Below are 144,179 nucleotides of genomic sequence, written 5' to 3'. Positions count from 1 at the left end.
ATGGAAACTGAACCACTGCTAGCAGCCTCTTATGTCTAGACTTACTAGTATGTGAGAAAAATAGATTGTTATTATTTGAATCACTATTAGATTCTCTGTTGCTTCAAGTAAATTGCATCCTAAGTGATACAAGGATTAAGTGGGCAATCACAGTGCAGAGTAATAAATGCTATGATAGGGTGAGTACAGGTGCTGTTTGAATATATAAAAAATATTCCTGTCATTTGGATTCAGAACAGGCTTCCTAGAGGACTGATGCCTTCGATGATCCTCAGTTAATTAGGTTCTCTGGCAAATTCCCTGTAGTGAGTCATGAATATTGTAATCCTGGTGTCCACTCAAAATTTTTGTATGAAATGTGTCAAGTGCTTCATTTTTATGGATAGGCGGCAATGTTCTTTTTGTAAGTATCTGTATTTCTAAGAGAATTAAGAGTTTCTAAGAGTTTAATTTTGTTCTAGGGTGAGTCAGTCATGATACCATCTGAGACTCTAGTGCTGCTGGCTGAAACGAAGGTAGTTTTAAGCAGCATTGTTCAAAGAGGGGGGGCACTTATCCACTCATTTGGCCACCTCTGTGCAGAAGTGCCATTGTCTGAGTCAAGTCCTCTCTGGGCACCTCAGTTTCATAAGAAGATGACAGCTTACTTTTGGCTTGGTCAGCTGTTCAGGCATGGGGAACTGCATTTAGCCTGCAACCCAGAATAATAATAATCTGGGTACTTGCAAGAGGGATTCACCATTGCTCAGTCTTACTGATAGCTTGGTTGAAAGAAAGAGTATATATGCAGATTTGCCCAAAGGATTTGCAGTCCGTTTAAAAATTTGATTGCTGGTTTAGGCCAGGTAAGCAGAGAACGTCACTCCATTTCTGAATTGCTTTTGCCAACTTGCACTTTGACATTATGTCACTTGACTACTTTGAGGGTGTTAAAAGAAATAGTCTTATGAGATGCATTTTCACACTATAAGGCTGCTTTGGAGGTAAAGTTTACTATCTCACACAGTGTACTACCTTTCAGATCCACGTGAAAAACATTTCTTTTTTTTTTTTTTTTTTTTTTAAATTTTTTTTTTTCAACGTTTTTTTATTTATTTTTGGGACAGAGAGAGACCGAGCATGAACGGGGGAGGGGCAGAGAGAGAGGGAGACACAGAATCGGAAACAGGCTCCAGGCTCCGAGCCATCAGCCCAGAGCCTGACGCGGGGCTCGAACTCACGGACCGCGAGATCGTGACCTGGCTGAAGTCGGACGCTTAACCGACTACGCCACCCAGGCGCCCCGTGAAAAACATTTCTTTATTCTTTGTGTCAGGAAGAGGTTGTGCTTCTTCTAAGGAACTGGTGGGTTTTATCTTATGGACACTGAGAAGCATATAATTGTTCATGCTTTCCTTCCTGGTATACTGATAGAAATCCCAATTTTTGGCTCATGTCTAGCAAATAAATAGGTGTCAGACATTCTTCCTTTCTTCTTCCCTCCACCCTTTCTCCCCTCCTTCCTCTTTCTTCTTTTTTTTCTGCTAATTTCATTCATTCTTACATTTCTTACTTGCATGTCCCCCACTTCTTCCATTTATTCCTGTTTTAAAATTTGGTTTTCTTGGGGAGCCTGGGTTGCTCAGTCAGTTGAGCATCTGACTCTTGATTTCATCTCAGGTCATGATCCCAGGATCATGAGATCAAGCCCTGAGTGGGGCTCCATACTGAGTGTGGAGCCTGCTTGAGATTCTCTCTCTCTCTCTCTCTCTCTCTCTCTCTCTCCCCCTCTGCCCCTCCCATGCTCGCACATGCACACTCGCTGTCTCTCGCTCTTCTTCTGCTCCTCTCCCCCACTCGCGCTTGTTCTATCTAAAATAAAAACATAAAATGAAATTTGGTTTTCTTAGGTTTGTGGCATTGCATGAATTTTTGCTAAATGTTTCATATTCTTGGTGGTAGAAGGCAGGACATGCGTGCATATATATAAGCAAGAACACACAAGAGGAAACATTTTGCCTGTAGCACTTCAAAGTAAAACATTTTTTCTGTTGCTTGATATAAGTGAGTTTAGAGTAGGAGTTCCTTTGAAAATATGTCCTCAACATGACTCTTAATATTAGAGGAAATGTTTTTAACCTTTTTTTCCCTCTCTCTTGAGTTAGCTTTACTTTGGCTTAGAAGTGTTTTTGGTTGAGAAAGAAAGTCTGCAATTGATAGTTCTCACTGCAGTGTTTGCAATTAAAGTAGAAGCTTGGGAAGAGGAAGTTGGGGAATGTGTAAAGAAGATTTTCCTCTTTCTTTTTTTCTCCCTTAAGTTTTAACACCAAATCATATTTCTTCTGACCTTAAAGTGTTGGTTTGAAATTATCAGGCAATCTAAGTGCTATCATTTAAAATGCTTTTCTTTTATAATCAGAGAAATTAATAACAAACAAATATCTGAGCTAGAACATTTATTAAATTCTGATGTCTAGCCCTTTCAAACTTAATCATGGACTAAGTTAATGTTAACAATACACATAGTTGCATAGGATTTGTTATAAGAGATCTTGGAGAAGATGAATAATTTTTTTTATGAATCCAGAGATATTTTTTTTCCCTGATATTTTTAGGGATTGCTATAAGACTTTGAGGAAATGGGCATGTTTTGAACAATGAAGAAGTGAAATAAGGTAGAAGAATCCTAGTCAATTAGGAATTTGTTCCCCTGGCACCCAGAGAGATTCTAAAAGAACCCAAGGGAATACTGGCTTTCTTAGTGGAGTGGTAAGCAAGTAGGGGAGGACTTTCTTCATTCATTTATTGCCATTCTATCTCATCATAGAGACTAAAGTGAAGCTGGGGGAAGATGACAGCTTTGAGCCAGAAGAGGGGACTTGGGCTGGATCTACCTTCCCTGACCAATCTGACCAGGCATTGTGCCCAAGACAACTGCTCAGCTCTCATTTTTCTAGATCCACGAGAGGGGCAAGGCTTCCTTTACCTGTGGCTGAGCTCTCTGTGTCTCTGTTGTATAGAATCAGTGCTGATGGGGAGAAGAATCTCCAGCGGGGGTGGGGAGTGTCACATGGTCCCCAACACACATACACACATACACAGCAGAGAAATTGTCACATTAGGTTTATCTATCTGACCATTAGGGAACCTGGAACAGATATCCCTCTACCCCTAATGTTGAGGATGCAGAAATTAGAGGCTGGGAGTACTAGAGCCGGCAGGAATAACATTTATGTAAAGCACATTTCATTTATAAGGACATAAAATGTCTATTTAGGAAAGCACATGGCTGAGATAATATTCTGAGATATACATATCTTTTATTCTTCCTGTATTTCCCATTTTTTTTCTCCTGAGGAGTCAAATGGATAATGTGCTCTTTTGTGCTTATTGTCCCAGGGGATGAATGCAGCAGGCCAACCAGCAGAGTGTTGCATGCTGAATATCACCCTTCCTGGCTTTTGTTTCCTCAAGACTTAATCCCAGAGTTAGCATATTTGTAGGTCCACATAGTGTCTCATGCAGGAGGGAGGAAAGTAGAGCCTTATCTCAGGCTAGTGAGAGAGAGAGAGAGAGTCCTCTGATGTCTCCCATGGTGCCAGCCAATTCACAGAGGGTGGGAGGAAGGGGTGGGGGGTGGGGGGCTCTGAGATTCTTACCTTTTCTCACACAGCTAGTTGATAAGATATTTATCATCCCTTTCTTAGGACTTGTTAGTCCACAAGTTCACTTGCACCTTCAGAATCTTTTGCAAGGCTGCCTGTGATCCTGTGTGTCTTTCTACTGCACACAGCTATTTTCTCTCAGTGGCTTTGCTATTTATCCCATTGGTCCTACTGGCAAGTAGAGCAAAGCTCTTCTGACTCTGCAGACCCACAGAACTCTGTCCGTCTCTCTCTTCTTTCCATTCAAGAGAAATCCCACCCTTTTTTCCTGGGAGGATTCTCTTTGCCTTCATGTTTCTGGCTAATACAGTGTCATTGTTTGAAAATCCTCTTCTTTTAACCTCCTCTAGGAGCTCCAAAGCTTAGGCTTTGAAGATAATAGGAAGATTGTAGGCTGCTTTCCTCCTTTTTTCCATATCTATTTTGAGCAAAGAGCACAGTTTGGTTGCTTACTTGAATTAAGGGAAGAGAAAGGGGAAAATGCAGGTAGAAAAAAATTTGCAGACCAATATTTCAAAATATTGCCCTAACCAAATGGGGCATTGTGAAGGTGAGTAGATAAATCACAGGGAATTTGGCATATATTTACTGACCCCATCTCTCCTGGAACTATTGGAAATATAGACTTCCCTTTCTTTCCACCAAGGCCTTGTGTATTCTTTTTAAAACTTTTTTTTTTAATGTTTATTTATTCTTGAGAGAGAGACAGAATGTGAGCAGAGGAAGGGTAGACAGAGAGGGAGACATAGAATCCGAAGCAGGCTGTAAGCTCCAAGCTGTCAGCAGAGCCCGATACGGGGCTTGAACTCACTGAACGTGAGATCATGACCTGAGCTGAAGTCAGTTGCTTAACCGACTGAGCCACCAGGCGCCCCAAGGCCTTGTATGTTCTCAGTATTTTTTCAAGTTGGGTGATATTGAAGTATTTCAAACCCTCAGTAAGTAAATGTAGAAGTTACTAAAGACCATGAAGCCAATATGTTTACAGTTTGCAATCTATAGGCCTGCTAGTTTACAAATAATATGTGGAATGAGGAGGAAAAAGGAATAGGACAGAAAATGGGGGTAGGGGAATGCCATTCCCTCCATATTTTGGGAGGATGCAAGGTTTAATCTCTTCTTAATGTGAAAGAGCTACTAAATTGTGTCTTATATTTACAATGACTTTTCATGAGTAGCCTATAGCCCCTTATAATTTCTTATCTGTACTCTTTTGTATTTAACTTTTGATTTTTTGAGATTTTTTTTTCAATTTTGAGTTTCTGTTGAATCTAGGTTTCATACATTAGTTTTACTTGAAAGGTTTGATTTAGTCCTTTACCCGAGGACTAAGCTTTGATGTAAAGCTGGGTTCTTTGTGAAGTCTATTCCTTCTTCATAGATCAGCTCCTTTTGTTTATACCTGGGCATTCAATGTGCCTGATGACCCACCGAGCCATATAAAGAAAGGGTCTCTGAAAAGTAGAAAAAATGACTGCACTGGCAGCTCCTGAAATACTCCCCCAGATTGTGGCTGAAGCAATTTAAATTGTCCCTACCACACTGCCCATAGTTGATGTACCTCTGAGAAGGCTGCCTTCCCAAGAACTGGCACTGGCACTGCTGTGGTTTGGGTTAATGTGATCTTGGTGAGGATATGTTCCTGTTTTTTAGCGTGTTCAATTCCTGCTGTATTCTGAAAGAGGTGAGGGATGCCTGTTGATCAGTTGATCTGGGAGGGGGCCTTGCCAAAACGATTCTATGTGTGCTTCCAGCAGAACTCTTGATGTCTGCTGTGTGCAATGGCCAGGCAGGCACCAATCCCAGGGCACTTTTTAATTAGAATGGCTGTTCAAACAGTAAGCATGATTTCAGTTTTCATTTTCCCCTAACTATACTCCAGGCCTTTGCTCTTCAAGTAGGAGAAAGAATCGTTTATTTTTCAATATTGAATTCTCTTTCTGTTTGAAAACAGCCCATAGGATGTTTTAAAGAAATTCAGGAAAATGAGAATGGTTGACTCAATTATCTGTAGTAGAGTAAATGAGCAGATTATGAAAAACAAAAGAAGCTCTTTTGATCCTATCACTACTGTAGGCTTACCATCAAACCTACCTTCTCCTCTTATACAAAAGCTTGTCAGGTAAGCAGATTCTATTTGTCTCCCAAGCACTCAAGGGTATTTTAAGAAAAGAGGTCAATTGAAAGGATCTTTAAAAAGAAACTCCAGTGTTTGTTTCTCTATCCATGCTGACCTCAGGCCTACTTTTCTGCCTATTGTAGAACAAATTGGATTACAAGTTCAGATTCCAGCGGTCTGATTCTTACTAGCCAGCTCATCTTGAGCAGGTTGTTTACCCACTCTTCTCAACTGTAAAATGGGAATAATGATAATGGATTAAATGAGGTATTACTTGTTATAATGATAATGGATTAAATGAGGTAGCCTGGCACCAGGTTAACTATGAGCACTGTTACCCACTAGACTCTTCCCTTAGATTTCCTCACAGTCTGGTAGCCTCCCTCTACCTGATCTCACTCTTGTGTCTCAGATCCAGGTGTGAAAGGGGAGAAAAAAATTCAGTGTGATCTTATGATCGGTTTTACTATTTCCGTGAGTTTTTATGCCTACTACTGCTGAATTGCATTTGTGTAGATTCAACTGGTTACAAAGAAATTTTACCTTCTTTATAGAGTTTTATCCTCACAATAATCCTGTGGCATTAAGAACTGGTAGGAGGTAAAGTCAGCAAGATGGTGGGATAGGAGTTTTCTAGTGTTATCCCCCCATAGAACATTGATTTGGATAATCATCCACAGATGAGAACACCTTTGTGGGAGTCTGGGAGTTCTAGCATACTGTTGGAGAAAAAAATCCAAGAACAGATGCCTTGAAGAGCATTAGAAGAATAGTTTCACTTTATCTACATCATTCCTTCTCCAAGGTGGCACAGCTCATTACCAAGAGAGATACCCCTGGGATTTCTCCCATGGAGGAAGTGAAAGCATGGTGAGCAAGTGCTTGGCTTCTCCAACTTGCAAATGTTGCCAAAGAGGTCACACTTTTCTTATCTCACCTGGAATACTGAAGTGATATGTCTACCTGAGGTGCTGGGAGATGCTGGGAGCGTAGCAGCCAGGGCTGAGAACTCACCAAAGGGACATATATCTAACTAACTGCTTTATGGACCCTATCAGGGAGACCACTCATGACCTGCTGGGCACATCTTGCATGAAGATGCTCCCAGCTGGCTCATGAGCATTTTCAATGCTCTGTGTGCCTTACTTGCCTACCCTTGGGGCTGGCTGCCTATGTGTACTCCTGCAGATGGCAAGTGAGAGCCTTTGCAGAAAGCTAGTACACATGTGCAGAAAGCAAGCCTGCCTCTGCTAGATTGGGAGAAAGCATACAGACTTGAGCATTTTAGGACACGCCCTACTTAAAGTAAATCAGAGGCTCTCAGCACTTGGTCCAGCACTGCAGGATCGAGAGAAGGCATATAATCTTATGAATTCCCCTTCTAAAAGTAACAAGAAGTATAGAGTGGGTGCATCCGTAGAAAAGAACTGAGAAAGCCAGCTAGGCTGACTGGTGATGGTATATCTCTCCTGAAAGCAGTCATTGAAGACTGGAGGAGATGTCTTCAAATGTGAAAACAGTAATGCAAAAACTTCAAGGAACATGAAAATCAAGTAACATGACACCACTAAAGGAACACAATAATTTTTTCGTAACTGACACCAAAGAAATGGAGATCTACAAATTACCTGACAAATAATCAAGAATAATAATTTTTAAGCTTAGGGAGATACAAGAGAACACAAATAGAAAGCTCAACAAAATCAGGAAACAATACATGAACAAAATGAAAAGTACTCAGAGAGATAGAAATAAACAAAAACCATACAGAAATTATGAAGCTGAAGAATACAATGAATGAAATTTTAAAAATGCAGTAGAGAGTGTCAACATTAAACTTGACTAAGTAGAAGGAAGAATCTGTGAACTCAAAGACACAGCATTTGAAATTACAGTCAGAGGACAAAAAAAGAAAAAAAATAATACAAAATAGTGAAGAAAGCCTTTATAGGATATATAATGTCCTATATAATATAGGACATTATCAAGAGAAACAATTGACAAATTATGAAAATCTCAAAGGGAAAGGAAGAAAAAGGAGAAAGCTTATTTAAAGAAATAATAGCTAAAAACTTTCCAAATCTGGGGAGAAATGTGGACATGATCTCTAACCAGATTCAACCCAAAAAGCTCTTCACTGAGACACATTACAATAAAACTGTCAAACATCAAAGATAAGGAGGGAAATTTTAGAATAATAGAAAGGAAACTCATCACATAAAAGGGAACACGTTTAAGGGTGTCAGAGAGTTTCCCAGCAGAAACTATGCAGTCTAGCAGAGTGTGGTGATATATTCAAAGTGCTGAAAGAAAAAAAAAAAAAACAAAAAACAAACCTGCCAGCCAGAAGTACCTTACCCTGCAAAGCTGTTCTTCAAAAATGAAGGGAGATAAAGTTTTTCCCACCAAAAAAAAGAAAAAAAAAATTAAGGGAGTTCCTCACCACTTGACCTGCCTTATAAGAAATGCTAAAGTGCTAAAGAAGGCACACCTGGGTGGCTCAGTCAGGTAAGCATCCAAGAGCACAGAGCTTGCTTGGGACTCTCTCTCTCTGGCTTTCCCTCTCTCTCTCAAATAAATAGACATGAAAAAGAATCATGGCTTAAAAAAAAAAAAAAAAGAAATGCTAAAGGGAATTATTCAAGTGGAAATTAAAATGATATTAATTAGTAACATGAATATAGGAAATTATAAAACTTACTGGTAAAAATAAGTATATGGTCAAATTCAGAATACTCAGGTACTCTATTGGTGGTGTGTAAATCACTGAACTCTAGTATAAAAATTATACCACAAAAGAATTAAAAATAATCATGGCTTTAATAATTTGTTAATAGATATACAAGATAAAAAATTAAACTGTGACACCAGAAGATAAAATATGTTTGGGGAAGTAAAAGGTGAAATTTTTTTATGCAAATGAAGTTTTTATCAGCTTAAAAAACGACTGTTACAGATATAAGATGTTTTATAGAAGCCTCATGGTAACAACCATAAGGCAAAAACCTATACACAAAAGATAAAAAGAGAAAAAAAGAATACCAATATGGAAAATCATTGTATCACAAAGGAAAATATCAAGGGAGGAAGGAGAGAACAAAGGAACTATAAACCAACCAGAAAACACTTACTAGAATGTCAATATTAAATCTTTATCTAACAATAATTACTTTAAATGGAAATGGATTAAATTTTCTAATCAAAACACACGGAGTGGGTGAATACACAGAAAACAAGAATCAAATATATGCTGCTTACAAGACACTCACTTTAACCATAAGGTTATATATGGCCTCAAAGTGAAGAGATAGGAAAAGATATCCCATGTGAAAGGAAACCAAAAGAGACCAAGGGTAGCTATACATACCTCAGACAAAATAAACTTTGAGTTGGAAACTGGAAATAAGAGACAAAGAAGATCACTATATAATTATAAAGGGATAAATTCATTAAGAGGATATAAAAATTTTACATATATATGCATGCAACATTGAAGCATCTAAATGTATTAAGCAAATATTAGCAGGTCTGAAGGTAGAACAAGACATCAATGCAATAATAGTAAGACACTTCAATCCCTTACTTTCAACAATAAATAGATCATCCAGACAGAAAATCAATACGAAAACATTAGACTTGAACTATATTTTAGACGAAATGGACCTAACAGACATATAAATAATATTTCTTCTAATAGTGGTAGAATATATATCCTTCTGAAGTGCATAGAGGACATTTTCTAGGAAAGATCACATATTAGGTCACAAAACAAGTCTTAACAAATCTGAGACGAGAAATTAATAACAGGAGGAAAACTGGAAAATTCACATATATGTAAATTAAAAAAACATGCTCCTGAAAACAAATGGATCAAAGAAGAAATCAAAAGAGAAATAAAAAAAAATCTTGAGACAAATGAAAATACACCATACCAAAACTTATGGGATGCAACAAAAACAGTTCTAAGAGGGAAGCTTATAGCCTTCATTAAGAAAAAAGAAAGATCTCAAATAAACAATATAACTTTAACCCCAAGGGATTAGGAAAAGAACAACAAACTAAACCCAAAGTTAACAGAAGGAAAGGAATAACAAAGATCAGAACAGAAATAAATGAAATAGACTAGAGACATAATAGAAAAAAGCCACAAAACCAAAAGCTGTTATTTACTTATTTTATATTATTTTATTTTATATTATTTTATTTTTTAAAACTTATTTTTTTTTATTTTGAGAGACAGAGAATTGGAGGGGCAGAGAGAGAGGGAGAGAGAGAATCCCAAGCAGGCTTCATGCTCTCAGCACAGAGCCTGACAGGGGGATTGATCTCATGAACCCTGAGATCATGACCTGAGCCAAAATCAAGAGTCAAGACTCTTAACTGACTGAGCCACCCATGTGCCCCCCTAAAAGCTGTTTTATTTATTTATTTATTTATTTATTTATTTATTTATTTATTTATTTAATTTATTTAAATGTTTATTTATTTTTGAGGGAGAGAGATAAAACGTGAGCGGGGGAGGAGCAGTGAGAGAGGGAGACACAGAATCTGAAGCAGGCTTCAGGCTCTGAGCTTTGAGCACAGAGCCGGACGTGGGGCTCAAACCCATGAACCCTGAGATCATGACCTGAGTGGAAGTCAGCTACTTAACCAACTGATCCACCCAGGCGCCCCTGAAAGCTGTTTTTTAACAAGTACTAAGGATCATAAGAATTATATGTATGAACAATTACACAGTGGTATAAACAATTACAGGACAATACATTGATTAAACTAAGAAATGGATACATTCCTAGAAACATACAACCTATCAAGACTGAATCATGAAGAAAGGAAAATCTGAATAGATCAATAATGAGTAAGGAAATGCAATCAGCAACAAAAAAATCTCCCATCAAAGAGAAGTCCAGGACCAAATGGCTTTATGGATGAATTCTACAAAACATTTAAGGAAGAATTAATGTGAATCCTTCTCAAACTCTTCCAAATAATAGAAGAGGAGGGAACACTTTCAAACTCATTTTGCAAGGCTAGCATTACTACTAAAGTCTGACAAGGACACTACAAGAAAAGGATAAATCAATAAAGGCATAAGTCAATATGCCTGATGAAACTAAATGCAAATATCTTCAACAAAATATTAGCAAACAAAATTCAGCAACACATTAAAGGATTATATACCATGATGAAGTGGGAATATTTCTGGGAAGCAAGGATGGTTGAACATATGCATATCAATAAATGTGATACACCACATAAGATAATGAAAGATAAAAATCATATGATCATCTCAATAGGTACATAAAAAACATTTGACATAATCAACATCCTTTCACGATAAAAACGTTCAACTAATTAGGTATAGAAGAAGTGTACCTAAGGCATAACAAAGGTCATATATGACAAGCCCATAGCTAACATCATACCCAAGTGTGACAAGCTGAAGTTTTTTTCACTAAGAATAGGAACAATCATGGATGCCCACTGTCAGCACTTCTGTCCAATATAGTACTAGAAATTCTAGCCAGAGGAATAGAAAAATAAATAAAAGGCATCCAAATTAGAAAGGAAGGAATAAAACTCCCAGTTTGCAGATGACATAATCTTATATATAGAAAACTCTAAAGATGCTACCAAAAATCTCTTAAAACTAAGAAATGAATTCAGTAAGATTTCAGGATACAAAATCACCATATAAAAATCAGTTGCATTTCTAAACACCAACAACAAGCTATCTGAAAATAATTAAGAAAACAATCTTATTTATAATAGCCTTTTCAAAAACAATAACAAAACACATAGGAATACATTTAACCAGAGGTGAAAAATGTGTACACTGAAAGAAATTAAAGACACAAATAAATGGAAAGATATTGCTTGCTCAATTAATAATTAATTTAACAATAAATATTGTTAAAATGTTCACAAAGCTCAAATCCATCTACAGATTCAATGCAATTCCTTTCAAAATTCCAATGGCATTTTTAGGGGCACCTGGGTGGCTCAGTTGGTTGAGTGTCAGACTTTGGCTCAGGTGGCTCATGAGTTCGAGCCCCGCATTGGGCTGTCTGTGGTCAGCACAGAGCCTGCTTCAGATCCTCCGTTTCTTGCTCTCTCTGTCCTCCCCCACTTGTGCTCTTTCTCTCTCAAAAATAAATAAAACAATACAAACCAAAACAAACAAAAAAACCCAAAAAACAAAATGCCAGTGGAATTTTTCACAAAAATGGAAAAAAATCCTAAAATTCATATGGAACCACAAAAGACTCAGAATAGCCAAGGCAATCTTGAAGAAGAACAAAACTGGAGGCATCACACTTCCTGATTTCAAGCTGTATTAGAGCTACGGTGATCAAAACAGTATGGTACTGGCATAAAAGCAGACACGTAGACAAATGGAACAGAATAGGAAGCCCAGATACAAACCCATGTATATACTGTCAATTAATCTTTGACAGGGTTGCCAAAAGTACACAATGGGAAAATATAGTCTCTTTAATAAATTGGGATAAGTTGGGAAAACTAGACATTCATATGAAAAAGAATAAAACTGGACTTCTATCTTACACTACTCACAAAAATTAACTTGAAATGGATTAAAGACTTAAATGTAAGACCTGTAACTATGAAACTACTGGAAGTGAACATAGAGAAAAAGCTCCTTGACATTGGTCTTAGAAATAACTTTTGGATATGACATCAAAAGCAAAGGCAACAAAAACAAAAATAAACTGGTAGACTCCATCAAACTACAGAACTTCCACAAAGCAAAGGAAACAATCAGTAGAGTGAAGATGCAAACTTATGAAATGGGGGAAAATACTTGCAAACCATATCTGATGAAGGGTTAATTTCCAAAATATATAGGGAATGCATATAGCTCAACAGCAAAAAAACCACAAAAAACAAAAAACAAAAAACCAACCAAGCAACCAAACAAAAAACATTGGATTAAATAATAGGCAAAAGATCTGAATAGACATTTTTCCAAAGAAGATACATGAATGACCAAGTATATGAAAACATGCTCAAAACTACAATAAAAACTACAGTGAGTTATCACCTAATGCTTATTAAATGGCTATTATCAAGGTAAAAGAGAAAAAAGGTGGCAAGGAAGTGGAGGAAAAGGGAACCCTTGTACACTGTTGGTGGGAATGTAAATTGATAACAGGCATTATGAAAAACAGTATGGGGATTTTCCCCAAAGTTAAAAATGGAACTGCAATATGATCCAGCAATCTGCTTTTGGGTGTATATCTGAAGCACAAAAAATCAGTCTGTTGAAGAGATATCTATACTTCTTTGGTCATTATAGCATTATTCACAGTAGTGAAGATAATGGAAACAACCTAAGTGTCTGTCTATAGATGAATGGATAAAGAATATGTGACAAAATAGAAGCCATAAAATAGAAGGAAATATTGCCATTTGACAAAACTTGGATAAACCTTAAGGATATTTTGCTAAGTGAAATAAATCAGATAGACAAAGACACATCTCACTTATGTATGGAATCCAGCTTCAACCCCCTCACCCCCACCCCCCCACAAAAAGATGATTGAACTCATAAAAGCAGAGAGTCGTATGATGGTTGATTCAGGGTGGGGGAAATGGAGAGAGGTTTGTCAAAGGGTACAAACATTCAGTTATAAGATGAATAACTTCTTGGGATCTAATTTAGGGTATGAAGACTATAGTTATTAATACTGTATTATTCTTGAAATTTGCTAAGAGAGAACATCTTAAGCATCCTCAGAGCAAAACAAAAAATGAACTATGTGAGGTAATGGGTTTGTTAATTAACTTGATTACAGTAATCATTTCACAATATATATGTATATAAAAATCACGTTGTGTACTTTAAATATATACAATTTTATTTGTCAGTTATACATCAATAAATCTGGGGAAAATATTGGTAGAAGATATCTGTATAAGATGCTGTGCTCTGACACCCTTTCTGATAAAATTACATAATAATGCTAAATGAAACATAAGTGGACAATACCAAAAAGACAAAGCTCAGGTCAAAAAGAGATGGATACTTTTACTAGCAGACGCAGAGCAGAAACACAGTGTGGAGCTAACACTGTTGAGCTGCTCGGCCCTAGATTCAGAAGCAGGGCAAAGGCAGTACACACTTGGTTAACTTTGGAGAATACTGTCTCACATGTTTTCATATAAAATGGAGGACTAAATCCAGGCTCATAGCTTAACACTAAACACTACAATAGAGCATTCTGCCCATGGAAAGATCACAATTGCTGCTTGGAGCCAGGGCTCCTAAGAAGCAGGTGCCCCAAGGGAAATCCATCAAAGTTCTGGGCTTCCAGCCAGGATCTAATCAAGCACCCATCCCACACAATTTTTCAGCTGTTTGGGCAACATCCCCACATCACAATTAGTCATTGGAGACCTGGTGTGAAGTAGAGGCTTAGTGGGTGATAGGAGAGGTGAGGAAGGAGGAGTAAATTCCCATTGAATTTAACGTGGGATAGTTCATGATCGTAACTTTAATAGTTTCATGGGAATGGTGGATCTGAATGTTAGAATAGGTAGGGAATTGAGGGTGAAATGAATTAGGTACAGTGAGTTTCTTTTTCAAGAAATTTAATAAGAATTTTTAAGAAATTTTAGACTATGTCTTTCAGGTGGAGGGAATACTGAAGGGATTTTATCATGCTTATATGCAAATAGAGGGGCCAGTGAGAAGGGATCAGTGTTAAAGTCCAACCAGTTGCCTGAGGTGGCAGAGACAGAGATGACAGAGCAAGTCCCTGAGAAGAAGCCTGCGATACTTTGGGCTAAAGGGACTTGGGAGTAGAGTCTTAAATTAAGAATAACACAATACAATGCAAGTTCCTCCCGCAGTGCCCCTCCCCAAACACACACTTCTCAGGACATTGCCAAGGCATTAGGATACTGTGGGGACAAGGGTGAATTGAGATGGGATCTGTACCTTAGTGGGGGCCTCCTCTGTGAGGAGTGAGGACTCTGAGTGAACAGGGAGCAGTGGGTGAAACACAGAAGAATGAAGGCTGGGGAGGTAGAAATAGGACTGAAAGCATTGAAGGCCCAGCCAAGGGCTGGGAATGGCGAAGGCCAGCAGGGTCCTGTGGCAAGAAGAACCCACACATATTCAAATACATGCTGCAAACCTATAGGCTGTAAAGACAAATTTTGTTGCTGGTGAGAACAGAGGAAAGGATTCTTAAGGGACTAGATTTTCTGTGTGAACAAGTGGGACTTGGAACTAGCAAGATTTGTGTATTTGTTAGTGTGATATTCAAACTTTTGTTCATGCTTGGGGAGCATTTCAGGTATATTTACTTGTACATCTGTCTCCCTGTGTTACACTTCACATTCCCTCATGCAGAGACTACATCTTATCTACCATGGTTGGGAATACTTCACTGAAAGAACGGTGTGAAGGATGTTAGCAAGTACTTTGCAGATCATTACGTTTGTCAAATCTTGAAACAATTAATATAAAAGACAATGTGAAGATCTGAAAATTAACCTTGGAATTTGAAATTAAATCTTTGAAAGCTTTCTTTGGTTTTGTAAACAAGAGCTTATTCTTGAAATATGTCTAGGCTTTACATTTTCAATGTGATATCTTTTGTTCCATTGGCACTGATATAACATTAGAATTTTTTACAGTGCCCTTTTATGACTCTTAATTATATGATCCATAATCAGATGTTACGAGTAAGAAAGAGTATATTTAGAATTGAAGAAAGGATATTTACATAATGACAATACTTTTTGATATTTATTTTTGGTACTAAATGAATCCTACCACAAGGAAAATGAGAAAATTAAATGTATTGAATTACAATACTTATTCTATTACCTGCCATTTAAATGTGACCATGAATTTTTAAAAATGATCTTTTTATTTCATTTGACAGATATATTAATAGGAATTATATTGGTTAGAATTTTCTATGAGCTGACCTTATAAAGTTCTTGAATTTAATAAATAAAACCAGCCAGGGACCAAGAAATTCTTTAGATTGTGAAGAGAATATAAATATGGTAGTCACCATCCAAGACAGCCCCCAGTAACTTCTGTGTCCTGATATCCACAGCTTGCACTGTCCACTGCCATACTCAACAGGGCTAATCTGTGTACCTTACATGGTAATGTGGAAATGACAGTGTGTGAGCTTGGAGGCAAGGTTGTAACAGACGTAACTTGTGATCTCTTTCATATTATGTGCTTTCAGGGAAGGCAGCTAGCTACTCAAGCTAGCTTAAGTAACAGTCCTCAAGTATCCCTATAGAAAGGTCCATATGGCAAGGAACTAAGGGGTCCTGCCAACAAAGTGGCATGTGAGTGAGACACTTGGGAAGTAAATTCTCCAGCCTAAATCAAGCCTTTACACGACTAAAATCTCAGACAACATCTTGATGGCCATCTCATGAAGATCCTGAACCATAATCATAGATTCTTGATCCACAGAAACTATGTGAGATAATAAACATTTATTTTTTCCAGCTGCTAAGTTTTGGGGTGATTTGTTATGCAGCAATAGATAACTAATACAATGTTATCAGCAAGCTTTTTATTTTCTCATTGCTTTTTCCGGTTGTCACTGCATGCTGATAGTGCCGGAATCCTTGAAACCACAGAGGCTGACACTCCCATGAGCAGGTGAAGCATTTGCAAGGGGGAGATCTTTCTTTTGTCCCAGGGCCAAAGCATTGATAGAGGAGGAATATATAAAACGGAACTAACAAACTTATAAACAAACACCAAACAACTCTTCTCCTATTATGAAATCTGCCATATTTGGGAGGTGTGTGTTCAGTGTTCTGACTTCCAAATTATAATTTTTAGTTTATCTTCTCAAGAAACAAGTTTACAAATTATATACCTCCCATCTTTTATGTATATAAAGTAACTAAAATAATAACTTTGGGGGACTAAAGTTCTAAAGTACTAACATAGGATTCTAATTTCTACTTATAAGCTTGTTCCTTTGTAAGAAGCGTTCTGACCTATAATGATCTTTTGGAACATCAGTTGTTTTTAAGTTGATTAATTTCAGTGGATATCAGGTTTAGTTTTAGGAATCTTAGCTGCTTAAGAAACAGTGTGTATCACTCTAAACTAAGAATGCTTCCTTTTGGCCTGCCACATTCTAATAGGAGAAATGGCATCTTTATTAGGACGAGCTAGGTTATTTGGTAGTAACATACAGCCCTCTAAATGTCAGCATCTTAAAAAAAGAAAGAAAGAAAGAAAGACAAGAAAGGCTTATCTCTTGTTCATGCTGCATGTCCATTTCAAGTTGGCAACTGCTCTGTTCCATGTCATCTTCACTCCAGGATCCAGGCTAATAGAAACCTTTCACTTGAAAATTGCCAATTGTTGCAGAGGCAGGAAGTGATAGAATGGCAAAGCATGCTTTACTCCAAAAGCTCCCTCTTGAAGTAATAGATGTCCTCTCCCACATTTCATTGGCCAAAGCAGGTCATATGCTACTCTGCATTCTACAGAGTAGGGTGAGGATGTTTAATCCCCGCAGAGGAAAGGCAGTATGTTTTTGTGACTAGTTACACAATCTAGCACGGCAGAAAAACTGCAACATTTTTCATAAGTGTTCTTGGGAGGAATATTTTAAAACTAAGAGTCAGATATTTTATTCACAGAAAGTTATGTCCAAACAATAGTGAGAAAGAAACACATATTCTGAGAAATATGTCTGTACTCTATTGTAAAGCAATTTCCCTCAAGTGTGGTTATGGGAGCACTGTAATTCCTTACTGCTTGTCTAGGTCTGCTCCTCTGGATGACTCCCCTTTTGCCCTGGTGTCAGAGTTAACCTCCAAGCCTCCTGACCTGAGCACTGCAGGGCAGCAGTGCCAATATATCTCTGCCAGTGAGGCCACTGGGTCTTATTGGTCTCTGTCCCTTTGTCCTGACCCAGCTCTCACCATGAACAATGAAGATAAATAACATTGGTTTAATGTAAAGTAGTCTCTCTTTGTCCTGCAGTGTTTTCCTTCCTTAAGGAATTTCTTTTTATAAATGGAAGCAACAGTTTTTCCCTTTTTTCTTAAAATACACATTTTTGGTAAGGATGGTGAAAAAGTACCTGACACACTGGTTAGCTACGGTTCTCTCAGGACTTGGCGAGTTACTTAGCTTTTCATTTGATGTTTGATAGGTTCTGTTCTAGCTCTGAGCTATTCATGCTGCATATGGGAGGCAATAGCATGGAAAATCCAAAATATGATTTATATTTATAATTTTGAAATGATTTTTGTTTATAGTACATTCACTTTCTTAACCACATTTGATGTTTTCAGTATTAAATTTGGTTTGTCTTCCCAGAGGAGGCTATGTGCTGTTGTGGGTATAGGTATGGTCCATGGCAAATTGTTGACTGGACTGTATGGACCCTTGTCATTTCTGCCTTAACATTTGATCAGTTATAACCCATCTAGAACATCCACTGTTATTGTCCACATGGATTTTTTTTTCTCTCAGCAACAATGCATATTTTGGATTCTTCCTGTGGCAACATTGCTCCACAAAAAGATCTGTTCCAGACCCTCAGAACCCTGTTCTAAGATTTGCTGGTTGGCTAAACAAATCTGTGTAAATATGATAGTGCATTTATACACTTTTACCCTCCATTGTAATGTATTTGTCTTTGAATGAAGGTTTTTCTGAAGCCTGCTTTAAACCATGTCAGTACAAAAGTATCAACTTCTGTGTGTGGATATAGTCATCAGTTATGAATTTATTTGTTAAGATACCAATAGAATACAAGCCTTCTATTCAACCACTCTTTACTTGTTTAATGCCAAAAATATGCTAGGTATGGGGGTAACACAGAAATAAATAGATTTTGCCCACTAGAGGATCCCAGCCAAGTGTGGGAGGAGACACAGGAAGAAATAAAGCAACTAGACAGACTCAGTAATTGTGATATGAATTAAGTATTATGAGAACACTGAGATCTGGAGAGGTTCTGGAAGGCTTTCTAGGGTAAGGTCATTGAGCTGAGTCTTGAGGGGTGGGTAAGAGTTGTTCAAGAGGAAAAGAGACAGAATGGAAGAGTCAGTCTGTGGAAGGGTTACACTGTGTCAGAGTGTGGAGGAGAGAAAGGCTATTTCAGGGAATTGCTTGCAATCCCGCTTGGCTAGAGCCAGTACATGCATAGTGTGGGAGCTGGGAAATGAGATTAGAAAGGCAGAGACCAGATGGAGGTGGAGAGCAACTAACATGGTAGGGATATGTGCTTTAAAAGACAACATATGAAATTTGCGTACCAGAGAAAAACTGACCTCAGATTTAGAAGGAAAAACAAAAAACAAAAAAACAAAAAACAAACTTATAAAATCCTAAAACACACCAAACATGACAATAATCAATGACCAATGAAATTGATTTAACTTTGGGTTAATAGCTAATATTTATTTGAAATTTACTCTGAACAAAGCTTCATAACTTGTACTTTTAATTTAATGCTCACAAGAACCATGTGGGATAGATAAAATCATTACCTCCATTTTGCATTTGAGAAATACTATACCCAGAGAAGTTAAATAATTTTCTATGTAAATTAAGAAATGATGGAGCCAAGATCTGCTCCTTCCATGATCCCTTTTTTTCTCTCTGCTTTTAGAATTTGTACTCAGGACACAGGCAGGGAAATATATCTATGGACGTAATTCTTTAAAGAAGGATTTTTCTGTTTCAGTGTTTTGTGCTGAGTCCTAGTTTAAGGATCACACCACGGGGCTTAGATTGTGTGGGGAAAATAATTTAAGAGTATGGAGAACCAAATGGGGAAGTACACCTAAGTCTCATGAGTATAGTCTGCTGAGAATAACTCATTTGTAAGTAAAAGAATGATGGCAACAGACATGACAGAAAAATGTCATCTGTGAACAGAGTCAGGAGGTTCATAGATAGGTGTAGAGTAAGTAATGGCACAAATTCTACCAAGAAGTTAAAAAAAATTCCCCATAGTGTTTATTTAACATGCACTTTTCTTGATTGAATAAGGTACACCAAAGGAAGAACGAAGAAGAAAAAGAATATGACAAAAAGGTGAGTTCAAAACCCAAGTGTTATGGGTGGATTTTGGTCATCCTTCAACATCCTCTCAGTTGCCTACTTGCTTACGTATTGCTAGTTTTCAAGCATGAAAATTTCATTAAATTTTCTGCGGCCAATAAAATATTTTTTGCCTGCTCAAACACTTTCTTGATAGTGATATTTATCTAACATATTGAAAAATTATTTTAATTTCAGGAAATCTTTTAGTTTTCCCTGTCAAACTGTCAATGGCTTAAGATAGCAAAACAATGAACATTTATCATTTATTTCCTGCATTTCTAAACATTTTTCAGGCCACTGTGTGAAAATGTATTAATATTTCTTTTATAATGCATTTTTGTCATACATTTCAAGCTGTAGCGAGGTCTAGTTTCCTAAAATATATTTTTAGCTTTTAGGGTGTACTAAAAAAAAAGATGATGTAATGTTTTTTAAATTACTTAACTTTAAAAGTACATAAATACCAACAAATACATTAACCATATGATAAATATGAAAATAAAGGTGGCTTTTATTTGCTGTGTAGTTTACATCTTAAAAGCAGACATGAAATGTCACAATATTAATTATACTCTTTATTCATTAGAATTCTACTGATTTCCATTGGGTCATCCACTTGAAAATATTTACTTATTTGCAGTTAGTTTTCTTCTTGAATAGGAATTCATTCCTAGGACCATTGTGAATAAAATTCTACTTCAAGTGATTTTTAGGTATCCATTTCTTGTAAGGTCTGCTATACTTGATGTCAAATGATGCAAAGTATAGCCTATTAGTTCTTTACTATTTAAGTAAGTGATACTTGATTTATAACATGATAAACCACATATATAATTATTTGATTTTGTTTATGTATGGTTTCATACTCTGTTAATGTGACACATACCTATTATGTTCCATCTGATTTATTTCAATATTCCAAAGACTATGGAACAATTTTTACTGTAGAAATCTCAAAAACAGAGAAATGATATCTTTCTTTTAAAGGTAAAAAGAACATGTAATTTATCTTCATTTACCAGAAGAATATAATGGAACTACTTTTTTATTTTAAGGGATTAACTCTAAAGAAATAAGTAGGCAGAAAATTTCTTGAAAGAAAATCAAAGCTTTATAGTTCAGTGATTACCTAAATATTGCACACAGATAATTTTTTGGTGAGTAAAATATCAAATGAAAATCTCCATTGAGTAAAGTAAAACTCAATACCTATTCTTATCTGCATGTTATTGAGAATAATAATAGAAAACTTTCATAATTTCTTATAGTGAAACCATTTAGCTCAGTCTATGTCCAAGAGTATATACTTATACCAAGAATCACTTATCATGCCTTGTCTGGTAGAAATATCATTGCCATCTCAAAGGAGAAAGTGGTAATTCAACTAATTTCATCTATTTTTAGAAAAATTGTCTGATATTAATAAAAAGAGAAATTAAAAACAAAAGTGACACAAAGAAACATTGGAGGGAGATGGTTATGTTTATTAACTTGATTGTGCTTATGGTTTCATGGATATATTTACATGTTAAAACATAGTTAAATATGTGCAGTTTTTTGTATGTCAATATATATGTTAAAAAATGAAACTATTGGCATAACAATAACAAGCTCAAATAGAAGTTTAACTTTTAAAATCAGTTCACTCATTGTTTACATGTCTGGGAAATAACTCATGGGTCTTTTGCATTTCTGCATGTCTTATCAGTAGAGGCCCAGGCTATAGTTGTTCCAGGCTATCTTTTCAATGATGGCTGAATAGTGAACAGCCTTGGCAGATAGAAATGTTTCCCCTGTAAAGTAAAGGGCAGGTTTGTTTACTATCTGGAATGATAAAGATAACACCCTCCACTGGGGCAAAGGGCAGGAGTGCTTACAGCCCATGATAAAGATTTGAGTTCCCTATGTTTTGGAGTTTCTCTCTGCAATACAACCCGTGGCATGCACCTTCTTGACATCACCCTCAGGAATGGAGCTTTGGGAACATGATGCGAATACTGATACTCTAGCTATTGTATTGCTTTGAGGAATAAACTGGCATTTGTCTGCGACTCAGCAATCACATGTCAGCTTCTGTGAAACTATGGCTGTCTAATTTGTTAGCTTTCATGTATGGTAAAATATCACATCCTTCAAAGATCTTGACAGTTTTGCTGATAAGGATGGGATACTGAAAGAACCATCATTTTCTGGAAGAGAAAGAATGAAGGTCTTGTGGCTGATAAATAGGATTTCAGGGAATTCCATGAAGAATTGATAGCAGACATGTTGAACAAACTGAATGGTCAACCAGGCAAAAAATAATCTTCCACTTTATTGCCAGTTAAGGAGGAAGAATTTGGGAGGCTGTTGCAGGCTGAGTAGTAGGAAGTAAATTGAAAGGCAGCTGTCTGAATGGTGCCCTGGTTGTTTCTAACTCTCCTCTGAAGGAGGGAAAACTTTCTTGTCAATCTGGTGGCCAGCCTCAGGTCCCACCCCATTGTAATAACTATTATTAAAATTCAACTTAGTGGAACCAGAAGGTTCTTACCTTTATCATCAGCACAAAGTAAACTCTATGATTTTGACATAGAGGTTACTCCCATGTAGAAGACTTTTAATTCCTGCCCAAATCCCAGGACCTGCATGGGTTTTGGTTTTTATCATAAATAAACTTTATGACTCCAGCAAAGCAGAAGTTAAGAGTCAGATGCTTAACCAAATGAGCCACCCAGGTACCCCTTGTATGGATTTTTATACAACAACTTATTATTCATTTGATTGATACATTAGATGTTATTTTAGCTGGCTCTTACAGAAATGAACTTAGGTATATCTGATCTGAATCAAAGACTTCTCCAAAGAGTTGTATTTTAATGGTGACAAGTGGTAGAAATGGGATATCCAAAATGTGACTAGAGGTAAAGAGCCAGAGACCAGGAGGCAACTAGCCTGGGTTGAGACTGGACTCATCACAAACAGGTTATGTGATCTTGAGTTCAGACCACCTGACTAGGTTCCAGGAACATCATCTGCATAAAAAGGGGGTTAGAGGGGCTCCTGGGTGGCTCAGGCGGTTGAGCGTCCGACTTCGCTCAGGTCATGATCTCGCGGTCCATGAGTTCGAGCCCCGCGTCGGGCCCTGTGCTGACGGCTCGGAGCCTGGAGCCTGTTTCAGATTCTGTGTGTCTCTCTCTCTGCCCCTCCCCTGTTCATGCTCTGTCTCTCTCTGTCTCAAAAATCAATAAACGTTAAAAAAAATTTAAAAAAAAGGGGGGGGGGTTAGATGAGATTGTTTCTCAGGCCTTTTCTGTTGTGAGATTAAATTTTTCTCTATGAGAAGGTTTTTTTCCCTGAGATAGTTTTTCTGATAGCTTGGATTTGAGAGGCCAGAATCTTTACATATTGAAAGAGATTGCTTTTGTCCATCTTGCTTTCCATATCTTTTTTTTCTCTCCTCAAATATGTATTGATCCCAAAGTTTTTTCTGTCAATCTGCAAAACATGGAGAATATAAGCTCTTTTTCTTCTTAGTATTTTTTTTGGTCATAAATTAGGCTTTGTGAAAGTGCTCAGTTACCATGGTGATACCCACTAAATAAATGTAAAGGAACAGAATTCTCCCTTTTAAATATAATTTATGCATTCATAACACATCAAACATGCACTAGATTCATTGGCTTCTTTAGCATCAGAAGTACCTGACGATAATGCCAAATTTATCATACTTTCTTCTTAAAGGGAGCAGGAACTAATGATAAGAAATGTTTTGAGATATATAATAGAATATATGCAGATTAAGAAAAGGGTGTTTGTGAATTTAAGGAATCTAAACTATAGAGTGTTTAGATGGGTGGGAAAGTATATAGTGTATACTGTGTGAAGCATATTATTTCAATTCTAATCTTATGTTTCTGTACCAAAACACATCTAAAGAAAATATTTCTTTTAGTTCTTCCTTTACATAGTCTGCCTTATCGGAATGAATTCTATTTCCCATTTGAAAATATAACTGAATAGAAATTGAGATAGTTCTAAAAGCATATATGAATTTGGGTGCTGTTTAATATTTTCTGTAAAGTGCATTGTATCTGGTATCTCCTAAAATGGAATTAGAAGTAACAAATTACAAACCTGATAATAGTCTGAATTATTTTTCATTTCTTTTTGTGGGGATGAATTACATGACTTAATAAACTAGTAGAGGACTAATAACAGTATCTTGAACTCGTTTTTAAATTTCAGTGAATAAGAAAAAAGTGTTATTAATAAAAATAAGCTGTAATATTTGTAGAATATAAAAGAATATGATTTAGAGGGAATCTAAGGTTTGTTCAAATAAAGTTAGCTGTTATAAGGGTAATAACTGAAAAGTGATGGTATAACTTAAGGCTCACAGAAAGGATGGCAAAAGACTTCAACATTTCATTGTGGTTAAGTTAGTGTGGGGCATAAGGCGGGAAACTTTCCTGCTCCTGATGCTTCCTTTCATGTGGAGGGAGTTGGTTAACACTCCCGCCCTCTTTGTACTCCTGCATTTCTCTGCCATAAAAGGAGAGGAGTGACTTAATCCGACTGGTGAAATTGGAAGGGCAAACTCAACAAAGGAAGAATAATCCCCTCTTCCTTCGCTCTGGGAGCTAGCTGCCCACAGAAAGTAGGCACACATCCTGGCCTATTCTTCTGTATTATTTTATAGTTGTGACCTCCCATGCCAGAAAGCCTGATGAAACACAGGACTGTGAGTAACTGGGTAAGTCTAATTCTATGCTTTAGTCTTAAGGAGCCCCAAGGTTTTCAGCTTCACCTCATCCTATAATATCAGCCCTGTAATAATAATACAAAAATAATTTTTGATAACTGATCATTTTGAAAAAGGCTATGAAAAATACTTTTAATCTTCAGAATTTGTTTGTTACTGCAGCAGAGCCTAGTCTAATGTGACTACAACACATTGTTTAAGTTATCTTTCTTAAATACTCGTAGTTAAAATAGTTCTACTTAATGGCGTTTAATATAATTCACCTGTACAAGATCACTGTTTTATTTTTTTTCTTTTCATTTCTGATTTGTGTTTCCAATTCCTTCTTCCCTGTAGGCATTCATTCTAATAAACTTTTTTGAATGGTCTTGAATATGTATATACCATTACAAAATATGATTCATTGTGTTGTGAATATTTTTGAATTTACATAAATGTTATATATGAAGAGCTATGTAACTTTTTCCAATTTTTACATTTTTTCACTCAAAATAAAGTTGCATACATATATCCAGAGATTTGCTTCTTTGCACATTTGAACTTTCAATAGAGTTGCTTCAGGAGAGCAGGGAAATACTGCAAATACTCAGCAAATACTGAGTGGTGCTTATGTGAGGGTATGAGTATCTCTATTAGAGGGTTTATGGCTATGCTTCTTTGGTATCCTTTATGTGATGGGCATAAGAAAAACTTGCAGGTGAGGTTGGTAGGTGAGTCTAAACTCAGTTGCAGGTGCATATACCTTTTTTTTTTTTAAATTTCTTTATTTTTATTAAAAAAATTTTTTTTAGAGAGAGAGAGAGCACGAGCAGTAGAGGAAGAGAGAATCCCAAGGAGACTCCATGCCCAGAGAGGAGCCTGATGTGGGGCCTGATCTCATGACCCTGGGATAATGACCTGAGGTGAAATCAAGAGTCAGACACTTAACCAACTGAGCCACACAGGCTCTCTGAAAGTTTCTTTTTTGGTGAATTTAGTGGGGAAAAGGGAAGGAAAATAGAAATATTTAAGTGAGAAGTAGGAAATAGATATAGTGGGAAGGCTTTTGGAGTATTGGGAAAGAACTAGCAACTGAACTTGAAAAATATACCCTACTCTTAAAGCTACTGATTAACACATGACCTTCAAAGAAATATATACTATAGTACCCATGGAGCATGGACTTGAACAATGGCTATTTAACTGGAACTAGAAATAAAATCCTAAGACCTTGAGAGAATGTTTTTATTTCAAAAATATGTTTGTTTATTGTTATTGAATACCTACTATGTACTTTGTATTTCACATATATTGTTATGTTCAATTTTTATACAGATTCTGTGAGGAAGATGAAATTTTTATTTTCACATTACAGTTGAAGAAGCTGAGGATACATCATTATTAGGGTCAAGCCCAAGATTTAAAAGCAATCTCTTTTTGTCTAAAATCCATGTTCTTTCTAGCATGTGATGTATGTAAATTTCCAGGGATTTCTCCTTATAGTATTTTTTAAAAATTAATTTATTTATTTTGAGAGAGACAGAGACAGTGAGGGGGGGAGGAAAAGAGAGAGGGAGAGAAAATCCCAAGCAGGCTCTGCACCTTCAGCCCAGAGTCCGACATGGGGCTTGAACTCATGAGCCATGAGATCATAACCTGAGTTGAAACCAAAAGTTGGACGCTTAACCACCTGAGCCACTCAGGCACCCCTCTCCATGCAGTATTAACATAATACAGTTTTATGTATTAACCTTAGAGCACTCTTGGCATGCAACTCAGAAGCGAACAACATGGCTTAGAGACAAGGACGGTGAAAAAAGGAGAGGTGGATTAGCACTGAGTTGGGGAAAATGAACTTTGTACAGCCCACACAGAGTGGGATTTAATAACTGTTGAATGAATGTTCTATGAACCACAACAGGACCATACCCATGTGCTATTTGTAATTTGGTGTATACTTATATAGATTACTTGCTACTTAGCCAAAGGCAGTTCTTTCCATTACATGCCTTTAGTTTCCCAAACTAATAGTTTCCTTGACCATCTGAAGTCCCAAAGTAAACACACAAACAAGCAATCAGACAATATCCTTAGGCATTGTTATGGAACAATACCTGAGCCAAACATACTCAGCCAGTTATAGTCACTAAACTATATTTCAGCTGAGCAGGTAGGTAAGTAACCACTTTTGAAATAGAGCCAAAAAATGGCTTTTGTATTCCTTCTGATGGTCAGGCTTTCTAATTTCTATGTGAGTAGATACTGGAGTGTGTCCAAAATATCTAACAGCCACATTATTTCTTTCATTTCTTTCTTTTCTATTTCTCCCTCCTGTCTTTCTTTCTTAATACTCAGATCCCTACTGCTCTTTTTAGAATTTCTCTCTTACTATTTTAGTAATTAGCAAGTTAATGATAAATTTTACTAAATGTATTACTCAGACTCTATGAGGGATATTTAAAAGATATTCCCATTCTATAAAAGGAGAGTAATCATTATGCAGTAAAATCATTAGGTATATAAATAGCATACTTAATCAAATTATAAGTTGAATACTAACACAAGCATGTGCATATAATATCTGAGGAAGAGAGAAAATGTAGGTTAGGATATTCTGGATTTTGCCTCTTTGATAAAAATGTAACTTTTTTTTCTTTTATATCTTTCCCCTCTCCTGTGAGGCTTTTAGCAGACCATTTTCTTACACCAAAGAAACAAAGAACTGTCTGAAAGTGAACTCTTTGTCCTGTTCTTTTCAAATGGAATAAGAAGTCTAGTGAGACCATCTCACTGAAAAGTTAAGCTTGATTTGAGTCAAAATAATGGCTTATATTAGCCAAAACTGAAGGTTCCAGACATGTGTGCTTTCTAGTATTTGTACACTTCAGTGCCAAATATTATATGTTTAACTTTCAATTAATTATGAAATACAGGTTAGGTATGAGACAGTCATTTAGGTCTTATATAATTAAAAAAAATACTATTTTGGGATCATGTTTTATATAAAAATATAAACATGTAGTATAATTTATTAATTGATAAATTTATCTTTATTCATTTATTTTTGCTACTTGGGGGTAATAGAAGATGATTTATATATATTTATTGGGAACATACAAAAGACAAAAGTTGTAGTGAAGCTTTTATTTACATCAAGAATGGAAAACCTAACTATATTGCTTAATCCATTTTTTTTAATATCCACTGCTTTTTAATATCTATATGAAATGGAAAAGGGCATATGGTTAAAAAGTAATTTGAAATCATTTGAAATCAAGTGATCTTGTTGAAGACAGTATCCATGATTGATTTTATTTATTTTTTTTTAACAAATCCAGAATTACTCACGGAACAATTTATGATATACTGGCCTGTATGACAATGCATCAAAATGATGTTTAAAAGGAAAAATGCAACATACTACTCTAGTTATTTGATAAATATTTGCTAAGTAATTAAAGGAAAATGAGTGATAGAACTGCATCCATCATATAACTACATAGAATTTTCAATTGTTTTAGGAGCTCTGCCAGTAAAATTCAGGTGTTCTCCTGAACAGTTGGTATTGTACATGAATGATGCCTGATTGGTTGAAATAAAATACTATTCAATCACAATTCTTCCATAATGGCTGTAGTGAGTGAAGAGTGCTGGTGAGAATGGTAATCCAATCCTCTGGGCATGAAATTCTGTGTTTCCAAATTAAGACCATAGTAGGGGGCTTAGGGAGAGACCTGTAGATAGAGAGTTTAGAACTGGAATGGATAGAACTTGATGGATAGTTGAGTGTGGATGCTTTCGGGAGACTGTTCAGGTTTCTGGTTTATGCAACTGGATAGATAATTAGAGACAGAGTACACAACAGGGACAAGACTTGGGATAAGAGAGGACAAGTTCAGTTTTGAATGAGATGATCCTGCCCAATGACTTGCTACATTTTTCTTATTTTCTTTCACATTTATCATTCTGGCTGAGTGTTAATAATTTGTTGGTGTTGTTATGTCGATTGCTCTTAAGAAATTTTTGTTGATATGATTGTCTTTCCAACTAGACCATAAACTGTTCGAGGGTAAGCTCCTTTTATTTTTTCTCTTTGATATATTTTCGAGGCTTCTAGTAAAATCATGGTACAGAAGAAATCAATATTTATAACCAAGTTAACATTAATTTCCCTATGAGTTATGTGAACTTTTGAAGGCAGATATTATTCACCCACTATCCATCCTTAATTTGGAAAAATGGAGATGATTTTGCAGGGGTTATTGGAAGATAAAATACAATTTCGAAATGTATGTTTTAATTTTATGCTCTGTTATTTATGTGAATTCAAGAAATACTGGTAATAAAACATTCACAATTTTTTCATTTTGTCTGAAAAAAAGGAAATATTGTAATAAATTGCTCTCTCAACTGTATTTTAATTAATATTTCAATGTTTCCTTTGTAAGAATTAATTTTTCATTTTTGCTACCAAATAGGTAATAATTCAAAGGGATGATATTTGGTATGGGTGAATGTAGTGGAAATTCTCACTTTTTTGTTGTTGTTGTTATATATACTCTTAATAGAAGGCAATTTGGCTCTATGTATTAAGACTTTTTTTTTCAATATATGAAATTTATTGCCAAATTAGTTTCCATACAACACCCAGTGCTCATCCCAAAAGGTGCCCTCCTCATTACCCATCACCCACCCTCCCCTCCCTCCCACCCCCCATCAACGCTCAGTTCTCAGTTTTTAAGAGTCTTTTACACTTTGGCTCTCTCCCACTCTAACCTCTTTTTTTTTTTTTTTTTTTTTTCCTTCCCCTCCGCCATGGATTTCTGTTAAGTTTCTCAGGATCCACATAAGAGTGAAAACATATGGTATCTCTCTTTCTCTGTATGACTTATTTCACTTAGCATAACACTCTCCAGTTCCATCCACGTTGCTACAAAGGGCCATATTTCGTTCTTTCTCATTGCCATGTAGTACTCCATTGTGTATATAAACCACAATTTCTTTATCCATTCATCAGTTGATGGACATTTAGGCTCTTTCCATAATTTGGCTATTGTTGAGAGTGCTACTATAATCATTGGGGTACAGGTGCCCCTATGCATCAGTACTCCTGTATCCCTTGGGTAAATTCCTAGCAGTGCTATTGCTGGGTCATAGGGTAGGTCTATTTTTAATTTTCTGAGGAACCTCCACACTGTTTTCCAGAGTAGCTGCACCAATTTGCATTCCCACCAACAGTGCAAGAGGGTTCCCGTTTCTCCACATCCTTGCCAGCATCTCTAGTCTCCTGATTTGTTCATTTTGGCCACTCTGACTGGGGTGAAGTGATATCTGAGTGTGGTTTTGATTTGTATTTCCCTGATGAGGAGCGACGTTGAACATCTTTTCATGTGCCTGTTGGCCATCCGGATGTCTTCTTTAGAGAAGTGTCTGTTCATGTTTTCTGCCCATTTCTTCACTGGATTATTTGTTCTTCGGGTGTGGAGTTTGGTGAGCTCTTTATAGATTTTGGATACCAGCCCTTTGTCCGATATGTCATTTGCAAATACCTTTTCCCATTCCGTTGGTTGCCTTTTAGTTTTGTTGATTGCTTTGCTGTGCAGAAGCTTTTTATCTTCATAAGGTCCCAGTAGTTCATTTTTGCTTTTAATTCCCTTGCCTTTGGGGATGTGTCAAATAAGAAATTGCTATGGCTGAGGTCAGAGAGGTCTTTTCCTGCTTTCTCCTTTAGGGTTTTGATGGTTTCCTGTCTCACATTCAGGTCCTTTATCCATTTTGAGTTTATTTTTGTGAATGGCGTGAGAAAGTGGTCTAGTTTCAACCTTCTGCATGTTGCTGTCCAGTTCTCCCAGCACCATTTGTTAAAGAGACTGTCTTTTATCCATTGGGTATTCTTTCCTGCTTTGTCAAAGATGAGTTGGCCATACGTTTGTGGGTCTAGTTCTGGGGTTTTTTTCTATTCCATTGGTCTATGTGTCTGTTTTTGTGCCAATACCATGCTGTCTTGATGATGACAGCTTTGTAGTAGAGGCTAACGTCTGGATTGTGATGCCTCCTGCTTTGGTCTTCTTCTTCAAAATTACTGGCTATTCAGGGCCTTTTGTGGTTCCATATGAATTTTAGGACCGCTTGTTCTAGTTTTGAGACGAATGCTGGTGCAATTTTGATTGGGATTGCATTGGATGTGTAGATAGCTTTGGGTAGTATTGATTGACATTTTAACAATATTCATTCTTCCAATCCATGAGCATGGAATGTTTCTCCATTTCTTTATGTCTTCTTCAATTTCCTTCATAAGCTTTCTATAGTTGGCAGAGTCTACTGGATTTTCCATGTATAATATCATGTCATCTGCAAAAAGTGAAAGCTTGACTTCATCTTTGCCAATTTGGATGCCTTTGGTTTCCTTTTGTTGTCTGATTGCTGATGCTAGAACTTCCAGCACTGTGTTAAACAACAGGGGTGAGAGTGGACATTCCTGTCGTGTTCCTGATCACAGGGAAAAAGCTCTCAGTTTTTCCCCATTGAGGATGATGCTAGCTGTGGGCTTTTCATAAATTGGCTTTTATGATGTTTAAGTATGTTCCTTCTATCCAGACTTTCTCGAGGGTTTTTATTAAGAAAAGGTGCTGAATTTTGTCAAATGCTTTTTCTGCATCGATTGACAGGATCATATGGTTCTTCTCTTTTCTTTTATTAATGTGATGTATCACGTTGATTGATTTGCGAATGTTGAACCAGCCCTGCATCCCAGGAATGAATCCCACTTGATCATGGTGAATAATTTTTTTTATATGCTGTTGAATTCGATTTGCTAGTATCTTATTGAGAATTTTTGCATCCATATTCATCAGGGATATTGGCCTGTAGTTCTCTTTTTTTACTGGGTCTCTGTCTGGTTTAGGAATCAAAGTAATACTGGCTTCATAGAATGAGTCTGGAAGTTTTCCTTCCCTTCCTATTTTTTGGAATAGCTTGAGAAGGATAGGTATTATCTCTGTTTTAAACGTCTGGTAGAACTCCCCTGGGAAGCCATCTGGTCCTGGTCTCTTATTTGTTGGGAGATTTTAATAACTGATTCAATTTCCTCACTGGTTATGGGTCTGTTCAAGCTTTCTATTTCCTCCTGATTGAGTTTTGGAAGCATGTGGGTGTTTAGGAATTTGTCCATTTCTTCCAGGTTGTCCAGTTTGTTGGCATATAATTTTTCATAGTATTCCCTGTTAATTGCTTGTATTTCTGAGGGATTGGTTGTAATAATTCCATTTTCATTCATGATTTTATCTATTTGGGGCATCTCCCTTTTCTTTTTGAGAAGCCTGGTTAGAGGTTTATTCATTTTGTTTATATTTTCAAAACACCAACTCTTGGGTTCATTGATCTGCTCTACAGTTTTTTTAGATTCTATATTGTTTATTTCTGCTCTGATCTCTATTATTTCTCTTCTTCTGCTGGGTTTGGGGTGTCTTTGCTGTTTTGCTTCTATATCCTTTAGGTGTGCTGTTAGATTTTGTATTTGGGATTTTTCTTGTTTCTTGAGATAGGCCTGGATTGCAATGTATTTTCCTCTCAGGACTGCCTTCGCTGCATCCCAAAGCTTTTGGATTGTTGTATTTTCATTTTTGTTTGTTTCCATATATTTTTTAATTTCTTCTCTAATTGCCTGGTTGACCCATTCATTCTTTAGTAGGGTGTACTTTAACCTCCATGCTTTTGGAGGTTTTCCAGACTTTTTCCTGTGGTTGATTTCAAGCTTCATAGCATTGTCGTCTGAAAGTATGCATGGTATGATCTCAATTCTTGTGTGTTTGTGAAGGGCTGTTTTGTGACCCAGTATGTGATCTATCTTGGAGAATGTTCCATGTGCACAAGAGAAGAAAGTATATTCTGTTGCTTTGGGATGCAGAGTTCTAAATATATCTGTCAGGTCCATCTGATCCAATGTATCATTCAGGGCCCTTGTTTCTTTATTGACCGTGTGTCTAGATGATCTATCCATTGCTGTGAGTGGGTGTTAAAGTCCCCTGCAATTACCACATTCTTGTCAATAAGGTTGCTTATGTTTGTGAGTAATTGTTTTATATATTTGGGGGCTTCCGTATTCGGTGCATAGACATTTATAATTGTTAGCTCTTCCTGATGGATAGACCCTGTAATTATTATATAATGCCCTTCTTCATCTCTTGTTACAACCTTTAATTTAAAGTCTAGTTTGTTTGATAGAAGTATGGCTCTCCAGCTCTCTTTTGACTTCCAGGAGCATGATAGATAATTCTCCATCCACTCACTTTCAATCTGAAGGTGTCCTCAGGTCTGAAATGAGTCTCTTGTAGACAGCAAATAGATGGGTCTTGTTTTTTTTTTTATCCATTCTGATACCCTATGTCTTTTCGTTGGCGCATTGAGTCTATTTACGTTCAGTGTTATTATAGAAAGATATGGGTTTAGATTCATTGTGATGTCTGTAGGTTTCATGCTTGTAGTGATGTCTCTGGTACTTTGTCTCACAGGATCCCCCTTAGGATCTCTTGTAGGGCTGGTTTAGTGGTGACAAATTCCTTCAGTTTTTGTTTGTTTTGGAAGACCTTTATCTCTCCTTCTATTCTAAATGACAGACTTGCTGGATAAAGGATTCTCGGCTGCATATTTTCTGTTAATCACATTGAAGATCTCCTGCCATTCCTTTCTGGCCTGCCAAGTTTCAGTAGAGAGATGGGTCACGAGTCTTATAGGTCTCCCTTTATATGTTAGAGCACGCTTATCCCTAGCTGCTTTCAGAATTTTCTCTTTATCCTTGTATTTTGCCAGTTTCACTATGGTATGTCATGCAGAAGATCGATTCAAGTTACATCTGAAGGGAGTTCTCTGTGCCTCTTGGATTTCAATGCCTTTTTCCTTCCCCAGATCAGGGAAGTTCTCAGCTATTATTTCTTCAAGTACACCTTCAGCACCTTTCCCTCTCTCTTCCTCCTCCCGAATACCAATTATGCGTAGATTATTTCTCTTTAGTGCATCACTTAGTTCTCTAATTTTCCCCTCATACTCCTGGATTTTTTTATCTCTCTTTTTCTCAGCTTCCTCTTTTCCCATACTTTTATCTTCTAATTCCCCTATTCTTTCCTCTGCCTCTTCAATCTGAGCTGTGGTTGTCTCCATTTTATTTTGCAGCTCATTTATATCATTTTTTAGCTCCTCCTGGCTGTTCCTTAGTCCCTTGATCTCTGTAGCAATAGATTCTCTGCTGTCCTCCATACTGTTTTCAAGCCCAGTGATTAATTTTATGACTATTATTCTAAATTCACTTTCTGTTATATTGTTTAAATCCTTTTTGATTAGTTCGTTAGCTGTTGTTATTTCCTGGCGATTCTTTTGAGGGGAATTCTTCCGTTTGGTCATTTTGGATAGTCCCTGGAGTGGTGCAGAACTGCAGGGCACTTCCCCTGTGCTGTCTTGAATAACTTGCATTGGTGGGCGGGGCCGCAGTCCGACCTGATGTCTGCCCCCAGCCCACCGCTGGGGCCACAGTCAGACTGGTGTGTGCCTTCTCTTCCCCTCTCCTAGGGGCGGGATTCACTGTGGGGTGGCGTGGCCGTCTGGGCTACTTGCACACTGCCAGACTTGTGGTGCTGGGAATCCAGCGTATTAGCTGGGGTGGATTGGCAAGGTGCATGGGGGCGGGAGGGGCAGGCTCACCTCTCTTACCCTTTGGTGATCCACTTCGGGAGGGGCCCTGTGGCAGCGGCGGGGGAGTCAGACCTGCCGGAGGGATGGATCCACAGAAGCACAGCGTTGGGTGTTTGCGCGCTGCAAGCAAGTTCCCTGACAGGAACTGGTTCTCTTTGGGATTTTGGCTGGGGGATGGGCAAGGGAGATGGCACTGGTGAGCACCTTTGTTCCCCGCCAAGCTGAGCTCTGTCGTCGGGGGCTCAACAACTCTCCCTCCCGTTGTCCTCCAGCCTTCCCGCCCTCCGAGCAGAGCTGTTAACTTATAACCTCCCAGATGTTAAGTCCCGCTTGCTGTCAGAACACACTCCATCCGGCCCCTCTGCTTTTGTAAGCCAGACTCCGGGCCTCTGCTTGGCCCGCGAGCTGCCCCTCCGCCCCGGCTCCCTTCCGCCAGTCCATGTAGTGCGCACTGTCTCTCCGCCCTTCCTACCCTGTTCAATGGGCCTCTGGGCCTCTTGTCTGCACTTGGCTCCGGAGACTCCGTTCTGCTAGTCTTCTGGTGGTTTTCTGGGTTATTTAGGCAGGTGTAGGTGGAATCTAAGTGATCAGCAGGATGCGGTGAGCCCAGCGTCCTCCTGCGCTGCCATCTTCTTCTGTATTAAGACTTCTAAAACATTTATTAACTTTAACTCAGAGATTCCATTTAGGAATCTAAGTGAAATGATCAAAATTTTTATTAATGAATTATTTGCAAAGATGTTCATAACTTTATATACTATAATTAAAAATTTAAATTAAATGTTCAACCACCTAGGTTCATTAAATTATTATATTGACTCTACCTTCTCTTCCTGTTTTCATTGTATTCAGCTTAGGGTCCATTCTTCATTATAGTTGCTCTCTTGCAAACTCTTCTTTGTACTTTGCTTTTCTTTTGCTCTACTCTTCAGCAAAATTTCAGCTCTGGAAAACTTCAGCTACCAGCTTTCTCTATGCCTGTATTGCTGCGACTAAAATTATTGAACAAAATCAGTCATCTTTTGTGTTATCTTTCGTTTCATCTGGACCCTCAACACTGGCAATTCCATTTACTTGTGCTTAACAAAGATTATTTCATACCTGCCCATCTTCTCCAATCTTTTAAAATCTCTATTCTCTTTATTTTTCACTCTTCTTTCTCTCCCCTGGGGTTTCAGAGGATGACATTGCTGCATACTTTATAAAAAAAGTAGAAGCTGTTACATAGTAATGACAAATCTACTTATATTTGTACTGCCTCCTCCCCTCCTTTTTTCTTTTTGAGACAGTATGAAGGATCCCATCTCCCAAGAAAAATGAAATCCTCTTTGTGTGCCCTGGATTCTATCCTCTTTCATCTTCTCTAAGACCTTGCTCAAGCAGTTCTTTATGTTTCTCCTCACTTTAATCTCTGCTATCATTTTCAGTAAACGTATTTTTGAATCTTTCATTCTTTAAAACAAAAAACAAATAAGCAATCAATCACACTTTTCCTTGAATATATGTCTCTTTCTGAAATACCCTTTAGAGCCAATATTCTCAAAAAAGTGGTGTACATATATTGTCTTTACCACCTTATTCCTTATTTACTCTTATTTGGCTTCTGCCCCACCTCTTACCTAACCTTGTCTCACTGAGCTCATTATGGATTCCATGTTGTTAAATTCAGTGAATCATTTGTAATCAAAATACTTTGATATGTTGGATAATTTCTCGTCTTTGGAACACTCTCTTTTCTTAGTTTCCTTGATACTCTACCTACCTTGATTTTGCTCTTATCTCTCTGGCTATTCCTTTAAAAAAAATTTTTTTAATGTTTATTTTTGACAGAGAGAGAGAGACAGCATGAGCAGGGGAGGGGCAGAGAGACAGGGAGACACAGAATCCAAAGCAGGCTCTGGATTCCGGAGTTGTCAGCACAGAGCCTGATGAGGGACTCGAACTCACAGACTGCAAGATCATGACCTGAGCAGAAGTCAGACACTCAACTGAGTGAGCCACCCAGGTGCCCCATCTGGCTATTCCTTTTAAAAATATTTTTGTCTAAAACTTTGTCTCCTTTTGACATTTAACTGTTTGAGTTTCCACTGAACTTCTTTGCTTACTCTATATATGCTTCCTAAAATATCTCACTGATTCTGAAAACATTAGATCATTAGATACCATGAATTTGTTAATCACTTCAATATCTAATCTTCTACCCAGGACCTTTTCTGAGGACCAAACTTGGTGCATCCAACTGTCACCTTGACATCTTCACTTTGGTATCTCACAGGTAGCCCAAACTTGTCTTACCAACAGAACTTTTGATTGTCTTCTTCAGATTTGCTCCTCTACCAGTCTCTCCCAGTTTGGCAAATGAGGCCTTCATTGTTCCGTTTCTCATGCTGTGACTTATCCTACACATCAGCCTCTTATCTCCCACACTGAGTCCATCACCAAGTCTATTGATTCTACTCTAAAATATATTTTGCATATGTCTGTTTCTCTCTCCGTCCACTTCTCTGTCTTGGTCCTAACCAATGGCTCTGACCTGAATTATTACAGTGCTCTCTTACTGTCTCTCAGCTTCTACTTTTCTTTTCTGTAATCCATTATCTGTCCTGCAGCCACAGAGGTCTTTTTAAAATGCAAATCTGATCATATCACTTCAGTGTAAATCCCTTCATTTGTTTTCTCATTGCATTTAGGATAAAACCCACAATCCTTAATATGCCCTAAAAGACCTTGAGAACTCTGCCCCTGACTACCCTGCCAGCCTAATCTCCTGCTAAACTCTCCCTATTCCTGCCAGCCTTTTAATATCCCACCATTCTGACCTCTCCATTCCTCAATCACTCTGGAGCTCTTTCTCAATTCAAGGACTTGCACATCTTGTTTTGTTTGCTTACTTTCCTCTTTTCCCTTCACCAGGTTAACTGCTACTCATCCATCAGGCCTCATCTCAAGTTGTGCTTTCCCAGGAAAGCCTTTCCTGATCTCCCAGATTAGACTGAGCTCTATATTATTTGCTTTCATAGGACCCTAAAAAAAGGTCTTAAAAAAATAGGTATCAAAGTATTCATGTATGTAATTAACAGTTTGGTGTGTGCCTGTCTACAAAGATCTATTTAGGGCTGTGTACGGACAGCTTAGCATAGTGCCTGACAAGCATTAGGTCCTCATAAAGATATTTTAAAATGCAGGAGGCAGTAAGTTGTTATGCAATTGTTAATGATCATATTTTATAATTATTAAAGTAAGGAAATGTTCGTGATATATGTAAGGTAAAAACAAAGAATACGAAACAGTATTTAGGCTGTGATCTCAATTTGGAAAAAGTTATCTATTTATTTCAGTGTTAAAATGTCTGGAAGAATCCTCCTCTTTCTCCCCAGATTTTAACATTTTGGGGAGAATTCTAAGTTATTAGAATTTTAATATTTTGGGATGTAGGGATTAGAGGTGATTTTTATTCTTTATACTTTTCTGTATTTTCTACATTTTCCACTGAAACCTCATTACCTTTATCATCATAAAAAGTAAAAGTTATTTAAAAAGAAAGAAAAATAGTACTATATTAAAAGACTTGCTTATTTCAGATCTTTTATATTATTGCCTTCAGCTTCCTTAAGCCTTTGCAAATCTCCATTTTAAAAAATATGATGCATCTTACTCTAGTACAAAACATCTTTGTGCTCAATGATCAGCTGCATGGATAGGATATACCAGCTCAAAAATATGATGCTTGTGAATCATAAGGCACCAAGGTTTGTAACACTGATCCAACTAGCAGGAGAATTAGTCAGGGTCACTGAACAAAGACAATTTGTTCAAATATATTCAGTAAACTGCTCACTGGGATATGAACAAAAATCCCTTATCTTTGGGAAATGTATGGCTTATTTATTAGTGCAGTTTCTTTGAGAAAAAGATACAGGTAACAAGCTGTGAAAGTCTTCAGCTGTTTCATTCTTTACAGTACAGTGCTTAAACATTTAAAAAGAAAACCCTAATTTGCAAAGTTACATTGACATTGTAATTTTTGCATATTTAATAAACCTTAGCTACTTTAACTGAAAAGTGGAATTTTTCATGGAATGCTACCCTTTTCATTTCTGCATACATCTTAGATTTAATTTGGCATGGGACGCATCAACCTTGGCTCTTAGAGACAAGGTTAGAGTCTGTAGTGCATGAAAACGAGCTCTTCTAAACACTTTTTTTTTTCACTTGCTACACATTCTGTGCAGCTTTGGAGAAAACACAAAGAATGAGAATGATCCTTTTTCCTAGTCTGACAGAAAAATTATTAGAGTAGATGCAAATATTTTCTTTTTTAGAATAGAAAGGATAGCATTTCTTCACACCCTGTTAGAATGCCAACAAGGTAGGACTTGTCATACTGTAAAGCAAAACTGTAATTGTGGAGGTTTTACATGTTTTGAGCAAAGCTGTTATTGTTTAATGTATAATCTTCTGATTTTGTGTTTGGTTTTGTTTTCAGTAGACGTTTAGACTGGCTTCAGTGTTATCAAAAAGATACTCTGGCTTGATATCCAAAAATTTTAATGCTATTTTGAAAAGCTTCAAAGCAGTCTTTTTGGTTAAATTAAGATATAAAAAAAAATCCAATTCTCTAAATGATACTCATATTATTTCTCCATTTTTTTCCTTAAAGAGAAAGATAAATTATCTGCACTTACGGTGATATATATCCAGTATACCCATTTGGAGGAAACTCATTAATAAAATTAGCTTTCTTTGAAAAGTTTGCATTATGATTCACATGAAAATTATGACTTGAATGAAATTAGAAAAGTTTAATAAAATTCGTAGTGAGGACACTTTGTTGCTTGTGATATCATCTGGCTTAAAGCAAAAAGGAGTTTGACTCATATAACTGAAAATTTCAGGCATGGGTCAGGCATCAGGCAAATCTATATTTTGGAACTAAAATAAGGTCCTTAAGATTTGGTCTCTCTTTACCTCTCTGTCTTTTCTTAAAACAAAAAAAAATTTTTTAAAGTTTGTTTATTTTTGAGAGAGAGAGAGGGACAGAGCATGAGCCGGGGAGGGGCAGAGAGACAGGGAGACACAGAATCCAAAGCAGTCTCCAGGCTCTGAGCTGTCAGCACAGAGCCCAACACAGGGCTCGAACCCACAAACTGTGAGACCCTGACCTGACCCAAAGTCGGGTGCCCAACTGACTGAGCCACCCAGGCACCCCTCTCTCTGTCTTTTCTTTCTTTCTTTTGCATCTGCTTCACTTCATGTAGGCCAACTTCTTCACCCTCTCCCTCATTCATGGCAAAAATTTCTCTTTCCTAAAATTATAATGAAATATCCTTGGGATTGAGTTTCTTTGGTCCTAGCTTGGGCTCTCTAAATTAAATCACTCTGTATATCACGTGTACATGTAAGCCCAGAACCAGAGGTGAGATCAACCCACCTGCTCTATATGGACTGAGAATGGGGAGGGCAAGGGATCTCGAATTGCTGTTATCAAATATGGGAGATTTGAGACAGGCAGGGAAAAATGGTAGATACCTAATATAACTTCATATATTTTTCTACATATGTAAGTCATATATATGTAGTTGGGCAGATTAGGAGAAATGAAGGCCTTGGAAAACATCCAAAGTTTGGCACCACTGAGGGAAGGAGACTATTTTCCTGATACCCTGCAAATCTATTCTTATGTATGATGACGAGGGTTATGTCTGTTAGATGATTGCTACTGGCTGAAATATTGAGGAGCCATTGTGAAGGGTACCTTCTGAGCAGAAGGGGTTGTGGAATTTAAGTTGCTCATGTCTAGCTGGTTCCTTTTAATTGAACATATTAATTTGAGTACCTATTATGGGCAAAACAATCTAGGGTATTCAAAAATAGTCAATAATGAAATAGCAGGTCATCTTTGTATCCCCAAATTATGAGGTTTATGTCACTTATTGCTAACCTAGGGCAGCTTGTAGCTCCCAAAGACAATGCTGTATTGGAGGTACATAGGATTTGGAATATTTTTAGTAGGTTGTCTTATCTTGGTATTGACCTAAAAAATCTAGAGACTTCAGACTCACTAGGGGCCCTTTAGGAATGGAATGTATTTATAATTTTATTTAGCTATAGTCTTTATAGCTAATGGATTAAGTATTGTGTTGGGTAGTGTGATAAAGGAGATATTTGTGAGGTAGTTATGGGATAATTTGTGAAGTGAGTTATCCCTGACAAGTTTATTTTTGTAAATTATTCTGGTAGTTATGCGTTATGCCTCTTCATTCATATGTCTGTTTGGATGGGCCTAGATGTTCTATATGGGGATGGGAAAAACAGTCTCTTGGAGCTTTCACTGAAGCCATACTACCTGGGATCTTAGAGTCTATTAAAATCCTGGTGCGGGGGCAGGGCAGGGGAGGTTCAGAGTAAGTCTTCTAAATCACCTGAGCCTAGGTTGAGCCTTATCAAGTGAGTCTCACCAAAGGTATTTTCCTGAGTCCCCCTTGATCCAAATTCTTCCCTTTTCTCAATTCCTGTTTTCTTTGAGTTTCTATTAAATAAGAAGTTATAAGTTCTCTTTGGCCTGGAATTTAGAGTTATTTGATTAATAGTTATCTTTATCTTTGAGTCATGATATGAAGGCCATTTGAAAACTCCCTAGTATGAACAAGGTAGTGCTGTAATACTCATAACTGGTGGTTAGCAGGTCCCAATATATTAGCATTGTAAAGATAGGTCTATTTGTGAGAATTCAGTTCTCACTTTTGCCCATACTAATTCAATAATGAAAAAATGCATTATCTCTGTTAGAAAAAAAATATTGCATGACTCTAAACTGTATATTTTGAAACTAAAACATTACATTTATAGTCTTCTGTCCTTGCTGATAGCATGGATAAAATGCAATTTATATATTAGGCATCCTGGTTCTTCTGAAAATCAGTCATAATGAAATGTTTAAGGATGTTTGTTTCAAAAACAAATTTTAGAAAGAAGTCTGCCTTAGCAAGATCTTTAATTTTACCCCTACCAGGGAGAAATTATGTTTCTTGAATAAGAAAATGAGCATTTTCCTCCAGAAAATTGCAATGAGGAATATCAGAAAGGGCTTAGAATTTGGAAAAGAAAATAAAATGTCAACTATAGATATGATAGGTCCTCCCCTCCGTCTGGTGGTAGCATTGGTGTAAATAAGAAATTGTTGAACTGGATAATTTAATTGAAAAGCAGATGATGCTGTCTTTCCAACTGACTAGGGTCTATTTCAAGTTCTCATTACCATAGGCACAAAATGTATTGAAGAAAGTAAATAGGTCAACGAACCTCAAGTGCAATTACGTTCTCATGTGTAGGGCAAAAACTTTAGTCCATGTCTTCCAAACTTTTAAAATTACCCCAGTGAACAACAGCAACTTTTAATGAGACATGAACAAGGAACACACAGATTCTGTAAGATGGAAAATCAGATAGCTATGGCGAAATTGTTGCTCTGCTACACATAGGTTTACTCCATTTGCTCTTAATGAAGCATGGCTACTTTCAGTGTTCCTGCATTTAATTCTACTTTCTGTATGTGCTAGTTTCACCTTCTTAGGGATAAAGAGACGCATACATTCCAAAGAAATGAATCAATAAAAGAGAAGAAACATCTTTCTGATACAAGATTTAAAAAGAGATGAGAGAAGGGAAGCAAGCAACATGTATAGTTGAAAGACCTATGAATTAGGAACCAGAAGTCTGGGTTAATTTAACTTTAGTTCTACTACTTAGGAGCTATGTGACCTTGGGTAAATTATTCAACCTCTCTTGTTCTCAATTATATTATCTATAAAATTAAAGAGATGATTTAGATAATCCAATTTAATTTTACATTATGGTATCCAAATGAATTTTTTAAATGATTGAATAATTTTTAAAACTCTCTTTGAAAATAAATCAGGACGATTTATATTAGAATTATCATTTGGGAACAAAAATTGCTTTTATTTTTGGTGCATAGTGGTAAACAGACAATTTTGAATCCTGGAATAGAGGAAGAGCTTGGATTTACCTAGAAGCAGTAGGAGCCCAAGATTTGGGGAACAGTGACATTGTACTCATTATTTGGTACCTGGCCTATTCTGCTATCCCTAGCTTTCTTTCCTAGCGTTAACACCCTGGTTTAAGCAATTGCAATCTTAGAACTACACGAGTTTTGTTAGTTTTTAGTTTTTATTTATTTGTTTTGTTTTGGGCCTCCTTTCCTTTATACATTGGAAGAGCTTCTAATATTAGTAATAGCTATCAGTTTTTGAGGAGTGTACATTTGTTGTTGTTTTTTAATTTGATCTTCATAAAATCTTATAATGCAAGTATCATTACCATTATCATTATGTAACTTGTCCGGGGCCATACAGTTAATGAGAGGCAGAGTAAGGAATCAAGCCCCAGTTTGTCTGTTTCCAGAGCTCATCTTCGCTACCATAGGAGGCAGCATAACACAGTGGTTGCCAACAACAACAATAAAAGCACTCATATCATGCTCACTGTGTCAGGCATAGTTTTAAGTGCTTTAGATATATCAAGACACATAATCCTTGTAACAGTTGTGATGCAGGTCCTATTAATATCCGCATGTGACAGATGAGGAAACAGCCACAGGGAAGTTAGGTTATTTTCCCAAGATCACACAGATAGAAAGTGCCAGAGCTGAAGTTTGAATCCATGAGTGTGGCTCCACAGTCCATGCCTTCTGCCATGACAGTACCTTTCAGTCAAGCTACTACTCTTTTTGGAGGAGAATGGGTTCTTTTAATACAAGACATAAAGTGAATTAAGTAGGGAAAAAAGTAGCCTGGGAGGCAGAAATGAAGAGAAGAATTATAATAAGAGGGTTGCAAGTGGGGCTACCTGATAGTGATGGTGCAACAAGAATAAAGGGAAGCAATCTCTATTTGCTTGAATAGGGGTGAGATGTTTTGACCCCTGTGTGTGTGTGTGTGTGTGTGTGTGTGTGTGTGTGTATGTGTGTGTGTGTGCATGCGTGTGTAAAACAATAGGTGGGAAATTAAAGCTGATTTTGGAGACCAGCAGATGGTGTCCTGGGTATGATGCCCAATGATGCTTGTCCGAGAGCTCTGACATGTTTCCATTTTCCTTGGCCCAGGCTATTTCCAGTGAGTGGTGCTGGCCTAAGTTTAGAGGAACACCCTCACTAACTTGAAGGTATGCTTTGGACCTGATTAGCTTCTCACCAGTTAGGTACTGGGGTCATCTCTAGTGATGCAGGGCATGTAGAACAGTATTATTTTCACACTCTGTATCATTCACTAGTTGAGAAGGTGAGCATATTGTGGTTTAATGTTGTCAGGTTTGGCAGGGAAAACCAATGGGAGAAAGGGACATATGGAAGAGTTTGCATTTTATGGGTCTCCAAATTTTACAGCTGTTTGTATTAGGGCTTGGGAATTAGTTATTCTTTTGGAGGATTGAATGAATGGAATGGATCATTTGTTTAAGAACCATATTTCCTATTCTTTATATTAAGAACCCTTCAAAGACCCTTATTTTTGGATTTATCTGGTAATCCTTTGTCCTACTGAAGGAGTACTGCTCAAAGTTTCCCCAAAGTTTTACTGCTGAGGGAGGTGAGGGAAATGTGAACCTCAAAACACCTTGAATGGAAACCTTAGTTTGGCTGGAAGGATGTGTCTTATTAAATTAAATATGGTCAACTTAGTGGGAAGGAGTTCTGTGTGGTATAGGACCATGATGTGATAATGTGCTTTTACTGGGAGAAAAGAAAAAAGAAACTTTCCAAAATGGAAAACAATCTAGGGTTCATGCCATAGTCATTTGGCTATGGAGGTTATAGAGGCAGCAGACTCAGAGTGAACACATACAGGCAGGAGAAGATATCATAGTGGTCTAAAATGTGAGCTGTTTTGAGAATGTGCCAATAACCATAGGCATCGAATTTTGTTCCTGAATTGCGGGGAACTCCCAGATACAATTTGTTGTGACAGAGGCCTATAAAGTCTCCAAATTCAGCAGGCAGTAGAAGAGCCCTTCATATTTTCATGTCTGAGTTTAGTTTATTCTCATGCCCTAAACATTTCTATGTGATGCTGTATATCCTCCAAGAGTTGGACTGATTAAAAGTTTTAGGTTCTAGGGTTAAGAATTTTAAATAAACCCAAAGAATGTCCTGGGAAGAGATGTAGGAATGATGGCTCTTGCCAAGAATATAGAGAATGAGAGCCCTCTACTTGGGCTACTAATAGTTTTTGTAGATAAACTATTTATATGGTTTAGTGGATGACTGTGCTCCATGCCTTAGGATAGCTGATATTACTATTGCTGATTTCAAATTTATTTATTTTTGAGAGAGAGAGAGAGAGAGAGAGAGAGAGAGAGAGAGAGAGCACTTGAGCAGGGAATGGGTGGAGTAGAGAGAGAGGGAGAGAGAGAATCCCAAGCAGTCCCAGTGCTCCATGCTGAGCAGGACACCAGGCTCAATCTTATGGTCATGAGATCAGGACCATGAGATCAGGACCTAAGCCAAAATCAGTAGTCAAACACTCAACCAACTGAGCCACCCAGGCACCCCTATTGCTGATTTCAGGTGAAAGAATGGTAGATCCTTCTAAGGCATGTTGACATGGCAAGCCTTCAGGATGGACTCTAGGTGGCAATGTTGCTGCTGATTTTAAACGGGTCTTTCCCAGTCCCCAGTTCCTTTTTTCTAGATGTATACAGTAGTATTAACACTTAAACAGTTCTCACTGTGTACCTGGTCTGGTAGTTTTCTATTTTACAAATTTTAACTCATTTAAGCAACAAGCACATGAGTATAGTATAATTTTACATCCCTATTTTTAAAGACTAGGAAAATGAGGCACAAAGTGCTTATGGAATTTGTACAACTGGAATATGAACTCAGGTCATCTAGCTCCAGAGTTGGTACTCTTAAAAAAGCAAACATCCTTTGCATCCTTTGCAACATCCTTTGCTGCTTCTTGTGGGATAATTTTAAGGCTGTGGAAAAACAGAAACACCCAAGGGAAAATCTGATGCAAGTTTCATGTATTCATGGGCCCTATGCTTATATTTTGCTGGAGCAGGCAACTTTTCCATAAATGTCTGTCTTGTTAGGTGCTGCGCCCTTCCTAGTATCTTTCCCTTAGGTCTCCTTCATACACAGGAAGGGTGTTTTCTACTTCCAGGTAGATTTCAAACTGATAGGTATCTCCAAACAGATAAAGAAGGTACCATGATGGACTACAGACAATGTTATGGACCAGACTCTGGTCTAGTAGGCCTAGATGTCCATCTCACTCAAGCTTTTCCATCTGTCTCTGTTGATGTGAACACCACCTACAGGTGATTGCAGTTGGAGATGTGGCCATATTTGTAATTTAAATAACAGTGATTACACTTGTGACACAATCCTTGTAGAAATCAAAGAAAATACTGAAGTTTATTGACAATAGTGAATAGTTTGGAGATGAGAACCCTATATTAACAGCAAGTGGAAGAAAATATGGAGGGGCTATTTTCTTATCTCATATACTAGTCCTCAATTTCTATTGATTTTTCCTTGCTGGAGGGCCCATGGTATGAAATCTTCAGGCTTCTCCTTTGTGTCTGAATTTTGTTGTGCACCTGGCCTATGCACCCCTTCTGGGTTCTACTCCTCTTGCCACCCTTGAGTTGGGGCCCTCACATGAGGAGGTGTTTTTAGATGCAGAAGCATAGTCCCATATTACACTGTGTGTACATTTGACCTGGTGCCTGGTGTCTCTGTTCCTGCCAATAATACATAGCCCTGTGCTTTTAAGCCTGAGGCCCTCTGACCTATGGGAGGGATACATTAGGTCCTCTTTCTGTGTTTTGAGGGTGCTGGTACTCTGAAAAAAAGAAAAAGTGTCTCTCTCCCTTTGCCAAATGCATCAGCTGTGGTATATAACTAAGTAAAATTCATATTTGACCTCCTAAACCTGTTCCTCTACTATAGTCTATCTTAGTGAAAAGCATCACCATCCAGTCAGCTGCCTATGCCTAGACATCTTGGCTATCACTTGTTTCTTATACCATATTGACTAAATCTTACAGAATCTGCCTTTTTATTATCTCTTAAATCTGCTCTTTCTTCCCCATCTCCAGTACCCTGTTTAATTCAGGTGTGCCTTATTTTTCATCCAAGTTAACAAAGTAGCCTCCATTCTGAATTCTATTGCTGCCATTCTATTTTTATTTCTACTTCAAATATAATACTGTTAATCTTCTACTTAAAATCCTGAATATTCCCCATAATATTCAGAATAAAGTTAAATTGTTATGGTGTATTTCACAATAACCTTTAGTATCTATTCCTACTTACCTGTCCTATATGTCCTCTTGTGCTCTCATGTGACTGATTTGTCAGTCATTCCAGCCACTTGTAGTCTACTGAATTTGTTCTGTCTTGTGATTTTTACACAGGCTTTCTATGTCCCTTCAGTGACTTTACCTACTGTCTTCACTTGCCTCACTCCTGATCTTCCTTTTCAGACTCTGTCTAGGTGTCATCATTTCTGAGAAATATGAATTAATTTTCTGGCCCTAATTTTTTGCCCTTATGCCTTATTCCCAAAGCACATTTTCAGACAAAGCTACCAGCCATTACTGAATTGTATTATAAATGTTTGTGTTTCTTACTTGGCTGATACCTTATTTGGTGTTTTCCTGTCTGTTCTGTGAACTTATTGAGAAGAGGATGATATATCCCTCGTACTTAGCACAGGACCTGGTATATAGTAGATCTCTATAAATATTTGTGGAATAGCAGAGTAAAGAGAGCACAGATGCTGGTGTTCTGTCCACATGGCTTACAGGTGGTACAGAGATTATTTTTCAGGTTGTGTTTAGTTTACCTGAGAAATTTGGAACTGAACCATCACTGCTGCATCAAACAGGAATTGACTGTGGGTCTTTGGTGTTTCAAAGATGGGTGATATAGTTTGGCTGAGGTTGCAACTGTCTTGGTAGAGGCTGAGGATTTTATATCTAGGAATCTGTAGGCATTTGTTAGTTTTGACCTATTCATCTGAGAAAATTTATCCTGGACATGGTAGCTGAGACTATCCTAGAATTCATCATCCAGGATACCTTTGTTGTTAACTCACTCATTTTGGGATACAGTAAATCTGGGGTTGTGTTGAAAACAATGCCCAGGATTGTTCTTAAGACGATGAAGAATTCTCCGTATCTGTTTTAGAGGGCTGGAGTAAAAATTGGAACAGACATGGAGCCTTATTTGGGACTAGATAGAAGGCAAATTGCCCAAATCCACAGTCTCTTGGATTTGTTGGCTGGAATTGAGCCAAAAATGTTGATATGGGCTCTGTAATAATTAGTATACAGGGTAAGTTGCTAGAAGAAAGGGACCACAACATATGCAACAGTTCAAAAATATGTGGTCAGTCCAGGGTAGGTGTGGGCTCTTCTCTCTGAGGTCATTGATGGGCCTTGGTTCCTTTTTCTTATTGCTATTGTATTCCTTGGACCAGAGTTTGGTAGCTTTATTATACATTAGAAGATATATTGGTCTCTGTTTCCAGAGTTTCCAGTTCAAATCTGGGGTGAGTCCTGAGAATTTGCATTTCTAACAACTTTCTAGGGGGACACTGATGCTGTTGGTCTTAGAACCACTCTTAGAGAGCCACTGTCCTAGGGTGTGGTCCTTGTCCATTTGGCTGTGGATGGCTTGCACCCTCCCCATGTTCCAACCCTGAGGGAAAGGGCAAAGAAAAGGAGCATGAAGTAGAGTGCTCCTACCTATTTTGACAGGTCCCAGAATTGTATCTATCCCTTTTGCTCACATTTCATTGGCAAAAACTTTGTAATACAACTGTTTTCAGGGAAGTCTGGGAAATGCAGCTTCTAGCTGACAGATCATGTTTCCAGCGAAAACATGGGCACTCTGTTACCAAAAGGAAGAAGGGGAGAAATAGTGGTCCTTACCCAGCCTTTGCCTTGCATTCATATGTCCTCCTGTACTCTGTGATGCAGAAATAGGATACTCTCTGCAGGTTCAGAGCAGTTCTCCCAGTCCTTGAGAAATGCCCTAAGTTCAGCCAGGCTCTTGGGGAGTCCTCAAACCCTTGAATGTGGCTTTTGCCCTATGATAGTAGTGGACCAACACATTGATTTTCTCCACCCCCCTGCTGCCTTCCTCCTTTTTCCTCTCTCTCCTCAGACCTCCCCATCAGCTGGCCCATTTTCTTTATAGCTGATACTACAGCAACTGTGTTCTTACCCTGCTGATGCTGCTTCCAGTTTTGATAGTGGCTGGCTTCTTAAATAGGAATGTAATACTTCCTATTTTTCTCATGGGTAGCTGAACTCAAACTTATTGCTCCAACCTGAAGCATGACCTTCAAAAACATGAAATTGTTTTAACCTGCCAGGTTGCCTTGAACAGAGAGTAAAAGAACTGTATTATATCTAATAAAAGAATTTCTGGTATGTAACAAAAGTGGTCTGTAATGTGGGTTTAACTGACCTATGGGTAAAAGCTAATATATTTTCTTTCATTAAAATTCTCAGCAGCAGAGTCTACATTTTGTCAACAAAAAGCCAGTGAACTTGAAGGCTTTACTATCTGTGGGTATTGTTAAAACAACACTCCTCCTCTTTTATTCCCACTTGCTAAGTTTTTGTGACACTAAATTCTATTTCCATTGAAGTTCATGTAGCATCATTTCCCTTAAAAGAGGTTGTGTGAGAAAGATTAACTTAGTCTGTTTCTCTACTGCTAACCTATGTCTTCATAAGCCACAAAAGCCTAGTCTAACATCACCCAGATTGAACTTTCTTTGTGGTTGAAACATAATTTGAAGCTGAATAGCATTTTCCTGTAGAGGACAGCAGTTCAGCTCAGCATCTGAAGTTCCAGTGCCTGCTTTCAAATTCTGGCTCTTACTGTGTGAACTTGAATGTTTTATTTGAACCCTGAGTCTCAGTTTTCTCTCAGTAAAATGGGGGTACAAATATTATGTACTTTATAAGGTGGATATGTTAAAGAAAAATTTTTTCTGATATGTGTTAAAAATGATAAAGAAGACTTTATTCAAGACTATTGCAATAGGGGTCATAACTATTACAATAGGGGAGAGAGATTAAATTCAAGTCCAAATACGGCAAATGCAGTTGGTGATTTATAGCCAAAGAGGAGAGTAAGGGTATCAGTGGATGGAAAATTACTGATAAAAGGCATTAAGAGTAGTGGAATTCTTGCTAAACTGACCTAATAGGATTCTTTATAGGGGTAGAGGAAGGAATTATACATCAAAGGTGAGAGATGAAGAACTTGATCAGATATCAAGGGTGATCAGATATCAAAGGTGGGAAATTCTTGCTAAACTGATTTAGAGGGATTCTTTAAGATAAGTCAGAGGTCAATGTCAAGGCATAGTCAAGAAGACGGTTCAGAGAAGCCTGATTAAAATTAAGTCAAAGAGAGAGTCTTTGGGACTCCTGGGTGGCTCAGTCTGTTAAGTGTTCACCTCTTAAATTAGGCTCAGGACATGATCTCATGGTCATGAGATAGTGCTGGGTGTGGAGCCTGCTTAAGATTCTCTCTCTCCCTCTCCCTCAGCCCCTTAGTTTAGTTTTTAATTAACTGATTAAAAAATAAAGTGATTATTGATAGGCAAGGGGTTACTAATTCCATCTTATTTTTTTCTGGTGTTTTTGGTTCCTTTGTTCCTTTCATTCTTTCTTGCTGTCTTCATTTGTGAATTTACTATTTTCTGTAGTGGCATGCTTTGATTCTTTTCTCTTTCTTTTTTTGTGTATCTACAGTATGTTTTTACTTTGTGGTTACCATGAGGCTTACATAAAATGTCTTATACATATAACAATGAATTTAAGCTGATAAAAACTTACTCTAGATTGCATACAAAAGCTATACTCCCACTACTGCACATTTCATGTTTTGATGTCACAAGTTACATCTTTTTATGTTGTTATATTATTGAAAAAATTATTGTAATGATATTTATTTTAAGTTTATTTATTTATTTAGAGAGAGAGGGTGAGTCGGGGAGAGGCAGATAGAGAAAGAGAGAATCCTAAGCTGGCCGTGTGCTGTCAGTGCAGAGCCCGATGCAGGGCCTGATCCCACAAACCATGAGGTCATACCTGAGCTGAAATCAGTTGGATGCTTAACTAACTGTGCCACCCAGGTGTCCCCATAGCTTTTTTAATACTTCAGTCTTTTAACCTTTATACTAGCAATAAGTGATTAGCATACCACCATATTAGACATTTGAGTACTCCGAATTTGACTGTATGCTCATCTTTATCAGTGTGTTTTATATTTTCATATGTTTTTATGTTATTAATTAGTATCCTTTTATTTTAGCTTGAAGAACTCCTTTCAACATTTCTTGTAAGGCAGGTCCAATGGTGACTATTTCACCAGGTTTTGTTTTTTTGGTGAAGTCTTTATTTCTACTTCATTACTGAAGGACAACTTTGCCAGGTAAGTTATTTTTAGTTGGCAGGTTGTTTTTCTTTTAATGCTGTCAATATACCTTTCCACTCTGTTCTGACTTGTAAGGTTTTTGCTGAGAAATCTATCTTTGAATAGAATTTTAAAATTCTACCTTTGTGATTTTAGATTATTTTATTATGTGTCTTAGAGAAGCTCTCTTTAAGTTGAGCTTGTTCTGTGACCTATGAGTTTCATGCATTTGGACATCCAAATCTCTCTCCAGAACTGGAAAATTCTTAGCCGTTATTTCTTTAAATAAGCTACCTGCCTCTTTCTTCCTCCCTCTCTATTAATGGTATCCCATAGCTCACATAGATTTTCTTTACTCTTTTTTTTTAAAGATTTATTTATTTTTGAGAGAGAGTGCACAAGTGGGAAGGGCAGAGAGAGAAGGGGGGGACAGAAGATCTGAAGCAGGCTCTGTGCTGATAGCAGCAAGACTGAGGCAGGGCTCAAACTCAGGAACCCTGAGATCATGACCTGAACTGAAGTCAGATGTTGAACTGTCTAAGCCACCCAGATGCCTTGACTTTCTTTACTCTTTTAAAGTTCTTTTTAATTTGTTCTTCTCTGACTGGATAATTTCAAATGAGCTGTTTTCTACTTCACAGATTCTTTCTTTGCTTAGACAAGTCTGCTATTGATGGTCTCTATTGTATTTTTTATTTTTTCATTACATTCTTGAGCTCTAGTATTCTTGTTTATTTCTTTTTCTAATGATTTTTATCTCCCTTTAAATTTCTCCTTCTATTCAGGGATTTTTAAAAATTTAGTTTAATTGTTTTCTTGTAGCTCACTGAGTGTTCTTAAAACAACTATTTTGAATTCTTTATCTGGCAAATCATAGATCTCCATTTATTTGAGGTTGGTTCCTAAAAAATTATGATGTTCCTTTGTTGATATCACGTTTCTCTGATTTTTTTATGTTCCTTGAAGTCTTGCATTTCTGTCTTTTCATTTGTTTGTTTTTTTTTTTTTAACGTTTATTTATTTTTCAGACAGAGAGAGACACAGCATGAACGGGGGAGGGGCAGAGAGAGAGGGAAACACAGAATCGGAAGCAGGCTCCAGGCTCTGAGCCATCAGCCCAGAGCCCAACGTGGGGCACGAACCCGTGGACCCCGAGATCGTGACCTGAGCCGAAGTCGGATGCTTAACCGACTGAGCCACCCAGGCGCCCCTCTGTCTTTTCATTTGAAGGGGTCATCTTCTTCAGTCTTTACTGACCTCTTCAATGTGTCCAATCTCATATTCTGTTTTTGCTCTAAGGGTGTGCTGAAACTTCTCCGCTTGACACTTGGACTTCCACAAAGGCACTCCTGTCCATAGATTATTGTCAAACCAGTGTTCTTTGTGGAGAAGATGATATAATGGTCCTATTTTCCATTTTGATGGCATCACTTTTTGATTTGCCTTGATTTAAAAAAAATTTTTTTAATGTTTATTTATTTTTGAGAGAGAGAGACAGAGACAGAGTATGAGCAGGGGAGGCGCAGAGAGAGAGGGAGACACAGAATCTGAAACAGGCTCCAGGCTCTGCACTGTCAGCACAGAGCCTGAGGTGGGGCTTGAACTCTTGAGCTGTGAGATTATGACCTGAGCTGAAGTCAGACACTTAACTGACTGAGCCATCCAGGTGCCCTGATTTGCCTTGTTTTGATATCACATTTCTTGTGGCTGTAGCTCTTGTCATAGAAATCTGAGAAATATGCCTCCTCAAAGTGCCAGTACTTAACTACATGCATTTCCTAACTCTCAGAAACTAAATTTTAATAACAGCATTATCTCATTCCATTAATGACAACTGTCCATTCTTTCCCTTTTATACCTGTTTTGATGTTTTCTTACCTGCATCTCCACTTTGAGTGCTGCCTTCAGATGTCATGGATCTCTGTTGCTGCTGCCCTCGCTCATATATCCTCTTTCTGTACTTACTGTTGTCCTTGGCTAGGACTCCTGCATCCCAGTCCATCCTTACCTAGATTCCCTAGCTATTAATAGGAAGGTATTTATAGGTATATATTCCATTCTGTCTACAAGTAAGATTATTTTTAACATTTTATTGAGGTATAATATAGATGTAGAAACCAGCACATATTACAAGTGTACAGCTTATTGAATTTTTACAAACCAAAAATGTCCATTCAACTGGCATCCTGCTCAAGAAACAATTATCAGCACCCCAGAAACGAAACCCTTCTCATGTTAATCTTTAATTATTCCCATCATCATTGACTGCACTAAAGGTAACCACTCTTGACTTCTAACAGCACTTTAGTTTTATTAACAACATTTTAGTTTTGCTGTTTTTGTACTTTATATAAGTGTAATTATGCAATATATACTCTTTTGAGTGTGCTTCTTTTGCTTGCCATGTTTGTGAGATTCATCTATATTGTTGAAATGCAGTGTTCATTCTCACTGCTCTATGTACTCCTTTGTGTATATTTATTTACTCAGGTGTCACTGAACATTTGACATTCCCATATTATCACTATTTTGGATAATACTGCCATTTTTTTTTTTTTTTTTTGAAAACAGAATTTAAACTTTTGTTGCTAAAGTTGGGAGTATATTTGAGAAGTGACAGAGTTACTATTATAGGTTGTCTTATTGGTACCCTCATGGAACACAACATTATTCACTGCTCTACCTTTAAAGTTTAAGTAGCCTACCTTTAGTATTTTAGTACTAAGGAATATGATGATTTAAACACCAGGGTTCAAGATTTCCTTTGAATTTCTTACCTTTCACTATTACTGAGAGTGTTTGGCAGTGTTCATCAGGAGATGCTTCTTGACAGGAAATCAATAATTTGTTATTAGATCTTATCAAGTACAGAGAGTAGACATTAGTTTCAGAAGGGAGTCGGAGCTTTAACTGGTTGCACTGATGTCTTGACAAATTTCATTTGAGATAACATAAGAGAAAAAGGGGAGTGAGGAGAATATGTGAACATTCAAAATCTGTTTTCTAAAAACATGTAAAGATTTACTGTTTAATTAATCTCTATTTCAAGCTCTTCCCAGGGGCTCTGCCAAGGGTACTGTGATAAATCACACATAAAAATTGCATACACTATGATTTTTATGAAGAGGATTCTACATTATTTAGCCATGTTTGCAGTCATGCATGTGTGCACGCTAAACACTAGTTATCAGTGATTAATGGACAACATGCTTGAACAATGCTCTCCTACTTGAGCTAATGAACTAAATAGTTTATTTCATGCTCCATTTCCACAAATAAATGGCTGTAATACATAATGTGATAATTCCTGATCTCTTTGCAGTGCGTTTTCTTGTCTTTAATGAACACAGAAACTTTCAAAAATCAAATTTAGTCAGGCATTGCAATGTGATTTTATACGTTGAATAGATTATAAAATGTTGCTGAAGTCAAAATATTTACACTGAAAGGAAAAGAGTTGCTAAAATTAGGCAAGAACTTGAAAGGATACAATAAAGAGTTTTAAAGTCACAATAAGCTTTTCTTTTATTTTCATTTCAATTATCCTCTTGGGGAAAACTAGTTATTCTACACATTTATGTAACCTTGTAAATAAACATTTATCTTTTCTTAATCATTTTGGTATGTTTCTATGTAGTAGAATTTTGATTCATCTTCATATATCTAATGTTCACTTCTTCACTAATAGTTTTGTTTCTTTATCTTTCATAGGTTCTTATATAACCTTTATGTCGAACAAGAATAATCTGTGGGAGTGAATCGCCATGTCACCTTAGTTTTGTCTCTTCTTGTCTTGACTGTCCTTTAAATCTAAACTATGGAGTTAATTCTTCCCCTGCTCCTGCTCCTGCTCCTGCTCCTTGGACAGATCTTTGGCCAAAAGACAGATCTTTTGGTCTTTTGAGAGACCAGGCTTTTCTGGTCTCTCTTAGGTGATATAAACATTTCAACACTCACTAAATGCCAAAAGTTATCAAGCTTTTCTCTTCTTCATAATAATCAAATATCCAAACTTGCTTTAAGGTTGAGGTTTCTCTAATTAGCATTTCTACTCCTTCCACATTTTACTAATGCTATTTGTGGCCCTTGAAGGAGGGTGGAAGTAGGAGAATAGTAGGTGGATTCTTTTTTGATTGACATTGCCATCCTGATCTGGTTCTCTTTTGGGCTGAACAGATGTTTAAAAGTGAATCTATTTCTTGTGGGTGCTAGGGATATCTTACTAAGACAAATTTCCTTAAAGAGAATAAGCATTTATTGGTGCCTGGGTGGCTTAGTCAGTTAAGCCTCTGACTCTTTGATTTTTGCTCAGGTCATGATCTCATGGTTTGTGACTTTGAGCTTTGCATTGGGCTCTGTGCTGATGGTGCAGAGCCTGCTTGGGATTCTCTCTCTCCCATTCTCTCTCCCACTCTCTCTGTCCCTATCCTGCTCTCTCACTCTCTCTCTCTCTCTCTCTCTCAAACTAAATAGATGAAAAAATTAAAAGAAAAAAAAAGAGAGAATAAGCATTTAATTGTCATCTGGTCCTTTACTTCTTTTTCAGCCCCAAGTAATTTAGCAGTGTTTTTAGTTTCTTTCTGCTATAATCTATTTTGCCCTTCGGGTAGTTTTTTGGACAAGGCCTAAGACTGAAGACTAGTTCTTTTCACCTTGTTCTTGAAGTGCAAGTCATAAGCAACTCAGGATTTACTTGTTCTGCCATTGGGAACAGCTAGCCAGAGAAAAATCACACTTTAGATTACACAGGTATGAGTAGACATCAGACCACTAGGTCCTCCAATTACAGAAGACACATATTTAGTCCTCTGAGTTACCTCACTGAAATCCCTTTCCCTGAGATGAAAGTACATTTCCTCCTTGCAGTAAGTGAAATTCACAACACAGTTCCAGGTCTCTTTAAAGAAATACTTTCCTCCCTATCCTTAAGCTCCAAATCCTTTTATACCCTCAATATGAGAAAGGAGTTTGAGGGCTGTGAAATTTTGTAAGTCATGCATATGTTCTATCACCTCCTTTGGGATGTGTTATCTATGGTCTCTTATTGACTCAGCCAAAATTCTTTCTTAACATCCTGTTTCATTTATTTTTATAACATCTTTGATAAAGCATAGAAGGCACTAAACATAAAGAAGGAAACAATTAACATATTCCCTGTCATAGGTTTCATTGAAAGTTGATTAAGTTTTTCACTTATGAAGGAGTAAGACTTCTGCTTTTGCCATGACAGTACCAGGGATCAGATTTACCCTTTTAATATAATAACAAAAAAACAGATGCAATACATTAAGCAAGTGTTTTCAAACATTGAACAGTAGGCAACACAGGACAATGATTCCTGACAGAAGGGAAACAAACAAGGTGAGCTTTACAGTAGTCTCTGTATACTGACTAGAGAGTTCTCCAGACTGCAGCAAAAGTGGAAAGAATTCATCACAAACACATAAACATCATAAGAAATGTTAAAGGAAGCCCTTCAGATAGAAGGACAATGATACCAGATGGAAATATGGATCTGAAGAGAAGAATGAAGAGCACCAAAAAGTATTAATATGTGAGTATAGCAGAACCGAAAGTCATCTCTAAAGTGTCCATTTAAGCCCAGTGCACAGGGATATGTTGATTAACAAAAAAGGAAAGAACTGTATTAATAACTCTTTAGGAAAACTGACAGATTGTATAGTGCCAAAGTGGACACAATTTTCAAACCAAAGTTAATCTCCATGAAGTCTTTTGATACTATCCATGCCCACCTAGAAGGACAAGATAAAAAATGATGGGATATTTAAATTGAGGAAGTTTGCTCCACTGAGCTATTCATTACTTTTCAGCTCTGTGTCCTACATGTTTAAGAAGAAAAAAAAAGGACAGCAAAAGTATTCTTTTTGTGTACTTTGAATACAATGCTCAAACATAGTGAATATTGCAAAAGCACTTTAAACATTTCATGATACTCAGCTTTAGGCAAATTATCTTTATGGGTGGCGGGGACTTCATTTGAATCTATTAGTCTGTCTGGAAGGCAGGCTGCAGAGATGAAGTTAGTCTTTCTTTGTCTGGATGTCAGTGTCATATAGAGGGAGGACAGGTGGACTTTATAGCTGCTCAGTGTGGATAGGGATTCTGGTGCCTCCCAGAAACATCTCTACTCTTCCATAATACAACAAAGCAACTAATGTTATCTTTGAAACACTAAAATTTTATTTTCTTAAACAAATTTTTTTTAATGTTTATTTATTTTTGAGAGAGAAAGAGAGAGCATGAATGGGAGAGGGGCAGAGAGAGGGGGGGACACAGAATCCAAAGCAAGCCCCAGGCTCTGTGCTGTCAGCACAGAGCCCGACACAGGGCTTGAACTCACAAACCGTGAGATCATGACCTGAGCTGAAGTCAAATGCTTAACTGACTGAGCCACCCAGGTGACTCGAAACACTAAAATTTTAGATGATCATGTAATTCAAGAAAATTTTCTTTCTGGTATACTTTATATTTGTTGAAGAAAAAGATAAACTTTCATATTTTACATGCATTAATGATTATTATTTTTATTAGTATCCATATTTTTCAGTTGTATGAAATTTAATCATAACAACATTTTATAAATTTTCTAGACACCAGAAAAAGGCTCAGGAATCCAGGAAAATACTTTATGAAAGGCATTTTCAAGAGTATTGCCCCACATGTATTTGAAATTGTCCTAAACATAGCTCGTGCTAGACTATCAGGGCATCTTTGAAAACTTTCCACCAATACTGCTTTTGGAAAACCAAGAATTTCAAATCTAGAAATATCAAAACAAAACCGTAGGCATGAGAAGATAAATTTTGAAAACTTGCTTGGGAATCCAAGGCCCTGTGAATGATATCAGATCAGCTTTTTACAATCTGAGCCTGATGGAAGCAACAGCCTCAGTTCATCAAGCTGGGGTGATATCCAGAGGCTCAGTTTTCAGAGACAACCCTTTCTTTTTAAAGCATTGGAATAACACATGGAGTTAGAGAACTGGCATGTTGAAATACAAATGAAATACTCTCAAGGGCATCGACAGACTGATTTTTAGACATCTCTGATATTAATGCTATAGTATTAAATGAAAGTATTTTTCAATATGCACAGTGAAATTTTCTCCTATTCATGATGATTTTATATGAAACGTTGAAATCACTGTTCAACTCTCTTCATCACTGTAACTCTTATGTGATTACATGATGATTCTTCAGATAAATGTGTTATTTTAGCCATTATTCATTTTGGGAGTAAAATGATATATGCTTAAATCGTTATAAATTGTATAATCTTTGACCATCTTCATTATACTGAGTAGGTTAAGCATACACTAGTCAGAAAAGCAACAGGGCACTGGGACATTGCGTTTTCTGTTGTCCCTGAAAATACTTTCACACAGTCCTCTTGATGTGGTTTGAAGTGCTGGGGTTTGAAGCTGATGGTCAAGAAAGAATTCTTCAGATGTCTTCAGTGCAAAAAGGTGTTTTTATTAAAGCATGGGGACAGGACCTGTGGGCAGAAAGGGCTGCACAGGGGTTGTGAGGAGTGACTGATTATATACTTGGGAGTTGGGGGAGGTAAAGACAAGGGGAAGTTTCCAAAAAGGCTTTCTATGTTAAAGAAGACTCATAGGATCCTGGAGGCCTAGCTGTTGTCAAGCTAAGGTTGTTTTTCCTCCAGCAAAGCATTAACATTAAGACAGTTGGGAGCTCCTGGAGGAATATCCTACTCTGCCTGTCTCAAGTATTTGTCAGTGGGCTTCATGTTATTAGGAAATTTAATTCTATATGCATTTCTTTTCTGCCTTTGTTCCCCACACCACTCTCTCTTCTATAAAACCAAAAACATATATTTAGTATAGTCTTTATAGCAATGGGAACTTGTATTCTTGTCTGAATAAGAGAACAGCAAATGATATACATGTTTTTCCCTTTGAATAACAAATTCATATTCATATTTTAATTAATTTCAAATAAGTCCTCCTGTTGGGTGTCTGGTCCCCAGAGCCAGCTTACTACACTTTGATGAGAAGGGATACTTAGAGAATCATGGCCTCATTGACTTCCCTACTGTGATTGTAATCACTGGTCCAGTAAACAATAAAAAAAGCAATAAAAAAACAATAAAAACAGACCTTCTGAATAGGTCTGTTAGCAATAGGACTTTTCTTTCTTTCTTTCTTTCTTTCTTTCTTTCTTTCTTTCTCTCTTTCTCTTTCTCTTTCTCTTTCTCTTTCTCTATCTCTATCTCTCTTTTTCTTTCTTTCTTTTTTTTTTTAAATTTGCAATCCTATTAAGGGGAAACTTTAGACTTCTTTACATACCACAGGATTGTATTGGTCCTTTGGTTTTTGTGCTCATAAATTTACATCTCACTGACTTCACTTGTCCATTTTACAAAAAGGTATTCTTTATGTTGGTTACCATAGAAACCAGAAGTGCTCCATTTGTATGTAATTCTTTGCATATATTCCCTCCCTTTTCTTGCATTTCAAGTCAACCAAATTGCATTATGTGCATTTTATGTGGAATAACCTTTGTTTGCTTAAGCCTTTCATGAAACAAAGCTTTATAACTTCTAACATGTTACTTTATATTAATCTAAATCATAATTTTGACTTGTAAATTTTGCTGAAAAATGACTGAATAAAACAAATGTTTTCTAAATAAAATAGCACACACACTTTTGAATTGAAATAGCATGGGAAAATCAAGACATCAGTAGACTTCTTTGGAAGAGCTCTAAATGTTACTTTGCTAAACCAGGAAGAAAAATTTTAAGAATAATTTCAAAGGGTAACTGTTTTGGCAAACAGTATAATCAGCTACATGGAAAACAGTTACTGAGTAACTCTTATGGGCCCCCATTTGTCCTGGGTCAAGGGAATACAAAGACTTTGAGGATGGAGTCACTGTCTTCAAGGTGCTTACAGATCAGTTTGAATGCAGAGACTATAGGTGAAATAGAAGCTGTGGAAGTTAGATTCTTTTCAGCCATGTCACCTGAGGTTATGCAGAATATGCATGCATTTTACACAATGAAAAACACATGATTGAGGCACTTTTTTCCTTTCTCTGCATTTAGTCAGAAGCCTCCGGTAAAGATGTCCTCTTTGCCAGTTTCTTTTCCTATGTCAGTTTTGATTTTTGGATTATTTGCCTTTCCTGTACATTCCTCTCAATAATATTGTTTTTTTTTTTTTAATTTATTTATTTCGAGAGAGAAAGAGAGATTGCATGTGCATACATGAGCAGGGGATGGGGAGAGAGAATCCCAAGCAGGCTCCATTCTGTCAGCCCAGAGCCTGACACAGGGCTCTAGCCCATGAACTGTGAGATCATAACCTGAGCTGAAATAAAAGTCAGACACTCAGCTAACTGAGCCACCCAGGTGCCCCCTCCCAATAATATTTATATTATAGAGCTAAAAGAGAATTTTGTATTAGTATCCAGGACATCCATAATTAGCCCTGCCTTTGCCACTCATTGGCTATGAAACTGGGTGCCCTTGAGCAAGTCACTTTACTTCACTCTGCTTCTTTGTTGAAATCAGTAAAGTAAGAGGTGATGAGGGTTTTTTAAGAACCTGTATCATTCTAGGAAATGAATTCTGTCTGATTCATTTATCCTAAAAAGCTATTTTCAGCTTTTTACCATGTTATAAATTCTAAGCAGTCTATATGAAAAACCTGTTAGAATCCCCAGAAGTCTCTGGAGTTATGCCAGGAATGTCAGCTGAGGAGGAAAGTAGTAGACAGGTCATTTTGGCTTGAGTCACCTTGTGGCTTCAGCATGTTGACAGGTGTACAGAATGCCCATATTTTTTAGGGGCTGTTTTCCAATATGACAATCTCTGTGAGGCAGTCTCAGGATTGGGCCATCTGCTGAGGTAATTTGTGGTTTAGAGTACTCCTCCACCAAAGAGCCTTTTTTTATTTAGATACACCATCAGCTTAGAACCCATTTACAGTTTCACACATATGATGTGAAAACATCTAAGTGTCCATAATATATTTTCTCTAAGGCCTTAGTTTAGCTTTCTGTAGATATAGTCACTCTCCTAACAATTGTTAAATATTTGGGAGTTATTGGGCTAAAATAATACTAGGTTTGCTCATGTCTTCACTCTCACTGTGAATGTCTGCTATCTGTCAGTTTCAGAGTTTCTTTGTGAGCAATAAATGAGTGGATGTAAATGTACTTTGTTACCCAAAAAGGGTTATAGAAATATATATCATTGTTTATTAAAAGTGTTTTGGTGTTCTTGCCACCACAAGACTATTATCAATATAATCACAGTGTTTTTACTTTTGGTAAAGTGAAGCGGAAAGTGGTGATACCTCTTTCACACCTCTGTGTCCTCTTTGCCTAAATTGCTTCCATTACTATCTGTGGCGCAGTATCTTCAGCCTACTCTCTTAATGTGGCTTTCATATTTCTAATCTAACTTAAACTTATCTCCACCTTGAAGACTCAGCATTGCTCATAGACTTCTCAAGTGCTGGCTGTTTTCTCTTCCTTATCTTTTGTACCACTGTAGCAGGATTCCCACACAGAGAGATGGGACATTGAGGCCTTTTATTTTTGTCCAGGAAGCAACTTTATTCATTGTGCCAGCACGGGCTCAGTGGGTTTGTATGTGAAAAACTGAGCCCTGAGCACAGCGGGGTATAGACTTTTATGCAATTTATACTTCTTTGTCTCCCCTATATGGTGACATATAGTCTGATTGGACACAGTCCAAGTTACAGAGTCATGTCAGAGCTACGCATATGTATATAGGAGTTGATTTGGCCACATTGCCTTCCTTTGTTCTGCAGAGGCCTCCACCATGTTCCTTAGGAGGGGCTCTACCACATTCCCCCTTTTGATGTGTGGACCCCTATTTTGAATCAAAGAGCATCATCTTGGTTTAGAGGTTTATATTTCATAACATCATCACGTGCATGGCCATTCAACTATTGCCTCAATGAGGCTGGAGACAGACCGTATAACCAGGGGAGCTAGGCAAGGTAGGATTAAGCAAGCACCCAAAATCAAGAGGATAATACCTATGAGGGTTTTGAATCCCTCAAGAGTTGAAAACCATCCTCCAAATACCTCCCTGGGGTTCCAGTCTTTCCAGGTCTGGACTGGGACATGAGCTACTGTTCTCATTCAATCTGTGATATCCTCTAAGACTTTTTCTTCATCATCTATCTGTAGGCAGCAGTTGCTCAGGTTAAACTTTCCACAAACTCCTCCCTCAGAAGCAAGCAAGCAAGTAAGCAAGCAATCTAAGGCCCAGTGATTTTGATTGCTAGCATTGTGCATTTTGGTCTGCTGCTTGGCTAGTAAGTTAAGAGCTCTGGCAGTTTCATTGGTTATAATTTCTGCAACTGCTTGCAGTCTGATTATGTGGTTTAGCACGTAAATGGGAGTGCGGTAGCCCCAGGAGCCATCCTCTGCCCAGGTGGCAGGGCCATAATATTGGATTATATGTTTGGGAGGCCATTCATCATCTTTCCATTTGCCAGTTTGTAGGGCACATCATTTCCTTTGAGTCTCCCTGTCCCCATATACTTGGAATCCCAAATGTTCCCCTGTGGCAAGTGGGAGAAGGAAGAAAGATGGACGAATAGTTCTCAGCACACATGATCCTGACCTGAGGGAAGTACTGCATGGGCTATCCTTCCACATATCCAGTACAGTCCACCTGGGGCCCACCATTCGATGGCTGCATCGACATTGTCCCAAGCATGTCAGAGATCAGAGAAGTTAGACAAGGGGTGGGAGGATCTGGCTCAAGGTGATCTGGGGACCCCCACCATTGGGTAGTAGGATTGGGGTATTCTATTCCATTATAAGGTTCATGGAGATCTAATTCTCTAGCTTCCCATGGCCGTTGATCCCCCATGTTGGTTCCCCCACATACATAACAAAAAGAGATCTTTAGAGTCTCTTCTAGGGCTAGAAACAAATTTTTAGTTGTGACAGAGACAGGAGGAGGACACTTCTCCATTTCTTTATAAAAGGAATGAAAGACCTGGTGGGTCATGGCCTTGTGTGTGACAGTATCTCTCTTAAAATACAACACAGTTCCTGGGTCTTTGCCCTGCCGACAGATAAGTATACCAACTTGGTGGTCCGTTTTACATTTTGAGTCTCCTGGGTCAAGGATGGTAAAATTAATGGGGTTACAGGTTCCTGATTGGCAGCTGGACTCAGCCACACCCTTTTGGAGGAGTGCTGTTTTGTCTTTAGTCTGCCAGGTGGCCCATGTGACAAAACTCCAACAAGGACAGAAGAATTCAGGTGCCTGGGGCCAGGAACTACAGGTACAAGACCCCTCACACATGTATTTATCATTGAGTCGGTACTCTCATCCCCACGTCTGACCTCATCATAACAAACCATATCGCAATGTGTCACCTATGGCTGTATATATATCCAAGAATATAGACACTGGCCAGTTTGGATTGATAATTTGAGTTTTGTTAATTAGTCGGCCTATACCAGTGGTGCTTGTCTTGGGGTGACTCTGGACTTCTAGCCATTCCTCAGTTGGAGAGTATTGTGGGTTGAAACAAGTGTATTGACACTCTTGTTGGCAGATAGAATAGGTAGTCTTATAGGGTATACATGTCCCTAGGATGTTTCCCTAGCATGAGAAGTGGGTATGGTATAGTAAGGTCCAGTGATCTCCTGGCCTGACCTGGTTATGCGAATACATGGGTCACATGATCAGGAATTTAGGTCTATAGAAGGGATCCAGATTAGAAGCAACCAATACCAACGAAGAATCCTATTTACAAAAGGAAGGTGAGTGCTAACAGAAACCTCTCACCACACTCCCAGCTGGCCAGGGCAGCCTCTGCCAGTCCTCTGTTGAAAAGCAGAGCAAGAATCACAATAACAGTGAGGAAGAAGGGGTGACAGTGCATCACAGTAAGGAAACAGATAGAAAATAAGGATAGTCTGTCTGTTTCACTGGACTGGCAATTCCTTAAGCTTCTGCTGTGCATAGATTAGTCAGCTTCCAGAATGACTAAAGCAGGGCTGCAGTCTCTCAGAACCTCTGGAATCACAGATTGCTTCTTCAGTATGGTCAGCTTGCACGGTGTTAATGGATCAGGAATGTGCTCCCACTTTTGAGATGCTGGCTTCAACTCTGCTGTGGTGAATCCAGGGACCTACTTCGGCTACCTTTACTGCAGTAGGAGTGGACAAAATGATAGTGAATGGGCCCCTCTAGAGGGCTTTTAGGGGTTGGACATTCCACTCCTTTACCCATACAGCGTCTCCTGGTTTAAAGGGGTGAGCATCTGTGGTCAGACTCACAGGTAATCTCTCCCTAACCCAGTGGTGTAAGGTGGTTAGGGGAGAGTCCAGGGCCCACATCTGTTGCCTTAAGGCTAGATTGCCTATCTCATTTAGATCCTCCCTTATGCCCTTGATAATGGGGGGGTGCTCATAAAGGAATTCATAAGGGGAGAACCCTGTCTGCTTAGTGTGGCTATACCTGATTTTTAACAAGGCGATTGGCAACACCTAGTGCCAGTGTAGGTGGGTTTGCTGACATACTTTACTTAATTGCAGCTTCAGGGTTTGGTTCATTTGTTCCACCTTCCTGGAGCTCTGGGGTCAGAATGCTGTGTGTAACTTACAGGTGATCTTTAACCCCTTTGCCACCAGCCGCACCACCTCAGCAAGGAACGCTGGTCTGTTATCTGATCCCATAGTGATAAGGATCCCAAATCGAGGAATGATTTCTTATAGAAGAAGTCGGGCCATATCATGTTCCTCTTCTGTGCAAGTAGGGAAGGCTTCCACCCACCCTGAGAAAGGGCACACAAAGACCAACAGATATTTATAGCCTTGGACCTGGGGAAGCTCAGTGAAGTCCACCATCATATTTTTCAAATGGGGCTTCCCAGACACTCTGCACCCCAGGGGCAGCCTTGGGTCCCTGACGTGGGTTATTCTGGTCACACATTTCACATTGCTCACACACGGCTCAGACAATGCTGGAGAGTCGAGGGATGTAGAAATGTCCGCTCAGCATAGTCTTGAGAGCTGTCCAGCCAATATGGGTTTCCTGATGGAACTGCTTGACAAAAGCTGGAGCCAGGGCCTCAGGAATTGCTACTCAGCTGTTTTCAAATTCCCACCATCCACCTGGGAGGTAGCTTCCATTTTCAGTCTTAAAAGAGGTACTGTCATGTTGTAATTAGGGTCCCATTCTGCCAGTGGACTAGGGAACAGTGCAGCGGTTAAAGCTGCTGATTCTGCTGTTTCTTTGGAGACCGCAAGCTTTGCCTCTCGGTCTGCCTTATGGTTTCCCTGTGCAGCCATGGTGTCTCCCTTTTGTTGTCCCTGACAATGCATGATGGCCAATATTTTAGGGGTCACACAGTGTCTAAGAGTTCAAGGATTTCCTTATCACACTTTATATCTTTTCTTCCTGAGTTTATTAGACCCTTCTTTTTATATAAAGCCCCATATATGTGGAAGGTGGTGAAAGCATACTTAGAGTCTGCATACATATTAACACGTATCCCTGCCACCAGTTGGAGGGCCCAGGTTAGCATGATGAGCTCTGCCTTCTGTGCCAAAGTCCCCTTTGGCAGGTGTTTGGCCTCAGTGATAGAATTCAGGGTTACCACAGAATACCCTACAAGGCATCTTCCCTCTTTCAAAAAAAGGCTACTGGCAGTGAAATACTCAGCATCAGGGTCCTTGAGGGGCTGGTCTCTTAAGTCTAGTCGACTGGAGAACACCTCACCGCATTCATGACTTCAATGCAGTCATGATATGGTTGACCTGGCCCGACAAGCTGTAGGGTTTCAGGGTTTAGTGTCCACACTACTTCTAGGTGAATGCGTGGGTTCTTACATAGCATTCCCTGATATCTGACCATCTGGGCTTTGATTAGCCAGTATTGTCCTTTGTACTCCATTAATGTCAATACTGAATGTGGCACTCAGACTGTCAATTCTTGTCCCATAGTTAACTTGTCAGCCTTAGACACTAAGAAGACTGCAAGTGCCTGTAGGCAGTATGGCCAGCCTTGGGCAACAGAGTCAAGTTGCTTGAGACATATGTCACTGGGTGATGCCATGACCCCAACATCTGTGTTAGGACTGACTCCCACCATGATGCCAGTAGTTCATGAAGGTACAAGAAGAAGGGCTTGGGCATGTCTGGGAGCCCCAGACCAGGAGTGTCAGTGAGGGACTATTTGATCTCTTCAAAGGCTCATTGCTGTACTTGCTCCCATAACAGAGGTTCCTGCTCTCCTCCCTTTGTGGCCTCATAAAGGGGTTTGGCCAAGACTGAGAAGTTAGTTATCTAGATTCTACAGAAACCTGCGGCCCAGAGAAACTCCTGAACCTGACATCGGGTCAATGGGACCGGGATTGAACAAATGGCCTGTTTTCTCTCCAGGCTGAGTAGGCACTGCCCCTGGGAGAGGTGAAAGCCAAGGTACTTGACTTTCTTTTGACAGATTTGGGCCTTTTTCCTTGAGACATTATAGCCAGTTTCCCATAGGATGGTAAGGAGCTGCTGACTTCCTTCCATGCAGTCCTCCCAAGAACTTCCAGCTGCAGTAAGTCATCTATGTGCTGAAGCAAGACACAGCCATGTTGATCTGCTGGGAAGGCTCTTAGGTCTGAGGCGAATACAGTGCCAAAAATGGTGGGGGAGTTATTGAACCCCTGAGGCAATCTGGTCCAAGTCAACTGGCTCTTGTCACCATTTTCAGGATTCTCCTCCTGGAAGGTAAAGAGCAGTTGATTCTGGGGGCGGGGGGCAGGTGGATGCAGAAGAAGGCATCATTGAGGTCTAGGCATGTGAAGAAGGCAGCTTCAGTGCGGATAAGACCCAAGAGAGTGTGAGGGTTCAGGACAACAGGGTGAAGAGTGATGGTGGCCTGGTTTACTTCGTGCAGATCTTAGACGGGCAGATGGTCATTGGTGCCTGGCTTCTGGCCAGATGACCAACAGGGTCAGAGGATCCTGTATTTTAGGAGCCTCTCCAGGTGCTTCTTTATCCCCACCTGTGCCTTATGAGGGATGAAATATTGTTTTTCATGGATGGGCTCTGCCCCTGGCTTTAGTTCTACAATTACTGGAGGTATGTTCCTGGCCAGTCCTGGTGGGTCATCCTCAGCCCACATCCCCAGTACTCTGAAGGGAAGCTCAGGTCCCTGTTGTGGCTCCTCCATGACACTATAGTAGTGCCATTCTTCCCTTTGGGGAATCATGAGAGTCATAATCTTTGCTTCCAGCTTTGTAGGGTCAGAGCAACTTGTCCATGGGAGTTGAAATTTATCTGGGCCTGCAGTTTTCTAACAGGTCCTGGCCCATTAAAGCCATGGGGCAGCTGGGGAGGTACAGAAATTCATGGATGACTTCATGGCCACCTAAACTGCACCACCAAGGCAGCAGGAGGGACTGCGCATCTGATTGCCTGTGGCCCCCCACAATGGTGGCTTGTCTCTGTGAGAGGGGGCCCACAGGTTGAGTCACCACCAAGTATTCTGCCCCAGTATCTACCATGAAGTCGTTGGGTGCCCCTGCCTCCACATTCATTTGGACCATAGGCTCTTGGGGGCCTAACCAAATAGAGCCTGGTCTGTACTAGTCCTCCTCATAGTCCTCCATGGTGGCTAGCCCCACAAAATCATCTTCAGGGGCCCTAGGTGATGCTGGTTAGTACAGGCCCTGGAGCACACAACCTCTTTCTTTTTGCTTGGGGCCCTGCTGAGAATTACCCAGCCACAGGGGGCACTCAGTTTTCCAGTGGCCTGCCTGATGACAGTGAGCATACTTGTTGTGTCCTAACTTTGGTCCTGGGTGAGATGATCTTCCCCAATGTTCCTCTTGTTGGCCCTGGTCCTGTCCCTGCTTTAACCAGCACCTCTGGATCAGAGGGGGTATAGAGATGAAATGTCTCACATAGTTTCTTACGGAACTGGCTTGGGCTCTCCTCGGGTCCCTGGAAGCACTTCTAGGGTTTTACTTATATTTATGGCCTTTCCCCTCCCTTTTTTCATGCTGTTTAGAAGGGCTTGATACTGTTCACTCCTTGTGAGCCCTCCATCTACACTTGAGTCATTTGAGTCCCGTTTGGGTCCTCCCTAGGGAAGTGAGCCCAAGCATAAGCCTGGGTGTCTAGTGTTCCAGCTGAGTATTCTCCTCCAACCATTTTAGGGCTGCCTGGGTAATTCAGTGATGTTCCTCCATGTTGAAGAGGGTCAGGAGGAGTTGGCAGCAGTCCATCCAGGTAGGTTTATGGATTTGAATTATGGACTGCATTAGGTGAATCATAGCCTGGGGCTTCTCCATATAGGAAGTAGTATGATGCTTCCAATTTAGGAGGTCCTTAGTGGTAAAGGGTTGGTACACAAAACACACTGACATCCTTGGATCTTGCCTTCCTGACCATAATAGACAGATCCCCTAGTTTCCCTCAGTGGCATCTGTAGGGCTCCCCAGTGTTGCTGAAGGGAGGGATTGTCTTCACTGTACTGATCATCTAGTTGCTTTCCAAAAGGGGTGTATGGGATTAGGACCAGGTGAGCCAGTCACATCTGGAGGGGCTGGTGGTGCTGGAAGTGGTGAGGTCTTGGGGCTAAGGGCAAGCTCCAGTGGGGTTTTGGCAGTGGGGGCAGCTGGAAGCACAGGTGGCAGTGAGGGATACAGTGGGGCAGATGGTGGTGGGGTCTCCTTAGGCTCTCCTGACAGTATGGATTTTTCAGTTTTTGGTCAGCATTTGGAGGAAGCTGTGACAAGAGCCATCATAACTTTATAGTTCTCTTCAATATAGACTTTTAGCCAAGGTGGCCGGGATAGGATCAGGTGTTGCCAACAGTCAATGTAAGGAAATTGGTCAGGGTGGCCTGGATCCCCCACCACAACCCTGAACACTTGGCCAACTAGTTCCTTATCAAGTGAGCCATCAGAAGGCCAGCTGACCCCAAACAATGGCCAATCAATTTCATAGAATGTCCAGAGCTTTCTAGGAGTTAATTTCACACAACAATCTCCTGAATTCCTTTTTGAAATTCCTCCACATACACTCTAGGGGAGTTGGTTTACGCTGCTTCCCACCCATTTCCTCCACCTCATGGACAACTTTCATGCGCAAGAGAGGAAAAAGGGGGGAAGGGAGGGACTAATTTGGAGAGGATGCACACTCGTTTTGGGCTACTCTCCTCTCTTAGCATTGGCGGGTTAGGTATCAAGCCCTGACCCAGATCAGATTCCTGAGGAAGTCTGACACTGCCTTAAGCCATATGAGGTCACCACAGAACCATGGATTGGGACTCAATACTCGCTTTGGCCCATTGGTCAGGTTGGAAGCCTTCTGCTGTCTGTCTCATTCACATAGTCACACACCAACTCCAACATGCTGCCCAGAGCTCAGTACCTTGGAGGTGGGGATTCATTCCTTGTGGAACTACTGGGTCAATTCTGGGAGGTGATCAGGCTTCCCTTCTGCCTCTTAGGGGCAGGTCTACCAAAATGAACCTGGGTTCTTACCAGTCTGATGGGCAATGCTCCCTGAGCTGTTTCCAGGGCCTCTCCAGTCCACTGTACATCTGAGGTCCTTGTCCTGGCATTCTGGGAGGGACTAATCTCCTATGGATCAGCAGTCCGCTGGCACCAGGTGAAGTTACTTCTGGCTTTCTGAGGTTTATATCCCAGTGACAAAGGATGTGGAAATGCACTGCACCATCTCTGAATCCTGGATGCAAGCCTGGACATGAGCCCTCAAGAAATTTAGCAGGATTCTCGCAGACAGATGGGACACCAAGCGCCCCCACCCCCTTTTTTTTTGTCCAGGATGCAACTTAAAATATTTTTTTAATGTTTATTTATTTTTGAGAGACAGAGACAGAGCATAAGTGGGCGAGGGAAGATAGAGAGGGAGACACAGAATCTGAAGCAGTCTCCAGGCTGTCAGCTGTCAGCACACAGCCCGATATGGGACTCAAACTCACAAACTGTGAGATCATGACCAGAGCTGAAGTCAGATGCTTAATCGACTGAGCCACACAGGTGCCCCAAGGATGCAACTTTAATTCGTTGTGCTGGTATGGGCTCAGTGGGTTCGAGCCTGAAAAGCTTAGCCCTTAGCACAGGGGTATAGCCTTTTATGCAATTTCTACCTCCTTGTCCCCCCTATATGGTGACATATAGTCTGATTGGACACAAGTTACAGAGTCTGTCAGAGCTATGCATATGTGTATAGGAGTCGATTGGGCCACATTGCCTTCCTTTGTTCTGAGGAGGCCTCCACCACATTCCTTAGGGAGAGGGTCAGCCACACCACTGGTCTAGAGATGAGGCAAGTGTCTTCTTTGTTCCTCATGGCTGCTTCCATTCCATCTATCTCTTCTTTTACTTTATATCCCTCCACCACCAACTTGGTAGTAGCAAAAGTGGTAGCTTTTTGTAGCTCTTGACGATAAACTATCCACTCTTTAATAATATGACGGTATATTCTAGCCACTTTGTTGATATCTACTTGTTTAATCTTTATAGCAATCCTATGAGGTCAGTGTTTTTATTGTCATCATTATCTCCATTTTGACACTGAGCAAAACTGAGATACAGACGCTTTAAGTAACTTGCCTAAGACTGTAGAGTTGTAAGAAGCAAAGCTAGGATTCAAACCCCAGCAATATGGCTTAACTTTCCATGCTTTATCTGTATTGTTTCTGTCTATAGTGCTTCTGACCCCATTTGTCTCCATTCTCTTATCCTGACTTATTTTTCTTCAAAGCACTTATTACCACCTAAAATATTAAATATTTGTCTATTTGTTTATTATCTGTTTCCACCCTGCCAAAATGTCAGCTCCATAAAAGCAGAGACATTGTTCTTTTTTTCAGTGCTTACAAGTGTATGGAATATAGTAGGTATTTAAAAAATATTTGATGAACGAATGGATGAACATCACATCATGTGCCGGTTACTTAGCGACTGCCTCTCTGCTGGAACTGGGACACTGCAAACAACCTTTCTACCTTGCAGGCTAGCTGGCTCTCTGTTAGGATCTGCCAGCAGGGTGCTTAGAGGGAAGCTGCAAGGCTGAAGAAGGAAGGGAGGTACTGAATCCTCCCTGTCTGCTGGTCTGCTACCTGCTCCTGTCAGTACCTTCCCAGCAATGCTCCTTCACTTCAGCAGCAGCAGTTTCTTCCTGTAGCTGTAGTGGGTCAAAATCACAGTTTTCCTAATGCCTGAAGAACCAGCCCATAATGACCACTCAGAGATACCAGAACCCCTCCTCAGAAATCATGAGCGTCAGGTCCTTGGGTCCCTTCTCCAGGCATCTTATTTTTATTTTTCTTTTTTATTTTTTTTTATTTACCATTTGAAATTTATTATTTTTATGAAATTTATTGTCAAATTGGTTTCCATACAACACCCAGTGCTCATCCCAATAGGTTCCCTCCTCAATGCCTATCACCCACTTTCCCCTCCCCCCCATCCCCCATCAACCCTCAGTTTGTTCTCAGTATTTAAGAGTCTCTTATAGTTTGCCTCCCTCCCTCTCTGTAACTTTTCTTCCCCCCTTCCCCTCCCCCCTGGTCTTTTGTTGGGTTTCTCAGAATACACATATGACTGAAAACATATGGTATCTGTCTTTCTCTCTGTGACTTATTTCACTTAGCATAACACTCTCCAGTTCCATCCACGTTGCTACAAATGGCCAGATTTCATTCTTTCTCATTGCCAAGAAGTATTCCATTGTATATATAAATCACATCTTCTTTATCCATTCGTCAGTTGGTGGACATCTAGGCTCTTTCCATAATTTGGCTATTGTTGAAAGTGCTGCTATAAACATTGGGGTACATGAGCCCCTATGCAGCAGCACTCCTGTATCCCTTGGGTAAATTCCTAGCAGTGCTATTGCAGGGTCATAGGGTAGATCTGTTTTTAATGTTTTGAGGAACCTCCACATTGTTTTCCAGAGTGGCTGCACCAGTTTGCATTCCTACCAACAGTGCAAGAGGGTTCCCATTTCTCCACATCCTCACCACCATCTGTAGTCTCCTGATTTGTTCATTTTAGCCACTCTGACTGGCGTGAGGTGGTATATGAATGTGGTTTTGATTTGTATTTCCCTGATGAGGAGCGACATTGAGCATCTTTTCATGTGCCTGTTGACCATTTGGATGTCTTCTTTAGAGAAGTGTCTATTTATGTCTTCTGCCCATTTCATCCCTGGATTATTTGTTTTTCAGGTGTGGAGTTTGGTGAGTTCTTTATAGATTTTGGATACTAGTCCTTTCTCTGATATGTCATTTGCAAATTTATTTTCCCATTCTGTCGGTTGCCTTTTAGTTTTGTTGATTGTTTCCTTTGCAGTGCAGAAGATTTTTATCTTGGTGAGGTCTCAATAGTTCATTTTTGCTTTTAATTCCCTTGCCTTTGGAGATGTGTCAAGTAAGAAATTGCTGTGGCTGAGGTTAGAGAGGTTTTTTCCTGCTTTCTCCTCTAGAGTTTTGATGGTTTCCAGTCTCACATTCAGGTCCTTCATCCATTTTGAGTTTATCTTTGTGAATGGTGTAAGAAAGTGGTCTAGTTTCAACCTTCTTCATGTTGCTGTCCAGTTCTCCTAGCACCATTTGTTAAAGAGACTGTCTTTTATCCATTGGATACTCTTTCCTGCTTTGCCAAAGATGAGTTGACCATACTTTTGTGGGTCCAATTCTGGAGTCTCTATTCTATTCCATTGGTCTATGTGTCTGTTTTTGTGCCAATACCATGCTGTCTTGATGATTACAGCTTTGCAGTAGAGACTAAAGTCTGGGATTGTGAAGCTTCCTCCTTTGGTCTTCTTCGATATCACTTTGGCTATTTGGGGTCTTTCATGATTCCATACAAATTTTAGGATTGCTTGTTCTAGCTTCAAGAAGAATGCTGGTGCAATTTTGATTGGGATTGCATTGAATGTGTAGATTGCTTTGGGTAGTATTGACATTTTGACAATATTTATTCTTCCATTCTGTGAGCATGGAATGTTTTTCCATTTCTTTGTATCTTCTTCAATTTCCTTCATAAGCTTTCTATAGTTTTCAGCATACAGATCTTTTACGACTTTGGTTAGGTTTATTCCTAGGTATTTTATGCTTCTTGGTACACTTGTGAATGGGATCAGTTTCTTTATTTGTCTTTCTGTTGCTTCATTGTTAGTGTACAAGAATGCAACTGATTTCTGTACATTCATTTTTTTACCCTGTGACTTTGCTCAATTCATGTATCAGTTCTAGCAGACTTTTGGTGGAGTCTATCAGGTTTTCCATGTATAATATCATGTCATCTGCAAAAAGTGAAATCTGACTTCCTCTTTGCCAATTTTGATGGCTTTGGTTTCCTTTTGTTGTCTGATTGCTGATACTAGCACTTCCAGCACTATGTTAAACAACAGCGGTGAGAGTGGACATCCCTGTCATGTTCCCGATCTCATGGGGAAAGCTCTCAGTTTTTCCCCATTGAGGATGATGTTAGCTGTGGGCTTTTCATAGATGGCTTTTATGATCTTTAAGTATGTTCCTTCCATCCCGACTTTCTGGAGAGTTTTTATTAAGAAAGGGTGCTGAATTTTGTCAAATGTCTTTTCTGCATCGATTGACAGGATCATATGGTTCTTCTCTTTTATTAATGTGATGTATTACGTTGATTGATTTGCGAATGTTGAACCAGCCCTGCATCCCAGGAATGAATCCCACTTGATCATGGTGAATAATTCTTTTTATATGCTGTTGAATTCAATTTGCTAGTGTCTTGTTGAGAATTTTTGCATACATCTTCATCAAGGATATGGGCCTGTAGTTCTCTTTTTTTTTCCAGGAATCTCTCTTGGGAATCAAAGTAATGCTGGCTTCATAGAATGAGAGTGGAAATTTTCCTTCCCTTTCTATTTTTTGGAACAGATTGAGAAGGATAGGTTTATCTCTGCTTTAAATGTCTGGTAGAATTCCCCAGGGAAGCCATCTGGTCCTGGACTCATATTTGTTGGGAGATTTTTGATAACTGATTCAATTTCTCTGCTGGTTATGGGTCTGTTCAGATTTTCTATTTCTTCCTGATTGAGTTTTGGAAGTGTGTGGGTGCTTAGGAATTTGTCCATTTCTTCCAGGTTGTCCAATTTGTTGGCATATAATTTTTCATAGTATTCCTTGGTAATTGCTTGTATTTCTGAGGGATTGGTGTAATAATTCCATTTTCATTCATGATTTTATCTATTTGGGTCATCTCCCTTTTTTTTTTGAGAAGCCTGGCTAGAAGTTTATTCATTTTATTTATATTTTCAAAACACCAACTCTTGGGTTCATTGATCTGCTCTACAGTGTTTTTTAGATTCTATATTGTTTATTTCTGCTCTGATCTTTATTATTTCTTTTCTTCTGCTGGGTTTGGGGTGTCTTTGCTGTTCTGCTTCTATTTCCTTTAGGTGTGCTGTTAGATTCTGTATTTGGGATTTTTCTTGTTTCTTGAGATAGGCCTGGATTGCAATGTATTTTCCTCTCAGGACTGCCTTTGCTGCATCCCAAAGCGTTTGGATTGTTGTATTTTCATTTTCGTTTGTTTCCATATATTTTTTAATTTCTTCTCTAATTGTCTGGTTGACCCATTCATTCTTTAGTAGGGTGTTCTTTAACCTCCATGCTTTTGGAGGTTTTCCAGACTTTTTCCTGTGGTTGATTTCAAGTTTCATGGCATTGTGGTCTGAAAGTGTGCAGGGTATGATCTCAGTTCTTTTATACTTATGAAGGGCTATTTTGTGACCCAGTATGTGATCTATCCTGGAGAATGTTCCCTGGGCACTCAATAAGAAAGTATGTTCCGTTGCTTTGGGATACAGAGTTCTAAATATATCTCTCAAGTCCATGTGATCCAATGTATCATTCAGAGCCCTTGTTTCTTTATTTATCCTGTGTCTAGATGATCTATCCATTTTTGTAAATGGGGTATTAAAGTCCCCAGCAATTACCACATTCTTATCAATAAGGTTGCTTATGTTTGTGATTAATTGTTGTATATATTTGGGGTCTCCCATATTTGGCTCATAGACATTTATAATTGTTAGCTTTTCCTGATGGATAAACCCTGTAATTATTATATAATGCCCTTCTTCATTTGTTGTTACAGCCTTTAATTTAACGTCTAGTTTGTCTGATATGAGTATGGCTACTCCAGCTCTCTTTTGACTTCCAGTAGCATGATAGATAATTCTCCATCCCCTCACTTTCAATCTGAAGGTGTTATTAGATCTAAAATGAGTCTCTTGTAGACAGCAAACAGATGGATCTTGTTTTTTTATCCATTCTGATACCCTTTGTCTTTTGGTTGGAGCATTTAGTCCATTTGCATTCAGTGTTGTTATGGAAAGATATGGGTTTAGAGTCATTGTGATATTTGTAGGTTTCATGCTTGTATTGGTGTCTCTGGTACTTTGTGGTCCTTGTGATATTTCAGTCACAGAGTCCCCCTTAGGATCTCTTGTAGGGCTGGTTTAGTGGTGATGAATTCCTTCAGTTTTTGTTTGTTTGGGAAAACCTCTGTCTCTCTTTCTATTCTGAATGACAGGTTTTCTGGATAAAGGATTCTTGGCTGCATATTTTTCCTGTTCATCACATTGAAGATTTCCTGCCATTCCTTTCTGGCCTGCCAAGTTTCAGTAGATAGGTCTGCTACCACCCTTATGTGTCTATCTTTGCATGTTAAGGCCCATTTATTCCTAGCTGCTTTCAGAATTCTCTCTTTATCCTTGTATTTTGCCAATTTCACTATGATATGTTGTGCAGAAGATCAATTCAAGTTACATCTGAAGGGAGTTCTCTGTGCCTCCTGGATTTCAACGCTGTTTCCTTCCCCAGATTGGGGAAGTTCTCAGCTATGATTTGTTCAAGTACACCTTCAGCTCCTTTCTCTCTCTTTTCGTCTTCTTTTGGAATTCCTATGATATGGATATTGTTCTGTTTGATTGAATCACTTAGTTCTCTAATTCTCCCCTCGTACTCCTGGATTTTTTTATCTCTGTTTTTCTCAGCTTCCTCTTTTTTCCATAATTTTATCTTCTAATTCACCTATTCTCTCTTCTGCGTCTTCAATCTGCACTGTAGCCATCTCCATTTTATTTTGCACCTCATTTATAGCACTTTTTCATTCCTCATGACTATTTTTTAGTCCCTTGATCTCTATCAATAGATTCTCTGCTGTCCTCTATGCTTTTTTCAAGCCCAGTGAATTTTATCACTGTTATTCTAATTTTTAATTTTATGACTATTATTCTAAATTCTTGTTCCAGTATATTGCTTAAACCGATTTCGATCAATTCGTTAGCTGTTGCTACTTCCTGGAATTTCTTTTGTGGAGAATTCTTCCATTTTGTCATTTTGGCTAGTTTTCTGTCCCTTATGCATTTTAAAAGCTTGTTGTATGCTCTGCACCTGCAAGCACTGCTGTATTAAAGGAAGGTCATACACTGTCCAGGGCCTGGCCCTTTAGGAGGTTTTTTCGGGAATTGTTACTTGCTCTCTGTTGTTGTGACTGTGGTTATTTTATTACCCTATTTGTAGCGATATTTTGGATCCAGGTGTGCTTTGATTTGTTCCTTGGAGTAGCCCTGTAAAGGAAAACAGATAGACAAACAGGAGACAAAAACATGTAAACACACAAACAAATAACACAAATAAACAAAACAAAAGCCTAAAGACTAAAAACAAAAAACCCAAAACGTTGACTACAAGTAAAGAAGATGGTGGAGTCGGTGCTGATGGAGGAGCACATATGGAGAGAGAAATGACAGGAAGTGTGGGTTGGTGGGAGAAAAAAGAATCATTGATTAGGCAGAGAGACTAAAAGGCTTAATCCAGGGAGAGCGAAAGGAAAATAAAGAAGGAGGTGGGGAAAATGAAACAAAGATAAAGTTACCTAGACAGAGAAACTATATGGCTTGATTATTTCAGAGTGAGAGAAGGGAGTGTAAAGAAGGAGGTATAGAACATGTATCAAGATAATGGATTAAGTTTGTCTGTTTAGACAGACCAATGACCAGAGTATCCAGCCTATGGGAGGGAAGAGATAAGAAGGAGAAATGGTGGGGGTGGGGGGTGGAGGTGGGGAGAATATATGTATATATCCAGAACTGACCTAGAGTTAATCCAGGCAATGCTGCATTGCTTGTAGGTTGCAGCTGTCCACAGGGTCTGTGCCGCTCTGGTGGATAGCAGTTACCCACGCAAAGGGGCGTGGTTTGGTGTAATCTGAACCCACCTTTACTATGGGCCCCAGGAGTGACCCCTGTGGCCCCGCTTTGGTGGTGGTGGTGGTGGTGGTGGTGGGTGGGTGGGGGAGAGAGATGGTGATCCCCCAGTCTCTTCTCCGTGGAGCCCACCCAGGGAACTCCGTTTGAGTCGTCCTAATTGTGCCTGGGGCACAGACGGGGTGGTCCTTCTCGCTCTGCCAACTCCCCTGACCTTGGGCTTGGCTAGGATTCAAAGTCCAGCTCGTGTACTCTGGTGCTGGGAAGCCTCTCAGTGCTGCCGGTATGTGGTCCCGGCTGGGTTTGTCTGCGCTGCCACACTACAGGGAGGACTGCTTTCTCCTACTGGGACTGAGGCCCCCCCCCCCCCCCCCCAACCTTGTCGCTAGCTCCTGGGGAGTGAACGCAGGCAGACACAGGCAGGCGTTGTCTTTTCCCACAGCACTCCAGGGAAATGGCCGCCTTATCCTCCTGCAGACTGTGCCCTCGGCCCAGCCACTGTGCCCGGGGGTGGCGCACGCAGGCAGCTCTGTACTGTCGCGCAGCCCTCCAGGGAGGGAACCACTTTCTCTAGCTGTGAACTAAGCCCCCGACCTACCACCGCCCCCAGGGCTGGCTTCCCTCCTACCCAGGTGCGCGAACAGGGAGCCGGCTCCAGTCCGAAGAAAGCCCCGAAGTCAGAGATTGGATCGCTCTCAGTCTCAGTCCGAGGTCTTTCTCCTGTCCAGATGCAGCCCTGCACTTCCCTGCTGCTCTTTCTCTTCCCTTTGTCTCTCCACAGAAGGGGGTCCCTCCCCTCCATGCCCATGAGGCCTTTTGTTTTTTTTCTCCCCCAGTTCGCAGTTACCCACCTATCTTTTTTCCAGGTTTCCCATTTTCTTCCTAGTAGATTCAGTCTCTTTTCCTCCCAGGCTCTGGTGTTCAAAGTCCTTCGGCTTCTATACTTCTTTGTTTGAGAGATGCAGGAAGTATGGATTCCTCCTACTTCTCTGCCATGTTGGCCCCCATCTCTCCAGGCATCTAAGTTTTAGTCATTATAACCTCTTCCCTTTGCCCCATGGCTGTTAAGAGTGATAACCACTTCTGGTAATGACTATTTCCAGGATTCCTAGGTATTCCCTTTTTGCCTTTTTAATTTTCCCATATGGGGCTAATATTTCTTTATATTAGATTCTCTCTGTTCCAATAACTGGTATAGTTTCTGTCTTCTGTCTCCTGACCAATATAGCATTGGCACTAGGAGTAGTCTCAGGAGAAAAGAATCTCAAAGAAGAGATTTGATGATTGGCTTGGTTCTACTTGAGTCTAAATGCAGTGCTGAGTTGTGTACAAATGTGTAAGGGGAGGTTAGTGACTCATGGTATGGAGTGTTATCAGGATTATTATGGTTTTCTGCTGCTGTTGATTGTGTTAAAGTACCTAATAGTCGAGTGCATTAGTAGTTGCTTACTGAATGACAGCAATGTGACTATAAGCATTGTGGCATGAGGTGCACAGGAGTACTCACAGAAGAAATTGAAACTCAGGTCTTTGAACTCTCAGCCAAAGTCATTATCAGAGAATCAGACAGATCTTAGAAGAATATCTTATTTCTTATAGCTACTGAAAATTAGGCACAAAATTTAACTGTATAGGTCACAGAATTAAAACATAAGTTGCAATCTTGGCAGGTCTCCTAGAAGAAAGAGAATTGATTGGGAAGAAATTAAAACTTGAGACTTGGAGTAGGGACATCTGAGCAGATTCATGTTGAATGTGAGGTATTAATCAATGGATATCTCCATGAAAACCAATAAAAATCAGAAGGAAAAACATCTTTTAAGTGATTAATAACAAAAGTATAGTATACTTTAATGTTCTTTAGTAGAGAGATCTCTGTGGGGCAGTCCAAATGTTAAATTGTTTCTGCGCAATGAGTCACTGGAAATGGGAATGTTTATTTGAGTCTGTCAACACTGGAAAATGGGCTGTACTGGTAGGAACCATTACTGAAAACTCTGTTGTCATTCATGGAGTCTGATGTCTGTAGCAGCCAATCTGCTTGTCATCAGCAGCTGTCAGAATGCTTCACTGCTTCATTGCTCACAACTACAGGTGTAAAACTCCTAGTCTTGCTCCTGCTTTTAGTTACTGTCCTACTGTTTTACACCCTCTTCCCATTCATTCTGAGTTACAAGGGCAACAGTCCATACCAGGTGCTTCATGTGTTGATACCATAACAAGACCCTAGTGACGAAGTTTTCTTTCGGATTAAATACATGGTGTGGATTTGAAATGTTGAGTTTATGGTTACATCAACCCATGAGAGAAGAATCATAGTGTAGGATTAAGTGGGTAAACTGTGGAATTAGAATTGTTTCGAATCTTGGTTCAGGCACCTGTTAGCTAGGTTAAATTTGGGCAAGTTACCTAAGATTCAGTTCCTTAATCAGTTAAATACAATAATTGTAATTAGTTCACAGAATTTTATGAGAGTTAAATGAAATAATGGAACACGCAATGTGTTAGTTTTTTATTGCTGCTCTAACAAATTAGCACAAACCTAGTGGCTGAAAACAACACAAATTTATTCTCTTATAGTTCTGGAGGTCAGAAGTCTGAAGTGGATCTTAGTAGGCTAAAATAAAGTTGTCATCAGGGCTGTGTTGCTTCTAGATTCTCAAGGGGGGAATCTATTTCCTCGCCTTTTCTAGCTTCTATAGGCTACCTACACTCCTTGGCTTCTAGCTCTTTCTTCTATCCTCAAAGGCAGCAGCATAGCATCTTCAAATCCCTCACTCTTTGCACCTCCCTCTTTTACTTATAAGGACCTTGTAACTCCTTTTGGAACACCTGGATACTCTAGGATAATCTAACCAACTCGAGGTCGGTTGATGAACAACCTTAATTTCATCTGCAACTTTAATTTTCTTTTGCCATGTACCCTAATATGTTCACAGGTTCTTTGGGAAGTAATTATTCTGCCTGCCACACCTAATATTAAATAAATAATGCATATGAAGTGTCTGACACGTGGTAGGCCATTAATAGATATTATTTTTTAGTGCCCTACAAAGTTCTACAAATATTTATTTAGATAATTAAAAAAATAGGCAAACTGGGGGATTTTTAACAAATGGTGACTAAATTATGAACAAATCCATTCTTTTTGGAAGAGGAGAGCCTTGGTCACCTAGTTACTTTCACTGTGGCCCACCTTGTCTTCTCTCCCTCTTCAAGTTTCATCAAAATTATCTCACATGAGAGAGCCCCATATCTTCTGAAATTTTCTTTTTGTCAATCATCAAGTATGTTGGTAATCTTTAAAGTTCCACCAGGTGTTTTGATATCACTGATATTTATCTGGCTGAATAGTCCAACATTTATTTCATGCCCATTAAAAAATGGCAGTATTATTAATTATTCAACTCAATATTGTTGAGGATATCTGCTTAATCTGGGAAATTGTTCTCTGACAAAAACATAAGTTGGTCTGGCAATTATTTTTTCCCTGGTGTCTATTATTTTGTACTTTTATATATTAAAAACTTACATTTTTGTTTAACAATTTTAATGATATTTATAAACACAGATTATTAGAAGCCTTAGTGTATTTTTGGAAAATTTTCTATGGTGAGATTAAAACTTGACAAAATTGTGAAGTAATCAAAATTTATTTTTACAACATCCATCTCCTTTTGTCTTATGTCATCTGTTTCTTCCTTTTAAAAGATATTTGGGGCGTATATGTTTCTTCCTTCTCTCCACTATCATGATCTCTTCTGAAACAAAGGAAGTCCACAAAAATCTGATTTATAAGCTTTTATTTATTTATTTGTTTGTTTATTTAAATTCCAGTGTAGGTAACATACAGTGTTATATTAGTTTCAGGTGTGCAATATACTGATTCAGCAATTCTATACATCACTCAGTGCTCATCATGCTAAGTGTACTCTTGATCCCCTTCACCTGTTTCACACATTCCCCCACCTACCTTCCCTCTGGTAATCACCTGTTCTCTATAGTTAAGAGTCTGGTTTTTGGTTTATCTCTTTTTTCTTTGTGGTTTGTGTTTAAATTCCACATATGAGTGAAATCATATGATATTTGACTTTCTCTGACTGACTTACTTCATTTGGCATTATATGCTCTATCTGGGTGTATCCATGGACACTTGGGCTGCTTTCATAGTTGGGCTATTGTAAATAATGCTATATGAAAACATAGGGGTGCATGTATCTTTTCAAATTAGTGTTTTTGTATTCTTTGGGTAAATACCCAGTAGTGTAATTACTGGATCACAGAATAGTTATAGTTTTAATTTTTTGAGGAAACTCCATTCTGTCTTCCACAGTGACTGCATTAGTTTGCATTCTCACCAACAGTGCATGAGGGTTCTTTTTCCTGCACATCGTTGCCAACACTTGTTATTTCTTGTGTTTTTGATTTTAGCCCTTCTCACAAGTGTGAGGTGATACCTCATTGTGGTTTTGATTTGCATTTCACGGATGATGAGTAAGGTCAAGCATCTTTTCTTATGTCTGTTGGCCACCTGGATGTTTTCTTTGGAGAAATGTCTGTTCATGTCCCCTGCCCATTTTGTAATTGGATTAGTTAGGAGGTTATCTTGGTGTTAAGGCATATAAGGTATTTATGTATTATAGATACTAACCCTTTATTGGATATGTCATTGACAAATATCTTTTCCCAGTCAGTAGGTTGTCCTTTAGTTTTGTTGGTTGTTTCCTTTGCTCTATAGAATCTTTTAATTTTGAGGTAGTCCCAATAGTTTAATTTTGCTTTTGTTTCCCTTCCTGAGGAGACATATCTAGAAAAATGTTGCTGTGTCCAATGTCAGAGAAATTACTGCCTGTGCTCTTTTCTACGACTTTTATGGTTTCAGGTCTCACCTGTCAGTCCTTAATCTATTTTGAGTTTATTTTTGTGTATGGTTTAAGAAAATGGTACAGTTTCATTCTTTTGCATGTAGCTGTTTAGTTTTCCCAATACAATTTGTTGAAGAGACTCTTTTTTCCACCACATATTCTTTAGCTCCTTTGTCTAAGATTAATTGACCATATAACTGTGGGCTCATTTTGGGGTTGTCTCCTCTATTCTATTGATCTATGTGTCTATTTTTGTATCAGTACCATTCTGTTTTGATTACTATAGCTGTGTAGTATATCTTGAAATTTTGGATTGTGATGCCTCCAGTTTTGTTCTTTTTCAAATTTGCTTTGGCTATTTGGGGTCTTCTGTAATTACATACAAATTTTGGTATTGTATGTTATACTTCTGTGAAAAATGAAATTGCATTAAATCTGGATTGTTTTGGGTAGTATGGACATTTTTGCAGTATTGGTTCTCCTAATCCACGAGCATGACATATCTTTATATTTGTGTCCTCTTTAATTTTGTTCATTAATGTTTTATAGTTTTCAGGATACAGTTCTTTTACTTCTTTGGTTAAGTTTATTTCTAGGTATTTTATTATTTGCATAATTTTATTGCATATTTTATTATTTGCAGTTGTAAATAGGATTCTTTTCTTAATTTCTCTGCTACATCATTATTAGTGTTTAGAAATGCAATAGATATCTGTACGTTGATTTTGCATCTTGTGACTTACTGATTTCATTTATCAGATCTAGTAATTTTTAGTTCATTTATAGGTTTATTATAAAATTAAATCAATGTTTTCTTCTCTAAAAGGTAGTTTCAAGTTAGATTGCCTTATTATGTAATGGCTTTGACTCTTATTAAACTTTCAGCAGAAGAATTAGGGTAAAGGCCTTTGTGTTTACAATCATATAAATTAACCCACCATACAGGTATGTGTATATTTTCTGATTTAAACAATCTGAATCTAATTCCAATTTTAGAAATTTAGAAATTTCTATTTTATCTGATGCACCATCAGTATTCAGTTTGTATTGACATACTTGATTTCAATTCATGCCTGCTTGAAATCTCTGTTATAGGTGAGCCTGTTTTGGTTTCATCCTTGTTAATTGGTTTGGCAAATCACTCTAAAGCTGCCACTGAAAAGGATTGTTTTACATAGCTCTTTTAGAACAGAATACATAGCTCTTTAAAAAAAAATACAAAACAGAAGAGTAGTGGTATAGCTGCTTATTTGTCTGATTGAAGCAGAAGACTTCTATTTGGAGTTGAGATGAGAATGCTTTCCAGTTTTTCAAAATGCAGCATCACATTTTTCTCTTGAGGCCTGTGGGCTTCATGCTTAAAGAGATCTAGCAATGCACTGAATGACATATAGCATAATGTCATGCCGAAATTCAGGAGAGTAGGGATCCTATTTCCTCAGTCTGCCTTTTTTTTTTTTTTTTTTTTTTTTTTTTTTTTTTTTCTCTCAGTGGTTTCCAGTGTGACTCCTGGTGCCAAGTGGTTAGGAACAATGTTATCATCAGAGAACAGTGCGTGGGTTTTAATGCCTTGTAATGCTAGAGCTGACAAGTCATACTTCTAGAATGAATCTCCAGAGTCATGTGCTATGCTCCATTTGTGTGTTCAGTAGCCTCTGTTGTCCACAGAGAGTTTTGACCTTTCAGCAAAAGCTGAGAATGTCCAACACAAGAAGTTATGTTGTTCAGCTGAGTTAGAACTTTTACTTCTTTACACAGTCAACCCAAGTCTTAAAAAAGTATTTTAAATGTCTTTATTTCACGAGATATATTTTTCCTCCAATGCTCTAATGCTACCTTTACCCTGTGTTTATTAGGTCATACAGTTTTGGGGACAGCATATGTGAAGATTTTTAAAACCTACTTGACACTGTGGGGCTATTTGAAGTTAGCAAGTTCTAGAAGTTAGTTGGGAAGTTCTGTTCCTATGGGCAAAATAGTCAGGGAATCCTTCAGTTTAGAGGGTCAGATATGGTTTGGGTGAAACACAGCCACACCTCAGATCCCACCATCCTATTGCAAAAACTTTCCTCCCAGCTGGGCTTCTTTTACCTTCTCTTCAGGCAAAGACTTTTGTAGGTCACAGAGGCAAGCAGGTAGGTTTAGTCTGGACAGGGTAGCAGATATTTCACAAGTATATTTAACTCACACTTTTTTTATAGAATCTTCTGGTGGGTATATTTATGGAAACGATCTGTAGTCATCCATGATCTAAAGTCAGAATGTATAGAAGAGAGACATATCCTTTTAAATGTTCTTTCTCAACAAGTTCATGATTTGTCCCTGGAGGATATTTCTAAGCATTTTTTTTTTCCTGACATGTTTAAAAACTTTGGTCTTCTTTTTCTAATAAAGAAGTCTTAATAGCCTTTCACAATGCTGAATTTGCATTTTTAATAGTTTCTTTTCTGCTTAAGCAGTTCTGCCTCTATATAATTAGAATATTTCAAAGCAGAACTTCTGGGTACTTTTTCATATTTTTGTCAAAACGATGCTGTATTTGAAGTATATAACATTAGAAAAGTTTTAAAAAGTAATGATAGAAATTTTCATTCAAAGGGTTCATTCAAGTTGCTATATATGAGAAATTAATTCTTTAATCAGGCTCATATGTCATTTGTCTAAGAAGAGACAAAAGTTAGGAGGAACCCAGTAAATTACCCACACAGGTATGAACATTTTTATTAATAGGATTTGACTAACTTATATTCTTTAGATCTAGAGAGGTGATATTTTAGATGTAGACATGCTTTGGAGAGGTGACTTATTATTTTATTATATTTCATTTTGATATGTAATTTTATATATGTTGGGTTTTAAATCTACTTATGGGATTTTGTTAAGTTCTCTTTTGTAGTTGTTTCAGGAGAGGACCTGAAGAGAACAAATGTTAAATCTGTAGAGGAGTTGTAAATCCTTAGATTAAATAAAAGAATGTTAAGACCTTATACTGACCAGTAATTGCTGTGTACAAAAATGTTTTTGTCCTTTGTGTTAGAAAAAAAATTTTACACTAAATACACAAATGGATTTTTAATTTTTTAAAAAATTAAATAATTCCTGTTAAATTTATATTCTGATGTTTTAAATTTTGGTTTGGACCAAGGAGCAGAACCCACTTCTGGTGAAGAAATTACCCTGTAAAAAGTTTAGCACTGGTCACAGGGAGGGGCCAGTTGGTGTTCATTCTACTCATTTTTACATAATTCACCCTTTGCAAAGGAGACTAATGTGGGACTCAGTAGCAGCTCTTCTGTGGCCTCAAAGGACTCACTACTCTCCTCTTTGTTGCTAGGTTATATTCCTCCCAAATAAGAATTCTTGGATCACTGTAGGATTAGGGAAGGGAAGAAGGAAGAGTACTGTTGTTATTAGAACTCCCTCCCTTTGACTCCTATAGTCTACTGATTAAGAGTTGGGTAATATAAACAATATTTAACTTAGTTTTCTTACATGGATGGATTAAAAAGAACTGGCATAGCTGTTTTCTCAGCAACTTTATTTCTCTAGCTAAACTTGGATATAATCTGAAGCAAATAGTACCATTTATCTACAATATTTAGAGAAAGGAGTATTTTGGTAACTGTATATTTTTATTTATCTGGGATTTATAATTTAAGCCATATGCTATTTATAATTTCAAAGTTTATGATATAATAACATCTTCAAATCTGTAAGTCTATGTGATATATGTATCATTTCCTCACAGAGAAATACTCAGTTTGAGTAATTTGAGAATTTAATAAGGGGACTAATCATAAAAGTCTGGGCAGAGTGTGAGAGAAATCATAAAGGATTATACAGTGTCCTGAAGTAGTAACATTACTATCTCTAGTCTGATAGGGGGAAGGAAAAGGTGATTTAGTGAAGAGAGGAGAAGGAGAGAGAACGCTATGCACAAAGGGTCTTATAGCAGCTGTGACTTTTGGCAGAGAGACTGACACCTCGAGCTAACTCTTCAGTGAAGGAGATGGGGGAAGCCTCACTCTTCTGATCTCCTTCAGATCTCCTGAGAAAGTGTAGTCCATTTGCTGAATCCAATCAAAGTAAAAATGCAAGGTTATCCATTGTTGCAGTCCATTTGGACCAGACTCCTGGGGTGCAATGTAGGGTGGAAAAGATTGAAGATCTAGAATGGCAAGCAGAAGACATCAGGATAATATGTAATTTAAAATTTGAAGATTCAGAAGGTATTGAAATATTTTTGAATGTTTGTGAATAATTTGCATGAGCATTGGTTCTCATTTAACGATATTTTAGGAAATTTTTCTGAATATATAATAACTCACTGATGTATTCTGGAACTTGCTTTATTTAATTAATCCTGGATATCTATCTCTCTGTCAATCATCTGTCTTGTTTGGCATCTTGTTATAAAGTAAAGTGAAGAATTGTGAAAGCATACACAGGAAAAACAATATCCTTCTACTTCATTCTTCTAGTTATTACATATACAGTTTCTAGGTGTATCCTGTAGGGATGTAATAATGACAAAAATAATATTTAAAAAAGCACACCGTGCCCTATATACAGTATGTCCCTTTTTTTAACCATAAACCCTTAATAGAATAGTGGAATAAAAATAGTTTAATAGCCTCTGATTAAACAAGGTTTGATAGAATAAGGCATTGCAGTCTGTACCTACAATGGAATGCTTTTAATCTAAGATGTTTTGAGAACACTGTGTCAAAATATCTCACAGTGCTTCACATCCTTGTTACTTTGGGCCACTATCCATACTGAACTTTCCCTGTATAATCTATTTTTTTTACTCTATCAAAGGAAAATATGGTACTGAACAATGTTAGAAAAGGAAGAAAGACTTTATTCAAGGCTATTGCAATAGAGGAGAGAAATCAAAATACAGTTTGAACTCAACACTGAAACAAATGGCAGGATAACTTTTAAAAGCTGGGTGGGGTGTATTGTGGGCCATTTATGATTTTTCAATCTTCATGACAGGAGATAATTTTACAACTTGGGGGAAGTGGTGCAGCCCACCAAATCTAGGCTACTATCCTCCTAAAACAATTGAGAGACAGAGGTGTGGTACTATCTTCCTTAAAGATTACATTTAAAAAGGATGGCTCCCAGATCCTTGAGAAAGACAATCCGGAGTTGTAAAACTGGTAAGAGGTTTTTAAAAAGATTTACATCTCAAAGAGCTAGAGAAAGGATTTATAGTTACACAGTTTTATAAAGAAAGTGCTTTAAGAAAATGAAGATCAGGTGCTTCAGACAGGAAGAAGCCTCTCTCAACTTTAGTCAAGCTGGGAAGAAAATTAAGGCCATCTTGGTTATATACTTTTGGCTTCTCCCCTTTTCTAATCTTCCACTGATTCCATCCAGTTTAATCTTTTTACTTTATGCATTTCTCCAACCCCCACAAAAGCTTCCATACATTGTCAGTATACTGATGGTCTGCTACATCTATCTCTTTGTTTTACCTGAAGATACAGCATTCTTTGTGATGCCTTTTTAAAAAAAAATTTTTAATGTTTTTATTTATTTTTGAGACAGAGAGAGACAAAGCAGGGGAGGGGCAGAGAGAGAGAGGGAGACACAGAATCTGAAGCAGGCTCCAGGCTCTGAGCTGTCAGCACAGAGCCTGACACAGGGCTCAAACTCACGGAGTGTGAGATCACGACCTGAGCTGAAGTCAGAGGCTTAACTGACTGAACCACCCAGGCATGCCCTTTGTGATGCCTTTTAATGGAGACTCTTCATTTCCTCAAACCACAAGCATCGTGAGATGGGGAGTAGGAGCCTGTGACTGCTTCAATTCTTCCTTAATTGCTATAGAAAATATATTAGAAAATATATTTACTTACAAAGGCTCATACTTACAGGCTGTGGCAATATTTATTGCTTATTGTCCCTGTGCTTGATTAACTTCCTGGATACTTGTGCAGATTCATTGAAATCATTGACTTCAGACTTGGAATCATTGTCCCTATCACTCGTCCTGGATTACTTTCCATCACCTCAATGTCTAACCTCAAAGTTCCTGGAATCCCTCAAATTTAGAGACTTGTACTTTATTTCTACCTCAGTCATATACTTGGCTTTATTTTAAGCAACACTAGTTTGCCTTTTTAAAAATCTTAGATTATAGCATTCTACACTCTCACTACATGTGCCCATTTTTCCATTTTGTCACTCCTTTCCTCCCACTACACTTGTTCATTGACCTTCAGTTCCTTCTATTTTTTCCCCCTACATCTCAGTTTATACTCTTCTTCACTATTATATCTAGCCTCAGGTTATGGTTAACTCCCTTGTTCCTTTTTACTTTTTTGTTCCACTACCTTGGTAAGCCCTAAAAACTTGCCTCAATCAAATTCTCACACTTCCATAAGTTTGTAGATAGTATTGCTGAACACACTTGGAAAAAAATAAACAATTGTAAAAATTAATGGAACAAGAATTTGGGTTTGGTTCTATATCCAACTGACTGGATCCTGGAAATCTTTTTACTCAGCTTTATTATTCTCTACAGTAGATACTTTAAAGACTCCAGAATAGTACTTTATTATAGTCATTCTTATTTTCTCTGATTGAAATATAAATACTGCTTATTTTGAAACATTCAAAAATATAGAAAAGGGTATGTAAAACACTGAAATGACTTTCCATCTATTTATTAATATGTATCCAATAACTGTACCATTCTAATTCTTTTTCTAAGCATTTTATATGTATAAAGAAATGCATAATGTATAATATATAATATTTATTTTGTGAAAGTAAGCTCATCCTTACAATTTTATATCCTGCTTTTATTTCCCTACCTAGTATTTTGTCATGGGTGTTTGTGTCATTACATATTTTTTATTAACATGATTTTTAAGAGTGACATTTTTTCAAAATATATACTATTTGTCCTTTTCTTTTTTTTACATTTATTTGTTATTAATAGATAGACAGAGAGAGACAAAGCACAAGTGGGGGAGGGGCAGAGAGAGAGGGAGACACAGAATCCGAAGCAGGCTCCAGGTTCTGAGCTGTCAGCCCAGAGCCCGACGTGGGGCTCAAACTCCCAAACTGCGAGATCATGACCTGACCCAAAGTCAGACGCTTTAACGACTGAGCCACCCAGACGCCCCTGTCTTTTCTTATTATAGGTGATAATCTACTTTTTGTTTAGTGTGAAAATAAACATCATTTTTTATAATCTTTGTGCTGAAGCTCTTGGAAAGAATTATCTACTTGTAATTCTATCCATTTTCTCATTATCTGCCATATGGCTTTAACTTCAGTAGTCCAGTGAAAATACTTTAGCTAAATTCACCAATAGCATCCAGTTTGACAAATGCAGTGGGCTTTTAGCCTTTGTCTGACTAGATTCTATTAATATCACTTGAAACCAATCCATTTCTCACCATGCCTTCTTAAAATATTCTCATCTCTTGACTTCCATGACAACAGAAATTTCTGGTTTTCCAATATCTCTAGCTGCTTATTTTCAGTCATGTTTTGCCAGCCTCATCCCTCTCTCTGACATTTAAATGTTTGATAACTGAGTGGGTTAGTCTTATCTCTCTTTTCTTGTCCTTCTGGATCCTTTTCTTAAGTGATCATATCCAACCTCATGGCTTTAAGTACCATACATATCCAATGAGTCCCAAATTTATATTTTTGATGTTGACCACTCTTCTGAACTCTGAACCTGATATTCAACTATCTGATATCTTGACCTGGGTGTGTTAGAGGCATCTCAAAGTTAACATGCCCAAAATTGAGCTCTGGATATTGCCATCACTCACTGTTTCCCCATCCATTTATTCCCTTATCTCAACAAATGGTGTATCCATTCACCTAGTTGCAAGAACCAATGCAAAAATCGCTCTTAGTATTTTCTATTCTTTCCCCCTGATAGCCAGTTCATCAATGCCGGTTTTTCCCAACTCCAAAATGCATCTATGTTCTGTTCTTTTCTCTCCATCTATAATTCAGTCAACCTATTACACAGTTTTAGTCATTTTTTTCCCAGTCTTTTTCCCCTTGACCTGGCATTTAAATGCTTGATAATTTAGGGCTTTGTCTTAGACTCTTTTCTTGTCTGCCTTCTGACTAATTTTTATGATTCCATTCTTTCCTGCCATGGTAGGCAAAATTCTCAAATGACCCTAAATTTTCCTGCTGTAAAATCTCTTCTCTTTGAGTATGAGAAGGTTTGAATATCATGGGAGAGATTAGGTTATGTTATATAATAAAAATGATGAGATTATTAGTCATGTTTGTAAAAACTGTATTATGTAAGATTTTGTTGCAGCACATGGAAAAGAAATTGTCTTACTGGCTTTGAAAAGTTAAGTTGCCATGTTGAGGGCCACCTAACTAGAATTTGAAGGCAACCCCTAGGAATTCAGAGTGAATTTGGTGGACAACCAGCAAGAAAATTGGAACGTCAGTCATACAACCACTGGGAACTCAATTCTGTTAACACTCAGTTAGCTTGGAAGAACACTAATATCAGATGTGATTTCATTCTAGTCTGACACTGATTTAAGTGAGATCCACTGGTCAGATCTAATAACAGTTCCCCTTTTCAGATTTATTGAGATAAAATTGACAATATATTTATAGGGTACAATAAAAATATATTTAGTTTTTTATTTTTATTTTAAAAAGTTTATTTATTTATTTTTGAGAGACAGAGAGAAAGAGAGAGAGAAGCCGAGACAGAGAGAATCTTAAGCAGGCTCTGCAGTTTCAGTGCAGAGCCTGAAGTGGAGCTCAAACTAATGAACTATGAGTCCATGACCTGAGCCTAAATCAAGAGTCGATGCTTAACCAACTGAGTCACCCAGATGCTCCCCAAAAAATGTATTTAAAGCGTATAATGATATGACATATATATCAAAAGTGAAAGTATTCCCCAGATCAGGGTAATGAACATATCCATCACCTCAGATAGTTGATTTTTAATTATTTTTATTATTAATTCCAGTGTAGTTAACATACAGTGTTTTATTAGTTTCAGGTGTTTAGTGATTCAATAGTTCCATATACTACTCAGTGCTCATCATGGTAAGTGTACTCTTAATCCCCTTCACCTACTTCATCCACCCCCTACCCACCTCTCCTCTGGTAACCAGCTCTTTGTTCTCTATTGTTAAGAGTCTGTTTTTTGGTTTCTCTCTCTCTCTTTGATTCTCTCTCTTTGATTCTCTCTCTCTCTCCTTTGATTGTTTTGTTTCTTAAATTCCACACGAGTGAAATCATATGCTATTTGTCTTTCTCTGACTGGCTTACTTCACTTAGCATCATACTCTCTAGATACATCCATGTGGTTGCAAATGTCAAAGTTTCATTCTTTTATGAGTATTAACTTTGTATCCTGTGACCTTCCTGAATTCATTTATCAGTTCTAATAGTTTTTTGGTGTAGTCTTTAGAATTTTCTATATCTAGTATCATGTCATCTGCCTTCTTCCTTACCAATTTGGATTCTTTTATTTCTTTTTGTTTTCTGATTGCTGTGGCTAGGACTTCCAGTACTATGTTGATAGAAGTGGTGAGAATGGACATCTTTGTCTTGTTCCTGACCTTAGGGAAAAGCTCTCAGTTATTCCCAATTAAGTATGATGTTAGCTGTCAGTTTTTCACAGACGGCCTTTATTATAGGGAGGTATGTTCCCTCTAAGCCTCCTTTGTTGAGAGTTTTTATAATGAATGGATGTTGTACTTTGTCAAATGCTTTTTCTGTATCTATTGAAATGATCATATAGTTTTTATCCTTTATCTGATTGATGTGATGCATCATGCTGATAGGTTGTGAATATTAAATCATCCTGGCATCCTGAGAATAAATCCCACTTGATCATGGTGAATGATTTTTTAAAATGTATTGTTGGATTTGGTTTGCTAGTATTTTGTTCAGGATTTTTGCATCTATGTTCATCAGAGGTATTGACCTATAGTTCTCTTTTTTCCTGATGTCTTTTTTTGGTTTTGGTATCATGATAATGCTTGTCTCATAGAATGAATTTGTAAGTTATTTTCCTCTTCTATTGCATGGAAAAGCTTGAGAAGAATAGATATTTTTTTTTTTTTAAATGTTTGGTTATAATTTGCCTGTGATGCTACCTGGTTCTAGACTTCTTTTCAGTGGGAAGTTTTTGCTATTGTTTTTATTTGTTTGTTTTGTTCTGTTTTTATTACTGATTCAATTTCATTGACAGTAGTTAAGTCTTTTCAAGTTTTCTGTTTCTTGCTGTTTCAGTTTGGTAGTTTATATGTTTCTAGGAATGTATCTATTTCTTCTAGGTTGTCTAATATTTTAGCATGTAATTTTTCATAACATTCTCATAAAATGCTTTGTATTTCTCTGGTGTCATTTGTTATTTCTCCTCTTTCATTTCTGATTTTATTTGGGTCCTTTCTCTCTCTCTTTTTTTTGATAAGTCTTGTTTATCAATTTTGTTGATCTTTTCAAAGAACAAGCTGCTGGTTTCATTAATCTATCCTATTGCTTTTATAGTTTCTATATCATTCATTTTTGCTCTAATCTTTATTGTTTCCTTGTGCTGGTTTGTGGTTTTGCTTTGTCTTCTTTTTCTAGCTCCTTTATGTGTAAAGTTGGGTTTTTTATTTGGGATTTTCCTTGCTTCTTGTGGTAGGGTGGTATTGCTATATATTTCTCTCTTACAACTGCTTTTGCTGCATTTCCATGATTTTAGATCATTGTTTTTTCATTTTCTTCTTCTATCCATGTAATTTTTCATTTCTTCTTAGATTCCTTGGTTGACCCATTCATTGTTTAGTAGCATCTTATTTAACTTCCATGTATTTGTGCTCTTTCCAGATCTTTTCTTGTGATTAACTTCTAGGTTTTTTTTTTTTTTAATTTTTAAATTTATTTTTGAGAGAGACAGACCATGAGCGAGGGAGGGGAAGAGAGAGAGGGAAACACAGAATCTGAAGCAGGCTCCAGGCTCTGAGTCATCAGCATAGAACCCAACATGGGGCTTGAACTCACGAACTATGAGATCATGACCTGAGCTGAAGTCGGACGCTTAACCATCTGAGCCACCCAGGCGCCCCAACTTCTAGTTTCATAGTGTTGTGGTGAGAAAAGATACATGGTATGACTTTGATCTTGTTGAATTTATTCAAACTTGTTTTGTGGCCTATTATGTGATCTACTCTAAATGTCCCATGAGCACTTGAAAAGAATGTATATTCTGTTCCTTTAAGATGGAATGTTCTGAATATATCTGTTAAATCCATGTAGTATGGTGTGTCATTAAGAAGCACTGTTTCTTTGTTGATTTTCTGTTTGGATGATCTGTCTATTGATGTAAGTGGGGTGTTGAAATCCCCTACTATTATTGTAATACTATAAATTAGTCCCTTCCTGTATGCTATTAAATGTTTTATGTATTTGGAGCTTTCATGTTAGGTGCATAAACATCTACAATTGTTATATTTTCTTGTTGGATTGTCCCCTATGTATGGTATTCTTTGTTTTGTCTCTTATTACAGACTTTGTTTTAAGGTCTATTTTGCCTGATGTACTTATTGCTACCTTGGCTTTCTTTGGACATCCATTTGCATGATAAATATTTTTCCATCCCCTTACTTTCAATCTTTATATGTCTTTAGGTCTGAAATTATCTCTTGTATGTAGCATGTAAATGGGTCTTGTTTTTTAATCTATTCTGTCACTCTATATCTTTTGATTGGAGTGTTTAGTCCATTTATATTCAAATTATTGGTAGGTATACATTTATTGTCATTTTGTTACTTTTTTTGTGGTTGTTTTGTAGTTCTCTTGAATCCTTTCTTTGATCTCTTCTCTCATGGTTTGGTGGCTTTCTTTAGTGATGTATTTGGATTCCTTTCTCCTTATTCTTTGCATATCTATTATGGTTTTTGACTTGTGGTTACCATTGTGTTTGTATATAACATCTTCTGCATATACCAGTCTATATTAAGTTGATGGTCACTTAAGTTTGAACCTTCTTTACTCCTCTCCTTCATGTTTTAGGTAAATGATGTCATACCTTTTATTTTGTGTGTACCTTGACTTATTTTTACAGATATACTTATTTGTTACTGCTTTTGTGCTTTCTACTTTTATTATTTATGGTCTTTCTTTTCTACTCAACAAGTTCTCTTTCACATTTCTTGTCAGGCTGGTTTATTGGTCATGAACTCCTTTAGCTTTTGTTTGTCTGGGAAACTCTTTATCTCTCCTTATATTCTAAATGATAGCCTTGCTAGGTAGAGTAGTCTTGGCTGCAGATTTTTTCCTTTCAGCACTTTAAATCTATCATGCCACTCCCTTCTTGCCTGCAAAATTTCTGTTGAAAAATCCACTTAGAGCCTTATGGGGTTTCCCTTACATGTAACTGTCTTCTATTCTCTTGCTGCTTTAAATTTGTTTTCTTTATCATTACTTATTGCCATTTAAATATTGTGTCTTGGTGTGGACCTCCTCGTGTTGATTTTTTTTTGGTAAATCTTGTGCCTCTCGGATCTGGATATCCCTTACCTTCCCCAGATTAGGGAAATTTTCAGCTATTATTTTTTCAAATAAATTTTCTGCCCTTTTTCTCTCTCTTCTTTTGAGATCTGTAAATGTGAATGTTATTATGCTTGTTAAAGGTCTCACTGATATCCCCCACTTTTTTCTCAAGTCCAATGAGTATCTTCATGATCATTACTTTAAATGATCTATCAGGCATATTACTTTTATCTATTTTTCTTAGGTCTTCTGCTGTGGTTTTGTCCTGTTCTTTCATTTGGAACATATTTCTCTGCCTCCTCATTTTGTCTAACTTTCTGTGTCTGTTTCTCTGTGTTAGGAAACTCTGCTATGTCTCTCTTCTGAAAGTAGTGGCCTTATGAAGAAGAGGTCCTGTAGTGCCCTGCAGTGCTGTGTCCTTTGTTCACCAAAACCTGGCACTTCAGGGGTGTCTCCTCTATGTGTTGCATGCACCCTGCTGTTGTGTCTTGGCTGTGTTTTCCTTCAGTCCAGTCATCTGCAGTGACTTTCTTTGCCTATTGTGGGAAATGTTGGTTTCTGCAGTGTTAGTGGAACAGTCTGTGTCACCTTGGAATTGAGTTAGGTCAGACTAGGAATTTTCCAGAGATGCAATAACACCAAATTGCATGGCATTTTCCCTGTGCTGTCCCTTGAGAAGTTTTCATTGGTGGCCAAGGTCTGCAATCAGACCAACTGTCTGCCCCCAGCCCATGACTGGGGCTGCTGTCTGATTGGTATGTGTGATTATTTTCTCTCACCCCATGGTAGGAGTCACTTTGGAGTGGTGATGGTCCCTTCAGGGCTGCTTGCACACTATCAGACTAGTGATCCTGGTTTGAGTGGGTTCCAGATAATACTGTAGTGAAGGGACTGGGCCAGCTATGGTGAGGCATGCAGTTTTAACAAGGTACATGCCGCTCTTCTTGTGAAATGAGACTCGCTGTCCCCAACTCTGATGCTGCTGCTCTTGCCATGGGAACCAAGGCTCTGCACAGTGTGTGGGTCAGGAGATGCTTGACAGGGTTTGCTTTGGTTTTCTTGGGAGGGGACTTACAGCACTTGGACAGAGGCAAGTGTGATTGGAAAAGCCCGATTGGCCAAAGCCTGGGGTGGGGGGACAGTAGGGAATGTTGTTGTGGAGGTGGTTCCCACAGATGGCAATGTGCTGATGCTGGAGGAGGGGGAGGGAAATCATATATGCTGGCTCCTTTGTTCCTGGAGAAGTCCCTCAGGGAACTTCCCCTCTGGACATGCTCCTCTGGACACACTTTAAGTTTAGTAAGCAACTTTCCCTCCTGTATGCCCCAGGTGTTTTTCAATCTATTGCTTCTATGTTGTATCTCTGCAGGCTGTTTGTTATTCTGTCTCTTTAAGGGCAGGGACTCAGCTTCCTATTCATCTCCAGGCTCTCCCAGAGCCCAGCCAGCTGATTTTTAAAATTCCAGACTGCTAATTTTAAGAAATCAGGAAATGTGGTCCCTCTAGTTTTCAAAGCCAAATGGTATGGAGATTTGTCTTCCCCATGTGGGCTCCCTAGTGTGAGGCTCTGTTTCTCTCCCCATTCTGTGCCCTCAGATCCCTCCTCCCATGGTTGGCTCATGGTCCATTTAGCTCTCTACCATGTCTCCACTCTTCCTACCCTCTTCCAGGTGATCTCTTCTCTACCTTTACTTGTGGAGTTTGTTCTGCCAATCTTTGGGTCATTTTCTGGGTTAATTACACTGATGTGAGTGTTATCTAGTTGTATCCCAGGGACAGGGTGAGTTTAGGGTGCTCCTACTCTTCCATTTTGGAAGAGCTCCATGATTTTTAAATTATTTCATGTGAGAATACTTAATATGTATTCTCTTAGCAAATTTCATTTAAACAATATGGTATTATCAGCCATAGTCACCATGCTGTACCTTAGCCTACCTACCTACCTCAGACTTTATTTATCTTATAACTAAAAGTTTGTATCCTTTTACCAACCTCTCTCCATTATCCCAACTACCCAACCCCTGGTAAACACAACTCTACTCTCTCTTGTATGAGTTCAAACTTTTTTTTTTTTTAAGATTCCAAATATAAGTGATACCTTGCAGTTTTTATTTTTTCCTGTCTGGTTTATTCCACTTAGCATTTGGTCCTCCAGGTTTATTCATGTTTTCACAATTGGCAGGACTTCCTTTTTTTTTTTTAAAACACACACACACACACACACACACACACACACACACACACACACACACATTTTCTTTATCCACACTGATGGAACACAGGTTGTCTCCATATCTTAGCTATTGTGTATAATGGTGAAATGAACATGGAATGTAGATATCTCTTCAAGATAAAGTGATTTTGTTTCCTTTGGATCTATACCCAGAAATGAGATTAATGTATCACATGGTAGTTCTATTTTTAATTTCTTGAGAAAACTCTATACTATTTTCATAATGGCTGTGCTAGTTAACATTCCCAACATTGTATAAGAGTTCCCTTTCTCTATGTCCTTACCAGTATTTGCTAGCTCTTGTCTTTTTGATAATAGACATCCTAACGCATGTGAAGTAATATCTCACTGTGGTTTTGATTTGCATTTCCCTGATGATTAGTGATGTCTAGAGGCTTTTCATATACCTATTGACCATTTGTATGTCTTCTTTTGAAAAATGTTTATTCAGGTTCTTTGCTCATTTTTTTCACAGTGTTATTGTGGTTTTTTTTTTTTTCTATTTTTTGGCTATTGAGTTGTATTTGTATTTGTTCTTTTTATAATTTAGATATTAATCCTTTATTATATAAATGGTTTGCAATATTTTCTCCCATTACATAGCTTCCCTTTACATTTTGTTGATAGTTTCTTTTCTTGTGCAGAAGCTTTATTTGATGTAACTCCATTTGTTTATTTTTTCTTTCTTTGCCTTTGCTTTTGGTGTCAAATCCAAAGAAAAAAAATCATTGGCAAACCCATGTCAAAGAATTTACCCTTATTTTTTTAAAGGAGTTTTATGATTATAGGTCCTATGTTCATCTTTAATCCTTTTCAAGTTAATTTTTGTGAGTGTAATGTTTGTAAGATATGAGTCCAATTTAATTCTTTTCATGTGACAAACCACTTTTCCCAACACAATTTATTAAAGAGACTATCCATTGCCTGTTGTGTATTCTTGGTAACTTCATCAAAACCTAATTGATAATTTATCTATGGGCTTACTTCTGGGCTCTCTATTTTGTTTCACTAATCTATGTATCTGTTTTTATGCCAATACCATATTATTTGATTACTATAGCTTTATAGTGTAGTTTGAAATCAGGAAGTGTGATGCCTCCACATTTGTTCATCTTTGTTAAGATTGCTTTGGCTATTCTGGGTCTTTTGTGGTTCCATATGAATTTTAAGATTTTTTTTTTCTATTTCTGTGAAAAATACTATTAGAATTTTGAGAGGAATTATATTGAATCTGTAGATGGATTTGGCCATTATGGGCATTTTAACAATATTAATTCCTCCATGAACATGGGCTATCTTTGCATTTATTTGTGTCCTCTCCAATTTTTTCATCAATATCTTATAGTTTTCAGTGTCCAGATCTTTTACCTCTTTGGTTAAATTTATTTAATCATTTAAATGAATGAATTAATTATTATTTAATCGTTAATTTAATTAATTATATTTAATAATGATTTAAGTATTAATTAAATTAATTATAAATTTAAATAATTAAAAGTATTTAATTATTTTTAATATTGTTATAAAAGAGGTTGCCTTAATTTCTTTTTCTGATAGTTTGTTAGTATATAGGAATGCAACTAATATTTGTATGTTGATTTTGCAACTTTATTGAATTTGTTCATTCTAATAGTTTTTTTTGGTAGAGTCTTTGGGTTTTCTATATGTCATCTGCAAACAGAGTCAGTTTTAACTCTTCCTTTTTGACTTGGATGCCTTTTATTTCTTTTTCTTGCTTAATGACTCTAACCAGTACTAGTAATATGTTAGATAGAAAGGGTGATAGTAGGCGTGTTTGTCTTTTTCCTGATCTCAGAAGAACAGCTTTCAGCTTTTTATTGTTAAGTATGATGTTAGCCATGGGCTTATCATAGATGGTTTATAATGTTGAGGTACTTTCCATCTATACTTAATTTGTTGAATGTTTTTATCATGAAAGGATATTTAATTTTGTTAAATACTTTTTCTGTATCTATTGAGATAATTATGTAATTTATCCTTTGTTTTATTAGTGTGGTATGTCACATTCATAGATTTGTGTATGCTGAACTATCCTTTGCATCCCAGAGATTAATCCCACTTGATCATGGTGTATTATCCTTTTAATGCATTATTGAATACAGTTTGGTAACATTTGGTTGAGAATTTCTACATGTGTGTTCATCAGAGATATTGGCCTGTAACTTTTACTTCTTATAGGGTCCTTGTCAGACTTTGGTGTCAGGTGATGCTGGGTTCATAAATTGCATTTGGAATTGTTCTCTTTAATTTTTTTGGAGGATTTTCTCTGCTGGCAGTTTTTGATTACTGATTTAATCTCATTGTTATTGGTTTGTTCAGATTTTCTATTTCTTCATGATTCAATCTTAGTAGGTCCTAATTTTCTAGGAATGTATTCATTTCTTCTAAGTTATCCAATTTGTTGGTGTTAATTGTTCATAATAGTTTTTTTTATGATCCAAGATTTTTATTCCTTTGTATAAGTTGTTATGTCTTCTCTTTCATTTCTAATTTTAATTTTGTCTTGTCTTTTTTTTGAGACAAGAAACAGATGTGTCAACTTTATCTTTTAAAAAAAAATTATCTCAGTTTCATTAATTTTTCCTACTGTCTTTCTAGTCTTTATTACATTTACTTCTGCTCTGATCTTTGCTATTCCTTCCTTCTTCTATCTTTAGATTTAGTTTGTTCTTTTTCTAGTTCCTTGAGGTGTAAAGTTATTTATTTGATACTTTTCCTTTTTTAAAATGTAGGCATTTATTACTATAAGCTTCCCTCTTTGAACCACATTTGCTTCATCTCTTAAGTTTTGCTAAAGTGTGTTTCCATTTCATTTGTCTCAAGATATTTTTTATTTTTCTTTTGATTTCCTCTTTGACCTATAAGTTGGTCAGCAGTATGTTGATTAACACGCATATATTTATGAATTTTCTTGTTATCTTCTTGTAATTGATTTCTAGTTTCATATCATTTTGGTTAGCAAAGATGCTTGATATTATTTTAATTTTCTTAAATGTTATAAAAACTAGTTTTGTCAGACAACGTGTGATCTATTCTGGAGAATGTTTTGTCTGTGCTAGAAAAGAATATTTTCCTGCTGTTGGAGGGAATGTTTTATATCTGTCTGTGAAATCCATCTGATCTAAAGTGTAGTTCAAGTTCAAGTTTCTTATTAATTTTCTGTTTGGACTATCCATGAATGAAAGTGGAGTAATCAAGTTCCCTACTTTTATTGTATTGCTGTCTATTTGTCCCTTCAGATCTCTTAATATTTTCTTTGTATATTTAGGTATCCTGATGTTGGGTACATAAATATTTATAATTGCTATATCTAAAATAACAATTCTTTTTAGAGTCTGCATGTCAGTGCATCATCAGTCCCTCATCTACTTCTTCAAGCACATTATAATGAATGATTTCCTTTGCTCACTTAGCCTTTCCTCTTGCCACAGTGGAATTTTTTTTTTTTTTTTTTTTTTAGTTTCTAGGATTTTCTTCCTATTGTTACTCCCTTGGATACTTTCTCAGTTGGATGCTCTCTCCTATAAAACCCTTTTTGTCCTACTACTCCGGGTAAAGTAAATTTTCTCTTCACCACTTAACAGTATTTTCCACAACTTTTAAATTTGTGTATTCAGTTTCTCCCAGTGGATTGTGAGATTCACAAGGACAAGAAACAATGTCTTTTGGTATTCTTGTTTCTTCAACACCTGGCAACTGTCCCTAGAATAGATAGATGCTCAATAAATACTTCTTGAGGAAATAATTATTTCCAAAATTAAGTAGAATTGGAAGTGGAATTGTTGGCAAATGACACACATTTTAGAAACATTTGATATCTACCTTCAAATTATCCAGAATAAAGTTTGTATCAATTCAAACTTCTGCCAGCAATGTATGAAGCTATCTATTTAATACTACTCTCACTTTTGGGGGGCATTATCTTTAAAATGAATCTTTGCTAATGTTACAGTGGTATTTTAATTTTAATTTTAGAAGAGACTTTGATCTCTTTTATATGTTAATTGGTCACTTATTTTACTTCTATCAATTTTCTATTCATGTCCTTTTTTTATGTTTTTTATTGTTACCTTTGTACTGATTTCTAAAATCTTGTAGTATATTAAATACAGCTCTTTGTCTATGAGATACTTTGTACCTATTTTCCCTAGATTTTCATTGTACTTTAATTTTATTTTTAATCCACAGAGATTTTAGAATTTTATGGCTTCTATCCCCATCCTTCCACTGAAATTGCTCTTAACTAAAATTACCAATAATCTTGTAGTTATTATATATCTAATGGGCATTTTTCAGAATTCATCTTATTTGATCTACTCAGAACAAAGCAATATAGGTCATAGTTTAGATATTTAGTTTTATTGATTTGAAGCATCTCTGCCACCTCTAAATCATAGCTTTTGAAGTTATTATAATAAAAAATGAAGTTAAGTGCCACTTGGCAAATTTGTTTTTGGTAACATTAAGTGCAAATCATCAGGTACAAGCTTTTCAGAAAATCCCTCTGCTTTTATGATTATGGAAATGAGTCAAATAGTGTATGAAACCAAATGCCAGACCTGAAGGAGAAATAAAGAAACTAGCCCTAGAGATTGAGAAAGAGTTCGAAGTACAACATTCGAAGCAGAAGTCAGAAATACGGGCTCTGAAAGAATGTTGTGTTAGTTTCCTAGAGCTGCTGTAAGAAAGTACCACACACTGGATTAAAGCAACAGAAATTTATTCTCTCACAGTTCTAGAGGCTTGAAGTCCCAAATCATTGGCAGAGCCATGCTCCCTCTGAAGCCTGTAGGAGGGAATTCTTCACTACTTTTAACTTCTGGTAGCCCTAGGTATTCTTTGCTTTGTGGCAGCATAACACAAATCTCTGTCTCCATCTCCACATGGACATCTTCCCTCTGTGTCTCCCCCACTCACAAACTTCTGTTTTTATAAGGACAACTTAACCTGATTATATTTGCAAAGACCCTATTTCCAAATGGGGTCACATTTACAGTATTAGAGCTAATGACTTCAACATGCTTTTTTAGGGTATACAATTCAATCCATAACAGATGTGAACCAAGTAAATGGGAGAGAAATGAATCATGTTATATTTCTAGAACAAAGGGTAAAATGCCAAACCGTAAATTGACAAGATAGTTTGAATAATGATTAATTAAGTTGATCAGCATAGAAAAAGGAACATTTGTGGATTTAAGAAATCTAATGAGGGCTGCCTGGGTGGCTCAGTTGGTTAAGTGTCAGACTTTTAATTTCATGGTTCATGAGTTTGAGCCCTGTGTGCCTGCTTGGGATTCCCTCTCTCTTTCTCTCTCTGCCCCTCCCCCACTTGTTCTCTCTCTCAAAATAAATAAACTTAAAAAATATATATATAATGAGAAACTGTTTAATGAAATTCCTCATAATTCCATTTGAATCTGAAGTAAATTTTAGATTTTTTTGGCATGCTAATTTGTTTCTATAAATAAGTTAGTGACAAAGGCAGTTTACTATGATAGGTTGGTATGTAAGATTGATCAAATTCCTTATTATTTTTTAGAGGGGAAAACATAAATATCAAATAGTTGGAAATTGCGAATTTATCTGATATTGAAAATTCAGTTTATGTCTATGGAAAATTTGGTAAAATCTTATTTAAATTGAGGCAGCAAAATTAATCCAATACATGCAATTACATAATCCAATTAAATACAATGTTAGTTTTGACATTTCTTTTTTTTTTTCTTCCAAGTTTTTATTTAAATTCAATTAATTACATATAGGTAGTATTGGTTTCAGGAATAAAATTTACTGATTCATCACTTACACATAATACACAGTGCTCATCAAAACAAGTGTCCTCCTTAATGTCATCACCCATTTAGCCCATCCCCTGCCCACACCCCTCCATCAACCCTCAGTTTGTTCTCTATAGTTGAAAGTCTTATGGTTTGCTTCCCTCTCTGTTTTTATCTTACTTATCCTTCCCTTCCCCTATGTTCATCTGTTTGGTTTCTTAAATTCCACATGCTAGTGAAATCCTATGGTATTTGTCTTTCTCTGACTCATTTTGCTTAGCATAATACACTCTAGTTCCATACACATTGTTGCAAATGGAAAAATTTCATTCCTATGGCTAAGTAATATTCCATTGTATATATATCATATCTTCTTTATCCACTCATCACCCAATGGATATTTGGGCTCTTTCCAGAATTTGGCTATTGTTAATAGTGCTGTTACATACATCGGGGTGTATGTGTTCCTTTGAATTAGTATTTTGTATCCTTTGGATAAATACCTAGTAGTGCATTTTCTGGGTTCTAGGGTAGTTCTATTTTATCTTTTTGAGGAAACTCTATACTGTTTTCCAGAGTGGCTGCACCAGTTTGCATTTCCACCAACAGTGTAAGAGGATTCCCCTTTCTGCACATCCTCACCAACTTCTATTGTTTCCTCAATTGTTAATTTTAGCCATTCTGACAGGTGTGACGTGGTATCTCATTGTGGTTTTCATTTGTATTTCTTGTTATAGAACAACCCAAAATGGACTTTGAAGATACTCCATAGAGTGTCAGAAACTTGAGTACAAAATGACAGATGGAATTGAGAAGATCACCAGACCACAAAGCAGTTGATAACCTAATTTTCAAACTATAGCAGGTCTGATGAGAACCTAGGTCAGTTCTTTTGTAAAATGACTATTGTTTTACTTCACTTTATTAATTCTTAGAAAGATATAACATAGCACAGCAGCATAGACAAAAAGTAAGACAGAGCAAGTTGAGATGTAGGGCAAGCAACACGGTTTAAATCACAGTTGTCCAATTACACTAAACAAATATTCACTGATCCCTGCCAAGAGACTGAGTTTGGTTTATGGAGCTGATCAAAGAATTTGAAAAGTGTTGATTTGGCTAAGATAGCCTAGCTATAATTATGAATAATGCATATCAAACAAGGATAATTATTCGATGACCTTTTTTGTATTTCCTAGGGGGATAAAGAAATTTAAAAACATTTAGATAATCAAGTCATAATGATTGTTTAGATATGTTTATTTCTTTGTCCTTTGACTACATTTTTAAAGTTTGCTGGGGTGCCTGGGTGGCTTGGTCGGTTAAGCATCCGACTTCGGCTTACGTCATGATCTCACGGTCCATGAGATAGAGCCCCGCGTCAGGCTCTGTGCTGATAGCTCAGAGCCTGGAGCCTCTTTCAGATTTTGTGTCTCCCTTTCTCTCTGCCCCTCCCCTATTCATGCTCTGTCTCTCTCTGTCTCAAAAATAAATAAACATTAAAGTTTGTTTTCTCCTCTTTAACTTTTGGTAGACTAAAGTAATGTGCTTTTGCACATCTTTTGATAAATCTTAATCTTGCTAATAAAATTTTTGCATGATGTGTAAGTTAAGGTTTTATTTACATTCTAAATCTATTATAATACCATTTACAATTTGCTTACCTGGGTTTCCTCTTTTTCAAGGCTTCATTTTAAGGTTTTCCTCTTCACTAGGGAATTTATTCCTACGTGGTTATTCAGTAGCTTATATATTTAAAAAATGCATTTTATTTCACTTGGCATATCTTTAGAGTTAACATTCTTTAGTTGGAAAGCTTTGGGTGGAGCTATTTTCTGAAGTAGTTGAAAATAAAAATATCTCAAGTTGTCTGAGAATGCAAATATGCTACATAGATAGATAGATAGATAGATGCTGGATAGATAGTAGGCTCTTGTAGTTACTGAGTGCTAAAGACATAGGAAAGGACTTTACATGAATATGGACTTCAGAATTCAAGTTTCTCATACAATATTCATTTTCTTTAAGTCATATAAGCATATACACACGTATAAGTTGCTTTCTCCAACAATTGAAAATAGGCTGCAGCATTCTGAGTTCTGTATTATAACTGTCTTTGATAGTAGGATGAAAAGAATAGAATTAAAAGTTCAAAAGCATCACCTTCAACTATTAAGAAGCAGCATTACTGGAGTTTGCTTGACGTTCCTCTGATAGACAAATGCTTTTTTCAACTTGATGTTTCAAGTAGTAGCTCTCTCACTTGCAGCCATTATCTATGAGTGTCTATACCAAGTTAAAAAGTGCTTGGAATACCACCAATGGAAGCTTGTAGAGAGAATTGGCTGTGATGTCATAGACCATTAAGGGAAACTTCTAGAAGTGAGATTCAGTCATGTGAGAGACTAAGCAAGAAAGATGCTTACTGAGTAAGGTGGGATCCAACAAGGGTGTAGTACAGAATGCAACAATTTATGAGTTACTTTTTTCTAAGGTAGCTAAACATAACAACATTTAATGAAGAAAGGCAAACTTACCTATCTGGTATATTTGTGATTCCTGATGATTAATTACTTGAAGATTAATACATTTGAAATTCACCAGTCTTAGAAATGGAAGAAAGTGATGAACCTGATCAGCCTATCTCAGCAGGGAGGCAAGAAATTCGAAAGAGAAGACGACCCAGTCAACCAATGGTAGATAAATCCCAGCAGACCGAAGTGACAGAGAAAAAGAAAAATTTGCCTATATCACAATCATCTGGCCCTAAAGCTACCCTTAGTATTGGTAACATTCCTGGAAGTAAAGTCAACTGTGAGTCTTTCAGATTATCTTCTCAACTTCAGCAAACTTGGACAAAGAGAAAGCATGTACAGGATATGACTGATAAATCTCTGCAAACAGACACTGTTGTAGAAGAGAAAAAAGAAGAAATCAAACCAGTTGGTGAAACAGTGGTACCTGAAGAAATGCCAGCTGCTCTTGGAGAAGCAGTCCCTGAATTTCCAGAAAGTGTTCAGGAAGTAGAAATTCTGACAAGCAGACACTCAATTCAATTCAAAATAGACAGATCTCAGCAGACCAGTTGTACTGGAGACTGGACAATGATGAACATTCCTCAAAAAGAAACAGTGGACAGAGAACAGCAGACATACTTTAGTGAATCAGAAATAGTGGTAATTGGTAGGCCAGATAGCTCTTTTTCAAAGTCAAATGAAGTTGTGCAGAAACGTAAATCCTCAGGGAAGATTTTCATTAGTGAACATCCTGAATTGCAACCCTCAACAAGTAGAGATGAAGCAATTAGGCAGGTAGGTATTAGCAGATCTTCATTTAGTCAGCAAAGCAAAAAAGGTAGTTTGGTACCTTTAGAAGATGAGCAGTACGTTCTGGGTGAGGTCCAGCCTCCCATTGCAGAGGAGGTCTCTGCTGAAGTGCAACCTATACCAGCTGTGGACATTATTGCAGGAAAGTCCACTACTGAACTTCAGCCTCCACAAATTGAGGAGGCTCCAGCAGAAAAGGGCCCTGCCAAAGTACAGCCAACCCTGGGTGAAGAGGCTCTTTCAGAAGGGCCTCCTGCTGAGGTTCAGCCTCCAAAAGTTGAAGAAGCTCCTGTACAGCCTTTCCCAGATGAGGAGACTCCTGAAGAAGAGGCCCCTGCTAAAGTGGAGTCTATCTCTGCTGAAGAGGCTTTTTCAGAAGAGCCTCTATCAGCTGTGGAGGCCCCTACAGAAGAGGCCCCAGCTGAAGTTCATTCTCCGCTAGCTGAGGAGGCCCCTGCAGAGGAGGCCCCAGCTGAAGTTCATTCTCCACTAGCCGAGGAGGTCCCTGCAGAAGAGACCCCACCTAAAGTTCAGTCTCCACCAGCTGAAGAGGCCCCTGCAGAGGAGGCCCCAGCTGAAGTTCAGTCTCTACCAGCTGAAGAGGCCCCTGCAGAGGAGGCCCCAGCTGAAGTTCAGTCTCCACCAGCTGAAGAGGCCCCTGCAGAAGTGGCCCCAGCTGAAGTTCATTCTCCACTAGCCGAGGAGGTCCCTGCAGAAGAGGCCCCAGGTGAAGTTCAGTCTCCACCAGCTGAAGAGGCCCCTGCAGAGGTGGCCCCAGCTGAAGTTCATTCTCCACTAGCCGAGGAGGTCCCTGCAGAAGAGGCCCCAGCTGAAGTTCAGTCTCCACCAGCTGAAGAGGCCCCTGCAGAGGAGGCCCCAGCTGAAGTTCATTCTCCACTAGCCGAGGAGGTCCCTGCAGAAGAGGCCCCAGCTGAAGTTCAGTCTCCACCAGCTGAAGAGGCCCCTGCAGAAGTGGCCCCAGCTGAAGTTCATTCTCCACTAGCTGAGGAGGTCCCTGCAGAAGAGACCCCACCTAAAGTTCAGTCTCCACCAGCTGAAGAGGCCCCTGCAGAGGAGGCCCCAGCTGAAGTTCAGTCTCTACAAGCTGAGGAGGCCCCTGCAGAGGAGGCCCCAGCTGAAGATCAGTCTCCACCAGCTGAACAGGCCCCTGCAGAAGAGGCCCCAGCTGAAGTTCATTCTCCACTAGCTGAGGAGGTCCCTGCAGAAGAGGCCCCAGCTGAAGTTCAGTCTCCACCAGCTGAGGAGGCCCCTGCAGAGGAGGCCCCAGATGAAGATCAGTCTCCACCAGCTGAGGAGTCCCCTGCAGAGGAGGCCCCATCTGAAGTTCAGTCTCCACCAGCTGAGGAGGCCCCTGCAGAAGAGGCCCCAGCTGAAGTTCAGTCTCTACCAGCTGAGGAGGCCCCTGCAGAGGAGGCCCCAGCTGCAGTTCAGTCTCCACCAGCTGAGGAGGCCCCTGCAGAGGAGGCCCCAGATGAAGATCAGTCTCCACCAGCTGAGGAGTCCCCTGCAGAGGAGGCCCCATCTGAAGTTCAGTCTCCACCAGCTGAGGAGGCCCCTGCAGAAGAGGCCCCAGCTGAAGTTCAGTCTCTACCAGCTGAGGAGGCCCCTGCAGAGGAGGCCCCAGCTGCAGTTCAGTCTCCACCAGCTGAGGAGACCCCTGCAGAGGAGGCCCCAGCTGAAGATCAGTCTCTACCAGCTGAGGAGACCCCTACAGAGGAGGCCTCAGCTGAAGTTCAGTCTCTACCAGCTGAGGAGGGCCCTGAAGAGGAGGCCCCAGCTGAACTTCAGTCTCCACCAGCTGAGGCCCAAGTTGAAGTTTCTTCTCCACCAGCTGAGGAGGCCCCTGTAGAAGAGGCCCGAGCTGAGGTTCAGTTTCCACCAGCTGAGGAGACCCCTGCAGGGGAGGCTCCAGCTGAAGTTCAGTCTCCACCAGCTGAGGAGTCCCCTGCAGAGGAGGCCCCAGCTGAAGTTAATTCTCCACTAGCTGAGGAGGTCCCTGCAGAAGAGGCTCCAGCTGAAGTTCAGTCTCCACCAGCTGAGGAGGCCCCTGCAGAGGAGGCCCCATATGAAGTTCTGGCTCCACCAACTGAGGCCCCAGCTGAAGTTCAGTCTCTACCAGCTGAGGAGGCCCCTGCAGAGGAGGCCCCATATGAAGTTCTGGCTCCACCAACTGAGGCCCCAGCTGAAGTTCAGTCTCTACCAGCTGAGGAGGCCCCTGAAGAAAATACCTCATATGAAATTTGGTCTCCATCAGCTGAGGAGGCCTCTGCTGAACTTCGGTCTCCATCAACTGAAGACACTACTTTAGAAATGGTCTCTGTTGACAAACAGTTTCCAGAAGCCAAGGAGGACTTTATTACACCAATCTCTATAGAAAATGACCTTATTCCACCATCTGAACAAACTGCTGCATATGAGGCTCTCGTAGACCATGTGTCTACTGAATATCAAAATCTCCAGACTGATGTCCCAGGGATAAAATTAGAATCAAAGGTTTTGGAAGATCAGCAAAAACTCGAAGAGCCTTTGGAACTGGATCCTGTCCCTGAAGATTTGTCTAACATCAAGAAAGAACAGGTTCCTACCTTTGAAATAGAGGGTGTCATCCATGTACAACTAGAATAGAGGCCTCTTCCTCAGCTCTAATTAGCTCTTAACTAAGCTAGCAATCAGAAGCTACAGGCTTCTGGACATGCACACTTAAGAAAAGTATAGGTATCTGGAAGTAAATACCTAAAAGGGAATCCCAAGATGTGGACTGCTGGCTGGAAAATGAACAATAAAAACTAGTGGTTTAAAATTACTATGTTATTTTCATTCAAACATAGCATATATGAAATACCCATTTAGAAATGAAGTTGATGATTGAAATAATTACTTAAAATATCATTTCTATAATAAACCTTATTGAAAAGGGTAAAGTATACTCTACAGCTATATTTTATTTTCACTATATGTAGCTTGTAGTGGAAAAGGCATTTTCTTTGCTGTAGTTCTCTCATCTACTTTAAATTCCTTGAGTTTGTCACACAGCTAAAGGTATGTGTTTTTTTCTCTTCATTATAATACCCCATATCTCTAATTCTCTTTCTATTTGATTCCTTCTGAGACAAGTGTTCCTTTCCTGTTTTCATCCCTATCTTGCATATTTTACAGTCCCATATCTGGATCGGGGAACTTAAATCCTTTATAAAAGCCTTAATTTTAATGAAGATAACCTGGATAAAGTATTTTAAAAGGCATGTAAACATAAAGAAAAATATACTTAGCCTCAAGGGTATATTTCTACTTTTAATTTCATTTCAACTTAGAATGTGGTGAGTCCTTTAGAAGCTTGGCTTGTTTTTTGTACTTTGAACTTGTTGTGAAGAGTATTGAATTACTAGTTGTAGTACAGTACTCTCCCCTTATCCACATTAAAATTTTTTTAAATGTTTATTTATTTCTAAGAGAGAGAGATACAGAGTGTGAGCAGGGGAGGTGCAGAGAGAGAGGAGACACAGAGAGCCTAACAGTCTCTAGGCTCCAAGCTGTCAGCATGAGCCTGAAGTAGGGCTTGAACCCATGAGATGTGGGATCATGACCTGAGCTGAAGTCAGGTGCTTAACTGACTGAGCCATCCAGGCACCCCTTCAGTTTTGCTTTCCATAGTTTCACTTACCCATGGCCAACTGTGGTCCAGAAGAATATCTTCTTTCTGATGTACCCTCCCTTGAAGGTCAATAGTAGCCTAATGCTGTGTCACAATGCCTTCACCTGACCTGTCAGGTTGACTACATCTCATCATGTAGGCATTTTATCACCTCACAACATCACAAGGAGAAGAGTTGAATACAGTACAACAAGATATTTGGGAGGGAGAGATCACACGCACATAAATTTTATTATAGGATATTGTTATAATTATTCAATTTTATTATTTGTTTTTGTTGTTAATCTCTTACTGTGACTTATTTATAAGTTAAGCTTTATCATAGGTATGTATGCATAGGAAAATGCAGTACACATAGCACTTGGTACTACCCATGATTTCAGGCATTCGCTGGAGCTCTTTGAAGGTATCCTCTGTGGATAAGGGAGGAATACTGTTTAATCTATTCACATTTTTAAAGAGCAATTATAGGTTATTATAAGATATCTGTTAATAAAGGACATCACGGTTTTTATGGTTATGACAACTTTTGGGAAAATATTTTCTTTAGCTATAATTCAGTTGCTACATGCTGAAATAATGAGATGATTCTCTCAAAAAGTTTAATTTGGTTAGTATATTTTTCTGTTTAGCAAAAACTCTAGATTGATGATTCCAGACTTTGATAAAATTTGATGCCCTATAATTGTTGGATATTTCTCACATTCTTCATTACGTCTGTACAGTGTGTGACAAGAGCATGTGATCTTTTTAAGTGTTTTTTTAAAATAATTTTATAAGTTTTTGTAAGTGAAATCTTTTTAAATATGTGCTAGATATGAGGTTGAGAAACATTCTAGAATACTTGAATGAGGGTTGCTTATTTTGTTATTTCCAAGTCCTTTTTATTTTGTTTTCTGAGATGCTTAAAATCCAGTGAAACTCTTTTCTAAATTTGAAGGTTTTTAAGGTTTTTATTTAAATTTATTAGTTAACATATAATGTAATATCAGTTTCAGGTGTACAATATAGTGATTCAACACATCCGTATATGACGAGGCGCTCATCATGACAAGTGCACTCCTTAATCCCCATCACCTGTTTAATCCATCCCTTCACTCCCCTTCCTGCTGGTAACCATCAGTTTGTTCTCTATAGTTAAGAGTCAGTTTCTTGGTTTGTCTCTCTGTCTCTTTTTTCCCCTTTGCTCATTTGTTTTGTTTCTTAAATTCCATATATGAGTGAAATCATATGATATTTGTCTTTTTCTGGTGGACTTATTTCACTTAGTATAATACTGTCTGGCTCCATCCATGTCATTGCAAGTGGCAAGATTTCATTCTTTTTTATGGCTGAATAATATTCCATAGTGTGTGTATTTGTGTGTGTGTGTGTGTGTGTGTGTGTGTGTATACATCTTCTTTATCCATTCATCAATTTATGGACACTTGGGCTGTTTCCATAATTTGGTTATTGTAAATAATGCTATAACAATCAAGTTAGTATTTTTATATTCTTTGGATAAATAGTAGTGCAGTTGCTGGATCACGGGATAGTTCTATTTTTAACTTTTTGAGGAGCCTCCATACTGTGTTCCACAGTGGCTGCACCAGTTTGCATTCCTACCAACAGTGCAAGAGGGTTCCCCTTCCTGCACATCCTCTCCAATACTTGTTTTTTTTTTAACGTTTATTTATTTTTGAGACAGAGAGAGACAGAGCATGAACAGGGGAGGGTCAGAGAGAGAGGGAGACACAGAATCTGAAACAGGCTCCAGGCTCTGAGCTGTCAGTGCAGAGCCCGACGGGGGGCTCGAACTCACAGACCCTGAGATCATGACCTGAGCTGAAGTAGGATGCTTAACCGACTGAGCCACCCAGGCGCCCCTCCAATACTTGTTTTTTTGTGTTGTTGATTTTAGGCATTCTGACAGTTGTGAGGTGATATCTTGTAGTTTTGATTTACAGTTCCTTGATAAGTGATGTTGAGCATCTTTTCATGTGTCTGTTGGCCATCTGTAATGTCTTATTTGGAGAAATATCTGTTCATGTTTTCTGCCCATTAAAAAAAATTTTTTTTAATGTTTATTTATTTTTGAGAGAGAGAGAGAGAGAGAGAGAGTACAGCGGGGGAGGGTCAGAGAAAGAGGGACACACAGAATCCGAAACAGGCTCCAGGCTCTGAGCTGTCAGCCCAGAGTCCAACACGGGTCTCAAACTCATGAACTGCGAGATCATGACTTGAGCTGAAGTCGGACACTTAACCGACTGAGCCACCCAGGTGCCCCTCTGCCCATTTTTAAAAGTTGGATTATTCATTCCTTTGGGTGCTGAGTTTTGTAAGTTTTTTATATATTGTTGGATACTAACCCTTTATTGAATATGTCATTTGCATATATCTTCTCCTTTTTTTAGGGTTGCCTTTTGGTTTTGTTGATTGTTTCCTTCACTGTGCAGAAGTTTTTTATTTTATTCAGTTCCATTAATTTATTTTTGCTTTTGTTTCCCTTGCCTCAGGAGACATATCTAGAAAAATGTTGCTATGGCCAATGTCAGAGAAATTACTGCCTGTGCTTTCTTCAAGGATTTTTACGGTTTCCTGTCTCAGGTCTTTAATCCATTTTGAATTTATTTTTGTGTATGGTGAAAGAAAGTTGTCCAGTTTCATTCTTTTGCATTTTGCTGTCCAGTTTTCCCAACGCTATTTGCTGAAGAGACAGTCTTTTTCCCATTGGATATTTTTTTCCTGTGTTGTCAAAGATGAATTGGCCATATAATTGTGGGCTTTTTTCTGGGTTTTCTATTCTGTTCTATTGATCTGTGTCTTTTTTTTAATGCTAAATACCATACTGTTTTGATTACTGCAGTTTTGTAATATAACTTGATGTTCGGAATTGTGATGCCTCCAGCTCTGCTTTTCTTTTTCAAGATTGCTTTGGCCATTTGGGATCTTTTGTGGTTCTATACAAATTTTAGGATTGTTTGTTCTAGCTCTGTGAAAAATGCTATTGTTATTTTGATAGAGATTGCATTAAATGTGTAAATTGCTTTGGGTAGTAATTTAATTTCTCTTTCTGCTGTTTCATTATTGGTATGTGGAAATGCAATAGATTTATATATGTTGATTTTGTATCCTGGGACTTTACTGAATTCATTTATTAGTTCTAGCTTTTGCCAATTTTTTTTTATTGTAGTTAACTTCTAGTTTCATAGTGTTGTGGTCAGAAAAAGTGCATGGTATGACTTCAAACAAAACAACAACAACAAAAAAAAACCCAGTAGAACAGAAATCTGTAGGGTTTTCTATTTAAAATACATCACTGTAAATAGAGACAATTTTACTTCTTCCATTCTAATTTGGATGACTTTCATATCTTTTTCATACCTAATTACTCTGGCTAGGACTTCCAGTGCTATGTTGAATAAAAGTGGCAAGAATGGGAATCCTGTCTTGCTCCTGATCTTAGAGGGAAAGCTTTCAGCTTTTTACCTTTGAGTATGATGTCAGCTGTGGGCTTGTCACGTGTGGCCTTTATTATGGTAAGTTAAGTTCCTTCCATATCCAATTGGCTTATAGTTTTTATCATGAAAGAATGTTCATTTTGTCAAATGCTTTTTCTGCATCTATTGAGATGATTATATGACTAACACCCATTTTTTGTTTGTTATGGTCCTCTGTGACTAATGAGTGCAAATCTTGTTGGCTTTCAGAAGTAGATAATTTAGGGACCCAATCCTTTGGTAGCAGTCTTAAAAGGTGGGGAACTAGATATGTGGTTCAAACTCTTTACTCCTGAAGAACTTGGGGTTGGGGAGTTCCTGCCTGATTGTATTGTGCTGTGCTTGGTATGCGTTATAACAATTTTTTAAAAATCTTTTTTATGTCCATAGTATCTTTATTGATATTCTGTTTGTAATTAAGGTATAATTATTGGTACCTTATATCAATAAATATTGGTAACTGTTTTCTCTCTCAGTCTCTTTCTTTCTCTCCTTTTTCAAATCAGTCTGGCTTGAGGTTCATTCAGTTTTACTGATCTTTCAAATAATCAACCCTCAGTTTCATTTATGTCCCTATTTATTTCAAAAGAAAATTCATTGACTTCTCTCATCTTTATTATTTCTATCTTTCTGCTTACTTCTACTTCTTTATGTACTTTTTCTAGTTTGTTTTTTAACAGATGGAATCTGATGCCGTTGATTTACTTTTTATTTCTTTTCAAATGTGGTCTTTTAGTGTTACACATTTGTCTCAGCAATGTTTTAGCTGCATTCCATAAATTCCAATAACCTGTGCTTTCATTGTCATTCAGTTCAAATGTTTTATAATTTTGTTTTTGATTTATTATTTGATATATGAGTTACTCGCCAATGTGTTATTTGATTTCTAAATATTTGGGAATTTTCCAGATTTATTTTTGCTATTGGTTTTTAATTTAATTATGTTTTTGTCATAAAATATACTTAGTTTGATTTGACCTTTTCAATTTATTGAGGTTTGTTTCATAGTCTAGCATATGACCTATTTTGGTAAGTGCTCTGTGTTCTAAAATATTCTATTGTTTTTGGTTGGAGGGTTCTATAAATGTCAGTTTTAGAATCAACAATTGGTTGATAGTGTTGTTTACTTCTATATTATTACTGATTTTCTATCCACTTGTTCTCTAGATTATTAAGAGAGGTATGCTGAAATCCCTGACTATACTTGCGGATTTGTCGATTTCTCCCTGAAGTTCTATCAGTTTTTGCTTCATGTATCTTGAAGCTTTGGTATTAACTGCATAATTGTCTTCTTGATAAAGACTCCTTTTATCCCTGGTAATATCCTCTCATCAGTAACTTTGTCACTTGTCAAGTTTAGATCCTTAATATTCTTTGCTTGGTTTACTGTGGCTATTATGTGCTTTCCCTATTTTAGTCTTTCTTCTTCTAAATAATCTTTCCTTTATTGTCAGAGGTGTTTATTTTATAATATACATCTGCTCATGCAGTCATTTGCTTACAGAAAACATATTATATTCCTTAAATTCCTTAAAATGATAGTCATGACCCTTTACATCTACTATAACCTACTTTATATCACCCTTATTAAGTATGGGGTAGTGGTATAAAATGAAGGTTAAAATCATGACTGCCAGTTAGCAAATCCCAACTCCCTAACTTATGAGCTGATTAGCTATTTTGGGTTAGTTAACTTCTCTGTGCCTCATTTACTCATCTGAAAAATAAGAATGATAAGCATAACACCTAACCAATAGAATTGTTGTAACAAAATAGTTTATCCATATTAAGTTCTTTGAATGGTACCTAGTACACAATCAGCAAAAATGCTTGTTCCTTCTCTCATCATCATTACTTGTATTACTTGCATACTTCCTTTCTTGTGACATTTCTTTTTCTATTTAAGTTCTTACCATACCTGGCAATGATTGTTATGCTACAACTGCCTCTTATTTGTCCATTGTGTTTTAGTCATTTGTTCCCTAGAGAGTTCGGGTCATATTTAAAGTTTTTATTTTAGCTGGCAGTTACTTTGCTTTGGTTTAGCATACAGGTCCTGGACTGCTTTTATGGGCTATGGTTCCAATGAAAATTTAATTTTCAAAGACTTTGTGGTGCTATTTTGGTCTGCTCTTTTCTTTGGAATTTCTACTGATTTGTGATGAAGCCACCTGAGGGAGGAAAGAGGAGCTTTCCCTGGATGGGCTGCCAGGTGCCTTTAGGGTGGAGGAAGGGAGTTTCATTCTCACCAAGAATAAGAAGCTTCCCTGATAGGCAGAATCGTCCTTGCTGGTGCCCCTGTCACCCTGTGTCTCTTTCTGGAGGATGGAGCATCTCAGGCCCATGATTGTATTCCTTCCTGCCTACTCAATGATACAATTTAGTAAATCTCTCCCTTTCCTCCTGCATCATCAGTGTTTCATCAAGTTTCATCAAAGTTTCTACTCATTCTCATTAGCTTTCAAACATGCTTTTTATTTTTACCTATCTTAAATAAGCAAATAAACAGACCTCCTCTTCATACTTTCTCTTTAAGCTACTGCTCCATTTCTTGGCTTTCATTGACAGCAAGTTCTATACTCAATTAGTCTCTGTCCCATTCTCTCAAATCTGTTCTTTTTTTTATTTTTATTTTTTTAATTTTTATTTGAGAGAGAGTGAGGCAGCATGCAAACAGGGGGGGGGAGCAGAGGGAGAGAGAGAAAGAATTCCCAAGGAGGCTCCCCACAGATGTGAGGCTCAATATGGGGCTTGATGTGGGGCTCCATACAGGCTGGACACAGCGCTCAATCCCAGGACCCTGGAGTCATGACCTGAGCCAAAATTAAGAGTCAGATGCTAAACGACTGAGCCACCCCGGTGTCGCCTCTCAAATCTGTTCTAAACAGGCTTTCACTCCTATAGCTCCACTGAAACTGCTCTGGCAAAGGGAAGTAGTCACTGACAAATCCAGTAGGTAACACTCATCCTCATTTGGTCCAGTAACACAATTTAACACCGTTGATCATTTGCATTAGATATTCTTCCTTCCTTGAATTATCATCATTCTTTGCTTCTGGGATGCTTTCCTCCTATTTTATTGACTAATTACTCTTTGCTGATTTCTCCCCATCTCCCAGCCTCCTAATGCTGAAGAAACCCAGAGTTCTGTTTCTGTCTCTTCTTTTCTCTTTCTTTCCTCTCCTACATTCACTTCCTTAGTGAGCTCATTTAATCTTGTGGCTCAAATCCCATCTATATCATCTGATGGTTTATATCTATCTCCCCAGTCAGATTTCTCAGATGGCTTACTCAAAATATACACTTGTATGACTGATAGATATCTTTCCACTGTAAAGGTACACCAATTTTGAAATAGCCAGAATGTTTTTCATCTCCATCAGTATAGTTTTATTTGCACCTGAGACAAAACCAATTTTGAGAACATGACTAGCTAGCTATGAAAGACAGGAACACTTATGTTGTCACATTGCATCCTGAGAAGTGCAGTTCTAGAAGAAAAGACAGGAAACAGGGATAAGATGGAGAAGTGGGAAAAATCCTTTGCTTTGAGCATATTTTGGTATTATAAATCAAAATATGCTCCATTATCTTAGAGTGTCATGTAGCTACATGGGAGAAGTAGGTTGGGTAGAAATTTTTATCTCCTTCAGCAGAACTCCAAGAATGAGTCTTGAAAAGAGAATTTGAAGTTACTCTTCAGGTCATAAGAGATACTTCTAAGACCATCAACCAGATACAATTCCCAGATCATCCCAAGAGTTATTATGAAGCCAACTACACATAACCAAACTGGCAAACAAAATACATCTCTGAGAATGTGAAGGTGTTGGAGTCTCCTTTTATAATAGCATAAAAGTGAAATTAAAAAACATTAATATAAACTCTTGGCTATTGGCACGACTCTTTAATTTGACACAAGAAATTTCTTTTGAGATGCTTTTCTTTTTATTAGGTTTTATCACAGGACTCACATGTGCATTCCTACTTATGCCTAGAAAAAAAAAGACAAGGAATTGTTTTATGGCTGTGATAGCCAATATTATTGTTAATTTGGTTAGGCAATAGTACCAACTTATAAATAACTGGGTTATTTAACTAAGTATTTAGATTTAAGTATTTGACTGTTGCTGTGTTGATATTTTTAAGATGTGGATAATAGCTACAAGGTGACATTAAGTCAAGATTACCCTGGATGATGTAGGTGAGCCTCATCCAATCAGTTGAAGGGCTTATGAGCAAAAATAGAGGTTTCCTGGTGAGGAAATTTTGTCTTGAGACTGAAACATCAATGCTTGTCTGAGTTTCCAGACTGCCAGTCTACCGTATGGATTTTGGATTTGGCAGTTCCTATAGTTGTGGAAGGCAATTCCTTAAAATTATATACATATACATACATTACATATGTATTTATATACATTCATGACAAAAAGTATTATATAAATAAATAACTAAGTAAGGAGTATTATATAAATATCTCTTATTGATTCTGTTTCTCTGGAGAATCTTGACTCATATAATGGTTATGTTTGAGTTTGAGATCATGAGTGTCTTTTTTTACTTTTCTATTTACCACATTTCCCTTAATGAACATATTTTACTATTTCAGTAAAAGAACATAAACTGGGTTTGACCAAGCTCCCAAGTTCCCAAGCTCAGGAACTGTTAAGAAAATTTTGAAAACTAGACTCCAGAATTAAACAACATAATTTCAGTGATGAGAAATTGTCACTTTTGGCTTTGCTAGAGAGATATTTGCAATTTGCATGCATAGTTGGGCCAACCCAAATTATGTATTTGGAATTTCAAACCAATTTTGATATTTTCCCCTTAAAGCTTGTTTTAACTGTCGCCATGGGAATTGATGATTAGAAAGACTTTATGGCTATGGTGAGAACTGGCATAGAGACAAAAGCAAACAAAAACAAAAACAAAACAACAAAACCAAAAGAAATCATGTAGTATGTCATAATCAAGTAATGTCACAGAATAAATCATATTACCATATTACTGGCTCATTTACTTTACTGATGAGGTTTCTGAATTAGCAGATTAGAAAAACATGTTAGACTTAGTACATCCTGATTTTAGGATTTGATGAGATTTCTTTTTCTTTTGATGATGAGAAAATATGAAGAACAGCAGGCTGGATATGATTTGATTTAGGTGTTGAGTTATTGAAACCACCTGATAAAGTCTTGAATTAATGCACTTTTATTGGGGTGAAAGGGAAATGGATTTGAGATTTATTATGGAGACACACAAATAATGGTACTCACTGACTGGATGCCAATCTCAGTGGATAAAGGAACATTTCACATGATTTCACAGTTTGGACATGTAAGGATATATGTATTCCATTCACTAAAAAGGGGAAAATAGACACAGAAACATATGTTGGGGAAGAGAAATTAGAGATGACAATTTTAGGTTTGGATAATCTGACTTTTAGGTGCTTTTGGTACACCCAGATGGAGATATTCAGTAGGCAACAAAAATGTCTTCTATAGCTCAGGGAACACCCAAATGCTTCATGTGACTGGTAAGTCACACTTAGGTCTAAGGAAACATCAAGAATTTTCCCTGTAGTAAAGGAGGAGAGGATATTTGATATCTCTGGGATAATAAATTATTAAGGAATAGTTTTTAAATGGAAGTGAATGAGTAGTTTTATATGGTAAGGAGAAGATGCTGGTAGATAAGAATATGTTAAGGCTCTATTACATATCATGTAAAAGAGAAAAAAGGCATATTAATAACAATAAAGCTACAACAGACATATGAAAAAGAATGGCTGAGAGAAAAACATGCAGAGAACTTGATTAATGCAAAGCAGGACTTCTTTCTCTAGGACAGAAATAAGTAAGGAGTAAGCATAGATGTTAGGGAGAAAAGAGTTAAAGCATCAGGCCTGTGATTCATTTCTGCCCTGATTACTAGGGTAATGTTTCTGAGGGAAAGAAAAGAAGGCAGGTGACCTGTTCTCCTTCTTAGTAAACATGGTAACTCGTCCTTTGGGTGATATTTATTAGGAGGAGAATCCTTATCTATGGAATGTTCTTTATAAGCTGTCCCTGGCTTATAATTGCTTATGGGAATGCATCTGGGATTCATGGATTTATGAGACATAGTTCATGTAAAATGTCACAGAAGTTCTATAATTATCTGGGGTATAAAGTAAAGATGTTTCATAATTGAACCCTCCTGATTATATAAGGTAATCCACAAACCTCACTAGGAGACCTCATCTATTCTGGGTCACATGGCTCCTGTACAATATGGAAAGGAAGGGCCTAGGGAGCCATACAGGGTATCCAAGACTTCTCTCTGTGCCTCTTGATTGCTTATGTGCTTGATATTATTATTAAAAGTTGAAATATGTAAGGTCTTTGATATGTGTGGTTTTGATTTGATTAATTTCATAGTATGTGTTGTTTAGGATGTTAATTTGGTGGATTGGAGACACAATGTATTTTCTCCATGGATTATGAGCATGATATGAGCTAAGAGTAAGGGGATTGAAAGGTGAGATATAATACAATGTTAAAATTTGACTAGTATGTGTGGGGGAATGGAAGAGGAAGTTAACCAGGAAGTGATTGCAAAGAGGGACCGAGACGTACCTATGGTAAGAATGTGAAGCATAAATGGGAACAGCTAGGTCGCACTAATAGAAATGGTACCTAGAATGTGAGAGAGGTGCCTGCCATGTTCCACTCTTCACTAGAAGATACATTTCTTCTGGGCTGTGATATATTAACCAGAAAACATTTATGGTCAACCAAACAGATGTTAGGGACTTGGCTCAATATTATGTCAAATATTGGACAGTGGAAATATTACAGACATTTAGCTAAGAAACAAGAGGACTTCCAGAACAGGCCTAAGATAATTGAACTAGAATCAACGATTGGAAGTTATGGGGAATCATTTTATGGCAATTTAATGAGGCATTTAAAAATCTGTCCAAAGTATGTACACCCTTAACGTAGAGATTTGATCATCCCCTAGAGATTTTAATGCAACAAGGCTGCGGAGAGGCCCAAGAATGTGTATTTTTTTAAACTCCACAGGATAATTTATCACACAGCCAGATTTTGGATCGCTGAGCTGATTGATGTAGTGAATATTTGAGCCTCTAGAATACTTGAGCTAGATGATAGTTCAGATCCTTTCTAAACTGAGATTGCATGAGTCTGCGATTGACCACATACTGGAGACCAGCAGTGGTTGTTTTCGAATTAAGTACCAACCCTTATGCAGCCTTTTCTTATAGCTTTATAGAACAGTTGGCTTATTGATAATTAGTTTGTTTTCTGTGGCTGCCCAACACTTGGCCTGCCCATTGCTTAAGATATGACTCACTTATGGGATCTTAATCAGATGATGGGAAGCCTGATACAAGTGAGCTATCTAGATACTCATCAGTGCTAATCTGTGTCTGAAGTGCTTTAGTCAGAAATACTAGCATAAGTGCACTTCAAAGCTGAGTTCTTATACTCATGTATAAGGAGGTAACTTGGGAATTCTAATTTTGGAGACCTCCAACTGTGGCAGAGGATGGAGCATGTCATGGGTCCTGGTTTGCCATTCTTCACTGTCTCTGTTGACCATTATGTCAGTGTTCAAAATTCTGGACATGGTATCAAAAGAAATAGCTGAGAAAATTTCCTCTACAATATCCATGGAAAGGGAAAGTTACTAATGATATTTCTTTCTACAAAGTACATCTTCAACAGTTCTAGGGACAATGGCTTCACAGAGGAGAGGTCAAGCATTTCCTCCCAAGGTGTTCTGTCAGACTTCAACTCTCTTGTAACCAAAAACATAATAATCCCTGCTCCTCTGGAGCATGATAGACTGAATGTAGCTTTTAACATTTTTTTTTCTTTTAGTTATGTCATTCTCATGAAAGGATGCTGCTTTCTCTTTAAATGATGATCACAAACTCTAAGTTTTTAGTTAGATACCCCCTCAGCCAAAGTTTCCTAAATGTGCCTGATGGTAAAAGTCATCAGGGGACTTATTAAAAATACAACTTCTCAGGTCTTAGCCCTGAAAATTCAGATTCAGTGGCTCTCAGGTAGGCCTGATAATCTGAATTTTTAACAAACCCTCCACATGGCTCTCTGGGTTAGAAGTTCTCAAATGGGGTTTCTAATTAGAATCATCTGGAGAGTGGTCACACATAGAGAGAGACTCATAGGTCTCAACCATACATATTAAGAATTTCTGAAAGAGGAGCTTGAGAAATTGATATTTTCAGTTTCTTCAATGTATACCCATATGTAGCCCCTGTGAAACTTAAATACCTCAGATTTTACTTCACATAAGGGAGAGTGTTTGATTTGGACCTGTAGGTATGGTTTCCCCATTAAATATGGGAAGAATAATGATATCTTTAGAAAGAACCAAGATGAAATTCTGTACTGATCTCAGGAACAAAAAAAAAATCAGTTTGACTTAAATTGTAACTTCTCTAGGACAGGATTTCTCAACATCAGCATTATTGGCATTTGAGATTGGACAATTGTGTGTCATTGGAAGCTTCCCTGTGCATTGCAGGATGTTTATCAGCATCTCTGACCTCTACCCAACAGATGCCAATAGTAGCAACCTCCTAACTGTTACAACCAACGCATGTCACTAGACATGGCCAAATGTTCCTGGGGGGTAAAATCACACTCAGTTGAATACCACTGTTCCAGAGAAAGGATAGAGCACTGATGGTAATTTAATCAAGCTTTAAAAATCTTTATTTTATAAATAAAAGAGCATGCTCAACCACCTAGTTTTTATCCTATGGCCTCTCTGGATGTTCAGGATATGATATAGACTCCCAGGATTAATCTTTGTGGGATCAAATGCTTTCCAAACACAAAAAGGAGGCAGATGGGATGTGGTTTTGAATTAAAAAGAAATCTGTCAGGTGTCACAGGACTCTGGCTTGGATATTGCAATTTGTACTAATTCATCATGATGTTATAGAAAAATAAAACCTCAATGATAGTGTAACCCTTTTCAATATGCAAAAATCTTAAATATTTGGTAGATTTTGTGGGTAAGGCCTTTATTTTTTTTTTTAATTTTTTGTTAACGTTTATTTATTTTTGAGACAGAGACAGAGCATGAACGGGGGAGGGTCACAGAGAGAGGGAGACACAGAATCTGAAACAGGCTCCAGGCTCTGAGCTGTCAGCACAGAGCCCAATGCGGGGCTCGAACCCACGGACCGTGAGATCATGACCTGAGCCGAAGTCGGATGCTTAACCGACCGAGCCACCCAGGCGCCCCAGGGTAAGGCCTTTAGACAAAATTAGAGTATCATATCTATCTTCAGCCAAACAAGCATTAAGTACTTGGAGGTATTTTTAAAGTTAGGTAACTTCATTGCCATAAGGACATACAATTTGTAGAATAGTAATGCTGAAAAAGGATTCAGTGATTTGCTTTTTAATTTTTTTGAAGATTTTACCACAAATGGCAAATTCTGAGTCAGAAGTTGTCATTTATATGAAATTAAATGATACAATGTCATTTTACTCAAGAGTTAGCAAACTACAAGGTTTAAAGTCACATTCCTTGAGACTACTCTTATTTCTGACACCAACTGCAAGTTTGGGAGGGTGCCCAATGTCACCCAGTTTTTTTTTTTTTTTTCAGCTTAAGTAATAAAAATTTCTTGAGAATTCCTGGGATAGTGGTTATTACCTCCCAACCTGGTGGGAGGAAGCAACACTCTAGGAAATCGCTCAGAAATCACACCGTCCCAATAATTCTGGCTAACACAGGGAGAGCAAAATCATTCCTCTGAAAATTGATCAGTCTTTGTTCATACAAGGAGGGTTGGAAGGACAGATACAGAGGGGACCATCATATGATACTGGGGGTGTGCTGGACCCCAAGTTGGCTCCTCAAACACCAGGGGGGAAACAGATCCACTTCTTTGGGGGTCAATGCTGTCCAGTTTTGATAATTCACTAGAAGAGCCACAGAATTCACTGACAGCTATTATACTCTCTGTTATGGCTTATTACCGGGAAAGCGTACAGCCAAAGGAAGAGACTTCATAAGATGGAGTCTGAATGGGTTCCAAATGTGAAGCATCCTTTATCATCAGTATATACCTTTGTAGGATTGATGTATGACAATATGCACAGAGTATTGCCAACCAGGGAAGCTCACCCTAGCTTCAATGTTCAGAATTTTTATTGGGGGCTCCATTACATAGTTATGATTGATTGATTGATTGCCCTTGTGTTTGAAATCAAATGCTAGGTTGCAGACGTCATGTGACCCAAATCTCACACCGTAAAACATGATTAGTCTCTGTGGCATGGCCAACCCCAACCCTAAATTGCATGGTGGTCTTTTTGGCATAGCCAGTCCCCACTCTAAAACTGTTGGGTGTGAGAAGTTTCACCCATCTGGGATAGCCAGTCCCTGCTTTAAACAAAGGCATTCCTATCAGGTATGACATAGATTGCCTCTCCAAAGTTGAGGGCAAAAGTCAGACTTCTCTTTGGGAAAAGTCAAGTTCTTTATAACACCTTTTTGAGCAGTAAAAACTTACTTATAGAGCATGTTTGACATATATGTAATGTAAATTATTGAGGATCCACTACTCTTCAGATGTTTTCACATAAATTATTTTCTTAAATCCTCACATTAGTTTATAAGCAATGGCATCATAAGGCCACAAGCACAATGATTTGACTTCATATGTTGCATATTATTTTTTAATTTTTTAGAATTTAAACAAATTTAAAGTCCTTCTGTTTACATAGTGATAGAATTTACCTATTATTATGCAACATATGATTTGTCTGACCAGTTTTCCTTTTTCAAAGGCCAGTGTTTATCCTGTCTCATTCCTCACTTAATCTATAATTATGGTTTTAAAGAATATATTTAACTTAAAATATAAGTAACCTGATCCTAGTCACACAGCTAGTACTTAATAATTAGCCAGAATTTAAAGCTAGCTCTTTAGGTGCCATGATTTTCCATTATTCCAAAGCTGTATGGTGTCATGGAAGGTAGCGTACATAGGACTCTCAGATTGGCATAGAACACATGAGTAGCCTTTGGAAAATATTTCCAATGATCTGTGGGGACTCAATAGGTACTTAGAGAGGCTTCTGGTAGCCTGATATGATAAAGGAAACTGAGAAACATGTTTTGTGACTAAAATGCAAGTCCATGTGGCAAACCAGAAAATTTGCTTCAGCCAATGCCCAGGACTACATAATTTTGGTTCATGATTTGTTTTTTGTTCATTGATGGACTGTCTTGTCATCTCAGACACTGAATTAAATTTGGGTCATGATGGTCCCTTTTATGGAAGAGTGTAATCTTAACTGCCAGGAATATATTTTTGTACTGCCATTGACTACTGGGCACAATCACATTAGAAGGATTATCTTAGTTTATGTAAGTGTTGTACAGCACCCCTTATAAATCTAAAACGCTACTAGAACTTAAAGTATCATTTGTGACTCCTTAAAAAAACTTGGTCCTATTATTTAAATGATGATAAAATCTGCCCATTACTTGTCAGAACAAAATCTATTCCATTTTTCAAGAGCATCATCCTCTTCTTCTATCTCCCACAAAAACTATGATTATTATTTCCTTGTGCAGTTTTGTACTTACAATTATTAAAATTATTATGGCCTGTCAGTCCTAGTAGCTATTGAATGACTTGAATAGTTTTAAGACATTAACAAAAAATGTTTATTAATGGGCAGATAGCCCCTCTAGATTAAGTTGAAAAGCAGTAAACCATATCACAGTAGACCACAAGTGTCAACGAGCATAAACAATATTGTTGAAAACCTTATTGGTGACATGTGAACTGGGCCTCTTCGAAACATCTAATTCTGTAAGCATCATTTCTTGTAGCCTCTTTAAGAAATAGCAAGGCTCATTAAAAACCACCACAGGCAAAAGGACTACATTAAGCATCAAAATATTAAGATAGTAAGAATAATACCTTATGTCGCTTAATTCTTTGAATTTTTCAGAATGTTTCCCAATATATTTAATCAATAAGAAAGAACAGTAAACCAGTAAAGAGTTGCCATTTGAAATTTTTTTGAGTTGGCTGTCTGATCTTGGTCAGTGTCCTGGAGTTGTTACAATATGGGAACATTTCAGAGAAAAATGTGTTTGGCTACCTGAAGAGTTATTTATTGTAGTTTTCCTATCAAAAATTTGTGCTTTGTATCCCAAATCACAAAATTTTCCTAAGGTTTATTTGTCTCTCACCAGTAAGGAAGAAATGCAGAAAAAATGAAATATATAACAGTATCAGTGTTAAAACGGAGAGGAAGTTAGGATAGAATCCTTCTATTAACAGTGGTTTTTAAATACTAGCTCAAGGATCAGATCCATTTGAATTATACTGAACACATATAAAAATACAGAATCACCAGAAATGAGACTCAGCAAACTTTTTACTTTAACAAGTAGCTCCAGATGATTTTCATGTCTATGAAGATTTCAGAACCTGCCTTAGTGAATCAAATAACCTAAGAATTCTTTTTAGGGAATACGTATCCACAAATAGTGAAGAGCTTAAGTTAAGAGGTATCCAGTATAGAGATGGGAATAAATAATGTTAATATCAGGAGGTGTAGAAAATGGAGGTCATCTCTGTTGAGATTATGGATATCAAAAAACTATATTCTTTTTTCACACCTGAAAGACATTGGCTTGAAGAAGAAATTGGCAGATCCACATGGTATAATCAGAATTTTCTCTGTTGCTTATCTGGGTATGGAGCACAGGGCAGGAGCTTCAGTCTTTTAGGGCCCACGACTGATTGGAGAGATTGAGAAAATTGTTTCTGTGAGACATTGAGAAACTGTGGGGCATCACTTAGCTTTCAGAAACTATAAACTGACATAGAAAATGGTGTAGAAAATTTGAGTAACATGGTGTGCCTATTGCAGATCAGGTGATTTTATATGATTCCCCCTCTCTTTTAATTTAAACTTAAAAGAACAAATCGTATGTTTGAATGTTACAAGTGCTAGGCTAATAGGTTATGTTTCCCTATGTTTCTGGGTGGGGGCTTATACTGAAATATATGACAATTACTCTTTGTCTTCATGTAACCCCGATTCCTAGTGCCTCTGACTAAAGGTGTATATACATTATGAAATTTGGTTCTCATAGCTCCACAGTGGTACCTTAGGGGAGCATAGATTTGATTACATGAACTTGGTCCCCTTGTCCTGGGAATACTGAGATAAGAGATCAGTTGCTACTTTCAAAGAATTCTTACTGAAGTGGGAGAATGAGACATAAACTATTACTATACAATATAATCAGAACTATGAAAGAGGTCAGTGTATTTCTGTAGTGTAGGTTACCATGGGCTTACAGAGGAGAGGTTACCAGGTCAGTTTGGGGACAGAAAAAGGAAGGATTTATTTATGAGGTAAGTCTTAGACAAAGAGATTGGGTAGGCATAAAGGTATGCTAGGCAAATGAGGTGGTGGTGATGGGTGACTGGCTCTCCAGCAGGAAGGGACAACATGAAAGGAAAGCTAGCAGATTATAGAGGACACATCACATCTTCAAATAGCTCAGTTCGTCCAAGGCATAGATGTTGAGATTTAGAATGGTGAGAAATGTTGCTGCTAGACAGGCAGGCAGAGAATCATGAAAGACTTTATTTGTCATCATAAGGAATTTCAATTTATCATGAAAGTAGTGGATATCTGTTGAAGGGTTGGAAGCAGGAAGCTGAACAATGATTCAATGTGCAGCTTAGAAATAAACTCTCTGATAGCAGTGTGAAGGATGTATTTCAGTCAGAGGATTTGGGATAGAGATACTTGTTGGATGGCTACTGAAACAATCCAGATGAGAAATGGAAGCATTGACAGGAGTAAAATGATGTGTACTATTGACTATTAGGGGGAGAGAAAAGATGGGAATAGGTGATAAGTTGGATAGGAGGTGACGGAAGGAAAGGTCTGTGAATACTGTGTGGTTGGAGATTTTATTTATAAGATGGCAAATCATAGTGGAATTAGCAGGTTTGGAGTAGGAATACAAACTTAGTTAGGGATTTGTTGAGTGGTAAATGCTTAAATAACATTCAGATGGAGATGAGAACTAAGGGAGATCATCTAGGGAGTAGGGGCACAGTGTCACTGGAATGGTGATGGTGGTCATGCCAACAGAGAACTAAACTGTTGTGGTAGTGGTAGATTTTGTCAAAAGGACAGAGTTCTTTTGTGTTACTTTGATTTTGATGAAGAATTGCATTTTTTACAGTGTCACAGAATGCACAGAATGATTGGTTTTGCTTCACTAGTTTGTAGCTCACTTAATGCACTGCTTTATTCTTTCAGTGTCTGGCAAACATAAAATGTTTTCTTCTCTGAAAAGTTGTGGTGTTTGCCTTGGGGATGGTAAAAGAGGTTTTTTTTTTTTTTTTTTTTTTTTTTTTTTTTTTTTTTTATAACAGAGTGCAACAATATATACAGGTAAAAGAAAAAGAGAAGAGAGGTGAGAGTAGAAGAATTGGAACAATTTTTTAAAGATATTTATTCATTTTTGAGAGAACACAAGTGGGGGAAGGGCAGAGAGCAGGGACAGAGGGTCCAAAGTGGGCTCTGCACTCACGATATGGGGCAAGCCTGATGTGGGGCTTGAACCGAACAGCAAGATCATGACCTGAGCTGAAGTTGGAGGCTCAACCAACTGAGCCATCCAGGTGTCCCGACTTGAACAAGTTAAAAAAATATATTGCTTGCAGCAATATCTGAAGGGATGAAAGACCAGGAAATCTAAGAGGAGGAGAACATATCAAAGAGATATTTGTCTATAGCAACAGACAAGACAAGGGAAATATAAATTAAGTTATATTGACATTAGATTTAGCATGTGAGGAGATTTTAGTGAAAGGAGGTTCATTAGTGTATGGGGAAAGAGATCAAATTGCTTGGATAAAGAAGAAATGGTTTATAAAGAAGTGACCAAGATGCCCTTAATAGTCCTCTCAGCTTGACTAAATTTTGGACAGGTTTCTTCCCCTGGCCATCCTTTTCTCACAGCATTTACAAAAGCTTTCTCTGCTTCTTCTAGATGCAAGTCTCCCATCCTCTTGAGAGTTTTGTAAACTCTTAGAAATGACTCTTTCAAGGACTTGGAAGTCATTCCTTTGCAATTTAATCATGATAGGTCTCTATTTCCTGGTCTCTATGGGAAGATAGGAACCTAACATTCATTAGTCCCAGTTAGTAAACATAGAAGGCTTGATTAAATTGATCAACCTCCTTTCTCCCCAGTGTCCTCCAGTACTATTCCACTAGCCTACTCCAATGCTTAAAATTCCTCTGCCTTTTGGAGTGCCTGGGTGGCTTAGTTGGTTGAGTGTTTGACAGTTTTTTGGCCCAGGTTATGATCTCATGGTTTTGTGAATTCAAGCCCTGTATCAGGCTCTGTGCTGAGAATGTGGAGTCTTTTTGGAATTCTCTCTCTCCCTCTCTCTCTCTCTGCCCCTCCCCTGCTCACTCACTCTCTCTCAAAAATAAATAAACCTAAAAAAATACTCTGCCTTTTATTTCACTGGAGTTTATTTTCTTTGCCCTATTGCAATAGCCTTGATTCCAATTGCGTAGTTTTGGAAAAAGTTTTCCTTGACTGCTTAATTGCTGGGTACAACTTTTCTTTGACAGAAATGACAGATAAGGTAGATTTTTCTTTCAAGAAGCATAGCAGTGAAGGGAAGAAAGATGGTAGAGTTTAAGAAGGACTTAGTGCCAAAGCTTTGGTATTGACAAAGACAGGAAAGGCATGGACATGTTTATATGTCCAGATGATAGAGCTATGGCTCTAAAGCTATACCTTCTAATTCCCATCTTGGATCTCCATGCTTGACTCAATGTCTTGGAGCTCTTGATCTTTACTTCTGACTTGATATCTGAATTCCGTCTATTGGCTAATGGATAGAAGTATTACCTCTTCTTCCTACCCCTGAGTTGACTATCCTTTCAAAATACACGTGTATCTTGTTTCTGACCTCAGACCAGTTCTTTCTTCTCAAATACCATTGACTTGTTAGTTTCCCCTCAAACACTTCCTCTTTCTCTTTCTTATACTCTAAATATTAATAATATAATACACATAATGTTTGTTATGCCACAGATACTGTACTGTTTGACACATGTTAATTCATTTATTCCACAAAGCTCTAGTAATAAAAAATTACAGGTGAAAGAATTGGCTCATGTGACTGTAGAGGCTGGCAAGTCCAAACACTGGAGGGCAGGACTATAGCCTAGGACACAGGGAAGAGCTGATGTTGCAGCTCAAGTCTGAAGGCAGTCTGGAATCATTTTTCTCTCTTTTTGGGGGGTATCAATCTGTTTCTCTTGAGGCTTTCAACAGATTGGAAGAGGCTCACCCACATTATGGATAGTAATCTGGTTTATTCAAAGTCTTATTTAAATGTTAATGTCATCTAAAAAATAACTTCCACAGTGATATTTATGCTTAGGTAGCTCTTAGGGGAGTCATATATGAAAACAAAGAATTTGCATTGATAGAGAGGAAATGGTTAACTCTGTTTGGAAAGGCCAGAATCTTCCTGGAAAATAGGGCCCTGAACTTGGCTTTGAAATTAGTAAGGCTTCATTAGTTGGACAAAACCACATTATAGGAAAAGGTTATACCATGTGAAAGGTAATGAGTATAAAACAGCTAGGTGTATCTGAGAAAGAATAATCATTTTGGTGCAGCTTGCATTGGTGTAAAATGCCTGTGAATGTGAGGGTGGAGTGAGCTGGAGATCAGGAGATGACGATGGTCATCCCACTTAGTTGGGGTGGGACTGGATTTTACTTTGTGTAGGGGGGAGCCAATGAGGAATTTTGAAAAGGGGAGAGATATTATTAGACTTTAGTTTTAGTAAAGATGCTATAGTCTGTCAGAAAAATTTGTGGAAGACTTTGAAATAGACCCAAAACATTAGTAGGTGTTTTCAATAAAAATGTATGTGGTATCTAGAGCACACCCTTCTGGGTTATTTGATACTATGGAGTTTGCATCTTTTATTGTCTGAGCTATTTAAAACTATAAATTGTGTATCACGGCAATGTAAATGACTCTTGTCCATAGATGTGCAAATGAATTCTGTCTGGTGGGTGGAAAATCAATTTCCCTCCCTGCTATGGAAAAAGTGTTTTGCAACTATTTGTGAATTCAGTTCAGTGTTCCTGATCAGACTATATAAGTGTGGTACTGTGAATTCTCCTTTAAAGCCATTACAACATCTTCTTGGTTCCCTCATTAATTAATTAAATAAAATCACTGATATGCTTATTTTACATTTGTATGAAATTCATCATTTTACCTTTAAAATGTTTTTCTTTAACAGGTCTGTCCTCAGGGAAGAGGTAATACAATCTGTACTAAGGTGGTGATAGCATATGCAAATGGAAGGAAGTTAATAGGTTACAGATGGCTTTGGGATACACAGACTGACAGGATTTAGTGTTCTGATGGGATATGGGAAATGAAGAAATATGACGGTTGAAAATGATTCCTAGATTTCTGGCATTGTTGGTTACATAGATAGTATTTTCTTTCATCAATATATATTCCACAAGGAAAAAAGACATCAAGATACTATAGTTGGTTATTATTAGATGTTTGGTGGTAGAATTCAGAAGTATCGGAGACTAGAGTTTCTGAGCTGGGATTCAAGTGTATTAATTTAAATTTATAGGAATCAAAAGAAAGGATGGGAATAAATTAGAATACAAAAAATGGAATGTAAGGTGAAAATACAAGTGGGTACAATATAGAACGTTTTTTTAGGGATGAGCAGAGTGAAAAGATCCAGTAAAAGAGATTAAAAATAAATCTCTTTTATTTAGGATGGTGTTATGGAAGCCAAAGAAGGACAATGTTTTAAGAAGGAAAGGCTGATCAAGTGTTAAATGCTATAAATTTGCCCATTGATTTGGCTATGTGGAAGTCAGTGGTGGCCATTGCTAATAAAGTTTAAATGTCCAGATGGGAGGATAGAAGCAAATTGTTTGATAGTGTTGGGAATTAGATAATTGGGTAGAAAACAAAGGAAGCTGTGGGAAAGGAGGTAGGGATGAATGCAGAATTAAGGGAGAGATTTTTGTGATTGAACATAGCACAAGGGGAATTAGTCCCCCCAAAACTCAGATAGATATGGGTGGTTGGCAACAGTCCCTCTACAACTACTGCTGAACAATTTAGATTCATTATTGTGAACACTGGGTCATGAGATGGTATGATACAGAACAGATGATTTCCAGTGGGGTAAAATTGTAACAAGCTTTGTGGGTAGGTGAGAATAACAACAGCAACAACAAAAATAGTATCTGGATTAGGAAGAACAGATGGAGAAGGCATCAGAAGTGAAGTATATCAAAAAGGAGGGGATGATGTTAAGGATAAACTTCATCTCACAATTTTTCTTATAAGCAGCCCAGGATATGGCTAATGATGGTTATTTACCCCTAGCAGTGCAGTATTCATAGATAAGGACCCAGTAGTTTTAGAGTGATTCTTTTCTATGTGACGTTATCTCAGGCCACTTCAGTGTTTTCCACAGAAGAAATAAGTGATAGAAAGTACTGGAATTTCTGTGGCAACATCTTTTTTGGAAACCTTCTGACTGTGAAATGAATTTTTTAAAAAATTCTAAGCTGAAACTGTGATGGGGAAAATGTAATTGGGAAAATTACTTGACTTGAGAAAGTTCTATCCAGTGGAGACAAAGCTTGGTTAATTCCATGTGGTGATTAGATTTTCATGGGAAAAGTCTATCTCATGGAGATGTTTTGTGAGGAATTTTGTTTACTATGAGCCAAATTTTGTAGAATAGTAATTTCACAGAGTTGACTTTTCAGGAGAAAAGGATAGGAATTGCTTTTATTAAACGAATCATCAAGAATAGGGTATATAGTACCCATATGGTACTTTAAATGTAAGTACTGTAAAATACTGTATTTTCATGACTTCGATATTTAGTTTCACAGAACTGAGTAATAATCATTTTCAAAGTTGATGCAGTGATTTTTATCTCTCAAGGGAACAGCTTTGTGGCCAATAAGACCTAATATATGTTGAACGTTGCTCTGAGTGACTTGCATGTGTTAAATTGTTTAATCTCCTAACAACTTTATGATTTAGAGTATTATTATTTTTATTTTACAAATGAAAAGCTCAGCCATAGAGCTAAAAAACTTGGCAGTTGACATAGCTAGCATTTAATAAAGCTTTAAACCCTATTGCATTGATGCACTTGCCGAGGATACCCACCTCATCTTACCAACTGCATGTGTGGACTGAGCAACTTGTTGCTACATTCTTTGGATACTATTCATTGCCTGTTACAAGGAACTTCCTTCCCCATTTGTAGCTCAGACCTTCTGTTTCCTACCTGTCTTCATCTGATGCTGTGATTCTCAAACTGTAGTGCACTTAGGATCAAGGCAGCTTAGAAAGAAATCAGATTCCAGGTCTCTAACCCCAAGAATTCTAATTCTAGAAGTCTGAGTGGGCACCATGAATTTGCACTCTACACTGACTTCCTAGGTAATTCTAAAGTCTACAGAATGCACATAAAGAACTATCTCAGGGAATGGAATTTGTTTTAGTTTCTGGTCTTTTCTGGTGTGTCCTGCTATAAATAACTGGATTCGGATGGCTTAAATTCCATGGTTAAACATTGTATATGTGTAAGTGAGTTTTTTGACTGAAAATAAAATGTTGGGTAATTTTCATAGATTAGTAATATCTTTGAGAAGCTCTTCTCTTTTTACTACATATTTTTATTTCACAAGTATGTTGGCTGAACCAGCCTCTTTGTTGTGAAATCTTAAAAGTTTTACATGTTACAGTCTTGAATCATGATATTACAGCTTACTCAAAAGTTAGCTTGGGAAACACATTAAGAGAAATATCATGAATTTACTGTTTTCCCCCATTTCGTTTTTAAAAATTATAACAATGTATCTATGCTATTAAGTGTATGTGTATATTTTTTGTAGGTATATACATATAAAAATAAACTTTTTGTACATCATCACTCTTCACCTTTCATTTTTCAGTTTTCTAATAAAGATGTATCTTGCTATCAAGTTCAATTTTCTAATAAAGGTGTATCTTTCTATTAAGTTCAGGAATCCAATCTCTATCTAGTGTTGAAATAACTTTTAGGCTATTTCTTAATATTAATTACCATCTCTGAATAGAGCTCTATGGTGGTCAATATCATATTTTTAATTTCAGTGGTAGCAGTAGTGGTTGGGTGCATTCCCGATAGGTATTTCATTCCAGTGTGGAGGATAGATCAGGAACCAGCTAAGGTGGGTGCTGAGAAGTTAATTGGCCTCTATAAGCTGTTTCTCTCAAGGTGATAGGGCAGACAAATGCATAGTGTAAAACCTGTAAGGCAAGACCAGTTGTGGATTGTACCCATCCATAGTACCAGCCTAATTGGTACAGGCTGATACTGGTCTAGCCAGAAAATATTCAGTAAGCAGTAATATTTGAAATCAGGTGGATGAAGACATTGCTAATGTAGGTGATATGATCATTCAAGACAGAACTCCAAGTAGCAATACTTATATAAGCCAAAATAGACTTCAAGCAAAGACTGTAATAAGAGACAACAAAGGGCATTACAGAATGATAAAGAGATCAATCCAACAAGAGGATATAACAGTTGTAAATATCTACATGCCCAACACTGGAGCACCTAAATATATAAAGTAAATATTAACAGTCATAAAGAGAGAAATTATGGTAATACCATAATAGTAGGGGATTTTAGCATCCCACTTACATTAATGGATAGATCATCCAGGAAGAAAATAAGGAAATAATATCTTTGAATGACACATTTGACCAGATTGACATAACAGGTGCATGTGGAACATTCCATCCCAAAACAACAGAATACGTTTTTTTTTTTCCAAGTGCACATGAGCCATTCTCCTGAATAGATCACTTGTTATACCACAGAACAAGCCTCAATAAATTTAGGAAAATTGAAATCCTACCATGCATCTTTCTTCATCACAATGGTATAAAACTAGAAATCAATTATAAGAAAAGAACTGGAAAAAAACACAAACACATGGAAGCTAAATAACACAATACTAAACAACAAATGGGTCAACAAAGCAAACAAAGAAGAAATCAGAAAACTCATGGATACAAATGAAAATGAAAACATAATCTAAAATCTTTGGAACACAGTGAAAGCAGTTCTAAGAGGCAAATACAGGCCTATCTGAAAACCAAAACAAAACAAAAAAACAAAATACAACCAACCAACCAACAAAAACAAACCTGAAATAATCTTTACTAAGGAACTAAAGGAACTAGAAAAAGAAGAACAAACAGAACCCAAGCTGAATATAAGGAAGGAGATAAGATCAGAGCAGAAATAAATGACATAGAAATTATAAAAACAAAAGAAAAAAAAATCAATGAAACTAAGAGCTGATTCTTTGAAAAGAAACAAAATTGATAAACCCTTAGCCAGACTCATTAAGAAAAAAGATAAAGGACCTAAATAAAATCAGAAATGATAGAGAAGTAGAATTAAAAAAAAAAACAAAGACAGAGAAGTAGCAACTGACACTGCAGAAATACAAAAGATTATGAGGGAATATAATGAAAAATTATATGCCAACATATTGACAACCTAGAAGAAATGGATAAATTCCTAGACACATACAATCTTCCAAAGCTGAATTGGGAAGAAATAGAACATCTGAACAGATCAGTTATTAGTAACAACATTGAATCAGCAATAAAAAAAATTCCAAAAAAATCAAAGTCCAGGATGAGATGGATTTACAGGTAAATTCTACTAGATATTTAAAGAAGAGTTAATACCTCCTCTTCAAAATAGTTCAAAAATAGGAGAGGAAGGAAAGCTTTCAAGTACATTCTACAAGGCCAGCATTACCCTGTACCAAAACCAGACAAAGACATTATAAAAGAGGAAAATTACAATATCCTTGATGAACATAGATGCCAAAGTTCTTAAAAAATGTTAACCAAACATATTCAACAGTACATTAAAGGGATCATTTAGCACAATCAGGTGGAATTTGTTCTGGGGATGCAAGGACAGTTCAATATTGGCAATATTGGCAACAAAACAAAGGATTAAAAAAATCATATTATCTCAATAGATGCAGAAAAAGCATTTGACAAAATTCAACATCATGATAAAAAAGTAGGTTTACTATACCTCAATATAATAAAGGCCATGTATTAAAAACCCACAGCTCATATCATATTCAATAGTGAGAAACTGAGAGCTTTTCCTCTAAGATCAGTAATAAGACAAAGATGTCCACTCTCACCACTTTATTCAACATAATACTGGAAGTCTTAGCCACAGCAGTCAGACAATAAAAAGAAATGAAAAGCATCCAAATTGGTAAGGAAGAAGGCAGATGGCATGATACTATATATAGAAAATTCTAAAAACTACACCACAAAACTATTAGAACTGAAAAATGAATTCAGTAAGGTCACAGGATACAAAATTAATACTCATAAATCAGTAGCATTTCTATATACCAATAATGAAGGAACAGAGAGAGAAATTAAGAAAACAATTCCATTTATAATTATACAAAAAGAATAAAATACCTACGAATAAACTTAACTCAGGAGGTGAAAGACCTGTACTCTGAAAAGTGTAAAATGTTTATGAAAAACTTGAAAGATGACATAAACAAATGTAAACATATTCCATGCTAATGGATCAGAAAAATTAGTATTGTTAAAATGTTTATACTACCCAGAACAATCTATAGGTTCAATGTAATTCCTATCAAAATACCAACAGCACTTTTCACAGAAGTAGAACAAAAAGTATTAAAATTTTTTGTAACCACAAAAGACCCCAAATAGCCAAAGAAGTCTTGAGAAAGAAGAACGAAGTTGGAGGGATCACAATTCCAGATTTCAAAATATACTACAAAGCTATAGTAATCCAAACAGTTTGGCATTGGCACAAAAAAAGACACATAGATCAATGGAACTGAATAGAGAGCTCAGAAATAAAGCCACACTTACATGGTCAATTAATCTATAACAAATGAGGCAAGAATATACAAAGGGGAAAAGATGATCTTTTCAATGAGCTGTGCTGGGAAAACTGGACAGCTATGTGCAAAATAATAAAACTGGGCAATTTTCTAACACCATACAAAAATAAATTCAAAATGGATTAAAGACCTAAATGTGAAACCTGACCCATAAAAATTCTAGATTTTATATATATATATATATATATATATATATATATAATGTATATAATATATAATCTATATTTATATATAATATTTATAATACATAAATAAATAAATATATAATATATAATATAAATATAGATGTATACATAATATATACATAAATATAAAAAATATATTATTTATAATCTATATATAATATTGTATTATATATATAATATTTATATATATTATATAATATCATATATAATATTATTTGGCCATACAAAAGGAAGAGATCTTCCATTTGTTATAAAATAGATGAACTTAGAGGGTATTATGCTAAGTGAAGTAAGTCACACTGAGAAAGACAAATACTATATGATTTCACTTATATGTATAGTCTAAAAAACAAAACAAATGAATAAACAAACAAAAAGCAGAATCAGACCTTTAAATACAGAAAAAAAATTGATGGTTGCCAGAGGGAAGAGAGATGGGAGGATGAGTGAAATGAATACAAGGGAGTGGGAGATACAGACTTCCAGTTATGGAGTGGATATGTCATGGGGATAAAAGGTACATTATAGGGAATATAGTCAATGGTATTGTAATAACCATTTACATGATGATGGATGGTAGCTACACTTGTGGTAAGTATAACCTGACACATAGAGAAGTTGAATCATTATGTTGTATACTGAAACTAATGTAACATTATTAACTGTGCTCAAAGAAAGTAATACAAAAAAAGACAGAACCCCAGTTGCATTGTGTTAGGAATAACAAGTAGTTGGTCATGATGATGATGGTGAAAAAAAGTTTAGAAGCTATCAGTACTATAAGGTAACAGAACTCATCCTTGATATAATTCTAGGTATATAATGATATATTTACTTTGGTTAAGAATTATTTAGATATTAGGACTAGTGGTCTGGACTGCCAGAAAAGACTTATTGGAAGATATATGTGAGAATCTGGGAAACAGAAATTAATTGCATGATGATAGAGTCTCTCTCTTTGCTACCAGTAAATTACACAGCTTAAAAACAAATCTATGGCATGCCTGAAAATTCCTCACCTAAGTTATAAGGAGATGAGCAAATTATACTACTATGTCACAATAACTGAAAAAAAAATATAAAAGACAAAGTGAAAGAATATAAAGAAAAATAATAAAATGGGGCTATAAGAAAAGTAGACAGGAAAACATGGTATAAAGTTCTCACAGTGTTTAAAGGTGGGACACCAAATCAATTCTAAGTTTCCTAATAAGTCAAAAGAGAGGAAATCAGGGCAAATTGAATGATTCACATTGTCCATATATGGTTAAAAAATAACTAAAAAATAATTGTCTAGGGAAAATTTCTCCTTGGTTATAACAAAGGAGATATGAAGTGAAAAAGTAGATAATGATATTTTTTTTTACAGTTTTTAATAGCATGTTTAATGCAGAATAGATAATCAAACTAAAGCATAGTTTAACAAAAGTGATTCTATGGAAGGCCCAGATGGTATAGTCTGAATTGACCCTCGGATAACACAGAGGAGCAAAAGAACAGAAGAACTGCACCTGCTGTAGACCATGCTCCACAAAGGCTAGTCATGGTAACTTCTGGAAAAATCCTTAAATGGGGTTATTCCATGTTAGTGATGAAGGAAAAATTCCTATGTCTTAATATCTACTAAATTGAGTATAGAGTTCTCATACTTTTATTAAAGTTAAGGAGTTTAATACTCTGTATTGAAGAGATAGTTACTCTATAGGGTCAGGCATAGGCAAAGTCCAAAATGTCTAAAACTAGACTCAATTTTGTCTTGGCTCCAGCACTTGAACAAATGAAAAGCTCAAGTGCTCCAAGTTCCAAATTCCTAGAGCATCTGTGAGACTATTGTAGTTTGGAAATTTTCCCATGCAGAAATAATTAATTGCTCATTAGGCCATAAACAAATTTCACTCATGATATTTAACTTTAAATATAGTTGGTGGTTAGTGACAATACAGATTAAATCACTCCTCGGTAACTAAAGGAGATTTTATATCAGTTCATATGACACATGTCTGTCAGGATTTATGGAAGCCACCATTCTTTCTGCTATCAGGTAGCTCCCAAGGCCCTTTGTTGAGGTCAGTCTGGGTTTATTAAAGTATATCCCTAACATTGAGGAGAGAAATTAATTGTTCTCCTTGGTATGAGGTAGGAATGGATAGCATATAAGTGTAAGTGGGTGAATGTGCCCTGTAGAATGATGATGATAATGATATAATAATGGTAACTGCTTATTGCTATTTACTATATAGTTGGTGCCTACGGAACACATCATGAACTTTATTTCACTTGATCTTGAAGAACCACTTAGTTTTTGTGAAGTATAATTGTCCTCAATTTACAGCTATAGAAACTGAAGGTTAGAGTTTAAATAGCTAACCTACATTTGCACAGTGACCAGGTGCAATGTGCAACCAAATGTACTTTTTCCTGTCTGTGTTCTTTCCTATTTACTGGTAATATTTGGCTTTGTATACTTGCTTTTCAGCTTTAGCATCTATAGATTGTAGGTCACAAATCAGAGCCCAGATCAAAGGTCTTTGGCCACTCAGTATAAGGGAAGTGTATTGCCAAACCCAAGGCTTAGTCATCATCCTAGAGTTGGGGAGGAGGGGATGCTTCACAAATTTCTAAGAAAATAATTGTTAACTGTTTATTATACAGCCTGGAAGATTTGATTTAAAACAAAATTTCCATGACCTCTCAGAATCCTTGAAAATTAGTACATGACCTAGGTGTTTTAAATAATTTTGTAGAATATGAGTTATACTTTATTGTTAAAATTAAAACTGTTTTTTTGAATTATTAAGTAACCTTGTATTTTTAAATATGTCTTAAAATACTATGTATTACTATCTACTATCTCATACTACCTACTATTACTCATGTCTTTGAGTAATTTCATTCTAGGTTTTTTGTCAGAGTTCATTACTGGTATGGTAGTCTTCCAAAGAGCAATTTTGATTCACTTTCTGGCAATCTAATATATAAAATGATTTCCAGAAAGACATTCTGATAAATAAGCGGGAATTGTTTGTACATTTTGTCTTCATAGTGTAAACCTTGGCATAGTGCAAAAATCTCCGCTTCAAGAAGCACTATTCACACACAAAAATGTAAAGATGAAAAATGTTTGTGAATATATACTGTTAAAAAATAACTCTCTGCAGTTGTTAGTTTTATGCTTTGCAAACAAACTCTGAAGGGTAAGGATAAATTGTCTTAAGGCAGTTTTGCTTTTAGTCAGTATATCCTAAAGCAGTTGTAGTATGGAGTCAAACACTCTCCTTCATTTCATAAGGATACTGTCCTGGGCTCTGAGAGCTTAGGGTTGATAAAGAACTCTATGGAAGAGTTAATCAGATAAGGCTTCTTAAAGGAACAAACTTTTAAGCTAGATCTTGAAATGATTGATAAAAAAAGAAATGTCATGAGATGCAAAAGATACAGGAAAATAGAGGTTGGAATTTAAAATATCCTTAAGGATGATAACAAGGAGGAACACTGGGGTAAGTCATATATAAGGAGTTAAGAAAGATGAGTGGGAGCAATGGATAACAATACAGAGTTTTGAGTAAAAGACTGAAGCATTTAAATCTGATTAATAGGCAATGGAAAAATTGTACCCTTACAGAGTCCTTTGTAGCAGGTATGGTGAAAACAGATGAAAGACTAATTTGTGTGAGGCAGATGACTAAGAGTAACAGAGAGCTATTCAGAAAATTTCATGTTCAAGTACCTCTGTTTGGTACTAAGATATTGCAATGAATTAGAAATAATTCCTTCCTTCAACCCAATTTAGTCATAGTTTCAGGAAGGAGAATGGAGTACATGTAAAATAAACAGAGGTGCTACAAGAACAAAAATAAATTTCAAAAATTTAATTTGAAAAATTGAGGAATATGTAATGAAAGAAGTGCCTTTTCATCTGGTTTTGAAGAATTAGTGGGATTTCTATAAGCTTGGCTAAAGGAAAGCCATTTTAGGTGGAAGGACTAGGGCAGGCCAGGGGTAGAGGTCAGCAGAGACAAGACTTATGGTCGGTGCATTGGAAGGAATATGTAAAATATTGAGAGGTGTTTTAAGCTCCTTGTAACATCACAGTGTTTAAATCTACATGGAGATCAAGACTGGGTAAATAGGACAACCCGGTTTGGTTTGCCAATGACTTTTTCCTCCACTTGTTTCTTATGTGAGAATTATGAGATAATTGAAGGATAGAATTATGGGATAAAGTGTTAATAAACTGGCATCATTATATCATATACAGATAAAGTAATTTGAAATGTATGCAATGCCTTCACTGACATTTCTAATTCCGTCCCCTCAAAAACTTTATGAGAAGTGAGGGAAAGTATTATTCTCCTATCCCATACGAGGCAATTTAGATTTAGAGACATTTGCTCAAGGTTACTCAGTTGCTAAGTGGTGGAGGAAGGTTTGAATCTAGGTTTCCTGATGTCGAGTGTAGTCTTATTACACCACACATGCAAAATGACAAGAGAAATAACCATTGGAACTGATTGTAGAATAGTATAAAGGGAGGATCAACATAGAGGAAAATAAAGAATATACCTGAAAATCTCCAATTTCCTAGCAAAAGAGCTTTCTAGTCCTTGACTTTAAGAGACAGTATTCCTTCTACTGGTTGATTATCTAGCTAGGAAATGGCCAACTGCTGAGATACACTATTAAACTGTTATATCTGAATTTGAAATCAGTTGGTCTGGTCATGCCCCATTTAGTTGTTATTTGAATGGACTATTCTCTGTAACAAATAGAAATGAATGAGCTCCTACTAACAGGGATCCATGTTCTATGAAATTCATGTTTACTCATAATTTTTATTATAAGGGCAAAAGGGAGAAAAGGATCCTTTCAGGAATTGTCGTAGGATGTCTAGAAAAACAGAAAAACAAATACAATGCTACTATCTTTCATCATGTAGGCTTTTCTCAAAATTTTTAAACAGAAATGAGGAATTTTAAGTGTTCTTTTTTTCATGGCCTTATCAATCTTCCCAATGTTCCTGTAAGTCAAGTAGGTGGTAAGAATAACTAACTTTAATGCATTTATTTGTTGCAAGAAAAAGATGCAAGGAGACAGGAGACTTGCAGTAAGAACACTTTAGTTTGAAATATTACACACAATAACAGGGAATAAAGAATTATCCAAGGGAAGAAAAAATTAAATCTAACTACTCTATTGGAATATGGAAATGTTTTCTCATAATGAGTGAAAATAGAAAATAAATCATAATGAAGATTAAAAATAGAAAAATTCATGACACTTCAGCTAAATTCAATAAACATTTATTGAGTGCCTAATGAATTTAAACTTTAATCATTTTCTGTTTCTAGTTATATTGAAAAATGTTGTTTCTAAAGCCCAAGTATTAAAAATATTTTTTAAATGCTAAAGAAGTTTCCCTGAAAATAGAAGCAGTGTATGAAAATGAGCTTTAATAATGATTCTAGTTGTGAGGAGTTGTAAGGAAGGAGAAGCAGTAAAATTCTTAGTAGGACTTTTGCTGAAGGGTTGCATAAATTATAAAAGAAACAGACACAGGGATAGCCTCTGTATTTAAGTACAGATTATGGAAAAGTGTTAAATAAAGGATCATGATTAGCTATTCATCTTCAGTATGCACGAAATAAAAGGAAACAAATTAAGCCATAACATGAAGTTTTAGTAGATACTTGGATAGATTTCCCAGCAACAATCATGGCCTAGTCCGATGCTAGATTGGGCTTTTATTAAGGTAGCTTGTGGAACATTTTTAGGTGAGAAAGGAAATAGAGATACAGAGGTATGTGACTCCTAAGGTCCTTAGCCTGTGTGTGTGTGTGTGTGTGTGTGTGTGTGTGTGTGTGTGTATTTTAAGGGTATTTTTTCAAGAGATTGTTAAATTCATTGCTAAATTCCATTAAAGGATGGATTGCTGTTCTCTTCAGATTACTTCTTGAATTTGTCTAAGTTTATAGGTTTTAAAAAGAATCTAAGAAAATGTTGTCAAGTAGAACTTTGCTGTTTCTAGCAATCAAAAGTAGGTCCAGAACAATTAATCGAAGATGGGAAAATCAATTACTCAGTATATATTGTGTATGTATTGTGAGGTCTCCAAATTTTAGAGGAGGCCAAGATGCTTCCCTTTTATGTCTGTTAGATGCCCACAGCTATGACTGTCAGGGAGAAAGGACTTTCAGCTGGTAGTGATTTAATCTTCCAGAGTGTATATATCCCTTCCAGAAGCATAGAGATTTTTAAAAGAGAAGTTGATGGATAAGGTAATGCTTTAACATAAAAGAATAAAGCTCTAAAATTTCAGCCAGAGGGAGTGGGGCAGCCATTATATTGACAGAAGTCCATTTCATCACACTATAAAAGTGCCTATCTGTGCTTAAGATTGGTGTAGGAACAAGATATAATAAAATAGTAAATTGATGACATCACCAGGAGGAAATCATTCAAAACAGTGAAAGAAATCACAGAAAGAGAAAAAAGCTAAGGAAAGAGACATAAGTTGGTGATGGGGGTGGGAGATAGAGACAGAGGGAGAATTCACAGGAGATAGACCCCAAAGGACTCTACCCTGTTCTAAAGTAGCTAAAGGCAGGGGAGCTTGGGTGACTTAGTTAAGCATGCAAGTCTTGATATTGGCTCAGGTCATGGTCTTGAGGTTTGAGATTGAGCCCCAAGCAGGGCTCTATGCTGAGCCTGGAGGCTGCTTGGGTTTCTCTCTCTCCCTCTCTCTCTGTCCCTCTCCCCTGCTTGTGTTAGCACTTGCAGGTGTTCATTCTCTCTCAAAATAAACAAATGAACATTTAAAGTAGCCAAAGACAGTACATTTGTGTTACTAACCATAACCATATGTTACTAAAACAACCAATTTAATGTAAAAATTAAAATTTTTCTGAGTTATGTAGACTTAACCTTAGCTGCCTTTAAAAAAAAATTCATCTCCCCCTTTTCTCTTTACATCTCCTTTTCTCACTTCTCACTTGTCCTTTCATTTCGTCCCATCAGATCCATCTGTCATCCATCTATCTTCTATCTATCTATCTATCTATCTATCTATCTATCTATCTATCATCTGTCTATCATCATCATCTATCATCTCTGTGTTTATTTTGATCCCTCTATCAATTCCTTCAAGATGCCACAGGTTAAAATGGATTATAGTCTTCATAACAATAGCTTCTTGATAACTGTGTGAGCTTCAAAACTAGATCACTGTTTTTCTAGTGTCTTTCAAGCCTTGAAAAATTTATACACTTCTGAAAATGTAGATCTATTGATTGAAATAATCAGTGATGATTGCAGTGATGATCTATGTGCTAGATTCTGTATTTTTAACAAGTTTTCAAAATAAATTTTATGCACTATAATATTTGAGATGTATTGCTATAAAGATATAGAAACTTAAAATTAACAAATGTTTCTGATTCTAGGTATATATCCTTTTTTTGGAGTATAAATGTGAGTGTAGAGGCCAGAAAAATGAAGCCAGATGGTATTGGAGGAAAACTTCCCAGGACTGCTTTCAGAAGGCTAACAACAGGTTAAGGTGAATGTGTCACTGTTTTCTACTTTCTTCTTACTGCAGTAAAAAAAAAAAAAAGTCATTGAAATGCTGAATGCTTAACTTCTTTCAGCAGTAAGCCTCATAAGAACATCAATAAAAATTTAAAAGTTCTTTTTTCTTTCCTTTTACTTTTCTGGCTTGCATGAGTGTCTCTCATCACCCAGCCTAACCCTTTCCCTACAAAATTTTTCTTCTTGAAACTTGAGCTCTGCTTTCATTACTTTTGCCATTATGCAAAAGGTGATTTGGGAAAAAAAAATTTAGAAAAGTTTTCTATATCTGTGTTACAATTTTGACAATAGTGAAGAAAAATGGAATTCATTACTGCTACCTCAATGGAAATTATCCTCCTGTAAATACTTCAGAGGTGATTTCCAGGCAATTAACACTGGGGAC

General features: G+C 37.5%; 1 protein-coding gene and 1 long non-coding RNA gene across 6 annotated transcripts; both read left to right on the top strand.

Moving 5' to 3' along the window:
- Positions 1–66,097: 66,097 nt before the first annotated feature.
- On the top strand, positions 66,098–143,757 carry LOC122239595. Its single transcript, XR_006218826.1, has 4 exons — positions 66,098–66,191; positions 67,922–67,994; positions 103,144–103,288; positions 143,650–143,757. It is a non-coding gene; the product is annotated as an uncharacterized LOC122239595 (long non-coding RNA).
- Positions 104,809–108,556, top strand: FSCB (fibrous sheath CABYR binding protein). 5 transcript variants are annotated; one of them, XM_042989614.1, is made up of 2 exons: positions 104,809–107,785; positions 107,870–108,556. In XM_042989614.1, exons 1-2 carry the CDS (start codon positions 105,019–105,021, stop codon positions 108,376–108,378), a joined length of 3,276 nt encoding a protein of 1,091 aa, XP_042845548.1. In that variant the 5' UTR covers positions 104,809–105,018; the 3' UTR covers positions 108,379–108,556. The 5 variants fall into 5 exon arrangements, with proteins under 5 accessions (XP_042845548.1, XP_042845546.1, XP_042845549.1 ...); XM_042989612.1 differs by having other exon boundaries at positions 104,809–107,793; positions 107,878–108,556; XM_042989615.1 differs by having other exon boundaries at positions 104,809–107,796; positions 107,881–108,556.
- Positions 143,758–144,179: the final 422 nt, after the last annotated feature.

The sequence above is a fragment of the Panthera tigris genome, chromosome B3, assembly GCF_018350195.1.
Source record: "Panthera tigris isolate Pti1 chromosome B3, P.tigris_Pti1_mat1.1, whole genome shotgun sequence".
Lineage (NCBI taxonomy): Eukaryota > Metazoa > Chordata > Mammalia > Carnivora > Felidae > Panthera > Panthera tigris.
The sequence above is the reverse complement of the archived record's forward strand: the minus strand, read 5'-3'. Positions and strand labels throughout refer to the sequence as shown.

Coding starts and splice junctions, on each gene's coding strand:
- FSCB (XM_042989610.1), top strand. CDS start 105,019: ATGGAAGAAAGTGATGAACCTGATCAGCCTATCTCAGCAGGGAGGCAA.